Raw genomic sequence first — 144179 nt, 5'->3', positions numbered from 1 at the left:
TAGGTTGGGAGTAGGGACTAATTGTAATTGCAGTCCTTTTGAGGACTATTTTACAGCATTTCCTAGGACTTTTTGCCAGGCAGGTCTGTGCCAGTGCTGTGCAAATGTTTTTCACAGCATTTGGCTAAATCTAGCTAAGCAAATCCATTTTAGCCTCTTGCAGTGTGTGTTAGTCAGTGGAGTCGCGTATCTGTGTTGCAAGCTATACCACCTGTGTATAGAATACAATTTTTTTTACTGCACCTAGCCAAGTAAAACCTTTTGGGCATAGCATCATTCTATTAGGCCATCTATACTAAGCTCCACCAGCTTGCAAATTAGTAATAATTTTTATCTGCGTCTAGCTCGGAAAATAATTTTGGGCTTGTAGCAGTGTTTGGGACTTATTCTTAGTCCATCTATACTAAGCTCCTCCAGCTTGCTAATTACAAATAATGTTTATTTGCATCTAGCTTGGAAAATAATTTTAGGCATAGTAGTAGTGTGTGGTACTCATTGTATTAGGCTATCTATACCAAGCTCCACCAGCTTTGAAATTAATAATAATTTTTAGCTGCATCTTGCCTTTAAAATAATTTTGGGCATATTAGCAGTGTGTGGTACTCATTCCATTAGGCCATCTATACTAAGCTCTACCAGCTTTCAAATTACTAATAATTTTTAGCTGCATCTTGCCTGGAAAATAATTTTGGGCATAGTTGCAGTGTGTGGTACTCATTGAATGAGGCCGTCTATACCAAACTCCACCAGTTTTGAAATTAATAATAATTTTTATCTGCATCTTGCCTGGAAAATAATTTTGGGCATAGTACCAGTGTGTGGTACTCATTGTATTAGGCCATCTATACCAAGCTCCTCCAGCTTTGAAATTAATAATCATTTTTAGCTGCATCTTGCCTTTAGAATAATTTTGGGCATATTAGCAGTGTGTTGTACTCATTCTATTAGGCTATCTATACTAAGCACCACCAGCTTTCAAATTAATAATAATTTTTAGCTGCAACTTGCCTGTAAAATAATTTTGGGCATATTAGCAGTGTGTGGTACTCATTGTATTAGGCCATCTATACTAAGCTCCACCAGCTTTCAAATTACTAATAATTTTTAGCTGGATCTTGTCTGAAAACAATTTTGGGCATAGTAGCAGTGTGTGGTACTCATTGTATTAGGCCATCTAAACCAAGCTCCACCACTTTTGAAATTAATAATAATTTTTAGCTGCATCTTGCCTGGAAAATAATTTTGGGCATAGTAGCAGTGTGTGGTACTCATTGTATTAGGCCATCTATACCACGCTCCACCAGTTTTGAAATTAATAATAGTTTTTAGCTGCATCTTGCCTGGAAAATAATTTTTGGCATAGTAGCAGTGTGTGGTACTCATTGTATTAGGCCATCTATACCAAGCTCCACCAGCTTTGAAATTAATAATAATTTTTAGCTGCATCTAGCCCGGAAAATAATTTTTCTTCCCAATACTGGTAGCAATAGAAATATGGGGCGTGTGCCTGGCTAACAAAAATATACGCTTCATAACAAAAAACACCAGCCTAGCGTACAGCATTAATAAGATGGCATTATCGTCTCTCCCAGTGCTAGGCCTACTACGCCGGCTAGCATTCCTGTGCCTAAAACATAATGTATGGGTCCGCGCTAGCCACGACGCTGAGGGGTCTAAAGCTGCTGCTATCACTTTATCACAATTCAATTGGCAGATTTTCACAGAGCTCCTCCCCAACACCCAACCATCGGGAAACAGTTGCCCACCCTCCCTATGGGACCTAGTGGCGAATAGTTGATGCCATTAATCAGAGCGTCAGTTTCCCCTTCGACGTGGCAAGCATACGGTAAGGCATAGGAAGAGTGGACACGACTAGTAGCAGGCAGACGGGTTGACCAATGTGAACAAGCCAGATTACAAGTCACCATAGAATTTCTCCACCAGCTAATGATGAGGGGCATATCAGAGGCATCAGCGCAGCGGTGTCTGACCAGAGTAGCATTTCACTTCCAACTACTGAATTGGGGAGATGTGACAAAGAGATTCATCATCAGAAAATCCATAAAAGGGTGGAAAAGGGCTCAGCCAAGTCAGGAGTGTAGACGTCCCGTCCCGTGTCACTAAAACTGATTTATCACATCATATCCCTAACACCATTAACATGACACTCACAATTTGAAGCAACACTACTGTCTACTGCATTTGCGATCGCCTTCTTCGAGGCGCTATGCATAAGCGAATTAGTCCCTCAATCCAGAATTGCCACCAGTGGAGGCTTATTACACCTGGACGTAGTCATAGCCAATAATGCAATACGTCTACGCATACGCCAATCGAAAACGGTTCCAGCGGGCAGGGGCACTTTGGTACTTCTACTACCCACAAACGGTACACTGAGTCGAGTAACAATAGTAAAAACATATATAACCATCAAATCACAAAGTAATTTCTTCCTATCACACATTGATGGAATGCCATTATCAAGATACCAGTTCCAAGCTATATTTAATAAATGCATAACATCGGCAGGGAACCACCCCAAAGATTACGGGACACACTCATTCCGCATAGGCGCGGCCACGGAAGCATCAAGAGCAGGACTGTCAGAAACGGAAGTTCAGAGGATAGGGAGATGGCGATGCACGTGTTTGGCGAGATACATAAGACCTGACTTGCTATCCTAACGTGGTTTGTTTCTTTTACAGGTGACACTAAGACAACAGCGTGGGTGATAGGCCACTCGTATATATATTGGGCCACCCAGGCGGGAGGAAATTAGAGTTTCATAACACATATTTCAACTGGAGAGGTATTAGAGGCCTGCTATGGCCACAGGTACTAATGGAGGTAATCAAGGCAGGGAGAGAGGCAAGAGGTCCGGTCATCTTAGTTATACAGGCCGGGGTAAACGACCTAGGTCATCACAAGAGCGCATAACTAATGGCAATAATGAAACTAGACACTGAGCGCTTCAGAGAATTTTTCACAAAACTAACTATAGTATGGTCAGAGATTGTGCCGATAGCGGTATGGCAAGGTGCGCGAGACATCACGGCCATCGAACGGACAAGGCGGGTAATAAATATTCGGATGGCAAAATTTAGAAAAGACAGAGGCGGTGTAGTGATACAACACCGACAACTGTAAGGGGATAAAGCAGGCTTCATACTGCCCGACGGTGTTCACTTAATGGATATTGGACTGGACATATTCCTGTCAGGACTCCAGGAGGGAGTGGAACAAGCGTTAAGAGTGATGGATGGGGGTCAGAGTCCTGCATACGAGTACGCAGGATCCTCTGTGGCCTGGAAATAGATAGGACATGTTGGAGAGTTACACTTGTTGGCCAACTTGCCGGTGTGGAGACCCAGGGCATGCTGCAACAAGCTGAATTATTTTAGAAATAAAATGCCTTTCTAATGGAATGAGTATAAAGAGTTAGTAAAGCTGTGACCGTTCCTCACCCATCCAGTTGTAAGAGTTACATTATTGTATTGTCAAGGAAAGGGGGGCGGTAGGGGGCTGAGCATCTGGGTTTGGTTGGGGGTACCCACAGTCTGCCTAGGCTAGATGCATTTAAAAATTCTTAGATACACAGGCGGTGCAGCTTGCTTCGCAGCTGGGCTACTACGCCCAAAGTATTGCCTAGGCTAAATGCAGTTAAAAATTCTACGTTGACTAGCAGACACTGAAGCTTTGGAGCAGACCTCTGAGTAAACAGCTCTTCAGACTCAACCATCTGTGTTACCCCAAGCCATAGTGTATGCAGTTTCTTACAGTTAAAAGGTGGGGAGGCGACCCAACCCACCTGGAATTGACGATGCCAACGTCACGTAAAACAAAGCAAGGGGACTCCAAAAAGAGTCTCCATTTTTTCCCAAAATTGTGGTACAGACACCACTTAAGTGGCATCAATTGCCCCAGAGTTGCTTAAAACAGTTGGTGAGGTGATTTTAACAAATCCTCAAGCTTTTAGTCTCCCCAGGATGACACAGGGGTAGAAAAGTCCTTGCGGATCCAAGATTTGTTCATCTTTATGAACGTGAGTCTGTCTACATTCTCAGTGGACAGCCGCGTGCTCTTTTCTGTCAGCACACCACCAACAGCGCTGAACACACTTTCAGAGAGAACGCTGGCTTCGGGGCATGACAAGATCTCCAAGGCGTGAGTGGCGAGCTCCGGACAATTTTCAAGATTGGAATCCCAAAATGAGCAAGGGTCCAGTGACACAGTCATGGCTTCGATGTTCACTTGGAGATACTCCTGTACCATCCTCTCTAGGCGTTGACTATGTGTCAGACTTCTTGTCTCCTGTGGCCTTGCAAAGGATGGTCTAAAAAAGTGGTGAAACGATTCCACAAAATTGCTGTTACCGGCAGATACTGTGTTACTGTTACGGTTTGAGTGATGAAGACTCGACTGTCCCACGTTTTGCAAGTTAGAACTGTGAGATTCACTACGTGCACCACTGGTGTTTTGTGGAAAAGCACATGTAAGATTCTGCAACAGCCTCTGCTGATACTCCTACATGCGTGAATCCCTTTCTATGGCAGGATTTATTTTGGCAAATTTACTTTTGTACCGGGAATCTAAGAGTGTGGCAACCCAGTAGTCGGGATTACTTCGAATTCTGACAATCCAAGGGTCATGTTGCAGGTAGTGCAGCAAGAAGGCACTCATGTGTCTTGCGTATCCAGGAGGACCAAGTCCTTGTTGTGTTGGTAGCGAGGTAAGAATTATGCTTCCTTCCTCTGCCCTCTCCCCCCAACCTCACACAACAGAAATGTGATAAAGGTCTCCCTCATCTGATGAGTCTTACATGCCCATCGCCAGTTCGTCTTCCACTTCTTCCTCGGCTCCTGCACCTTCCTCAACAGTTTGGCTGCTACCATGCGCCCTGGTTATTCCTTCTCCCCCACCCTCCCATGCCTGCCGCCTTGGTGCTGCCGACCGTCTGGACCTTGGAGATGTTAACCCTTCCGCATACAACTCCTCCTCTACTTCCTCCACCTCCTCTTGTACCACCACCTGACTCTGAATTTTGTTTAACGTGTGCTCCAGCATGTAAATCACTGGAAAAGTCATGCTGATAATGTCATCGTCAGCAGTAAACATCTTCGTCGCCATTTCAAAACTGTGCAGAAGGGTGTGTGGTGCCCCTGAGGGTTCAGTCGCCACAGAGGTACTGCATCTCACCCAGAGGTGTGGCTCAGGACCCTAACACCTGCATCCAACCCATACCCACAGTGGGGGTAGGGTGAGATTGCTCCTAAGGGAGAGCACAGTCCCAGGTCCCTAGCTGGCGCGAGGGTCCTATGTTGGGTGTGGTTGCAGAAAGCAGCTTAGGGGAGCACATGACAGGGGAGTATAAATAGGAAGCCATCTTAGAAAGAGCAAGACAGTCAGAGGAGGAGAAGTGACAGGAGACTGAGCCCCTCACTGAGTACGCACAGCACGACGGGGGAGATTGCTCTGGTACCTGTAATCTGAACTGCAATAACTGAGAGTAAAGATCTTGGCACTGCATCTCACGGACTCTGTGTTCATTACTGACTCCCTGCACTACAACCACCACTCTTCCTGTGGGGAGTAATAATACCATTGCTGCAAAACCACCAGCTTCAGAGGACTGTTCCGCAGCGGCTGCCCCTTTGGTCGCACTCCATCGGTGGCGTAGTTGGACATTATAAAACTTATATATACAAATTACCCTTGGATTTACCACCCAGGGTCACGAACCGGGTCACCGCCACAGTGACTACATCCCCCAGCATCTACCGGCCTGGCTCCAGGTACCCCACGGCCCAGGGGGCGCGTCAACTTCATAGGTCCCTGATCTGAGACCACTCTTGCAGCTTGATTTGCCCCACCTCTGGATCTCGTTCGCCCAGGCTATACGTCAGAACGTATTGCACCAGGGCTTGTCGGTGCTGCCACAGTCGCTGCAACATGTGCAAAGTTGAATTCCACCGTGTCGGCACATCGCATTTCAGCCGGTGAACTGGCAGGCCCAACGACTTCTGTAGAAATGTAAGTCATTGAGCTGCGGGATGCGAACGGCGGAAGTGAGCACACAGCGACCGTGCCCTCTGCAGAAGGCCATCTAGTCCGGGATAGTGGGCTAAAAATTCAACACATGAGCCATACAAGGCACGTGTGTGACATTGCCCCGGTGAAGGGCCGCACCCAGGTTTGCAGCATTGTCGCACACGGCCTTCCCTGGTTGCAGGTCCATTGGAGACAACCATTCATGAAACTGGGTCTCCAGAGCTGACCACAACTCCTCAGCTGTGTGACTCACATTTCCCAGACATTTCAAAGTAAACACCGTCTGATGCCGTTGAGCCCTGCTGCCAGCATAGTAAGGAGGTGTGCAAGATTCCTTCTGCGCAGTTAGAAAGTGGGTGGCATTACCAGACAGGCTTTGGGTGCAGGTGGAGGACCGAGAGGAGGTTGAGGAGGCAGAAGCAGTGGAGGAACTTCGAGATAAAGAGGATTGACGTACAACTCGTGGGGATGGCAAGACTTGGACAGCAGCCCCTTGTCCTGCGGTCACCATAGTTACCCAGTGCCCAGTCAGCGACATGTAACGCCACTGTCCATGCCTACTCGTCCAAGTGTCTGTGGTGAAATGCACCCTGTCACACACACAGTTTCTCAAAGAAGCGGTGATGTTGTGTGTGACATGCTGGTGGAGCGCAGGCACACCTTTCTTTGAGTAGTAGTGACGACTGGGCATCTGGTACTGGGGCACTGCGACGGGCATAAGTTCTCAAAAATCCTCTGTGTCCACCAGGCGGAAAGGCAGCATTTCTGTAGCCAAGAGCTTGCAGATGGTGAAATTCAACCTCAGCTTTGTCATTGCTAGGAGGAAATGGTCTTTTACTTGTCCACATCTGAGGGACCGAGGGCTGGCTGTTGTGCTAAGACGGGGTTGAGTAGGGTGTCCCCGGCAAACTGCTTCTCTGTGAGGAAGATGCAGGCGGAAAAGTTAAGTTGCCTTGATCCAAAGGTGGTGCTCTCTATGTCTGAGAGCGCTCAACACCAGCTGGTGTTTCCACTTCCAAATGAAATGATGACCTGCCAATCACACTGGCTGTTGCGGGTGAAGAGGTGGCAGGTCTGCATCCAAAAACATGTGTGACTGCTGTCCCCCCAGTCACAGAGGATGAAGAGGCCGCGGATGCGTAAGATGGGGCAGATGGTGGTTGGCCCAGCCGGCTAGGCCGCATTGTAGCTCAGTGAGCTTCCCACTGCAACTTATGCTTCATATCCATGTGACGGTTAATGCATGAAGTACTCAAACTATGGATTTTTTGGCCTCTACTTAGCTTTTGGTAACAAATATTACAGATAACACGAGTTGGGTCATCCTTATCGATCTGATAAAATGCCCAGGCTATGCAAGGCATACAGCCCATGCGACCTGAAGAGCCACTACGACTTGTGGTCAGAGGCAGAGTTGTGGTTGAGGATGCAGTTGTTGACGTGCTTCCAGTACTCCGTCTCTGTCCAGAAAGGCGCAACCTAACCTCGTCGTCAATAGCATCTGTGACGCCCAGCTGCGCTTGGTATCACAGATCCCAGAAGAGTGCATTGATGGAATCCTCCACAAGAGGCCCCCATAAACATTCACACATCTCCACCTTCCACCTCAGACCAGCAGAGGGAGCCCGTTAGGGATATAAATAGGGAAGGTGGAGCTAGGCAGTTCAGTTCCTCTGAAGAGTTCCTGCAGTAGAGAAGCCTAAGAGATGTCAGTCTGCAGTGGAGCTCAGTCTAGTCTAGAGAACTCAGTTAATAGTTCATCAGTGGAGCACGAGGCTCCTGCTAGCTAGATTCAGGGAGCCCAGTTAGAGCTTAAGGTGTGCCGGCGCCATAAGATCGGTGAAGCGCGACAAGCTGCCGTTAGTGTGTATAGCCTAGTGAGGGCCTGAGTAGGCCGAAGGCAAGTGGAGAGTTAGTACATAGGGGCAGAGGAGCTTAACCATCTCACCCGGAAGAATTTACCGGACACCGGATCCGAGCTTACCGGGATCTCTATGACCCAGTAAGGCATAACCAGAATCCCTTGAGAACTACAAGTCCCAGGATCGCTAAGGTGCTGATACGTAACAGAGCCAGGAGACGCTTAGGCCCTGCATACTGGGTGCATGAACTCCAAGACAAGGCCCTACCACAAGGTCAGCCAGTGCAGGACAGAGACAAAGTTAGGCCTAGCTCCAGGCAGGTCAGAAACTTATTGCGCAGAGGCAAGAAACAGGAGGCCTTACACCCGCTTATTGGGGAGGATCCTGATATGCACCCTTCACCCTACAGTGCTCCAGGATGTGCCTGAATTTCCACTAGTAAAAGGTACTGAAGTGACTACCGGGTGCTTTCCCGTTCTTGCTCCGACCCAGCTGGGTCTCGCCTGTCCTGCATTCCCCCTGCATACGCTTTTCTGAGGCCTAGCTCCACCTGTGGGGAGCTATACTATAGAGCTGCCTTATCTCCGGCCTCAGTGGACTGCTGCAGCGCTGGTGCTTCTCACCAGATACCACAGATGGCGTCAATACTCTTATAAAATGAACAATTATCCACCCTTTTAAAGAGTGACCCCAGGGTACGGGCCCGGGAGCCGACCACCGCGACGTCCCCAAGGCCAGGCAAAGGCTCGGGTACCGAGTCATCCTCATCCCCTGGGATAGTCACATCTTCCTCCACCTCCTCTGTTGACCTCATCGACTGGCTGACTGTGGGTTGACAGTAAGTGGGATCTCCAACCTCCTCATCACCACCCTGTGGGTTCTCACACCCGTTGCCCTCAGAGCCAACCTCTTCCTGCCCTGACCGAAAAGTCAAGTTGTCGCTCCAATCAGGTATTGGAGTCTCATCATCGTCTTCATCATTGTCTCCACCAACAGGAGTTGCAGTTTGGGAACGAGGGTCTACATTATGCTCAGAACCTTCTTCATCTTGTCCTAGATCCGACTCATAAAGATTCTGGGCATCAGTGCAGATCATTTCCTAGTCTTGATTAACAGAAGCTCTGGAGCAGACCTCCGTTTCACAGGCTATAGTATGAGTAAACAGCTGTGCAGACTCAACCATCTGTGTTACCCCATACTCAGACAGGCAGCTGGAGACTTGGGAGCTGTGAGGAAGCAAGTGCGATTGGGGTGACACGTCTGAGGACTGGAGTATTTATGATGTTGAAGTTGAGGTGGAGGAGAGCCCACTTGAAGAAGCACTTGATATCCATTGAAGCACCTGCTGTTTTTGTGCCTCATCTGGAATTTGTAGCGATGGGTGTGTCCATAAGAAAGGGAGCGTATCACATTGTCCACGAAAAGAGGTAGACATCTTAGTTTGGCTGGAAGATGGTCTTTCTTCTGCAGATGTAACCCCCCCCCCCACCGCGGGGGGTCTCGACCCACCAGCGGACAGGCACCAGTATTGGGAGAGGGGGGCTGGCCATCAGGGTCCACCGCGGCTCTGGCACAAACCCGGCGACACGGAGGTCGCATGGGCAGGAACGGACTGGCCGTGTCGGCTTGGCACTTCAGCGTAGTCCCTCTGCCCGCTCGCGCCCGTAACCTCAAAGGGATGCACAAGCGGCTTTTCTTCCCAGGGATGTTCCCCGCCCAGCAGGAATGTGGGGGAGCTCAGGTCGGCCTTCCACTCTACTCCCTTACCTCCCTCGCCCTCTTTCCTTCTTCGATTCTCCATCTAACCCCTCGGCTCTGTGGTGTCCGCTCTCCCTCAAGCTCTCTCCTTCTCACAGGTGGACTACCGCGTGTATTCACACTTAGGCAAATCTTTTGGGCCCAGGCATAAGAAGTTGTCGAGGTAATGGATAATATGTGCCCCCTTAGAAACGTCCATTACAACCCATTTGAGGAAGCAACTAAACGCCTCAAATAGTGAGCAGGATCTGGACCACCCCATGGGCAAACAGCGATCTATATAGTATGCTCCTTCCCAGAAGCAGCCCAATAGGTGGACACTATTCGAAGGCACAGGTAGTAAGTAACCGGAACGCCACATCAATGTCTGATTTGGCCATTAGGGTGACCCTTCCCAACTTCTTGATCCGCCTGATTGCCTTGTCAAAGGATGTACAGTATATACTACTGTACTTGGTTACGAGTCGATGTTGTCGTTTACTGACCTTCCCCTTGGATATGACAAATGGTGGATTAGTCCGAATGTATTGGGTTCCGTTTTTGGCACAACTCACAACGGGGATACCACTCATCTTGTAAGGAAAGTGTTCTGAATGGAACTGCCATTCTACCTAAAGATATTTCTTTTTTTAATTTTCTTGTCACGACGTCTTGGTGTTGGTAGGCTGATTTTAGATTTTTACTCCAGCCTTTCTTGATTTTAGAAGGGCATGACATGCCTATATTTGTGTCTCCACCTCCTTTTACTCCTCCACCTCTTTTCTTTTCGCATGACTATATGTACTTGTCACTTTTCCATGTGTTAGTTGTGTCTTCTGAGCAGTTTTTCAGCTTTTGGACACCTTTGAAGTGTTTTCTATTTGTTTCTATGTGTTTTTGTTTGCCTGCCATTGGTTTTAACGGTGTTCGAAGGTGTTTGACGAACAGTTCGCGAACAGCTCATCGAATATACGGGTGTTCAAAGAACCGAACCGAACTCGAACACTACGGGGGTGGCTCAACTCTAGTGGTGGGACAAGAGGAGGTGGAGGAAGTAGAGGAGGAGGAGTTGTATGCCGAAGGGCTAACATCTGCAAGGAACAGATGGTCGGCAGCACCAAGGCGGCAGGCATGAGAGGGTGGGGGAGAGGGATTAACCAGGGCGCATGGTAGCAGCCAAACTAGTGAGCAAGGTGCAGGAGCCCAGGAAGGAGTGGAGGACGAACTGGCGATGGGCATGGAAGACTCATCAGATGAGAGAGACCTTGATCACATTTCTGTTTTGTGAGGTTGGGGGGAGAGGGCAGAGGAAGGAAGCATGATTCTTATCTCGCCACCAACACAATAGGGACTTGGTGCTCCTGGATGCGCAAGACACATGAGTGCCTTCTTGCTGCACTACCTGCCACGTGACCCTCGAATTGTCAGAATTCGAAATAATCATGACTACTGGGTAGCCACACTCTTAGATCCCCGGTACAAAAGTAAATTTGCCAAAATAATTCCTGCCATAGAAAGGGATTCACGCATGCAGGAGTATCAGCAGAGACTGTTGCAGAATCTTACATGTGCTTTTCCACAAAACACCAGTGGTGCACGTAGTGAATCTCACAGTTCTAACTTTCCAACCGTGGGACTGTCGAGTCTTCAGCACTCAAAAAGTAACAGAAACACAGTATCTGCTGGTAACAGCAATTTTGCGGAATCCTTTCACCACTTTTTTAGCCCATCCTTTGCAAGGCCACAGGAGACAAGAAGTCTGACACATAGTCAACAACCTAGAGGCGATGGTACAGGAGTATCTCCAAGTGAACATCGAAGCCATGACTGTGTCACTGGACCCATGCTCTTTTTGGGCTTCCAATCTGGTTAAATGGCCAGAGCTCGCCACTCACGCCTTGGAGATCTTGTCATGCCCCGCAGCCAGCGTTCTCTCTGAACGTGTGTTCAGCGCTACTGGTGGTGAACTGACAGATAAGCGCACGCGGCTGTCCATCTATACTAAGCTCCTCCAGCTTTCAAATTAGTAATAATTTTTAGCTGCATCTTGCCTGGAAAATAATTTTGGGCCTGTAACAGTGTGTGGCACTCATTCTATTAGGCCATATATACTAAGCTCCACCAGCTTTCAAATTACTAATAATTTTTAACTGCATCTTGTCTGGAAAATAATTTTGGTCATAGTAGCAGTGTGTGGTACTCATTCTATTAGGACATCTATACTAAGCTCAACCAGCTTTCAAATTAATAATAATTTTTGTTCTCTCTGAACGTGTGTTCAGCGCTGCTGGTGGTGTGCTGACAGATAAGCGCACGCGGCTGTCCACTGACATTGTAGATAGACTCACGTTCATAAAGATGAACAAATCATGGATCCGCATGGACTTTTCTACCCCTGTGTCATCCTGGGAGAGTAAAAGCTTGAAGATTTGTTAAAATCACCTCACCAACCGTTTTAAGCAACTCTGGGGCAATTGATGCCACTTAAGTGGTGTCTGAGCCCCAAATTTTTGGAAAAAATGGAGACTCTTTTTGGAGTCCCCTTGCTCTGTTTTACGTGACGTTGGCATCGTCAATTACAGGTGGGTTGGGTCTCCCCCCCCCCTTTTAACCGTAAGAAACTACATACACTATGGCTTGGGGTAACACAGATGGTTGAGTCTGAAGAGCTGTTTACTCATACTATAGCCTGGGAATCAGAGGTCTGCTCCAAAGCTTCAGTGTCTGCTAGTCAGCGGAGTAGCCACCGCCTGTAGATCTAATTACAATTTTTTTTTTCAAATTCAAGTTTTTTTTTATTTTTGTGTTGAAAAAGTGCAAGAAAATACAATATACAAAGTAAAAGGGGTAGTATAACTATAAATCTATGCGTAACGACAGTACATTGGGGGGTACAGGGAGGGTTTTCCATAAATATCCAGATCAAGCATGTTTTTTTCCATATGAAAGATAGAGAGAGAGGGAGCTAACCACGGCAGACCACCAATCAATAGAGTGCGATTATGATCATTGTTGTGCCGACATCATGGATAACTTTAGTTAGGGGCTAGATGGTAGGCGTCAGAGTTTTGCAAATCAATCCAATCCCTCCAAATCACACAGTATCTATCAACATCAGCCGGTGAGATGGCAATCCTATTAAGGAGGGAGATCTCCGCAAACCATTCCTCCACAGTGGGTGGGTCTCTGCTTTTCCAGTGTCGTGGAATGACATTCTTAGCTGCCTGCATTAGGTAGCCTATTGATGACCTTTTATAACTACATTTACTTATTGGTAACATTGATAAAAGGAGAGCTTCTGGCGTATTAGGGATAGTCAAACCAGTTATTTTCTCAATCATGGGAACCACCTTTGCCCAAAATGCATTTATTATAGGGCTTGCCAACCATATGTGTGACATTGTCCCTTCCCCCTCCTTACATCTCCAACGTCTATCTGAGACCACTGGATACCATCTATGAAGGACTGCTGGTACCCGGTACCATCTAGAGATAATTTTGAAGGAGGTCTTCTGAGCTTTGGACTCTATTGAGGTTTTATGCGTTAGGAAGAAACATTTATCCCATTGTGAGTCAGAGAAGGACTTCCTCAGTTCCCTTTCCCATGCACTGCAGAATCCTTGCCTATTGTCAGTTACCTGGGCAATGAGGAGATTATACAGTAGGGAGATGGAGTGTCTAGGGGGTGACAATGATAGGCTCAATTTTTCAAAGTTTGTGAGATCTCTATGAAGATGTGTGCACTTCTTCACAGTTGAATAGAAGTGTTGTAACTGGCTATATTCAAAATTAGCCTTCGGGGAAGTGGCTCTTCCCTGTAACAAGTCATTGAGGGGCAGCAGTGAAGTATTGGAGATGACATGAGAAAATAATATCGGATGGGATTTATTGGAACCGAGAAATCTATTTGCAGATAGTCCTGGTGGGAAATCTGGATTATCTGAAATCAGGAGCAAGGGGCCCTGGGGGTCGATTGAGGATAAGATTTTTTTTGGGGATCTCAAAGCCAAAGCAGTGGCATAAGTACTATATGACATGAGGCCAAGAGAGGGGACAATTAAACGGGCGCACCATGGGAGAGTGATAAGAGCTTTAGGACAAATGGATTGAGCTATTTTGACCCACAATTTCCCCTCCGAATGATGGAAGATGTCCAGGATTCTAGCGTGTACTGCTGCCATGTAATACCTTCTACAATCCGGAAGGCTAAGGCCTCCCTTTTGTTTGTGTCTGATCAGAACGTCCCCCCGAATGCGTGGACGCCCACTTGCCCAGATAAATCTGCAAAAGCTACTGCGTAGTCTTTTCCAAAAATTTGAGGGAATTACCACGTGAATGGTTTGGAAGAGGTATAATAGTTTAGGTAGGACGTTCATTTTTAGTATATTTATTCTGCCGAACCAGGAAAAATCCTTCACCGGCCAAGAAGTAAGATCTCTATGGAGTTGTTCAATAAAGGGCCCAAAATTAAGATAAAATAGACGGGAGAGGTCTCTCTGAATATGAATTCCTAAGTATTTGATACCCTGTGAGGGCCAGGCAAAGGGAAAGTTGTACTGGATGGAATCCTGTATGGATTTGGGGAGGGAGACATCGAGGGCCTCAGACTTCGCTGCATTGATTTTAAAATTTGATCATGTACCAAAGTGATCTATTTCAGCCATAACAGCAGTGATGGATATATGTGCTTGAGTGATATATACTAGGACATCATCAGCAAATGCAGAGCACTTGTACTCTGTGCCTCCCACCTCAATCCCCCTAATATTGGGGTTATCGTGAATTGATGAGAGCAGGTGCTCCATCACTAGGATGTATAAGAGAGGGGACAGAGGACATCCCAGCCTTGTCCCATTGGTGATTATGAAAGGTGATGATAATGTTCCATTTATCTTCAGCCTAGCTGACGGATTGCGATACAGGGCCATGATTTTGGCTATAAAAGGGTCCCCTACCCCAAGCTTTTTAAGAGAATAATATATGGCGTGCCAGGAGACTCTATGGAATGCTTTCCCAGCATCCAGCGAGAGAATTACAAAATTTTAAGTGCATCTAGCCCAAGCAATACTTTGGGCCTAGTAGCAGTGTGTGCTAGTCAGCGGATTAACCCAGCTGTTAAGCAAGCTACACCACCTGTAGTTTGGACACTTAATTTTTTCAAAGGAAATGGTTCGGGCCCCCGGGACACTCAGTGAAGAGCATCGGGGAGGCACCCCATGGCACAGGGGCTGGGACTGGCGGTAGGATGCCTTGCGGTGGACCACCAAGCTCGATCCTTATAAAAGCTTTTTAACTGCAGCAGCTTTAGTGGACGCTACTGGAGCTGGAATTACCGTGGCTGCTGGCATGAGACTTGCCCTCCAATACATCCTTGTAAAAGGATTTAAAGTGTACTCATTCAAATTAGAGAGACAATTTAAATTAAAAAGATTAGACCTGCCTCCACCGCAGGGGGGCTCGCTCGACCCACCAGCGGACAGGCACCAGTATTGGGAGAGGGGGACTGGCCATCAGGGTCCACCGCAGCTCTGACACAAACCCGGCGACACGGAGGTCACATGGGCAGGCACGGACTGGCCGTGTCGGCTTCGCACTTTTTTGGTTTTAGAAGGGCATGACATGCCTATATCTTTGTCTCCCCCTCATTTTACTCCTTCACCTCTTTTCTTTTCGCATGACTATATGTACTTGTCACTTTTCCATGTGTTAGTTGTGTCTTCTGAGCAGTTTGTCAGCTTTTGGACACCTTTGAAGTGTTTTCTATGTGTTTTCTATGTGTTTCTATGTGTTTATGTTTGCCTGCCATTGGTTTTAACGGTGTTCGAAGGTGTTCGACAAACAGTTCGACGAACAGTTCGGCGAACATACGGGTGTTCGATGAACCGAACTGAACTCGAACACTACGGGGGTGGCTCAACACTGCTCCTCATACCTAACAAACAGAACATTCAGTGTCTCCCACTCACACACCACCTCCTCATCTCGCCCCCTATCTGTTGGTGTCCCCCAAGGTTCAGTTCTAGGACCCTGCTCTTCTTCATCTGCACCTTTGGCCAGGGACAGCTCAAAGAGCCTCACGGCTTTTAGTATTACCTCAATGCTGATGACACAGAGATCTAACTCTATGGACCTGATATCCCCTTTTCACTAACCAGAATCCCACAATGTTTGTCTGCTATTTCATCTTCTTCTCTGCTAGATTTCTAAAACTTAACATGGATAAAACTGAATTCATCATCTTTCCACCATCTCATTTGACTTCCCCCAACTACCTAGCATTCAAAGTCAATGACTGCAACACTCCTCTCAGTCCTGCAAGCTTGACTCTGATCTCTCCTTCAAACCTGAGATCCAAGCCCTTTCCACTTCCTGCCGATTCCAACTCAAAAATATCTCCGGGATCCGCACTTTCCTCAACCATAAATCTGCAAAATCACTAGTGCATGCCCTCATCATTTCCCGCCTCGGCTACTGCAATATCCCGCTCTGTGGCCTCCCTTATAACACTCTCACACCCCTCCAGTCTATCCTAAACTATGCTGCCTGACTAATCCACATGTAACCCCACAATTCCCTGGGTTCTTCCTTTTGTCAATCCCTGCACTGGCTTACCATTGCCCAGAGACATCAATTCAAAACCCTAACTTTGGCATACAAAGTCATTGAAAACCTGTCTCCTTCAGACATATGTGACCTAGTCTCCTGGTACTTACCTGCATGCAACCTCCTATCCTAATAATATCTCCTTCTTTACTTCCCTCTTATCTCCTCTTCCCACAACCCTATACAAGATTTCTCACGTGCATCTCCCCTATTCTTGAACTCTCTACCCCAACATATCAGACTCTCACCTACCATGGAAACCTTCAAAAGAAACCTGAAGACCTACCTCTTTCGACAAGCATACAACCTACAGTAAACCTAGCTCCATCATACCGCTGCACGACCAGCTCTACTCTCACCTACTGTATCCTCACCCATCCCTTGTAGATTGTGAGCCCTTGCGGGCAGGGTCCTCTCTCCTCCTGTACCAGTTGGTGATTCGTTTTTGTTCATTATTGTGCTTGTTGTTTGCTATGTATACCTCTTTTCACAAGTAAGGCGCAATGGAATAAATAGCGCTATAATAATAAATAATAATTATGCTATTTGTACTCTGGGTCAATTGATGAAACTTTTCCTGGTGTCTGTCCCCAATTTGAGCTGTTTTGGCAGCATTTGGGTCCTCTTGAAGGTGTTGTCTATGCATTTGATTTTGCCTCCAAATGAATTCAATGGGGTTTGGATATGTTCGACAAACTGTTCGACGAACATCGAGATGTTCATCGATCTGAACTGAACGAAACCTTGAAAGGTTGGCTCATCTCTAATCTTGAAGCATCTATTGTTTCAAAAGCAATGTTAACATCCAAAAGACTCTGTGTCTACCCCAAGGCAGCTAACCATTGTTTTAACCCTATTTACCTGCAGATAAATAGAGATTTATTAGAGCAGATTATTGTGCAAATAAATAGGATTTGTAAACATGACAGGTTCTTTATTAAAGGGAGCCAGTCAGCTGATACATGGATTGGGCACCAATGACATTCTGCTACCCACATGACAACCAGGTTGGAGAGACTTATAGACATTGTAACATTGTACTAAAGTTATTTGATAAGTAATTTAATGTCCTAACCAAGTTCAAGAGAATTCAAAGGCGAACAAATCTGTATATATATTTACACACTTGGTCAAAATTGTTGGTACCCCTCGTTTAATGAAAGAAAAACCCACAATGTTCACAGAAATAACTTGAATCTGACAAAAGTAATAATAAATTAAAAATCTATGAAAATGAACAAATGAAAGCCAGACATTGCTTTTCAACCCTGCTTCAACAGAATTTAAAAAAAAAATTAAACTCATGAAATAGGCCTGGAAAGAAATGATGGTACCCCTGAAAATAATGTGACAAAAGGGACATGTTTAATCAAGTTGTGTCCACTAATTAGCATCACAGGTGTCTACAATCTTGTAATCAGTCAGTGAGCTACAGATACTCACTGCGCTGTTTGGTGACATGGTATGTACCACACTCAACATGGACCAGAGGAAGCAAAGGAAAGAGTTGTCTCAGTACATTAGAAAGAAAATTATAGACAAGCATGTTAAAGGTAAGGGTTATAAGACCATCTCCAAGCAGATTGATGTTCCTGGCACTACCGTTGCACATATTATTCAAAAATTTAAGATCCATGGGACTGTAGCCAAGCTCCCTGGACGTGGCCGCGTGAGAAAAATTGATAACAAAGCAAAGAGACCGATAATACAAATGGTAACAAAAAAGAAAAGGATAACTTCTAAAAAGATTAAAGAAGAACTTCAAGCTCAAGGAACATCAGTGTCAGATAGCAGCATCCGTCGTTGTTTGATCCAAAGTGGACTTCATGGGGACGACCAAGGAGAACACCATTGTTGAAAAAAAATCATTAGAAAGCCAGACTGGAATTTGCCAAACTACATGTTGACAAGCCACAAAGCTTCTGGGAGAATGTCCTATGGACAGATGAGACAAAAATGGAAGTTTTTGGCAGGGCAAATCAACTCTATGTTCACAGATGGAAAAATTAAGCATATCAAGAAAAGAACACTGTCCCTACTGTGAAACATGGAGGAGGCTCTGTTTTGTTCTGGGGCTGCTTTGCTGCATCTGGCACAGGGTGTCTTGAATCTGTGCAGGATACAATGAAATCTCAAGACTATCAAGGGATTTTAGAGAGAAATGTGCTGCCCAGTGTCAGAAAGCTTGGTCTCAGTCGTCAGGTCATGGGTCTTACAACAGGATAATGAGAAAACAGCAAAAAGGCAATGGTACTCACCAGCCAAGGTGTCAAGAAAAATGAAAAATGCACACCAGGACACAGCCGGCCCCCTTTTGTAAGAAGGAGGTAACACAGGTGCAGAATGCTGATTAACAATCACTCTCACCCCCTCTCACTGGAAGAGCGACTGCCTAGCACTAAACCTGCACACAGATGAAACTTGCAATAGGGTGCAATTCACACACTCACGGCACCGTGTCGCAGAGGTGCAAACCCCCAAATTCACAAGGTCACCATTAATGGTCCTGGCTGCTCCCTGGCAAACAAAAAAGTGCAAAAATATAATAGGAGGTATTATCAAAATTTTGGCCAAATTACGTTAGCTCGCAACCCAAACATCAAGGGTCCTCACAATTTTGCGAGTCCCTACTCTATCATTAAAAACAAACAGCATAACAAAGAAACAGGATAATGACCCAAAATACACAGCTAAAAACACCCAAGAATGGCTAAGAGGAAAACATTGAACTATTCAGAAGTGGCCTTCTACAAGCCCTGACCTAAATCCTATTAAGCATCTTTGGAAAGAGCTGAAACATGCCATCTGGAAAAGGCAACCTTCAAACACGAGACAACTGGACCAGTTTTCTCATGAGGAGTGGGCCAAAATACCTGTCGAGAGGTGCAGAAGTCTCATTGACAGTTACAGGAATCGTTTGATTAAGTTAAGAGTATCATCATTTCTGTCCAGGCCTACTTCATGCGGTTAATTATTTAAAAAATTCTGTGGAAGCAGGGTTGAAAAGCAATGTCTGACTTTCATTTGTTCATTTTCATAGATTTTTAATTTATTATTACTTTTGTCAGATTCAAGTTATTTCTGTGACCATTGTGGGTTTTTCTTTCATTAAACGAGGGGTATCAACAATTTTGACCACGCGTGTATTTATATGTGTATGTATCCATTATGTACACTATCCCCATGTACACTACTCAAAAAAATAAAGGGAACACTTAAATAACACATCCTAGATCTGAATGAATGAAATATTCTCATTGAATACTTTGTTGTCAGCACATTCAACTTTGTACAGAACAAAATCACACAAAAATCATCAATGGAAATCAAATTTATTAACCAATGGAGGCTTGGATTTGGAGTCACCCCCAAAATTAAAGTGGAAAAACACACTACAGGCTGATCCAACTTTGATGTAATGTCCTTAAAACAAGTTAAAATGAGGCTCAGTATTGTGTGTGACCTCCACGTGCCTGTATGATCTCCCTACAATGCCTGGGCATGTTCCTGATGAGGTTGTGGATGGTCTCCTGTGGGATTTCCTCCTAGACATGGACTAAAGCATCCACCAACTCCTGGACAGTCTGTGGTGCAATGTGACATTGGTGTCATGCTGTCTCAACGTACAGGAGGTCAGGGGCCTGAGCTGACCCTAAACAGGGGCCCTGACTAATCCCTCAACCTGGAGGTACTGTTAATTTTTACAGAGGTCCAGCGTAACCCTAAACTCCTGAATATCCCTGAACCTCTGTAATCCAGTCCTGAAAAGGACCCCGATCACAACAATGGGGAACAGGATAGAAAATGCCCAAACACAGTACTAAACAAACGAGACAGTACAAGGGGAAACCAAAAACCACCTTGCATACAAAAAACTCACACCACAATTACAGAGGGAACAACAACAGGTTAGGAGATAAATGATAAAGGGAGGAAGGGAAGAAACCACACTGTATACTCTTCGCTCCGAACTCCACCAAACAACGATCCGCTCTGTAGGTCTGCAAGAAATGCTTTCACCGACAACTTCCCTATCAGACCAGCAGGTATTTGAAGGAATCCCAATCCAGCAGCATTAACTGCAGCTGGGCAAGGCAGAGCCTCGTCAAGCACAGAGGGAGAGAATGAACTCCCTCACTACCAAAACACAAAACACCAAAAACTCAGCTGCGAGAAGTCAGGCTGTGTAGTCGCGACGATCTTCATGGTGACACACCCGTGACAGTACCCCCCCCTTCTACGAGGGGCCTCCGGACCCTCAGGGCCAGGTTTATCCAGGTGAGTCATGTGGAAGGCCCGAATTAACCGGTCTGCGTTAATATCTGACGCAGGAACCCACATTCTCTCCTCAGGACCATACCCTTTCCAATGAACCAGGTACTGAAGGGACCGGCGACTAAAACGTGAATCGATGACTTTCGATACCTGAAACTCCAAATTTCCATTGACCACCACTGGAGGAGGAGGTAAAGGTGACGGTATCATTGGCGCCACATACCTCTTAAGCAAAGATCTGTGGAACACGTTATGAATTTTAAACGTAGGGGGGAGGTCAAGACGGAATGCCACCGGATTAATTATAGAACTGATCGTGTACGGCCCGATGAACCTGGGACCCAGTTTCCAGGAGGGAACCTTGAGTTTTATATTCTTAGTAGACAACCATACCCGATCGTTCACACTTAGGTCCGGACCAGACACTCTCCTCCTATCAGCCATACATTTGTATCGGTTCCCCATAGTACTCAGATTATTCAGTACCCCTCTCCACACTGAAGCGAGTGATGACGAAAATCGTTCCTCCTCAGGAACCCCCAAAGAGCCCCCTCTACTGAAAGTACAAAACTGGGGATGAAAACCATATGCCCCAAAAAACGGGGACTTACCAGTGGATTCGCTCCGCCTATTATTAAGAGCAAACTCCGCCAGAGGTAAGAAAGAAGCCCAGTCCTCCTGGTTCTCTGACACAAAACACCGAAGATATGTCTCCAAACTCTGGTTCAGACGTTCCGTCTGACCATTGGTCTGAGGATGAAAAGCCGATGAGAACGATAAATGCATCCCCCGCTGAGTACAAAAAGCCTTCCAGAATTTGGACACAAACTGAGACCCCCGATTCGACACCACATCGGAGGGTACCCCGTGAAGCCTCACAATCTCTCCAAGGAACACCTGCGCAAGAGTTTTAGCATTAGGAAGAGCAGGAAGAGTGATAAAATGTGCCATCCTGCTGAACCTGTCTACTACAACGAGTATGACCGTTTTACCCGAGGACGGCGGGAGGTCCGTAATAAAGTCCATAGACAGATGAGTCCAAGGACGCTCCGGGATCTTCAAAGGTAAGAGGGCCCCAGACGGACGGGTATGTGGGGTCTTAGAGCGTGCACAAACCCCACAGAACGCAACAAAAGTTACCACCTCCTTATGTAAGTTAGGCCACCAAAACCGACGCGAGAGGAGATCCACAGTTGCTTTACTCCCTGGGTGTCCTGCCAAAGCTAAGTTATGGTGTGCCTCGATCTCTTTTTGTCGTAGCTGATCTGGAACAAACAGTCTCCCTGGAGGTCCAACAGGGGCGTCCCCCTGAGCCTCCAATACCTCCTCCTCAAGCTCAGAGCATACTGCCGACACCACCACCCCCTCTTGAAGGATAGGAACCGGATCATCCGTATTCCCGGCCCCAGGGAAACTACGAGATAAGGCATCCGCCTTCACATTTTTTGACCCAGGACGATATGTAACGACAAAATTAAACCTGGTAAAAAGCAATGACCACCTGGCTTGTCTGGGATTCAGACATTTTGCAGACTCCAGATATAGCAGGTTCTTGTGATCGGTGATAACGGTGACCGGATGGACTGCCCCCTTCAAAAAATGGCGCCACTCTTCAAAAGCTAACTTAATGGCCAAGAGTTCCCTATTGCCGACATTGTAATTCCTCTCAGCGGACGACAATTTTTTGGGGAAAAAAGCGCACGGACGCCACTTACCAGGAGACGAACCTTGTGATAAAACTGCTCCCACCCCTACCTCAGAAGCGTCTACCTCTACAATGAACGGCTGTGACGCATCAGGTTGAATGAGTATGGGTGCCGAGGCAAAACATTTTTTCAAGGAGGAGAATGCTTGACAAGCCTTGTCAGACCATCTAGAAAAATCCGTCCCCTTTTTTGTCATGTCTGTGAGAGGTTTAACCATGGATGAGAAATTACGAATGAATTTCCGGTAATAATTAGCAAACCCCAGGAAACGTAGTGCCTTAAGATTCTCTGGCAGATCCCACTCCAGAACTGCCCGCACTTTCCCTGGGTCCATACGAAAACCGGACGCTGACACCAGGAAACCTAAAAACTGGAGTTCCTGTACGGCGAACACATACTTCTCCCATTTGGCGTACAGTTTATTATCCCGCAAGATCTGTAACACCTGCCTAACATGCTCCTGATGAGACACAAGATCAGGCGAGTAAATTAAGATGTCAACCAGATATATGACCACAAATTGACCCACCAGGCGGCGAAAAATGTCATTAACAAAGTGTTGGAACACCGCCGGGGCATTAGTCAGACCGAATGGCATGACAAGGTTCTCATAATGCCCCTCCGGAGTGTTAAACGCCGTCTTCCACTCATCCCCCTCCTTCATCCTAATCAGATTGTACGCCCCCCTGAGATCCAACTTAGAGAACCACTTGGCGCCCACGATCTGATTAAAAAGATCGGGGATAAGTGGGAGTGGATACGGATCTCTGACCGTAATCCGATTAAGTTCACGGAAATCCAGGCAAGGGCGTAGGCCTCCATCTTTCTTCTTCACAAAGAAGAACCTATCGGCCACCGGGGAAGATGAAGGTCTAATATGCCCTTTAGCCAGACTCTCTGAAATATAATCCTTCATGGCCTGCCTTTCCGGACCAGATAGGTTATACAACCTAGATTTAGGTAAATTGACCCCAGGAAGCAATTTTACAGAACAGTCATACACGCGATGAGGAGGTAGTTCCTAAAACCCTTTCTCCGAGAATACATCCTCAAAGTCCGCCAGAAATGGAGGTAAGACCCTAGGAGTGACAGCACCGATGACCGTATTCATGTAGTTTTTATTACAGAATTCACTCCATTGGCTTATCTCCCTGGATTGCCAATTAATAACCGGATTATGCTTAGTTAACCAAGGAAGGCCCAACACAATAGGAGTGGGAAGACCCTCCAACACGTAACAAGAAAACAGTTCTTTATGTATCGCCCCCACTTGAAGATTTACGTTATGCACCACTTGCAAAAAACTTCCCTGACCGAGAGGCCTGGCGTCGATTGAAAATATGGGGACGGGTTTAGCCAACATATTCAATAGCATACCTTGAACCCGGGCAAACCGAGCGTCCACCAGATTAGCCCCGGCCCCACTATCTAGAAGAACAGATATCCTCTCAGTTCTCGTACCCACCACCACCTCCGCCGGCACGAGAAACTGAGATGAACCTAGGGACGAAATACCTACTCCCAGATTGCCGTCCACCACACAACCTGGGATCAACAGTTTTCCGACGACTCTTTACTCTGCAAAGGACGGGATGGACACCCCCCAATAAAATGTCCCTTTCTCCCGCAGAAGAAGCAACTTCCAGTCTTGTGGCTCACCGCCGGTCCCCTCCCCCGGAATGATGTCCCTCCTAACTGCATAGGCTCCTCTGGACTGACCAGGGGAACCTCCATATGAGGGGACCTTGTAGGAGGTGGAGTCATCACAGGGAACGGAGTTATCCCGCACCTCTCCCGAAGCCGTCTGTCAATGCGAATAGCAAGGGCCATAGCGGCTTCCAGTGAGGCGGGAGGATCATACTGTGCCAACACATCCTTTAATTTGTCAGATAACCCTTGACAAAACTGGCTTCTAAGAGCCGGGTCATTCCACTGGGTGTCCGTGGCCCACCTACGGAACTCCGAACAGAATTCCTCCGCCGAACGATCTCCCTGGTGGATCCTACGTAACTTAGATTCAGCAAGGGAGATCCGATCCGGGTCATCATATACAAGACCCATAGCAGAGAAAAACCCACCCACAGACCGGAGAGCCGGAGAGCCCGGGGGAAGAGAGAACGCCCAAGATTGTGGGTCCCATTGTAGGAGCGAGATGACAATTCCCACCCTTTGCTCCTCACTCCCCGATGACCGAGGCCACAGCCGAAAGTACAACATGCATGCCTCCCGGAAAACACAAAACTTGTCCCGCCCCCCAGTGAACCTGTCAGGGAGAGCTACTTTAGGTTCTGGTCCGGCTTGCTCCCGGGGATACAAAACCTTGGACTTAACGTCCGCCAGCTCCATGGACAAACTCTGCAACTGCCGAGCTAGACTGGCTACTGGATCCATGGTGGCTGGAGAGAATTTTTTTTTTTGTTTTTTTGTGTCGGTCGGTGAAAATGTCACGCTGTCTCAACGTAAAGGAGGTCAGGGGCCTGAGCTGACCCTAAACAGGGGCCCTGACTAATCCCTCAACCTGGAGATACTGTTAATGGTACAGAGGTCCAGGCCGCCAGCGTAACCCTAAACTCCTGAATATCCCTGAACCTCTGTAATCTAGTCCTGAGAAGGACCCCGATCACAACAATGGGGAACAGGATAGAAAATGCCCAAACACAGTACTAAACAAACAAGACAGTACAAGGGGAAAACCAAAAACCACCTTGCATACAAAAAACTCACACCACAATTACAGAGGGAATAACAACAGGTTAGGAGATAAATGATAAAGGGAGGAAGGGAAGAAACCACACCGTATGCTCTTCGCTCCGAACTCCACCAAACAACGATCCGCTCTGTAGGTCTGCAAGAAATGCTTTCACCGACAACTTCCCTATCAGACCAGCAGGTATTTGAAGGAATCCCAATCCAGCAGCATTAACTGCAGCTGGGCAAGGCAGAGCCTCGTCAAGCACAGAGGGAGAGGTAGCGGTCCTGCTGCTGGGTTGTTGCCCTCCTATGGCCTCCTCCACGTATTCTGGTGTACTGGCCTGTCTCCTGTTAGCGCCTCCAGCTCTGGACACTACGCTGACAGACACAACTTACCTTCTTGCCACAGCTCGCATTGATGTGCCATCCTGGATGAGCAGCACTACCTGAGCAACTTCTGTGGGTTGTAGAGTCCGTCTGATTCTACCACGAGTGTGAAAGCACAACCAACATTCAAAAGTGACCAAAATATCAGCCAGAAAGTATTGATACTGAGATGTGGTCCGTGGTCCCCACCTGCAGAACCACTCCTTTATTGAGTGTATCTTGATAATTGCCAATAACGTCCATCCATTGTCTATACCATTTGCACAACAGCATGTGAAATTGATTGTCAATCAGTGTTGCTCCCTAAGTGGACAGTTTGATTTCACAGAGGTTTGATTCACTTGGAGTAATATTCTGTTGTTTAAGTGTTCCCTTTATTTTTTTGAGCAGTGTATATATATATATATATATATATATATATATATATATATACATATATTAACCTTTGGTGAGAGCTGTTGCATGTTCTTGTGAAATATTAAAAATATAACTACTAGCGATATTTCCCTAAGAATAAAATCACACTATTAAAGAAATTACACCTTTATAAAACTACAGATGAGTCTTTGTAACCCTTAGTACTGATTAATTAAATACTGGTTGCATGTGTTAAATATTTCACAGATATTAACATTTACTGAACAGATGTTGCTTGCTAAAATATTACAAATATCATCACTAAATTCCCATAAGAATAAAATCACACTATTAGCACCCAAAATACATACACAAATACTATATGTATATATGGATGTATCTATATATATATATATATATATATATATATATATATATATATATATATATATACACTGTATATAGACTGTGTAAAAGTTTTAGGAAGATGTGGAGAAGTATGTTTAAAGTAAGCATACATCCAAAAATATAAAGTGTTAATAGTTTATTTTTCACAATTAAAATGCAAAATGAATGAACAAAATGGAAATCCGAATTAAATCAATAATTTTTGAGACCACCCTTTGCCTTAAAAAACATAATATCATCTAGTTACAGTAGCACAGGGTTTTTGTAGTCAGGTGTACAAGTGATCAATTACGCCAACAGGTTACAATGATCATCATTTTTATATATATATATGTCCAGTTCAGCAGTGACTTCAGCTCAGAACTAGCAGCAACCAGTGGGACACAGCTACACCCATATTCTGTTTGAAGAAAATTGGCCAGAATTGGTCTTCATAAAAGAATGTCAGCCTGAAACTTATGCTTTCAACATAAAAACATGGCCAAGCGACTCAACTATGCACAACAACATAGGAACTGGGCTGCAGAAAACAGATGAGTCAAAATTTGTAATAATTGTTGCCTTTAACAGAAGGCAGTTTGTTCACTGAAGGTCTGGAGATCAATAGAATAATGTGGGTCTGCAGACAATGAAGAAAAATGGTGGAGGATCCTTGAAAGTTTTGGGTTCCATTTCAGCAAATGGATTTGGAGAATTATTCAGCATGAATGGTGTCCTCAGTGCTGAGAAATACAGGCTGATACTTATCCATCATGAAATACCATGAGCCAGTCAGATGCCATCCTGATGTTATTGCATGATTAAGAAGTATCTCTCTGTATTTCTCAGCATTGAGGACACCATTATTTTTGACCAAATCAACAATTACATTTGCTAAAGATTTAAAATTTTGACTCGTTATTTTAGAGCACCTGCTGCCATTCTTCTGCACACCAGTTCCTATATTTTGGAGCAAAATGTTGACATTTGACATTGTTGTCACATCGAAGAAATGTTTTTTATTCTCAATTTGTCCATTAGAGAGGGTTCTGATGGCTCCAAATTCATTGACAGAACAACGAACCTAAATGCACAGCCAATATCCTTAAAATCTTTCTTCATCTCAAGCCTGTCTGTAATTACATGAAGAGACAGACAGTTATTTCTCCAAGATGTTTTGAACAACCTCACCTGCTGAGTTCCTTAAAAAAAAAATTTAAGTGCACCTATAATAAATATACCAAAACTGTAATCTATCATGTGCCTTTCCCTTGCGGCAAAATAAATATGAGCATGACATCCCATGAGCTTAAGGTGCGCATGAAGGAGCATATTCATGATGTTAAGGGATTATTTAAGTCTGATCAGATGAGAGCATTGACAAAATGAGTTTACAGTTGCTCCAAGGAGAATCTTTGGCCAGACATTTGCATGATTTTTATAAATGAAGATGGAGATTATTTAGAGGATTGACAGGATTTATATGGTGTGACAGAGTCTCTGCTGTGATATATGAGGGGAGGTATGTGTCACTCAGGCTGCTCTCCTGTGTGAACTGAAACCTACTAATTTTCTGCCAGCATGTTATATGCTGGGGGTTAACTCTCTTAAAGGGTATGGTTTTATGGGAATGGCAAAGCGGGTGGGAGGCCATTCCCCTACCTCCCCTCAGGGTGTGGCTGAGCAAGGTTAAAATGCTCAGTCGCCATTTCTTTCTTCTGTTGTGGTCTGGAGAGGTAAGGTCTCCAGACTGGGAAAGCTTCAGCTCAGGATGGAGCTGAAGGCTGAGACTACAACCTGTGTGGGCGAATCCCACACTCATATGGACTGTGCTATAGTTTATCTTTTGTTTTGTTGTTTTTCCACTAAGGCCATGTTTATTTTGCTGGAGTTGCAAAGCTTTATGTTGTATAATATAGACTGCAGAGAAAACCCAGGTTCCTGAGTCTACTTCCGGAAGCGGGCGAGCGAGTCGTCTTGCCACAATTGGTGGAGAATGAGGGCAAGATTCCAGGTACACGTGTGCCTGCTATAAAGAACGGTGGATGTTCTGGGTAAAGGCCACCAGCCAGCCAGAGATGTCCAGCAGTTTGGAGGATCTCCTTAAATACCAACAACAGCAGCACCAGCAGCAGTTATAAACCCAGCAGAGCCTGCAACAGCAGCACCGGGAGCAGCAACAGATGCAACAAGAGACTAATAAACTCCTGATGCAGCAGATTCAGAAGCAAAAAAGGCAAACAGAATTTCTAGCGGGGGAAGTTTGCAGCAGAGAGGCCATACCTCCCCCAACTCCAGGTGATGTCTCCTACGTCCGTAAGGTGGTAAGGAGAGCTATGCAAAAGATGACCCAATTCGATGATGTTGAGGCATTCCTGACTGTCTTTGAGAGGGTGGCAGAACGGGAGAGATTGCTGTGGGAGCAGTGGGCGGAGGTTCTGGTGCCATATTTGACTGGGGAGTCGCAGAAGGCCTATTACGATCTGAATTTACAGGACACACAGGTATATGCAAAATTAAAAACTGAGATATTTGCACGCTCAGGTGTGACTATGTCTGTCCCGGCGCAAAGAGTCCACCACTGGGCGTATTCTGGTGACCAACCTCAACGCTCACAGATGTTCAACTTGTTGCATTTGGTCCAGAAATGGCTGCAGCCAGAGTCTTCCACTCCTGCCCAGATGGTTGAATGTGTGGTGATTGACAGGTTCATCTATTCCCTACCTAGGCTGGTGCAGACCTGGGTTGCCACGGATCTCGTAGGTCTGGTAGAGAGGTACCACGTGGTCAAAAAATCCCTAAGGAAACCTGACATAGTCACCTCCTCATACTGGAATGCCAAAAAGGGGGTGGGTTCACCACGGAGGGGGTTCAAAGCCACAACTGGGGAGCTTCCCTCTTCCACTGAAGGTGCCGCAAGGACTCATGTTAAGGAGGTGATCTGTGGGTAGTGTCACAATTCCAGGGAACATATCCTCCCTGTGTCTGCTGAGCCAAAGGACTGCAGCCTAGGCAGACGATGTTTATATTAGGCTTACCCAGCCTGCAGTGTGGACTGTCAATCCAGCGAGGTACCACAGGCATGTGCAGTATCCGTTAATGGAGTGAGGGTCCTGGCGCTGTTGTACTCTGTGAGTCTCGTAACCTTAATTAGTGACACTCTTCCCCACCAGCTGATCCCTACCAAATATGTGGGCGTCTGCTGCATTCATGGGGATACCAAGAACTACCCAGTGGCCAGAGGGACAGTTGGAACAGACTGTGGCACCCAATCCCACTAGGTCAGGATGGTCAAGTACCTGATACATCCCGTCATATTGGGGCTCGATTTTCCCTTGTTCTGGGACTTGTGGGGGATGGGATCCATACTGAGTCACGTGAACAAAAGCCAGGAGCCAAGAAAAATATCCTGGTCCACATCAGAAGTGGATGACTTCTCACTGTGTGTCCTTGCCGGCGACAAGGATGAGAGTGTGACCAAGTTGGCTGACCTCCCTGAATTAGAGGTGCCCGGATAGAACTTTGGATCAGCTCAAGTTTGGAACTTGACCTTGAAAGGGGCGTGGGACAATGTTACTGTTTGTAATGGTGTTGCCCAAGAGCCGGAGGCAGACACCAGGTACCCACACTTTTCAGTTCAGTGGGAGCTGTTAAACTGGCTGACTAGACTGAAAGGTGAAGAGGTAGTGGAACAGCTGTTAGTGTCAGGGCCATATCGTTGGAGGGTAATATACATAGCCCACTCACGTATTCTGTGGGGACACCAAGGGGTTGAGAAAACCCAGGAGAGAATAATGAGGAGGTTCTATTGGCCAGGATGTTACCGGGAAATCTTAAACTATTGTAGGTCCTGCCCCACCTGCCAGATAACCGCACCCAGCTCCCATTTCCGTAGTCCCTTAGTGACACTTCCTGTGATAGAGGTTCCCATTGAGAGGATTGCCATGGACCTCGTGGGTCACTTAGTTAAATCAGCTCGGGGCCACCAATATATCCTAGTGGTCATGAACTATGCGACCCGAAGCGGTACCCCTAAGGAACTTGTCCAGTCAAAGTATAGCCCGAGAACTGGTCCATATTTTTGCTCGGACAGGTCTGCCAAAAGAGATTTTGACAGACCAAGAAACCCCCTTCATGAGCAAGGTGATGAAGGAGCTTTGCAGAGTTCTTCAAATAGCCAAGATTTGGACCTCTGTTTACCATCCACAGATGGATGGTCTAGTGGAACGCTTCAACAAGACCTTAAAAGCGATGCTCAGGAAGGTCGTAAAAAAGGATGGGTGGGACGGGACTACCTGCTCCCATTTCTACTTTTCTCCGTCAGAGAAGTTCCTCAAGCCTCCACTGGCTTCTCTCCGTTTGAGCTCCTATATGGACGGCATCCAAGAGAACAGTGTCCATTTTACGACATGATCAGATATCAAAGTCAAATATCAGAATGATGTCAGTTTGAGGCTAAATACCCTGTCTGAGAATTAAGTTTGATAAGTGACTTTGATATATGACTTTTAAGAATGACTTTGATAGGTGACTTTGACATATGTCTTTAATAAGTGACTTTTACAATTGTAATAATAATAAAAAAAGTCACTGTTCGCTGATGGTACTTAAACTCCAAACTCCATGTCTAGAAGCCAGTGCACTAACCATTGAGCTATAAACTCAGTTGTAAAACCTAGGCATTATATTTGGTTATGTGATTTTCAGTGAAAACCTGTCTGAAACTCATTGAGACTTTCAGAAATATCCAAGCCAAATGTCCAAGCCAAATTCAAGTGATGTGTGATTTTGATGTGTGAGTCTGATGTGTGACTTTCTTCAAACATCAGAATCAGAATTACAATGACTTTTAGTCACCCTGAGTATTTTCATGGTTAATATACATATAATAACTTTTGCTGAGCAACTGTTGCGTGTTCTAGTGAAATATCTAATACATAATTGCCAATCGGCTCTGTCACAGCTTCCAGCAATTGTGTCGCTATCCCACAATCCACCGAGGCAGACGAACTGTGACAAAAGCGGCACCGCTATACAGTTGGGAGATGAGCTAGCCGTTGATCTCTCGACGGTAGCCATGGCTTATTTCCCGCCATAGTGAGGTCAGCGGCGACGCAGCCGGGAGATGAGCAGCGCCAGCCACTTATCTCCCGGCTGCTCGCATCGGAACTACGCGACCACCATATTGGAACACCCAAGTTATGGGTATTCCGATAGGGCGGCCGAGATCCATATCCCCCCCAAGCCGCGCGGCACCGCTAATTGGCTGAGCCGCCCGTCGGTTTAAGAAGGGGATTTCAATCCCGCGCCGCTCATTGGCTCAGCCGCCCGCAGCTCAGCCAATGAGGGGTGCCGGGGGCGCTCAGCCAATGAGCGGTGCCGCATGGCTTTGGCGGGGGATTTGAATTCCATTCCGCTCATTCACTGAGCTGCCACCGGCTGAGCCAATGAGTAGCGCAGGATTCAAATCCCCCGCCCCGCCGGCTGATCCAATGAGGTCTGCCGCGCGACTTTGGTGGGGGATTTGAATCCCGTGCCACTCATTGGCTCAGCTGCCGGCAGCTCAGCCAATGGCTCATCTCCTGCCGTAGGGAGGTCAGCGGCGATGCAGCCTGGAGATAGGTATTCCGATATGGCGGCCGGGATTCATATCCCCCACCAAGCCGGGGGCTCTCAGCCAATGAGCGGTGTCATGCGGCTATGGCAGGGGATTTGAATGAGCAGCGTGGAATTCAAATCCCCCTCCAAACCGCACTGCACTGCTCATTGGCTAAGCGCCCCTGGCGGCGCGGGATTCAAATCGCCCGCCTCGCCGGCTGAGACAATGAGCGGTGCCACGCTGCTTTGGCAGGGGATTTCAATCCTGCGCGGCACCGCTCATTGGCTGAGCTGCCCACCGGCTGAGCCAATGAGCGTGCCGCACAGGATTTAAATCTCCCACCAAGGCTGGCGACCAATTAGCTGCTAGCGGTATTGGCGCCAGACTTGAATACTGCTAGCAGCTGATGTGAGTGGTCGCCTGCCGCCAGGTTGCCGATCTATCAGCTGTTAGCGGTATTGCCGATCTCCCGGCGGTGTCGGCGTGGGAGATTTAAACACGGTTGTGCTTACATCTTCTGTGGCCACACCGTCGGGAGATCAGCGGTGCCCGCCGGACATGGCTGCCATGGTGACAAGAGGTGACGTCACCACAACAGAAATAGCAGCGATGTCACAGCAATATGTATGGATTGTCTTTCTGTTACTATTATGTGAAAGTATGAACCTTTGCCATTATTTTTGACATGTTAATAAATTGTATCCTTTCACTTCCATTCTGTTTTTTTTTTCCACCTTGGAAACGGACAATCACACACACATCAAACTACACAAAACAATGTACCACATTCAATTATAGTCACAACAGTTTCCAAGAGAACATATAGTGTAAACCCACATACAGCACACTGGGGAGACACCACATAGTGAACATCACTCAAGAAAAACAACACCAGATACCAAAATACAGCACACAACAAAGAAGAGACAGTGCACAGGTGTGAAGAAGTCAAATGATGCAACATATACAATGCACAAATGCGGAAGGATGACATAGAACAGGTATGTTTGAAAGCGCAAATGGTGTGACACATGTCCATTGCTCCTGTTAGCACCACTAAGGATACACAGATGTTCATTTCACCGCACTCCAGATGCAATAGCATCGGGCCTATTTCTAGTTAAAAATATAACTTCTAGCGATATTTCCCTAAGAATAAAATCACACCATTAAAGTAATTACACCTTTATAAAAATACAGATGAGTACTTGTAACCTTTAGTACTGATTAATTAAATAATGGTTGCATGTGTTAAAAATTTCACAGATAAAAACATTTAGTGAACAGATGTTGCTTGCTAAAATATTACAAATATCACTAAATTCCCATAAGAATAAAATAATAAATTCACACTATTAGCACCAAAACTACACACACAAATACTGTATGTATAAATGGATGTATATGTATATATATATATATATATATATATATATATATATATATACAGTGCAGACCAAAAGTTTGGACACGCCTTTGCATTTAAAGATTTTTCTGCATTTTCATGACTATGAAAATTGTACATTCACACTGAAGGCATCAAAACTATGAATTAACACATGTAGAATTATATACTTAACAAAAAAAGTGTGAAACAACTGAAAATATGTCTTATATTCTAGGTTCTTCAAAGTAGCCACCTTTTGCTTTGATGACTGCTTTGCACACTATTGGCATTCTCTTGATGAGCTTCAAGAGGTAGTCACCGGAAATGGTCTTCCAACAATCTTGAAGGAGTTCTCAGAAATGCTTAGCACTTGTTGACCCTTTTGCCTTCACTTTGTGGTCCAGCTCACCCCAAACCATCTCGATTGGGTTCAGGTCTGGTGACTGTGGAGGCCAGGTCATCTGGCGAAGCACCCCATCACTCTCCTTCTTGGTCAAATAGCCCTTATACATTCTGGAGGTGTGTTTGGGGTCATTGTCCTGTTGAAAAATAAATGATGGTCCTGCTAAACAAAACCGGATAGAATAGCATGTCGCTGCAAGATGCTGTGGTAGCCATGCTGGTTCAGTATGCCTTCAATTTTGAATAAATCCCCAAAATTGTCACCAGCAAGGCACCCCCACACCATCACACCTCCTCCTCCATGCTTCACGGTGGGAACCAGGCATGTAGAGTCCATCCGTTCATCTTTTCTGCGTCGCACAAAGACACGGTGGTTGGAGCCAAGGATCTCAAATTTGGACTCATCAGACCAAAGCACAGATTTCCATTGGTCTAATGTTCATTCCTTGTGTTCTTTAGCCCAAACAAGTCTTTTCTGCTTGTTGCCTGTCCTTAGCAGTGGTTTCCTAGCAGCTATTTTCCCATGAAGGCCTGCTGCACAAAGTCTCCTCTTAACAGTTGTTGTAGAGATGTGTCTGCTGCTAGAACTCTGTGTGGCATTAACCTGGTCTCTAATCTGAGCTGCTGTTAACCTGCCATTTCTGAGGCTGGTGACTCGGATAAACTTATCCTCAGAAGCAGAGGTTACTCTTGGTCTTCCTTTCCTGGGGCGGTCCTCATGTGAGCCAGTTTCTTTGTAGCGCTTGATGGTTTTTGCAATTGCACTTGGGGACACTTTCAAAGTTTTCCCAATTTTTCGCACTCACTGACCTTCATTTCTTAAAGTAATGATGGCCACTCATTTTTCTTTACTTAGCTGCTTTTTTCTTGCCATAATACAAATTCTAACAGTCTATTCAGTAGGACTATCAGCTGTGTATCCACCTGACTTCCGCACAACACAACTGATGGTCCCAACCCCATTTTTAAGGCAAGAAATCCCACTTATTAAACCTGACAGGGCACACCTGGGAAGTGAAAACCATTTCCGGTGACTACCTCTTGAAGCTCATCAAGAGAATGCCAAGAGTGTGCAAAGCAGTCATCAAAGCAAAAGGTGGCTACTTTGAAAAATCTAGAATATAAGACATATTTTCAGTTGTTTCACACTTTTTTGTTAAGTATATAATTCCACATGTGTTAATTCATAGTTTTGATGCCTTCAGTGTGAATGTACAATTTTCAAAGTCATGAAAATACAGAAAAATCTTTAAATGAGAAGGTGTGTCCAAACTTTGTGTCTGTACTGTATATATACATATGACTCTGTAAAAGTTTTAGGAAGATGTGGAGAAGTATGTTTAAATTAAGCATACATCCAAAAATGTGAAGTGTTGATAGTTTATTTTTCACAATTAAAATGCAAAATGAATGAACAAAATAGAAAACTGCATTAAATCAATATCTTTTGAGACCACCCTTTGCCTTAAAAAAACATAATATCATCTAGGTACAGTAGCCCAGGGTTTATGTAGTCGGGTGTACAAGTGATCAATTATGCCAACAGGTTACAATGATCATCATTTATATATATATATATATATATATACATTACAGACCAAAACTTTGGACACACCTTCTCATTTAAAGATTTTTCTGTATTTTCATGACTATGAAAATTGTACATTGACACTGAAGGCATCAAAACTATGAATTAACACATGTGGAATTATATACTTAACAAAAAAGTGTGTAACAACTGAAAATATGTCTTATATTCTAGGTTCTTTAAAGTAGCCACCTTTTGCTTTGATGACTGCTTTGCACACTCTTGGCATTCTCTTGATGAGCTTCAAGAGGTAGTCACCGGAAATGGTCTTCCAACAATCTTGAAGGAGTTCCCAGAGATGCTTAGCACTTGTTGGCCCTTTTGCCTTGACTCTGCGTTCCAGCTCACCCCAAACCATCTTGATTGGGTTCAGGTCTGGTGACTGTGGTGGCAAGGTCATCTGGCGTAGCACCCCATCACTCTCCTTCTTGGTCAAATAGCCCTTACACAGCCTGGAGGTGTGTTTGGGGTCATTGTCCTGTTGAAAAATAAATGATGGTCCTACTAAACGCAAACCGGATGGAATAGCATGCCGCTGCAAGATGCTGTGGTAGCCATGCTGGTTCAGTATGCCTTTAATTTCGAATAAATCCCCAACAGTGTCACGAGCAAAGCACCCCCACACCATCACACCTCCTCCTCCATGCTTCACGGTGGGAACCAGGCATGTAGAGTCGATCGGTTCACCTTTTCTGCGTCACACAAAGACACGCTGGTTGGAACCAAAGATCTCAAATTTGGGCTCATCAGACCAAAGAACAGATTTCCACTGGTCTAATGTCCATTCCTTGTGTTCTTTAGCCCAAACAAGTCTCTTCTGCTTGTTGCCTGTCCTTAGCAGTGGTTTCCTAGCAGCTAATTTACCATGAAGGCCTGCTGCACAAAGTCTCCTCTTAACAGTTGTTGAAGAGATGTGTCTGCTGCTAGAACTCTGTGTGGCATTGGCCTGGTCTCTAATCTGAGCTGCTGTTAATCTGCAATTTCTGAGGCTGGTGACTCGGATAAACTTATCCTCAGAAGCAGAGGTGACTCTTGGTCTTCCTTTCCTGGGGCGGTCCACATGTGAGCCAGTTTCTTTGTAGCGCTTGATGGTTTTTGCAACTGCACTTGGGGACACTTTCAAAGTTTTCCCAATTTTTCGCACTGACTGACCTTCATTTCTTAAAGTAATGATGGCCACTCATTTTTCCTTACTTAGCTGCTTTTTTCTTGCCATAATACAAATTCTAACAGTCTATTCAGTAGGACTATCAGCTGTGTATCCACCTGACTTCCGCACAACACAACTGATGGTCCCAACCCCATTTATAAGGCAAGAAATCCCACTTATTAAACCTGACAGGGCACACCTGGGAAGTGAAAACCATTTCCGGTGACAACCCCTTGAAGCTCATCAAGAGAATGCCAAGAGTGTGCAAAGCAGTCATCAAAGCAAAAGGTGACTACTTTGAAGAACCTAGAATATAAGACATATTTTCAGTTGTTTCACATTTTTTTATTAAGTATATAATTCCACATGTGTTAATTCATAGTTTTGATGCCTTCAGTGTGAATGTATAGTTTTCAAAGTCATGAAAATACAGAAAAATCTTTAAATGAGAAGGTGTGTCCAAACTTTTGGTCTGTACTGTATATATATATATATATATATATATATATATATCCATTCCAGCAGTGATGTCAGCTCAGCACTAGCAGCAACCAGTGGGACACAGCTACATCCATGTTCGGCTTGAAGAAAATTGGCCAGAATTGGTCTTCATAAAAGAATTTCAGCCTGAAACCCATGCTTTCCAAAATTAAAACATGTCCAAGCGACTCAACTATGCACAAGAACATAGGAACTGGGCTGCAGAAAACGGATGAGTCAAAATTTGGAATAATTGTTGCCTTTAACAGAAGGCAGTTTGTTCACTGAAGGTCTGGAGATCAGTACAATAATATGCGTCTGTAGACAATAGAGAAAAATGGTGGAGGATCCTTGAATGTTTTGGGTTCCATTTCAGCAAGTGGATTTGGAGAATTATTCAGGATTAATGGTGTCCTCGATCCTGAGAAATACAGGCTGATACTCATCCATCATGAAATACCATGAGCCAGTCAGATGCCTTCCTGCTGTTTTTGCATTATTAAGAAGTATCTCTCTGTATTTCTCAGCATTAAGGACACCATTATTCTTGACCAAATCAACAATCACATTTGTTAAAGATTTAAAATTTTGACTCATTATTTCAGAGCACCTGATGCCATTCTTCTGCACACCAGTTCCTATATTTTGGAGCAAAATGTAGACATTTGATATTGTTGTCATGTCAAAGAAATGATTTTTACTCTCAATTTATCCATCAGGGAGGGTTCTGATTGGCTCCAAATTCATTGTACAACAGAATAACAAACCTAAATGCACAGCCAATATCGTTAAAATCTTTCTTCAGCGTAAAAAAGAACAAGGAGTCCTAGGATCAATTTTATCGCCCCCTAGCAAGCACTAATGTAAACATCATCGAGCCTGTCTGTAATTACATGAAGAGACAGACGGTTAGTTCTACAAGATGTTTGGAAAAACCTCACCTGCTGAATTCCTTAAAAAAAAAATTTAAGTGTACCTATAATAAATATATACGTATATCCATTGCTCAGCATAAATGAGTACACCCCCTTTGAAATGTAAACTTTAATCAAGATCTCACTGAATAGAAGAAAAATGTCCAAAATTTTGACAAGACTGAGTTTCATAGAACAATTTTTTTATCCATAACATGGAAGTAAGGTTAATAATTGTAGTGCCGGCGTCCCTGCCCTCTGCTAGGCAGGGACGCTGCTCCCCTCACCGCTCTGCTCCGTGCCCGGCATCCTCCCCCCGCTCTGCTGTCAGCGCGCGCTCCGTCCCGGCGTCCTCCTCCTGCTCTGCTCTCAGCGCGCGCTCCTTCCCGGCCCCTGTGCTTAGGGCGCGCGCGCGCTCTCCTCCTCTTAAAGGGGCCGCGCGCGCCGCCCTAAAGAGTCCCCGGCCAATGGCCGGAGGACTTCATCATATATAAGGCACCTCCTCCAAAATGGAGGTGCCCGAGCAATGTTGTTTGCACCTGTGTCTCACCTGTGCTTCAGCCCTCAGGTCCCGTTGCCAGTTACCTGCCAGTTTCCTGCCAGTTTCCTGCTAGTTACCTGCCAGTTACCTGCCTGATTCCTGCCTGAATACTTGTTACCTGTCTGCCAGTCTGAGGTCCGACGGTCTGCCTTACTACTCCTGTCAGTCTGTCTAAAGGACCAGCCTGCCCGCTCACCTGGGAGCGCATATCAGCTACCTGCCTGCTTGCCTGAGGTCCGACGGTCTGCCTTACTACTCCGGTCAGTCTGTCTAAGGACCAGCTTGCCCGCTCACCTGGGAGCGCTTCTCCGTTATCTGCCTGCTTGCCAGCCCGGAGGCTCCGTTGTCACGTGCTGTGACCACCAGCTATTCCAGAGACTCTTGCCCGCTCACCTGGGAGCGCTTCTCCGTTACCTACCTGCCTGCCAGCCCGGAGGTTCCGCCGTCACGTGCCGTGACCACCTGCTATTCCAGAGACTCTCGCTTGCTCACCTGGGAGCACACTTCTACCATCTGCCTGCTAGCCTACCCGGAGGCTCTGCCATCACAGGTCGTACCTACCCCTTACCCAGAGACTGCCCTGATCACTTGCCGTAACTCCCTGTCCGTTCACCCAGAGACTGCCACCCGATCCCTTACAAGGGCCGCCCCCTTGTATAGTAGCTCAGAGGTTCCGCCTCCCGGACCCGTTACAGTTTGCTCGGGCCACGGAACCCGGTGGCACCCAAGCTCCCTCGCTCTCGGACCTCTGTCTTGAACTGTCCCGTCAGAGGTCCCAACAGGAGGCCATCCTGGGTCACCTGCGGAATGTTAATACTCGCCTGAACACTCTGTCTGATCCACCAACAACCTCCGCCAGTGCCATATCTTGCAATCCGGCAGCTCCGCTGCCCACTAATACCATGGTATCCTACCCCGGACCCCGGCTTTCTGCACCTCCTCGCTTCGGAGGCGACTCCGTCCAGGCTCGGGGCTTCTTAAATCAGTGCACTCTGCATTTTGAACTTTTGTCCTACCAGTTTAACTCCGACCGGGCCAAAATTGCCTTCATCATGTCCCATCTCACCGGGGAGGCCCTGGCCTGGCTAAATCCTCTATGGGAGAGAGGAGACCCCCTGGTGTCCAACTTGCCTGCTTTTCTCACGGCTTTCCGGAAAGTCTTCGACGAACCCGGACGGAAGACCTCATCTGCATCATCGTTGCTACGCCTCCGTCAGGGGAGTCTCACCGTGGGCCAATATGCCATACGGTTCCGTACCCTTGCCTCGGAGCTGACCTGGGATAACGACGCTCTGGTTTCCGTCTTCTGGGAGGGTCTGTCCGGCCGTATTAAAGATGAACTTGCCGGTCGGGACACTCCTACCACTCTCGATGACTTAATAACTCTTGCCACCCGGATTGACCTACGGTTCCAGGAGCGTGCCAGAGAGGTCACCCGTGAGAGGAGGTTACCACGTCTAGCTCCTACTTTTCAGAAACCCGTCACTCCTTCTGTCTCTAACCAGGTACACCCTCCTGAGCCTATGCAGGTCGACCAGACCAAGATGGTCAAGACCCGTCAGGACTTACGCCGTGCCGAGGGGACCTGCTTCTACTGTGGCAGTAAGGAGCACCAGATCCGTGCCTGCCCGGAAAGGTCGGGAAACGCCTGTGTCTAGGTTCGCTCAGAGAGGTCCACCTAGACAAGAATAAATCCTCTCCATCCCTGCTGTTGTCAGTTTCAATCGTCTACGGGGAGAACCGTTATTTCGAACTAGCCCAACTGGACTCTGGAGCAGCCGGGAATCTTATTTCACAGTCCCTGGTTGAGAAATACCGCATCCCCACCAAACCTCTGGCTGTACCCTTGTCTGTCGCTGCCGTGGATGGGGGCCTCTTACCTCGCCCCATTCAACTCATCACCGAATCCATTACCCTGCAGGTGGGAATGCTGCATTCTGAAAGTATCTCCTTTCATGTTCTGCCTGGACTCTCTCACGCCCTCTTGCTAGGTCTGCCCTGGCTCCAGAGACATGCACCCGTGCTAGACTGGCAAACCGGAGAGGTCCTTCGCTGGGGACAAGACTGTCATAAAACCTGCCTGGTTCCCGTCCATCCCGTCCGTCCCTCTCCTACCCCAGCTAATCTACCTGGACTTCCGATTCCTTATTGGTCTTATGCAGATGTCTATAATAAAAAGGAGGCAGAGACATTACCACCACATAGACCATACGACTGTCCCATCGATCTGCTACCCGGTACTACTCCTCCCCGTGGGCGTATCTATCCTTTATCCGCTGCTGAGACCCGGTCAATGTCCGAATATATTGAGGAGAATCTGGCCAGAGGATTCATCCGGAAATCTACCTCCCCGGCGGGAGCAGGCTTCTTTTTCGTCAAAAAGAAGGACGGCTCTCTCCGTCCCTGTATAGACTATAGAGGCCTAAACCTGATCACGGTGAAGAATAAGTACCCCCTTCCGCTCATTCCAGAATTATTTGATCGTCTGAGGGGGGCTAGGATCTTCACCAAACTGGACCTTCGTGGGGCGTACAACCTGGTTCGTATTCGTCAGGGGGATGAATGGAAGACGGCATTCAACACCCGGGACGGCCACTATGAATACCTGGTAATGCCCTTTGGTCTCTGTAACGCTCCTGCCGTCTTTCAAGAGTTGGTCAATGACATCTTCCGGGACCTTCTCTACTCCTGCGTAGTGGTGTACCTGGACGACATCTTGGTCTTCTCTCCGGATCTCCAGACTCACCGGAGGGACGTTCGTCAGGTCCTGCTCAGGCTAAGGCAGAACCATCTCTACGCTAAATTTGAGAAGTGCCTCTTTGAGCAGACCTCGCTTCCGTTTCTGGGCTACATTATCTCTCAGACCGGCCTACAAATGGATCCTGAGAAACTGTCTGCCATCGAGAAATGGCCCCGACCGGAGGGGTTGAAGGCCATTCAGCGATTCCTGGGCTTCGCCAACTACTACCGCCTCTTCATACCACACTTCTCTTCCCGGACGGCCCCAATTTCTGCGCTCACCCGTAAAGGTACTAATCCCAAAGAGTGGCCACCCGAAGCAGAGGAGGCCTTTCTTTCCCTTAAACAGGCCTTCTCTTCCGCCCCGGTGCTGCATCGCCCAGATGGCAACAAGCAGTTCTTCCTGGAAGTTGACGCCTCCTCCTCTGGAGCCGGAGCGGTACTTACTCAAAAATCATCTTCCGGGAGGATGGTAACTTGTGGCTTCTTCTCTAAACTCTTCTCCTCCTCTGAGCGCAACTATTCCATAGGAGACCGAGAGTTATTGGCCATCAAACTGGCATTGGAGGAGTGGCGTTACCTGCTCGAGGGGGCTCTTCACCCGGTAATAATTTACACTGACCACAAGAACTTGGCTTACCTCCAGCATGCCCAGAGACTTAACCCGCGCCAAGCCCGGTGGTCCTTGTTTTTTGCTCGTTTTGATTTTGTCCTTCATTTTCGCCCGGCTGACAAAAACGTCAAGGCGGACGCCTTGTCTCGATCCTTTCTGGTGTCTGATCTCGAGGAGGATCCGAAACATATCATCGATCCCGCCAGAGTAATGCAGGTGGCTCCCGTGAGTCTAAATCGTCTTCCTCCTGGTAAGACGTTCGTACCAGTACCTGATCGGGAGAAGATCCTACACTGGGGTCATTCGTCTAAACTAGCTGGCCACGCCGGTCAGAAAAAGACCCTCCAGCTTATTACCCGGCACTACTGGTGGCCTAACCTGCACAAGGATGTAATAGACTTTGTTTCTGCCTGTGTGTCCTGCGCCCGCAACAAAGTTCCGAGACACCTGCCGGCCGGCCGCCTCCTACCTCTGCCAGTACCTGCTGCCCCCTGGCAGCATATAGCGATGGACTTCATTACTGATCTGCCCGTCTCTGCCGGTTGTACGGTCATTTGGGTGGTCGCTGACCGCTTCTCCAAGATGGCTCACTTCATTCCACTGCCAGGTCTTCCGTCTGCACCCGAGCTGGCTAAAGACTTTATCCGCCACATCTTCCGTCTTCATGGCCTGCCCCGTCACATCATGTCGGATCGTGGGGTACAGTTCACTTCCCGTTTCTGGAGAGCCACTTGTAAATTGCTGGACGTCACCCTGGACTTCTCCTCCGCTTACCACCCACAGTCTAATGGTCAAGTGGAGCGGATCAATCAGAACCTGACCAGTTACCTTCGGCACTTCGTTAATGCCCACCATTCTGACTGGGTGGATCTCCTGCCATGGGCCGAATTCTCGTACAACAATCACGAGAGCGAGTCTTCCTCCAAATCCCCGTTTTTTGTAGTCTACGGTCAGCATCCTCGGATCCCGTTTCCCGTCTCCACCTCGGCGGACAATCCGGCTGCGGAATCTCTTGTTAACAAATTTTCCTCCATATGGGAGAGTACCCGGTCCGCACTCCTTCTGTCACCCGAGCGTATGAAAAGACACGCTGACAAAAAACGTCTGGACCCTCCTCAATTCCGCCCTGGGGATAAAGTCTGGCTCTCGTCCAAATATGTCCGGCTCAAGATCCCTTCCTATAAGTTAGGGCCTCGGTTCATCGGCCCACTGGAGGTCATCAGTCAGATCAACCCGGTGGCCTATAAATTGAAACTCCCGGCCAACTTACGGATCCCTAACTCCTTTCATGTGTCTCTCCTCAAACCTGTGGTGCTTAACTCTTTTTCCAAGTCTACAGGTACGCCTCCTGCTCCGGTTTCTGCTGAGGACGAGTTTGAGGTAGAGAACATTCTTGCCACCAAAAGGGTAAGAGGAAAGACCTTTTTCCTGGTAGATTGGAAGGGGTTTGGTCCTGAGGAGAGAACGTGGGAGCCCCGGGAGAACATCCATGCCCCTCTCATCCTAGCTAAATTTCTGTCTGGCCTAAAAAAGGGGGGGCCTAAAGGGGGGGGTACTGTAGTGCCGGCGTCCCTGCCCTCTGCTAGGCAGGGACGCTGCTCCCCTCACCGCTCTGCTCCGTGCCCGGCATCCTCCCCCCGCTCTGCTGTCAGCGCGCGCTCCGTCCCGGCGTCCTCCTCCTGCTCTGCTCTCAGCGCGCGCTCCTTCCCGGCCCCTGTGCTTAGGGCGCGCGCGCGCTCTCCTCCTCTTAAAGGGGCCGCGCGCGCCGCCCTAAAGAGTCCCCGGCCAATGGCCGGAGGACTTCATCATATATAAGGCACCTCCTCCAAAATGGAGGTGCCCGAGCAATGTTGTTTGCACCTGTGTCTCACCTGTGCTTCAGCCCTCAGGTCCCGTTGCCAGTTACCTGCCAGTTACCTGCCAGTTTCCTGCCAGTTTCCTGCTAGTTACCTGCCAGTTACCTGCCTGATTCCTGCCTGAATACTTGTTACCTGTCTGCCAGTCTGAGGTCCGACGGTCTGCCTTACTACTCCTGTCAGTCTGTCTAAAGGACCAGCCTGCCCGCTCACCTGGGAGCGCATATCAGCTACCTGCCTGCTTGCCTGAGGTCCGACGGTCTGCCTTACTACTCCGGTCAGTCTGTCTAAGGACCAGCTTGCCCGCTCACCTGGGAGCGCTTCTCCGTTATCTGCCTGCTTGCCAGCCCGGAGGCTCCGTTGTCACGTGCTGTGACCACCAGCTATTCCAGAGACTCTTGCCCGCTCACCTGGGAGCGCTTCTCCGTTACCTACCTGCCTGCCAGCCCGGAGGTTCCGCCGTCACGTGCCGTGACCACCTGCTATTCCAGAGACTCTCGCTTGCTCACCTGGGAGCACACTTCTACCATCTGCCTGCTAGCCTACCCGGAGGCTCTGCCATCACAGGTCGTACCTACCCCTTACCCAGAGACTGCCCTGATCACTTGCCGTAACTCCCTGTCCGTTCACCCAGAGACTGCCACCCGCTCCCTTACAAGGGCCGCCCCCTTGTATAGTAGCTCAGAGGTTCCGCCTCCCGGACCCGTTACAATAATATAAAACTTTCGTTACAAAATCTTCAGTTTTACTCAAATTAGTTGATGCAAAAATGAATTCACGCAACATAAAAACTACTACATCTAATATTTTGTATGATCTCCATGATTAAGGACAACACAAAGTCATCTAAGCATGAAATGAACAAGTTGGTGACATATTGCAACATCTTTTTACATTAATCAAGAACAACCTCTTTTAGAGCCTGGATGCTGGAAGGAGAGAGATGATCAACTTGTTTCTTTGGAATTCCCCATTAATGTTTTGGATGAGTTCAGATCAAGAGACATAATTGGCCACTGAATCACTTTCACCCTGTTCTTTTTCAGAAACGCAACAGTGGCCTTAGATGTATGTTTTGGATCATTGTCATGTTGGAAATGTGTATGTCTACAAAGGGCACTTAGTGATGGCAGTATTAATGATCTGATTGACTAACCAGCAAAGCACCTAGATTGGCTATGTACACTGTATATAGACAGGGTACACAGACTGAGGTGAGATACTGAGGAATATGCATATGTCTCCAAGCATCCTTACTGGCCCCACCATTTACTCCAAAGCAGTGGCATTGTCTGCTGTAAAGTGCAGGCTGAGGATTGCATCAAAGCACAGCACAATTATACACAAATCTGAAATAAACAACAACAGAGCTGATTGCAAACTCAATATTCTCTAAAATAATTTGCTAAAATATCAGTATTGCATCAGTACTGATATTTCAACACAACTCTGATTTATGAATCTATTAAGTGCAAAATTTAAGTTATGACCAGGCTTAATACCTGACCATTTTTCTAGATATCTCCTCAGCCTTATCTGTATGCCTATTCATATATCTAAACTGCTGTAACTATGTTTCTTCATGCCATTCAGGGACTTGTTTTAATATTAATGTATATAGACCCTTGTTTTCCTTCTGACATACAGTAGCTACTGGTAAATTCCTTTTATTTATACTGTGCTTAACTTCAATGTTGCAACTAATTCCATCCTTGATTATTTATTATTAATCAGCTGTAAACTTGTAGTCAGCAGCTAATACAGTTAGTGTTGAGCGAGCATGCTCGACACTGCTCGGTACTCGCCTGAGCAACACGCTACTCAGGATGCTCGGCGAGCACCGACCATTTCCGGTTTACTCGGGCGGGAGCTCGGGTCTCCACCCTGCATGTTTGGCGCTCTTTACAGAGCCAATGAATATGCAGGGATTGCCAGCCAGTCACTGTAATGCTGCAGCCATGTTGTTTGTGGGCATTACAGTGATTGGCTGGCCGCACAGCGTCACCTCGAGTATTTGAAACCGGGCGCCGCCATCTTGGACACAGACGGCTGGGATCAGATAGTGTAGGGACAGCGCTGCTAATTTAGGGAGAGATATATCCTGCAAAATAGTTAGTGTAGGGTCTGTAAAGGCAGCTAGATCAAACAAACAGTCCTTCTCAGAACTAATATCCATCCCAGATATCAGGCAGGCAGGCAGGCTGTATAGGAGACGCAGTGGTTATACCAGCAAACGCTGCATTACAGTTCTGTGTGGTCCTGTTGCTGAAATTGCTGGACTTAGCTCCAGGCCTCATGGGCCAGGAAAAATCCATTTTTTTTCATCTAAATCCTCTTTTTTTTTTCCTCCCTCACACTGTACAAATATCCGTCTTATTAACCTTTTGGTGTCCCCCCCTCCCCCAAAAAAAAAATTGTGTGTCTCTGATTTTTCAGACACAAATATATCTGTTGAAAATAGCGTGGTGTAGGTCAGAGAAATAAAAGTGTGGTTTTGCAGTTCCATGGGCCATTTGTATCTAAAAAAATCAGTTTGAGTGTGTCTCTCACTGTTCAGCCACAAATATCTATATTTAAAAAAGTCTGGTATACACCAGTAAATTATAACTGTGGTTTTACTGTTCCACGGTAAAAAATCTCTATTATCCTGCTTTTGGCATTTTTTGCCGTAGAAAATAAATAATAGTGTCTCCTGAATGTTCAGACACAAATATATCTGTTGAAAATAGTCTGGTGTAGGCCTGAGAAATACAAGTGTGGTTTTGCAGTTCCACGGGTCAAATCTCTGTATTATCCTGCTTTTGGCATTTTTTGCCATAAAAAATAAATAATAGTGTCTCCTGATTGTTCACACTCAAATATATCTGTTGAAAATAGTCTGGTGTAGGCCCAAAGAAATACAAGTGTGGTTTTGCAGTACCACGGTTCAAACCTCAGTATTATCCACTTTTGGGCCATTTGTATCTAAAAAAAACAGTTTGCGTGTCGCTCACTGTTCAGCCGCAAATATATATATTTAAAAAAGTCTGGTATACACCAGTAAATTATAGCTGTGGTTTTGCTGTTCCACGGTAAAAAATCTCTATTATCCTGCTTTTGGCATTTTTTGCCGTAAAAAATAAATAATAGTGTCTCCTGATTGTTCAGACACAAATATATCTTGAAAATAGTCTGGTGTAGGCCTGAGAATTACAAGTGTGGTTTTGCAGCTCCACGGGTAAAATCTCTGTATTATCCTGCTTTTGGCATTTTTTGCCATAAAAAATAAATAATAGTGTCTCCTGATTGTTCAGACACAAATATATCTGTTGAAGATAGTCTGGTGTAAGCCCGAGAAATACAAGTGTGGTTTTGAAGTACCACGGGTCAAATCTCTGTATTATCCTGCTTTTGGCATTTCTTGCCTTAAAAAATAATAAATAGTGTGTTAGGCGTCAGTCTGGTGTTGGGTTCAAAATGGGTCAAGGGCCTTCTGTGGTCTCCCATTTTGGTCCAGCCAAGGCTGATGCTGCTCAGCATCACCATCAGGCTCAACACCCAGCTGGTCCGCAAGCACTGTTTATCTCCTGGGTAGTTGTGCCTAGCAATGTTAAGCCTGGGTTGCAGAGGGAGACAGGGCTTGTGGAATCTAAGTCCAGGATTTGCCGTACTGAGCATGTCCGTTACCTGGCGGGTCATGATTGGTGGGTTGGCACCCACCTGACCCGGTGACCTGGCACCGCCTGATTGGTCAACGGGTAACGTCACCAATGGCGCGTCGGTGGGCAGGGCTTAGTCTTTTAAAGGCCCGCCCACAAACATGGCGACGCGCTCTGATCATTTGAGCAAGTGATGCTGTTGTGTGGACAACTCTATTCCACGTGCTCCCTAGCTGTTCACTCCGTGATCTGCCGATGCCAGAGTTCGCTCAGCTAATTAGCACAGGTCGCTTAGGCAGGTTAGCTCCATAGAGGCAGGTTAGCTCCATAGAGGCAGGTAGCTTCGTCTAGCAGCCTGAATCAGCCAAAGGTGTCGCCTATCACCGTGAGCAGCCTGCAGGCATCCTGTTCACGGCTAAAGCCTGTCAGCCACGTGGAATTGAACCCTTCAGTCCGGTAGCATGCTGGCTGGAGGCACGTGTACCCATAGTCGTAGTCATACACGCATCCTAGCGCCGCCACTGTAGTCCCTGCGCTGTAACAGGACTACAGATAGTTTTTCTCTGCCTATCTCTCGTGCAGCTAACGGAGATAGTGTGAATTGCTATACCCATTCCTGTGTGCAGAAACACGAAAGGGTTTTACATTTAAGTGGGTTCTTTACTTTCCACCCGGAAAGTGTTCAGCAGCAGTACTCCAGGCGGCATCACGGACCCCGGGGTCGGTTGCATTCCATTTTTATAAATTTGTCTGCAACCGCCCTCCAAACAGTATCAGAGCGCCAGGGTCTTGCCGAACATGGCCAACAATCAGCAGCTGCAGCGCTATATACAGAAACTGGAGACCAGACTTAGGTCTCTGGAACAAGCTGCTCCGGTTGCTGATATCACTGCAGTAGCTTCCCAGGCGGCTACTCTGGCAGCCAATATTATTAACTCAGCTGTGGTGAATACTGCAACAACTGCAAGTGCCCCATTACCCCGGTTTGCTCTCCCGGATAAATTTTCTGGGGATAGTAAACTCTGCAGGGGTTTTATTAATGTATGCTCCATTCATTTGGAGATGATGGAGGCACGGTTCCCCTCCGAAAGAGCCAAAGTGGATATATCATCTCATTGCTTTCTCACAGGGCTCTGGAGTGGGCTACTCCTCTATGGTAGCGGAACGACCCGGTTGTAGTAAATGCGGGTCTTTTCCTTAAGACCCTAAAAAGTGTTTTCATGGGTCCTCAGGTCACGCATGATACGGCTCTTAAGCTTCTTGCGTTGGTCCAGGGTTCGACCACCGCCAGCCACTATGCCGTCCACTTCAGAACCTTAGCGGCTGGACTGGATTGGTCTGAGCGGTCGCTTATCCTGGTGTTCTGCAAGGGTCTGGCTGGGCATATTAAAGATGCTTTATCTACCAGAGAGATTCCAACCTCTCTGGAGGAGTTAATATCTCTCGCTGACCGTATAGACTTGCGTCATGCAGAAAACAAGTTAGAGCTAGAGGTTGGCAGACCTCCGTATCTGTTGGCACCAGGCGTCTTTAGGTCCAAACCCAAGACTCTGGACCCGGAGCCTGAGGCTATGGATATATCCTGGACTGAGTCTGGTCCCTCTCGTTCCCGACCTGCACATCTCTTGGAGCACCCCGTAAATAAGGGTTCCAAGCAGTCAGTAAAACGAGTGGGTCTTACCACCATTGGAGGAGGTGTATTAAATTCAGGGACTTCGTCCTCCAAGTTATCATATAAAGTGACGTTGTCCTTTGGTAGATCTGCAGTTGCTGAGGGCAATTTTTTGTCATCTACGTTTGCCCAGAGTCATGACATCCCTATTGAGCTACTCTATAGTCCAATGAACATTAGTGTTGCCAAAAGTTCACTCCTGGATGTGCAAATCACCCATCAGTCGATCCCTCTCACCATGTAATTTCCTCAGGGCCACCGGGAGGTTATCTCATTTCTTATTATTCCCGGTGGATTAGACGAGGTGTTACTGGGTCTCCCCTGGTTACGTTGTCATACTCCACACATTGACTGGAAGACGGGGAGAATTTCTTCCTGGAGTGAGAATTGTGCATCTCAGTGTTTGGTCAAAGTCACCCGGAGGGTAGTCTCTGATCCTCCTATCATTGCGACATCCGGTACAGATTCCTTGTATGTTTCCAGGACCCGGGTCTTATCAGATTATGTCACAAAGAACTCTCAGGAGGAGAGGGTGGCTGCAGTGTCCTCCAACCCGGTTCCTTCGGGGAGGATGTTTGTTTCCCCTAATCTACGGAGTATGGTGCTCTCCTGGGTCCATGCCCCTAAGACTGGAGCTCAACTGGGGGTCAAACGTACCACTAAGTCCCTTCAACGGTCCTATTTGTGACCCCAATGGCGCCAGGACGTCAAGGACTTTGTTCTCGCGTGTCCCGTCTGTGCGAGAGATAAATCTTTTCGCCAGAGACCGGTGGGTCCTTTCTCCCGGTCACCCGTGAACGATCCCACACCTAGAGAACCAGTTGTCACTTCTTGCCATCCTGCTTCCCATCCAAAAAGAGAGTACCCTGTACACCGGAGGGTTCACTGTTGCGTGAAACCTCTCTGTGACCCGTTGGATCACATCCTTGTCCCCCGGCTCAAGGAGGAATCTGAGCATCAAGTGGAGGGGAATGTTAGATGGGGGATAATGTTAGGCAGCAGTCTGGTGCTGGATTTGAAAGGGGTCCAGAACCTTCTGTGGTCTACCATTTTGGTCCAGCCAGGGCTGATGCTGCTCAGCATCACCGTCAGCCTCAACGCCTAGCTGGTCAGCGAGCACTGTTTATCTCCCAGGTAGTTGTGCCTAGCAATGTTAAGCCTGGGTTGCAGAGGGAGACAGGGCTTGTGGAATCTAAGTCCAGGATTTGCAATACTGAGCATGTCCGTGACCTGGCGGGTCATAATTGGTGGGTTGGCACCCACCTGACCCAGTGACCTGGCACCGCCTGATTGGTCAACGGGTAACGTCACCAATGGCGCGTCGGTGGGCAGGGCTTAGTCTTTAAAAGGCCCGCGCACAAACATGGCGAACTGCTCTGATCATTTGAGCAAGTGATGCTGTTATGTGGACAACTCTGTTCCATGTGCTCCTTAGCTGTTCACTCCGTGACCTGCCGATGCCAGAGTTTGCTCGGCTAATTATCATAGGTCGCTTAGGCAGGTTAGCTCCATAGAGGCAGGTTACCTTCATAGAGGGTGGTAGCTTCGTCTAGCAGCCTGGCTCAGCCAAAGGGGTCACCTATCACCCCGAGCAGCCTCCAGGCATCCTGTTCACGGCTAACGCCTGTCAGCCACGTGGAGTTGAAACCATCAGTCCGGTAGCACGCCGGCTGGAGACACGTGTACCCATGGCGTAGTCATACACGCTTCCTAGCGCCGCCACTGTAGTCCCTCTGCCTATCTCTCGTGCAGCTAACGGAGATAGTGCGAACTGCTATACCCGTTCCTCTGTGCAGAAACGCGGAAGGGTTTTACATTTAAGTTGATTCATTTCTTTCCACCCGGAAAGTGTTCGGCAGCAGTCCTCCAGGCTGCATCGCGGACCCCGAGGTCGGTTGAGTTCCATTTTAATAAAGTTGTCTGCAACCGCCCTCCTAGCATAGTGTCTCCTGATTGTTCAGACACAAATATATCTGTTGAAAATTTGTATCTAAAAAAAAAAAAAGTTTGAGAGTGTCGCTCACTGTTCAGCCGCAAATATATATATTTAAAAAAGTCTGGTATACACCAGTAAATTATAACTGTGGTTTTGCTGTTCCACGGTAAAAAATCTCTATTATCCAGCTTTTGGCATTTTTTGCCGTAAAAAATAAATTATAGTGTCTCCTGATTGTTCAGACACAAATATGTCTGTTGAAAATTGTCTGGTGTAGGCCCGAGAAATACAAGTGTGGTTTGGCAGTTCCACGGTTTAAACCTCTGTATTATCCACTTTTGGGCCATTTGTATCTAAAAAAAAAAGTTTGAGTGTGTCGCTCACTGTTCAGCCGCAAATATATATATTTAAAAAAGTCTGGAAAACACCAGTAAATTATAACTGTGGTTTTGCTGTTCCACGGTAAAAAATCTCTATTATACTGCTTTTGGCATTTTTTGCCATAAAAAATAAATAATAGTGTCTCCTGATTGTTCAGACAGAAATATATCTGTTGAAAATTGTCTGGTGCAGGCCCGAGAAATAAAAGTGTGGTTTTGCAGTTCCACAGGTCAAATCTCTGTATTATACTGCTTTTGACATTTTTTGCCGTAAAAAATAAATAATAGGGTCTCCTGATTGTTCAGACAGAAATATATCTGTTGAAAATAGTCGGGTGTAGGCCCAAGAAAAACAAGTGTGGTTTTGCAGTTCCACAGTTCAACCCTTATATTATCCACTTTTGGGCCATTTGTATCTAAAAAAAACAGTTTGAGTGTGTCGCTCACTGTTCAGCCGAAAATATATATATTTTAAAAAGTCTGGTATACACCAGTAAATTATAACTGTGGTTTTGCTGTTCCACGGTAAAAAATCTCTATTATACTACTTTTGGCATATTTTGCCGTAAAAAAAAAGTAATAGTGTCTCCTGATTGTTCAGACACAAATATATCTGTTGAAAATAGTCTGGTGTAGGCCCGAGAAATACAAGTGTGGTTTTGCAGTACCATGGGTCAAATCCCTGTATTATCCTGCTTCTGTCATTTTTTGGCGTAAAAAATAAATAATAGTGTCTCCTGATTTTTCAGACTCAAATATATCTGTTGAAAATAGTCTGGTGTAGGCCCGATAAATACAAGTGTGGTTTTGCAGTTCCACGGTTCAAATCTCTGCATTATCCTGCTTTTGGCATTATTTGCCGTTAAAAATAAATAATAGTGTCTCCTGATTGTTAAGACACAAATATATCTGTTGAAAATAGTCTGGTGTAGGCCCAAGAAATACAAGTGTGGTTGTGCAGTTGCATTGTTCAAACCTCTGTAATGTCCACTTTTGGGCCATTTGTATCTAAAAAAAACAGATTGAGTGTGTCGCTCACTGTTCAGCCACAAATAAATATATTTAAAATAGTCCGGTATAGAGCAGTTTATTATAACTGTGGTTTTGCTGTTCCACGGTAAAAAATCTCTATTATCCTACTTTTGCCATTTTTTGCGGTAAAAAATAAATAATAGTGTCTCCTGATTGATCACACACAAATATATCTGTTGAAAATAGTCTGGTGTAGGCCCTAGAAATACAAGTGTGGTTTTGCAGTTCCACGAGTCAAATCTTGTATTATCCTACTTTTGGCATTATTTGCCGTAAAAAATAAATAATAGTGTAACCTGATAGTTCAGAAACAAATATTTATGTTGAAAATAGTCTAGTGTAGGCCTGAGAAATACAAGTGTGGTTTTGCAGTTCCATGAGTCAAATCTCTGCACTATCATGCTTTTGGCATTTTTTGCCGTAAAAAATAAATAATAGTGTCTCCTGATTGTTCAGACACAAATATATCTGTTGAAAATAGTCTGGTGTAGGCCGGAGAAATAAAAGTGTGGTTTTGCAGTACCAAGGTTCAAACCTCTGTATTATCCACTTTTGGGCCATTTGTATCTAAAAAGAGCAGTTTGAGTGTGTCGCTCACTGTTCAGCCACAAATATATATATTTAAAAAAGTCTGGTATACACCAGTAAATTATAACTGTGGTTTTGCTGTTCCACAGTAAAAATCTCTAGTATCCTGCTTTTTGTATTTTTTGCCATAAAAAATAAATAATAGTGTCTCCTGATTGTTCAGACACAAATATATCTGTTGAAAATTGTCTGGCATAGGCCCAAGAAATACAAGTGTGGTTTTGCAGTTCCTCGATTCAAACCTCTGTATTATACACTTTGGGTCCATTTGTATCTAAAAAAAACAGTTTGAGTGTTTCGCTCACTGTTCAGCTGCAAATATATATATTTAAAAAAGTCTGGTATACAGCAGTAAATTATAACTGTGGTTTTGCTGTTCCACAGTAAAAGTTCTCTTTTATCCTGCTTTGGCATTTTTTTGCCGGAAAAAATAAATATTAGTGTCTCCTGATTGTTCAGACACAATTATATCTGTTGAAAATAGTCTGATTTAGGCCAAGAAATACAAGTATGGTTTTGCAGTTCCACGGGTCAAATTAGTGTAGTATCCTGCTTTTGGCATTTTTTGCCGTAAAAAATAAATAATAGTGTCTCCTGATTGTTCAAACACAAATATATCTGTTGAAAATAGTCTGGTGTAGGCCCGAGAAATACAAGTGTGGTTTTGCAGTTCCACGGTTCAAATCTCTGTATTATCCACTTTTGGGCCATTTGAATCTAAAAAAAACAGTTTGATGGTGTCGCTCACTGTTCACCCGCAAATATATATATTTAAAAAAGTCTGGTATACAGTACAGACCAAAAGTTTGGACACACCTTCTCATTTAAAGATTTTTCTATATTTTCATGACTATGAAAATAGTACATTCACACTGAAGGCATCAAAACTATGAATTAACACGTGGAATTATATACTTAACAAAAAAGTGTGAAACAGCTGAAAATATGTCTTATATTCTAGGTTCTTCAAAGTAGCCACCTTTCGCTTTGATGACTGCTTTGCACACTCTTGGCATTCTCTTGATGAGCTTCAAGAGGTAGTCACCGGAAATGGTCTTCCAACAATCTTGAAGGAGTTCCCAGAGATGCTTAGCACTTGTTGGCCCTTTTGCCTTCACTCTGCGGTCCAGCTCACCCCAAACCATCCCGATTGGGTTCTGGTCTGGTGACTGTGGAGGCCAGGTCATCTGGCGTAGCACCCCATCACTCTCCTTCTTGGTCAAATAGCCCTTACACAGCCTGGAGGTGTGTTTGGGGTCATTGTCCTGCTGAAAAATAAATGATGGTCCAACTAAACGCAAACCTGATGGAATAGCATGCCAATGCAAGATGCTGTGGTAGCCATGCTGGTTCAGTATGCCTTCAATTTTGAATAAATCCCCAACAGTATCACCAGCAAAGCACCCCCACACCATCACACCTCCTGCTCCATGCTTCATGGTGGGAACCAGGCATGTAGAGTCCATTCGTTCACCTATTCTGCGTCGCACAAATACACGGTGGTTGGAACCAAAGATCTTAAATTTGGACTCATCAGACCAAAGCACAGATTTCCACTGGTCTAATGTCCATTACTTGTGTTCTTTAGCCCAAACAAGTCTCTTCTGCTTGTTGCCTGTCCTTAGCAGTGGTTTCCTAGCAGCTATTTTACCATGAAGGCCTGCTGCACAACGTCTCCTCTTAACAGTTGTTGTAGAGATGTGTCTGCTGCTAGAACTCTGTGTGGCATTGACCTGGTCTCTCATCTGAGCTGCTGTTAACCTGAGATTTCTAAGGCTGGTGACTCAGATAAACTTATCCTCAGAAGCAGAGGTGACTCTTGGACTTCCTTTCCTGTGGCGGTCCTCATGTGAGCCAGTTTCTTTGTTTCGCTTGACGGTTTTTGCAACTGCACTTGGGGACACTTTCAAAGTTAGCCCAATTTTTCGGACTGACTGACCTTCATTTCTTAAAGTAATGATGGCCATTCATTTTTCTTTACTTAGCTGCTTTTTTCTTGCCATAATACAAATTCTAACTGTCTATTCAGTAGGACTATCAGCTGTGTAGCCACCTGACTTCTACACAACACAACTGATGGTCCCAACCCTATTAATAAGGCAAGAAATCCCACTTATTAAACCTGATAGGGCACACCTGTGAAGTGAAAACCATTTCTGGTGACTACCTCTTGAAGCTCATCAAGAGAATGCCAAGAGTGTGCAAAGCAGTCATCAAAGCGAAAGGTGGCTACTTTGAAGAACCTAGAATATAAGACATATTTTCAGTTGTTTCACACTTTTTTGTTAAGTATATAATTCCACATGTGTTAATTCATAGTTTTGATTCCTTCAGTGTGAATGTACAATTTTCAAAGTCATGAAAATACAGAAAAATCTTTAAATGAGAAGGTGTGTCCAAACTTTTGGTCTGTACTGTACACCAGTTAATTATAACTGTGGTTTTGCTGAATATATATGTTGAACATAGTCTGATGTAGGCCCAAGAAATACAAGTGTGGTTTTTCAGTTCCACGGGTCAAATCTCTGCATTATCCTGCTTTTGGCATTTTTTGCCGTAAAAAATAAATAATAGTGTCTCCTGATTATTCAGACACAAATATATTTGTTGAAAATAGTCTGGTGTAAGCCCGAGAAATACAAGTGTGGTTTTGCAGTTCCACGGTTCAAATCTCTGTATTATCCACTTTTGGGTCATTTGTATCTAAAAAAACAGATGAGTGTGTCGCTCACTGTCCAGCCGCAAATACATATATTTAAAAAAGTCTGGTATACAGCAGTAAATTATAACTGTGATTTTGCTGTTCCACGGTAAAAAATCTCTATTATCCTGCTTTTGGCATTTTTTGCCAAAAAAAATAAATATTAGTGTCTCCTGATTGTTCAGACACAAATATATCTGTTGAAAATAGTCTGGTGTAAGCCCTAGAAATACAGGTGTGGTTTTCTAGTTCCACGGGTGAAATCTCTGTATTATCCTGCTTTTGGCATTATTTGCCATAAAAAATAAATAATAGTGTCTCCTGATTGTTCATACACAAATATATATGATGATTATAGTCTGGTGTAGGCCCGAGATATACAAGTGTGGATTTGCAGTTCCACGCGTCAAGTCTCTGCATTATCCTGCTTTTGGCATTTTTTGTCGTAAAAAATAAATAATAGTGTCTCCTGATTGTTCAGACACAAATATATCTGTTGAAAATAGTCTGGTGTAGGCCCTAGAAATACAAGTCTGGTTTTGCAGTTCCATGGGTCAAATCTCTGTATTATCCTGATTTTGGCATTATTTGCCGTTAAAAATAAATAATAGGGTCTCCTGATTGTTCATTCACATATTTATCTGTTGAAAATTGTCTGGTGTAGGCCCGAGAAATAAAAGTGTGGTTTTGCAGTTCCATGAGTCAAATCTCTGTATTATCCTGCTTTTGGCATTTTTTGACGTAAAAAATAAATAATAGTTTCTCCTGATTGTTCATACACAAATATATATGTTGAAAATAGTCTGGTGTATGCCCTAGAAATACAAGTGTGGTTTTGCAGTTCCACTGTTCAAATCTTTGTATTATCCACTTTTGGGTCATTTGTATCTAAAAAAACAGATGAGTGTGTCGCTCACTGTCCAGCTGCAAATACATATATTTAAAAAGGTCTGGTATGCAGCAGTAAATTATAACTGTGATTTTGCTGTTCCACTGTAAAAAATCTCTATTATCCTGCTTTTGGCATTTTTTGCCGTAAAAAATAAATAATAGTGTCTCCGGATTGTTCAGACACAAATATATCTGTTGAAAATAGTCTGGTGTAGGCTCTAGAAATACAAGTGTGGTTTTGCTGTTCCACGGGTCAAATCTCTGTATTTTCCTGCTTTTGGTATTATTTGCCGTAAAAATAAATAATAGTGTCTCCTGATTGTTCAGACTCAAATATATCTGTTGAAAATAGTCTGGTGTAGGCCCGATAAATACAAGTGTGGATTTGCAGTTCCACTGGTCAAATCTCTGTATTATCCTGCTTTTGGCATTTTTTGCCATAAAAAATAAATAATAGTGTCTCCTGATTGTTCATACACAAATATATCTGTTGAAAATAGTCTGGCGTAGGCACTAGAATTACAAGTGTGGTTTTGCAGTTCCACGGTTCAAATCTCTGTATTATCCACATTTGGGCCATTTGTATCTAAAAAAACAGTTTGAGTGTGTCGCTCACTGTTCAGCTTCAAATATATATATATTTAAAAAAGTCTGGTATACACCAGTAATTTATAACTGTGGTTTTGCTGTTCCACGGTATAAAATCTCTATTATCCTGCTTTTGGCATTTTTTTCCGTAAAAAATAAATTTTAGTGTCTCCTGATTGTCCAGACACAAATATATCTGGTGAAAATAGTCTGGTGTAGGCCCTAGAAATAGACGTGTAGTTTTGCAGTTCCACGGGTCAAATCTCGGTATTATCCTGCTTTTGGCATTTTTTGCCGTAAAAAATAAATAATAGTGTCTCCTGATTGTTCAGACACAAATATATCTGTTGAAAATAGTCTGTTGTAGGCCATAGAAATACAAGTGTGGTTTTGCAGTTCCACGGGTCAAATCTCTGTATTATCCTGCTTTTGGCATTATTTGCCGTTAAAAATAAATAATAGGGTCTCCTGATTGTTCATTCACATATTTATCTGTTGAAAATTGTCTGGTGTAGGCCCGAGAAATAAAAGTGTGGTTTTGCAGTTCCACGAGTCAAATCTCTGTATTATCCTGCTTTTGCCATTTTTTGACGTAAAAAATAAATAATAGTGTCTCCTGATTGTTCATACAAAAATATATCTGTTGAAAATAGTGTGGTGTATGTCCTAGAAATACAAGTGTGGTTTTGCAGCTCCCCGGTTCAAATCTCTGTATTATCCACTTTTGGGTCAATTGTATCTAAAAAAACAGATGAGTGTGTCGCTCACTGTCCAGCTGCAAATACATATATTTAAAAAAGTCTGGTATACAGCAGTAAATTATAACTGTGATTTTGCTGTTCCACGGTAAAAAATCTCTATTATCCTGCTTTTGGCATTTTTTGCCGTAAAAAATAAATAATAGTGTCTCCTGATTATTCAGACACAAATATATCTGTTGAAAATAGTCTGGTGTAGGCCCGAGAAATACAAGTGTGGATTTGCTGTTCCACGATTCAAACCTCTGTATTATCCACTTTTGGGCCATTTGTATCTAAAAAAAGAGTTTGAGGGTGTCGCTCACTGTTCAGCTGCAAATATATATATTTAAAAAAGTTTGGTAAACACCAGTAAATTATAACTGTGGTTTTGCTGATCCATGGTATAAAATCTTTATTATCCTGCTTTTGGCATTTTTTTCCGTAAAAAATAAATTTTAGTGTCTCCTGATTGTCCAGACACAAATATATCTGGTGAAAATAGTCTGGTGTAGGCCCGAGAAATACAAGTGTGGTTTTGCGGTTCCACGGGTCAAATCTCTGTATTATCCTGCTTTTGGCATTATTTGCCGTTAAAAATAAATAATAGGGTCTCCTGATTGTTCATTCACATAAATATCTGTTGAAAATTGTCTGGTGTAGGCCCGATTAATACAAGTGTGGTTTTGCAGTTCCATGGGTCAAATCTCTGTATTATCCTACATTTGGCATTTTTTGACGTAAAAAATAAATAATAGTGTCTCCTGATTGTTCATACACAAATATATCTGTTGAAAATAGTCTGGTGTATGCCCTAGAAATACAAGTGTGGTTTTGCAGTTCCACGGTTCAAATCTCTGTATTATCCACTTTTGGGTCATTTGTATAAAAAAAAACAGATGAGTGTGTCGCTCACTGTCCAGCCGCAAATACATATATTTAAAAAAGTCTGGTATACAGCAGTAAATTATAACTGTGATTTTGCTGTTCCACGGTAAAAATCTCTATTATTCTGCTTTTGGCATTTTTTGCCGTAAGAAATAAATATTAGTGTCTCCTGATTGTTCAGACACAAATATATCTGTTGAAAATAGTCTGGTGTAGGCCCGAGAAATGCAAGTGTGGTTTTGCAGTTCCACGGGTCAAATCTCTGCATTATCCTGCTTTTGGCATTTTTTGCCGTAAAAAATAAATAATAGTGTCTCCTGATTGTTCAGACACAAATATATCTGTTGAAAATAGTCTGGTGTAAGCCCTAGAAATACAGGTGTGGTTTTCTAGTTCCACGAGTCAAATCTCTGTATTATCCTGCTTTTGGCATTATTTGCCATAAAAAATAAATAATAGTGTCTCCTGATTGTTCATACACAAATATATATGTTGAAAATAGTCTGGTGTAGGTCCGAGAAATGCAAGTGTGGTTTTGCAGTTCCACGGGTCAAATCTCTGCATTATCCTGCTTTTGGCATTTTTTGCCGTAAAAAATAAATAATAGTGTCTCCTGATTTTTCATACACAAATATATCTGTTGAAAATAGTCTGGCGTAGGCACTAGAATTACAAGTGTGGTTTTGCAGTTCCACGGTTCAAATCTCTGTATTATCCACATTTGGGCCATTTGTATCTAAAAAAACAGTTTGAGTGTGTCGCTCACTGTTCAGCTGCAAATATATATATTTAAAAAAGTCTGGTATACACCAGTAATTTATAACTGTGGTTTTGCTGTTCCACGGTATAAAATCTCTATTATCCTGCTTTTGGCATTTTTTTCCGTAAAAAATAAATTTTAGTGTCTCCTGATTGTCCAGACACAAATATATCTGGTGAAAATAGTCTGGTGTAGGCCCTAGAAATAGACGTGTAGTTTTGCAGGTCCACGGGTCAAATCTCGGTATTATCCTGCTTTTGGCATTTTTTGCCGTAAAAAATAAATAATAGTGTCTCCTGATTGTTCAGACACAAATATATCTGTTGAAAATAGTCTGTTGTAGGCCATAGAAATACAAGTGTGGTTTTGCAGTTCCACGGGTCAAATCTCTGTATTATCCTGCTTTTGGCATTATTTGCCGTTAAAAATAAATAATAGGGTCTCCTGATTGTTCATTCACATATTTATCTGTTGAAAATTGTCTGGTGTAGGCCCGAGAAATAAAAGTGTGGTTTTGCAGTTCCACGAGTCAAATCTCTGTATTATCCTGCTTTTGCCATTTTTTGACGTAAAAAATAAATAATAGTGTCTCCTGATTGTTTATACAAAAATATATCTGTTGAAAATAGTGTGGTGTATGTCCTAGAAATACAAGTGTGGTTTTGCAGCTCCCCGGTTCAAATCTCTGTATTATCCACTTTTGGGTCAATTGTATCTAAAAAGCAGATGAGTGTGTCGCTCACTGTCCAGCTGCAAATACATATATTTAAAAAAGTCTGGTATACAGCAGTAAATTATAACTGTGATTTTGCTGTTCCACGGTAAAAAATCTCTATTATCCTGCTTTTGGCATTTTTTGCCGTAAAAAATAAATAATAGTGTCTCCTGATTATTCAGACACAAATATATCTGTTGAAAATAGTCTGGTGTAGGCCCGAGAAATACAAGTGTGGATTTGCTGTTCCACGATTCAAACCTCTGTATTATCCACTTTTGGGCCATTTGTATCTAAAAAAAGAGTTTGAGGGTGTCGCTGTCACGCTGTCTCTGTAAACTGGAGGTAGGGGGCCTAAGCTGACCCTAAGCTGGGGCCCTGACTAATCCCTCAACCTGGAGGTACTGTTAAAGGTACAGAGGTCCAGGCCGCCAGCATAACCCCTACCTCCTGAGGATCCCTGCACCTAAGTAATCTAGTCCTGAGAAGGACCCCGATCACAACAAAAGAGGACAAGTAATAATATGCCCACACACAGTACTTAGACGAACGAGACAGTACAAGGGAAAAACCAAAACCACCTTGCATACAAAAACTACACAACTACAACAGAGGGAACACCAACGGGAAAGGAGATAAATGATAAAGCGAGGAAGGGAAAAACCACTCCAAATACACTTATCTCAGAAACTCCAAATACCACGATCCGCTCTGTAAGTCTGTATGAAATGCTTTCACCGACACTTCCCAAACAGACCAGCAGGCATTTGAAGGAGACTCACTACAGCAGCATTGATTGCAGCTGGGCGAGGCTGGACCTCGTCTAGCACAGAGAGAGAATTAACTCCCTCACTGCCGAAAACACAAAGCACCAAAAAGTCAGCTGCGAGAAGTCAGGCTGTGTATTCGTGACGATCTTCGTGGCGACACACCCGTGACAGTACCCCCCCTTCTACGAGGGGCCTCCGGACCCTCAGGGCCAGGTTTATCCGGGTGAGTCGTGTGGAAGGCCCGAACTAATCGGTCTGCGTTAATATCCGACGCAGGAACCCACATCCTCTCCTCAGGACCATACCCTTTCCAATGAACCAGGTACTGAAGGGACCGGCGATTAAAACGTGAATCGATGACCCTTGATACCTGGAACTCCAAGTTACCATTGACCACCACTGGAGGGGGAGGTAATGGTGACGGTACCACCGGCGCCACATACCTCTTAAGCAACGATCTGTGGAACACGTTGTGAATTTTAAACGTAGGGGGGAGGTCAAGACGGAATGCCACCGGATTAATAATAGAACTGATTCTGTACGGCCCGATGAACCTGGGACCCAGTTTCCAGGAGGGAACCTTAAGTTTTATATTCCTGGTAGACAACCATACCCGATCGTTCACACTTAGGTCCGGACCAGACACTCTCCTCCTATCAGCCATACGTTTGTATCGGTTCCCCATAGTATTCAGATTCTTCAGCACCCCTCTCCATACTGAAGCGAGTGATGAGGAAAATCGTTCCTCCTCAGGAACCCCCGAAGAGCCCCTCCTACTGAAAGTACAAAACTGGGGGTGAAAACCATATGCCCCAAAAAACGGGGACTTACCAGTGGACTCGCTCCGCCTATTATTAAGAGCAAACTCTGCCAGAGGTAAGAAAGAAGCCCAGTCCTCCTGGTTATCTGACACAAAACACCGGAGATATGTCTCCAAGCTCTGGTTCATACGTTCCGTCTGACCATTGGTCTGAGGGTGAAAAGCTGATGAGAATGACAAATGCATCCCCCGCCGTGCACAAAACGCCTTCCAGAACTTGGACACAAACTGAGACCCCCGATCAGACACCACATCGGAGGGTACCCCGTGAAGCCTCACAATCTCCCCAATGAACACCTGCGCAAGAGTTTTAGCATTAGGGAGAGCCGGAAGAGCGATAAAATGTGCCATCTTGCTGAACCTGTCCACTACAACGAGTATGACCGTTTTACCCGAAGACGGAGGGAGGTCCGTAATAAAGTCCATAGACAGATGAGTCCAAGGATGCTCCGGGATCTTCAAAGGTAAGAGGGCCCCAGACGGACGGGTATGTGAGGTCTTAGAGCGCGCACAAACCCCACAGGACGCGACAAAAGTTACCACCTCCTTATGTAAGTTAGGCCACCAAAACCGACGCGAGAGGAGATCCACAGTTGCTTTACTCCCCGGGTGTCCTGCCAAAACTGAGTTATGGTGTGCCTCGATCACCTTTTGTCGCAACTGATCTGGAACAAACAGTCTCCCCGGAGGTCCAACAGGGGCGTCCCCCTAAGCCTCCAATACCTCCTCCTCCAGCTCAGAGCATACTGCCGAAACCACCACCCCCTCCTGAAGGATAGGAATCGGGTCGTCCGTATTCCCGGCCCCAGGGAAACTGCGAGATAAGGCATCCGCCTTTACATTTTTTGACCCAGGACGATATGTAACGACAAAATTAAACCTGGTAAAAAACAATGACCACCTAGCTTGTCTGGGATTCAGACGTTTCGCGGACTCCAGATATAGCAGGTTCTTGTGATCGGTGATGACGGTGACCGGATGGACTGCCCCCTCCAAAAAATGGCACCACTCCTCAAAAGCTAACTTAATGGCCAAGAGTTCCCTATTGCCGACATCGTAATTCCTCTCAGCGGACGACAATTTTTTAGAGAAAAAGGCGCACGGATGCCACTTACCAGGGGACGAACCTTGTGACAATACTGCTCCCACCCCTACCTCAGAAGCGTCTACCTCTACAATGAATGGCTGTGACGCATCAGGTTGAATGAGTATGGGTGCCGAGGCAAAACATTTTTTCAAGCAGGAGAATGCTTGACAAGCCTTGTCAGACCACCTAGAAAAATCCGTCCCCTTTTTAGTCATGTCTGTGAGAGGCTTAACCATGGACGAGAAATTACGAATGAACTTCCGGTAATAATTAGCAAACCCCAGGAAACGTTGTAGTGCCTTAAGATTCTCTGGCCGATCCCACTCAAGAACTGCCCGCACTTTCCCAGGGTCCATACGAAAACCGGACGCTGAAACCAGGAAGCCTAAAAACTGGAGTTCCTGTACGGCGAACACACACTTTTCCCATTTGGCATACAGTTTATTATCCCGCAAGATCTGTAACACCTGCCTAACGTGCTCCTGATGAGACACCAGATCCGGCGAGTAAATTAAGATATCATCCAGATATATGACAACAAACTGTCCCACCAGGCGGCGAAAAATGTCATTAACAAAGTGTTGGAACACCGCCGGGGCATTAGTCAGACCGAATGGCATGACAAGGTTCTCATAATGCCCCTCCGGAGTGTTAAACGCCGTCTTCCACTCATCCCCCTCCTTCATCCTAATCAGATTGTACGCCCCCCTGAGATCCAACTTAGAGAACCATTTGGCGCCCACGATCTGATTAAAGAGATCGGGAATAAGTGGGAGTGGATATGGATCTCGGACCGTAATCCGATTAAGTTCACGGAAATCCAGGCAAGGGCGTAGGCCTCCATCTTTCTTCTTAACAAAGAAGAACCCCGCAGCCACCGGTGAAGATGAAGGTCTAATATGCCCCTTAGCCAGACTTTCTGAAATATAATGGCCTGCCTCTCAGGACCAGAAAGGTTATACAACCTAGCTTTAGGTAACTTGGCCTCAGGGAGCAGTTTTACAGAACAGTCATACTCGCGATGAGGAGGTAGTTCCTGACACCCTTTCTCCGAGAATACATCCTCAAAGTCCGCCAGAAATGGAGGTAAGACCCAAGGAGTAACCGCACCGATGACCGTGTTCATGCAGTTTTTATTACAGAATTTACTCCATTGGCTTATCTCTCTGGTTTGCCAATTAATAACCGGGTTATGCTTAGTTAACCAAGGAAGGCCCAACACTATAGGAGTGGGAAGACCCTCCAACACGTAGCAAGACAACAGTTCTTTATGTATCGCCCCCACTTGAAGTTTTACGTCATGCACAGCTTGCAAAAAACTTCCCTGACCGAGAGGCCTGGCATCGATCGAGAATATGGGGATGGGTTTAGCCAACTCACTCAATCGCATACCTTGAACCCGGGCAAACCGAGCATCAACCAGATTAGCCCCTGCCCCACTATCCAGAAGAACAGATATCCTCTCAGTTCTCGTACCCACCACCACCTCCGCCGGTACGAGAAACTGAGACGAACCTAGGGACGAAATACCTACTCCCAGATTGCCGTCCACCACACAACCTGGGATCAACAGTTTTCCGACGACTCTTCACTCTGCAAGGGACGGGATGGACACCCCCCAATAAAATGTCCCTTTCTCCCGCACAAGAAACACCTTCCTGTCTTATGGCGCACCACCGGTCCCCTCCCCCGAAATGATGTCCCTCCTAATTGCATAGGCTCCTCTGGACTGACCAGGGGAACCACCATATGAGGGGACCTTGTAGGAGGTGGAGTCATCACAGGGGGTCGAGTTATCCCACACCTCTCCCGAAGCCGTCTGTCAACGCGAATAGCCAGGGCCATAGCGGCTTCCAGTGACGCGGGAGAGTCATACTGTGCCAACACATCCTGTAATTTGTCGGATAAACCTTGACAAAACTGGCTCCTAAGAGCCGGGTCATTCCACTGGGTGTCCGTGGCCCACCTACGGAACTCCGAACAGAATTCCTCCGCCGGACGATCTCCCTGCTGGATCCTACGTAACTTAGACTCAGCAAGGGAGATCCGATCTGGGTCATCATATACGAGTCCCAGAGCAGCGAAAAACCTATCCACTGACTGGAGAGCCGGGGAGCCCGGGGGAAGAGAGAACGCCCAAGATTGTGGGTCCGCTTGTAGGAGCGAGATGACAATTCCCACCCTTTGTTCCTCACTCCCCGATGACCAAGGCCGCAGCCGAAAGTACAATTTGCATGCCTCCCGGAAAACAAAAAACTTGTCCCGCCCCCCAGTGAACCTGTCAGGGAGAGCTACTTTAGGTTCTGGTCCAGCTTGCTCCTGAGGATGCAAAACCTTGGACCTAACGTCCGCCAGCTCCATGGACAAACTCTGCAACTGCCGAGCTAGACCGGCTACTGGATCCATGGTAGCTGGAGAAAAACTAAGTGGGTCGGTGAAAATGTCACGCTGTCTCTGTATACTGGAGGTAGGGGGCCTAAGCTGACCCTAAGCTGGGGCCCTGACTAATCCCTCAACCTGGAGGTACTGTTAAAGGTACAGAGGTCCAGGCCGCCAGCGTAACCCCTACCTCCTGAGGATCCCTGCACCTAAGTAATCTAGTCCTGAGAAGGACCCCGATCACAACAAAAGAGGACAAGTAAAAATATGCCCACACACAGTACTTAGACTAACGAGACAGTACAAGGGAAAAACCAAAACCACCTTGCATACAAAAACTACACAACTACAACAGAGGGAACACCAACGGGAAAGGAGATAAATGATAAAGCGAGGAAGGGAAAAACCACTCCAAATACACTTATCTCAGAAACTCCAAATACCACGATCCGCTCTGTAAGTCTGTATGAAATGCTTTCACCGACACTTCCCAAACAGACCAGCAGGCATTTGAAGGAGACTCACTACAGCAGCATTGATTGCAGCTGGGCGAGGCTGGACCTCGTCTAGCACAGAGAGAGAATTAACTCCCTCACTGCCGAAAACACAAAGCACCAAAAAGTCAGCTGCGAGAAGTCAGGCTGTGTAATCGTGACGATCTTCGTGGCGACACACCCGTGACAGTCGCTCACTGTTCAGCTGCAAATATATATATTTAAAAAAGTTTGGTATACACCAGTAAATTATAACTGTGGTTTTGCTGATCCATGGTATAAAATCTCTATTATCCTGCTTTTGGCATTTTTTTCCGTAAAAAATAAATTTTAGTGTCTCCTGATTGTCCAGACACAAATATATCTGGTGAAAATAGTCTGGTGTAGACCCGAGAAATACAAGTGTGGTTTTGCGGTTCCACGGGTCAAATCTCTGCATTATCCTGCTTTTGGCATTATTTGCCGTTAAAAATAAATAATAGGGTCTCCTGATTGTTCATTCACATAAATATCTGTTGAAAATTGTCTGGTGTAGGCCCGATTAATACAAGTGTGGTTTTGCAGTTCCATGGGTCAAATCTCTGTATTATCCTACATTTGGCATTTTTTGACGTAAAAAATAAATAATAGTGTCTCCTGATTGTTCATACACAAATATATCTGTTGAAAATAGTCTGGTGTATGCCCTAGAAATACAAGTGTGGTTTTGCAGTTCCACGGTTCAAATCTCTGTATTATCCACTTTTGGGTCATTTGTATAAAAAAAAACAGATGAGTGTGTCGCTCACTGTCCAGCCGCAAATACATATATTTAAAAAAGTCTGGTATACAGCAGTAAATTATAACTGTGATTTTGCTGTTCCACGGTAAAAATCTCTATTATTCTGCTTTTGGCATTTTTTGCCGTAAGAAATAAATATTAGTGTCTCCTGATTGTTCAGACACAAATATATATGTTGAAAATAGTCTGGTGTAGGCCCGAGAAATGCAAGTGTGGTTTTGCAGTTCCACGGGTCAAATCTCTGCATTATCCTGCTTTTGGCATTTTTTGCCGTAAAAAATAAATAATAGTGTCTCCTGATTGTTCATACACAAATATATATGTTGAAAATAGTCTGGTGTAGGCCCGAGAAATGCAAGTGTGGTTTTGCAGTTCCACGGGTCAAATCTCTGCATTATCCTGCTTTTGGCATTTTTTGCCGTAAAAAATAAATAATAGTGTCTCCTGATTGTTCAGACACAAATATATCTGTTGAAAATAGTCTGGTGTAGGCCCAAGAAATACAAGTGTGGATTTGCAGTTCCACGATTCAAACCTCTGTATTATCCACTTTTGGGCCATTTGTATCTAAAAAAACAGTTTGAGTGTGTCGCTCACTGTTCAGCTGCAAATATATATATTTAAAGAAGTCTGGTATACACCAGTAAATTATAATTGTGGTTTTGCTGTTCCACGGTATAAAATCTCTATTATCCTGCTTTTGGCATTTTTTTCCGTAAAAAATAAATTTTAGTTTCTCCTGATTGTCCAGACACAAATATATCTGGTGAAAATAGTCTGGTGTAGGCCCTAGAAATACAAGTGTGGTTTTGCAGTTCCACGGGTCAAATCTCTGTATTATCCTGCTTTTGGCATTATTTGCCATTAAAAATAAATAATAGGGTCTCCTGATTGTTCATTCACATATTTATCTGTTGAAAATTGTCTGGTGTAGGCCCGAGAAATAAAAGTGTGGTTTTGCAGTTCCACGAGTCAAATCTCTGTATTATCCTGCTTTTGGCATTTTTTGACGTAAAAAAGAAATAATAGTGTCTCCTGATTGTTCAGACACAAATATATCTGTTGAAAATAGTCTGGTGTAGGCTCTAGAAATACAAGTGTGGCTTTGCTGTTCCACGGGTCAAATCTCTGTATTATCTTGCTTTTGGTATTATTTGCCGTAAAAATAAATATTAGTGTCTCCTGATTGTTTAGACACAAATATATCTGTTGAAAATAGTCTGGTGTAGGCCCGAGATATACAAGTGTGGTTTTGCAGTTCCACGGGTCAAATCTCTGTATTACCCTGCTTTTGGCATGTTTTGACGTAAAAAATAAATAACAGTGTCTCCTGATTGTTCAGACTCAAATATATCTGTTGAAAATAGTCTGGTGAAGGCCCGATAAATACAAGTGTTGTTTTTCAGTTCCACTGGTCAAATCTCTGTATTATCCTGCTTTTGGCGTTTTTTGCCATAAAAAATAAATAATAGTGTCTCCTGATTGTTCATACACAAATATATCTGTTGAAAATAGTCTAGCGTAGGCACTAGAAATACAAGTGTGGTTTTGCAGTTCCACGGTTCAAATCTCTGTATTATCCACTTTTGGGCCATTTGTATCTAAAAAAACAGTTTGAGGGTGTCTCTCACTGTTCAGCTGCAAATATATATATTTAAAAAAGTCTGGTATACACCAGTAAATTATAACTGTGGTTTTGCTGTTCCACGGTATAAAATCTCTATTATCCTGCTTTTGGCATTTTTTTCCATAAAAAATAAATGTTAGTGTCTCCTGATTGTCCAGACACAAATATATCTGGTGAAAATAGTCTGGTGTAGGCCCTAGAAATAGAAGTGTGGTTTTGCAGTTCCACGGGTCAAATCTCGGTATTATCCTGCTTTTGGCATTTTTTGCCGTAAAAAATAAATAATAGTGTCTCCTGATTGTTCAGACACAAATATATCTGTTGTAAATAGTCTGGTGTAGGCCCTAGAAATAGAAGTGTGGTTTTGCAGTTCCACGGGTCAAATCTTTGGATTATCCTGCTTTTGGCATTATTTGCCGTAAAAAATAAATAATAGGGTCTCCTGATTGTTCATTCACATATTTATCTGTTGAAAATTGTCTGGTGTAGGCCCGAGAAATACAGGTGTGGTTTTCTAGTTCCACGAGTCAAATCTCTGTATTATCCTGCTTTTGGCATTATTTGCCATAAAAAATAAATAATAGGGTCTCCTGATTGTTCATACACAAATATATATGTTGAAAATAGTCTGGTGTAGGCCCGAGAAATGCAAGTGTGGTTTTGCAGTTCCACGGGTCAAATCTCTGCATTATCCTGCTTTTGGCATTTTTTGCCGTAAAAAATAAATAATAGTGTCTCCTGATTGTTCAGACACAAATATATCTGTTGAAAATAGTCTGGTGTAGGCCCAAGAAATACAAGTGTGGATTTGCAGTTCCACGATTCAAACCTCTGTATTATCCACTTTTGGGCCATTTGTATCTAAAAAAACAGTTTGAGTGTGTCGCTCACTGTTCAGCTGCAAATATATATATTTAAAGAAGTCTGGTATACACCAGTAAATTATAACTGTGGTTTTGATGTTCCACGGTATAAAATCTCTATTATCCTGCTTTTGGCATTTTTTTCCGTAAAAAATAAATTTTAGTGTCTCCTGATTGTCCAGACACAAATATATCTGGTGAAAATAGTCTGGTGTAGGCCTTAGAAATACAAGTGTGGTTTTGCAGTTCCACGGGTCAAATCTCTGTATTATCCTGCTTTTGGCATTATTTGCCATTAAAAATAAATAATAGGGTCTCCTGATTGTTCATTCACATATTTATCTGTTGAAAATTGTCTGGTGTAGGCCCGAGAAATAAAAGTGTGGTTTTGCAGTTCCACGAGTCAAATCTCTGTATTATCCTGCTTTTGGCATTTTTTGACGTAAAAAAGAAATAATAGTGTCTCCTGATTGTTCAGACACAAATATATCTGTTGAAAATAGTCTGGTGTAGGCTCTAGAAATACAAGTGTGGCTTTGCTGTTCCATGGGTCAAATCTCTGTATTATCTTGCTTTTGGTATTATTTGCCGTAAAAATAAATATTAGTGTCTCCTGATTGTTTAGACACAAATATAACTGTTGAAAATAGTCTGGTGTAGGCCCGAGAAATACAAGTGTGGTTTTGCAGTTCCACGGGTCAAATCTCTGTATTACCCTGCTTTTGGCATGTTTTGACGTAAAAAATAAATAACAGTGTCTCCTGATTGTTCAGACTCAAATATATCTGTTGAAAATAGTCTGGTGTAGGCCCGATAAATACAAGTGTTGTTTTGCAGTTCCACTGGTCAATTCTCTGTATTATCCTGCTTTTGGCGTTTTTTGCCATAAAAAATAAATAATAGTGTCTCCTGATTGTTCATACACAAATATATCTGTTGAAAATAGTCTAGCGTAGGCACTAGAAATACAAGTGTGGTTTTGCAGTTCCACGGTTCAAATCTCTGTATTATCCACTTTTGGGCCATTTGTATCTAAAAAAACAGTTTGAGGGTGTCGCTCACTGTTCAGCTGCAAATATATATATTTAAAAAAGTCTGGAATACACCAGTAAATTATAACTGTGGTTTTGCTGTTCCACGGTATAAAATCTCTATTATCCTGCTTTTGGCATTTTTTCCCATAAAAAATAAATTTTAGTGTCTCCTGATTGTCCAGACACAAATATATCTGGTGAAAATAGTCTGGTGTAGGCCCTAGAAATAGAAGTGTGGTTTTGCAGTTCCACGGGTCAAATCTCGGTATTATCCTGCTTTTGGCATTTTTTGCCGTAAAAAATAAATAATAGTGTCTCCTGATTGTTCAGACACAAATATATCTGTTGTAAATTGTCTGGTGTAGGCCCTAGAAATACAAGTGTGGTTTTGCAGTTCCACGGGTCAAATCTCTGGATTATCCTGCTTTTGGCATTATTTGCCATTAAAAATAAATAATAGGGTCTCCTGATTGTTCATTCACATATTTATCTGTTGAAAATTGTCTGGTGTAGGCCCGAGAAATAAAAGTGTGGTTTTGCAGTTCCACGAGTCAAATCTCTGTATTATCCTGCTTTTGGCATTTTTTGACGTAAAAAATAACTAATAGAGTCTCCTGATTGTTCATACACAAATATATCTGTTGAAAATAGCCTGGTGTATGCCCTAGAAATACAAGTGTGGTTTTGCAGTTCTACGGTTCAAATCTCTGTATTATCCACTTTTGGGTCATTTGTATCTAAAAAAACTGATGAGTGTGTCGCTCACTGTCCAGGCGCAAATACATATATTTAAAAAAGTCTGGTATACAGCAGTAAATTATAACTGTGATTTTGCTGTTCCACGGCAAAAGATCTCTATTATCCTGCTTTTGGCATTTTTTGCCGTAAAAAATAAATATTAGTGTCTCCTGATTGTTCAGACACAAATATATCTGTTGAAAATAGTCTGGTGTAGGCCCTAGAAAAACACGTGTGGTTTTGCTGTTACACGGGTCAAATCTCTGTATTATCCTGCTTTTGGTATTATTTGCCGTAAAAATAAATATTAGTGTCTCCTGATTGTTCAGACACAAATATATCTGATGAAAATAGTATGGTGTAGGCCCGAGAAATACAAGTGTGGTTTTGCAGTTCCACGGGTCAAATCGCTGCATTATCCTGCTTTTGGCATTTTTTGCCGTAAAAAATAAATAATAGTGTCTCCTGATTGTTCAGACACAAATATATTTGTTGAAAATAGTCTGGTGTAGGCCCGAGAAATACAAGTGTGGTTTTGCAGTTCCACGAGTCAAATCTCTGTATTATCCTGCTTTTGGTATTTTTTGCCATAAAAAATAAATAATAGTGTCTCCTGATTCTTCAGACTCAAATATATCTGTTGAAAATAGTCTGGTGTAGGCCCGACTAATACAAGTGTGGTTTTGCAATTCCATGGGCCAAATCTCTGTATTATCCTGCTTTTTGGCATTTTTTGCCACAAAAAATAAATAATAGTGTCTCCTGATTGTTCAGACTCAAATATAGCTGTTGAAAATAGTCTGGCATAGGCCCCAGAAATACAAGTTTGGTTTTGCAGTTCCACGATTCAAACCTCTGTATTATCCAATTTTGGGCCATTTCTATCTAAAAAAAGCAGTTTGAGTGTGTCGCTCACTGTTCAGCCGCAAATATATATATTTTAAAAAGTCTGATATACACCAGTAAATTATAACTGTGGTTTTGCTTTTCCATGGAAAAAATCTTTATTATTCTGCTTTTGGCATTTTTTGCCATAAAAAATAAATATTAGTGTCTCCTGATTGTTCAGACACAAATATATCTGTTGAAAATAGTCTGGTGTAGGCCCGATAAATACAAGAGAGGTTTTGCAGTTCCACGGTTCAAATCTCTGTATTATCCTGCTTTTGGCATTTTTTGCCATAAAAAATAAATAATAGAGTCTCCTGATTGTTCAGACTCAATTATATCTGTTGAAAATAGTCTTGTGTAGTCCCTAGAAATACAAGTGTGGTTTTGCAGTTACACAGGTCAAATCTCTGTATTATCCTGTTTTTGGTATTATTTGCTGTAAAAATAATTATTAGTGTCTCCTGATTGTTCAGACACAAATATATCTGTTGAAAATAGTCTGGTGTAGGCCCGATAAATACAAGCGAGGTTTTGCAGTTCCACGGGTCAAATCTCTGTATTATCCTGCTTTTGGCATTTTTTGACGTAAAAAATAAATAATAGTGTCTCCTGATTGTTCATACACAAATATATCTGTTGAAAATAGTCTGGTGTAGGCCCCTGGAAATACAAGTGTGATTTTGCAGTTCCACGGTTCAAATCTCTGTATTATCCACTTTTGGGTCATTTATATCTAAAAAAACAGATGAGTGTGTCGCTCAGTGTCCAGCCGCAAATACATATATTTAAATAAGTCTGGTATACAGCAGTAAATTATAACTCTGATTTTGCTGTTCCACAGTAAAAAATCTCTATTATCCAGCTTTTGGAATTTTTTGCCGTAAAAAATAAATATTAGTGTCTCCTGATTGTTCATACTCAAATATATATGTTGAAAATAGTCTGGTGTAGGCCCGAGAAATACAAGTGTGGTTTTGCAGTTGCACGAGTCAAATCTCTGTATTATCCACTTTTTGGCCATTTGTTTCTACAAAATACAGTTTGAGTGTGTTTCTCACTGTTCAGCTGCAAATGTATATATTTAAAAAAGTCTGATATACACCAGTAAATTATAACTATTGTTTTACTGTTCCACGGTAAAGAATCTCCATTATCCTGCTTTGGCATTTTTTGCCGGAAAAAATAAATAATAGTGTCTCCTGATTGTTCAGACACAAATATATCTGTTGAAAATAGTCTGGTGTAGGCCCTAGAAATACAATTGTGGTTTTGCAGTTCCACGAGTCAAATCTCTGTATTATTCTGCTTTTGGCATTTTTTGCCGTAAAAAATAAATAATAGTATCTCCTGATTCTTCAGACTCAAATATATCTGTTGAAAATAGTCTGGTGTAGGCCCGATTAATACAAGTGTGGTTTTGCAATTCCATGGGTCAAATCTCTGTATTATCCTGCTTTTGGCATTTTTTGCCATAAAAAATAAATAATAGTGTCTCCTGATTGTTCAGACCCAAATATAGCTGTTGAAAATAGTCTGGCATAGGCCCGAGAAATACAAGTGTGGTTTTGCAGTTCCACGATTCAAATCTCTGTATTATCCACTTTTGGGTCATTTGTATCTAAAAAAACAGATGACTGTGTCGCTCACTGTCCAGCCTCAAATACATATATTTAAAAAAGTCTGGTATACAGCAGTAAATTATAACTGTGATTTTGCTGCTCCACAGTAAATAATCTCTATTATCCTGCTTTTGGCATTTTTGCCGTAAAAAAACATATAATATTGTCTCCTGATTGTTCAAACTCAAATATATCTGTTGAAAATAGTCTGGTGTAGGCCTGATATATACAAGCGTGGTTTTGCAGTTCTATGGATCAAATCTATGTATTATCCTGCTTTTCGCATTTTTTGCCGTAAAAAATAAATAATAGTGTCTCATGATTTTTTAGACACAAATATATCTGTTGAAAATAGTGTGGTGTAGGCCCGAGAAATACAAGTGTAGTTTTGCAGTTGCATGGTTCAAACCTCTGTATTATCCACTTTTGGGCCATTTGTATCTAAAAAAAACAGTTGAGTGTGTCGCTCACTCTTCAGCCGCAAATATATATATTTTAAAAAGTCTTGTATACAGCAATGAATTATAATTGTAGTTTTGCTTTTCCACGGTAAAAATCTATATTATCCAGCTTTTGACATTTTTTGCCGTAAAAAATAATTAATAGTGTCTCCTGATTGTTCAGACACAAATATATCTGTTGAAAATAGTCTGGTGTAGGCCCTAGAAATATAAGTGTGGTTTTGCAGTTCCACGGGTCAAATCTCTGTATTATCCTGCTTTTGGCATTTTTTGCAGTAAAAAATAAATAATAGTGTCTCCTGATTGTTCAGACTCAATTATATCTGTTGAAAATAGTCTGGTGTAGGCCCGAGAAATACAAGTGTGGTTCTGAAGTTCCACGATTCAAACCTGTATTATCCACTTTTGGGCCATATGTATCTAAAAAAAACAGTTTGATTGTGTCACTCACTGTTCAGCCTCAAATATATAAATTAAAAAAATCTGGTATACTCCAGTAAATTATAACTGTGGTTTTGCTGTTCCACTGTAAAAAAATCTCTATTATCCTGCTTTTTGCATTTTTTGCAGTAAAAAATAAATAATAGTGTCTCCTGATTGTTCAGACACAAATATATCTGTTGAAAATAGTCTGGTGTAGGCCCGAAAAATACAATTGTGGTTTTGCAGTTCCACGGGTCAAATCTCTGTATTATCCTGCTTTTGGCATTTTTTGCCTTAAAAAAAAATAATAGTATCTCCTGATTGTTCAGACACATATATATCTGTTGAAAATAGTCTGGTGTAGGCCCTAGAAATACAAGTGTTGTTTTGCAGTTCCAGGGTTCAAATCTCTGTATTTTCCACTTTTGGGCCATTGGTATCTAAAAAAACAGATGAGTGTGTCGCTCACTGTCCAGCCGCAAATATATATATTTAAAATATTTTGGTATACAGCCGTAAATTATAACTGTGCTTTTCCTGCTCCACTGTAAAAATCTCTATTATCCTGCTTTTGGCATATTTTGCGTTAAAAAATAAATAATAGTGTCTCCTGATTGCTCAGACACAAATATATCTGTTGAAAATAGTCTGGTGTAGGCCCGAGAAATACATGTGTGGTTTTGCAGTTCCACGGGTCAAATCTCTGTGATATCCTGTTTTGGCATTTTTTGCACTAAAAAATAAATAAGAGTGTCTCCTGATTGTTCGGACTCAAATATATCTGGTGAAAATAGTCTGGTGTAGGCCCGAGAAATACAAGTGTGGTTTTGAAGTTCTACGATTCAAACCTGTATTATCCACTTTTGGGCCATATGTATCTAAGAAAAACAGTTTGATTGTGTTGCTCACTGTTCAGCCGTAAATATATATATTTTAATAAGTCTGTTATACACCAGTAAATTATAACTGTAGTTTTGCTGTTCCACGGTAAAAAATCTCTATTATCTTGCTATTGGCATTTTTTGCCGTAAAAAATAAATAATAGTGTCTCCTGATTGTTCAGACACAAATATATCTTGAAAATAATCTGGTGTAGGCCTTAGAAATATAAGTGTGGTTTTCAAGTTCCACGGGTCAAATCTCTGTATTACCCTGCTTTTGGCACAATTTGCAGTAAAAAATAAATAATAGTGTCTCCTAATTGTTCAGACACAAATATATATGTTGAAAATAGTCTGGTGTAGGTCCGACAAATACAAGTGTGGTTTTGCAGTTCCACGGGTCAAATCTCTGCATTATCCTGCTTTTGCCATTTTTTGCCATAAAAAATAAATAATAGTGTCTCCTGATTGTTCAGACACATATATATCTGTTGAAAATAGTCTGGTGTAGGCCCGAGAAATACAAGTGTGGTTTTGCAGTTCCACGTTTCAAATCTATGAATTATCCACTTTTGGGCCATTTGTATCTAAAATAAACAGTTTGAGTGTGTCGCTCACTGTTCAGCCGCAAATATATATATTTTAAAAAGTCTGGTATACACCAGTAAATTATAACTGTGGCTTTGCTGTTCCATGGTAAAAAATCTCTATTATCCTGCTATTGGCTTTTTTTGCCGTAAAAAATAAATAATAGTGTCTCCTGATGGTTCAGACACAAATATATCTGTTGAAAATAGTCTGGTGTAGGCCCTAGAAATATAAGTGTGGTTTTGCAGTTCCACGGGTCAAATCTCTGTATTATCCTGCTTTTGGCATTTTTTGCAGTAAAAAATAAATAATAGTGTCTCCTGTATTATCCACTTTTGGGCCATATGTATCTAAAAAAAACAGTTTGATTGTGTCACTCACTGTTCAGCCTCAAATATATAAATTTAAAAAATCTGGTATACTCCAATAAATTATAACTGTGGTTTTGCTATTCCACTGTAAAAAATCTCTATTATCCTGCTTTTTGCATTTTTTGCAATAAAAAATAAATAATTGTGTCTCCTGATGGTTCAGACACAAATATATCTGTTGAAAATAGTCTGGTGTAGGCCCGAAAAATACATGTGTGGTTTTGCAGTTCCACGGGTCAAATCTCTGTGTTATCCTGTTTTGGCATTTTTTGCACTAAAAAATAAATAATAGTGTCTCCTGATTGTTCGGACTCAAATATATCTGGTGAAAATAGTCTGGTGTAGGCCCGAGAAACACAAGTGTGGTTTTGAAGTTCTACGATTCAAACCTGTATTATCCACTTTTGGGCCATATGTATCTTAAAAAAACAGTTTTCTTGTGTTTCTCACTGTTCAGCCGTAAATATATATATTTTAATAAGTCTGTTATACACCAGTAAATTATAACTGTAGTTTTGCTGTTCCACGGTAAAAAATCTCTATTATCTTGCTATTGGCATTTTTTGCCATAAAAAATAAATAATAGTGTCTCCTGATTGTTCAGACACAAATATATCTTGAAAATAATCTGGTGTAGGCCTTAGAAATATAAGTGTGGTTTTCAAGTTCCACGGGTCAAATCTCTGTATTATCCTGCTTTTGGCACAATTTGCAGTAAAAAATAAATAATAGTGTCTCCTAATTGTTCAGACACAAATATATATGTTGAAAATAGTCTGGTGTAGGTCCGACAAATACAAGTGTGGTTTTGCAGTTCCACGGGTCAAACCTCTGCATTATCCTGCTTTTGCCATTTTTTGCCGTAAAAAATAAATAATAGTGTCTCCTGATTTTTCAGACACATATATATCTGTTGAAAATAGTCTGGTGTAGGCCCGAGAAATACAAGTGTGGTTTTGCAGTTCCACGTTTCAAACCTATGAATTATCCACTTTTGGGCCATTTGTATCTAAAATAAACAGTTTGAGTGTGTCGCTCACTGTTCAGCCGCAAATATATATATTTTAAAAAGTCTGGTATACACCAGTAAATTATAACTGTGGCTTTGCTGTTCCACGGTAAAAAATCTCTATTATCCTGCTATAGGCTTTTTTTGCCGTAAAAAATAAATAATAGTGTCTCCTGATGGTTCAGACACAAATATATCTGTTGAAAATAGTCTGGTGTAGGCCCTAGAAATATAAGTGTGGTTTTGCAGTTCCATGGGTCAAATCTCTGTATTATCCTGCCTTTGGCATTTTTTGCAGTAAAAAATAAATAATAGTGTCTCCTGATTGTTCAGACTCAAATATATCTGTTGAAAATAGTCTGGTGTAGGCCCGAGAAATACAAGTGTGGTTTTGAAGTTCCACGATTCAAACCTGTATTATCCACTTTTGGGCCATATGTATCTAAAAAAAACAGTTTGATTGTGTCACTCACTGTTCAGCCTCAAATATATAAATTTAAAAAATCTGGTATACTCCAATAAATTATAACTGTGGTTTTGCTATTCCACTGTAAAAAATCTCTATTATCCTGCTTTTTGCATTTTTTGCAATCAAAAATAAATAATTGTGTCTCCTGATGGTTCAGACACAAATATATCTGTTGAAAATAGTCTGGTGTAGGCCCAAAAAATACAATTGTGGTTTTGCAGTTCCACGGGTCAAATCTCTGTATTATCCTGCTTTTGGCATTTTTTGCCGTAAAAAAAAATAATAGTGTCTCCTGATTGTTCAGACACATATATATCTGTTGAAAATAGTCTGGTGTAGGCCCTAGAAATACAAGTGTTGTTTTGCAGTTCCAGGGTTCAAATCTCTGTATTATCCACTTTTGGGCCATTGGTATCTAAAAAAACAGATGAGTGTGTCGCTCACTGTCCAGCCGCAAATACATATATTTAAAAAAGTCTGGTATACAGCAGTAAATTATAACTGCGATTTTGCTGTTCCACGGTAAAAAATCTCTATTATCCTGCTTTTGGCTTTTTTTTGCCGTAAAAAATAAATAATAGTGTCTCCTGATTGTTCAGCCACAAATATATCTGTTGAAAATAGTCTGGTGTAGGCCCGAGAAATACAAGTGTGGTTCTGAAGTTCCACGATTCAAACCTGTATTATCCACTTTTGGGTCATATGTATCTAAAAAAAACAGTTTGATTGTGTCACTCACTGTTCAGCCTCAAATATATAAATTAAAAAATCTGGTATACTCCAGTAAATTATAACTGTGGTTTTGCTGTTCCACTGTAAAAAAATCTCTATTATCCTGCTTTTTGCATTTTTTTGCAGTAAAAAATAAATAATAGTGTCTCCTGATTGTTCAGACACAAATATATCTGTTGAAAATAGTCTGGTGTAGGCCCGAAAAATACAATTGTGGTTTTGCAGTTCCACGGGTCAAATCTCTGTATTATCCTGCTTTTGGCATTTTTTGCCTTAAAAAAAAATAATAGTATCTCCTGATTGTTCAGACACATATATATCTGTTGAAAATAGTCTGGTGTAGGCCCTAGAAATACAAGTGTTGTTTTGCAGTTCCAGGGTTCAAATCTCTGTATTATCCACTTTTGGGCCATTGGTATCTAAAAAAACAGATGAGTGTGTCGCTCACTGTCCAGCCGCAAATATATATATTTAAAATATTTTGGTATACAGCTGTAAATTATAACTGTGCTTTTTCTGCTCCACTGTAAAAATCTCTATTATCCTGTTTTTGGCATATTTTGCGTTAAAAAATAAATAATAGTGTCTCCTGATTGTTCAGACACAAATATATCTGTTGAAAATAGTCTGGTGTCGGCCCTAGAAATACAAGTGTGGTTTTGCAGTTCAACGGGTCAAATCTCTTTATTATCCTGCTTTTGGCATTATTTGCCGTTAAAAATAAATAATAGTGTCTCCTGATTGGTCAGACACATATATCTGTTGAAAATAGTCTGGTGTAGGCACGATAAATACAAGTGTTGTTTTGCAATTCCATGGGTCAAATCTCTGTATTATCCTGCTTTTGGCATTTTTGCCATAAAAAATAAATAATAGTGTCTCCTGATTGTTCAGACACAAATATATCTGTTGAAAATAGTCTGGTGTAGGCCGGAGAAATATAAGTGTGGTTTTGCAGTTGCACGGTTCAAACCTCTGTATTATCCACTTTTAGGCCATTTGTATGTAAAAAAAACAGTTGAGTGTGTCGCTCACTGTTCAGCCGCAAATATATATATTTAAAATATTCTGGTATACAGCTGTAAATTATAACTGTGCTTTTCCTGTTCCACTGTAAAAATCTCTATTATCCTGCTTTTGGCATATTTTGCGTTAAAAAATAAATAATAGTGTCTCCTGATTGTTCAGACACAAATATATCTGTTGAAAATAGTCTGGTGTCGGCCCGAGAAATACAAGTGTGGTTTTGCAGTTCCACGGGTCAAATCTCTGTGTTATCCTGTTTTGGCATTTTTTGCAGTAAAAAAGAAATAATAGTGTCTCCTGATTGTTCAGACTCAAATATATCTGTTGAAAATAGTCTGGTGTAGGCCCGAGAAATACAAGTGTGGTTTTGAAGTTCCACGATTCAAACCTGTGTTATCCACTTTTGGGCCATATGTATCTAAAAAAAACAGTTTGATTGTGTTGCTCACTGTTCAGCCGCAAATATATATATTTTAATAAGTCTGGTATACACCAGTAAATTATAACTGTAGTTTTGCTGTTCCACCGTAAAAAATCTCTATTATCCTGCTATTGGCATTTTTTGCCGTAAAAAATAAATAATAGTGTCTCCTGATTGTTCAGACACAAATATATCTTGAAAATAGTCTGGTGTAGGCCCTAGAAATATAAGTGTGGTTTTCACGTTCCACGGGTCAAATCTCTGTATTATCCTGCTTTTGGCATAATTTGCCGTAAAAAATAAATAATATTGTCTCCTGATTGTTCAGACACATATATATATATGTTGAAAATAGTCTGGTTAAGGTCCGACAAATACAAGTGTGGTTTTGCAGTTCCACGGGTCAAATCTCTGCATTATCCTGCTTTTGCCATTTTTTGCAATAAAAAATAAATAATAGTGTCTCCTGTTTGTTCAGACACATATTTATCTGTTGAAAATAGTCTGGTGTAGCCCCGAGAAATACAAGTGTTGTTTGGCAGTTCCTCGGTACAAACCTATGAATTATCCACTTTTGGGCCATTTGTATCTAAAATAAACAGTTTGAGTGTGTCGCTCACTGGTCAGCCGCAAATATATATATTTTAAAAAGTCTGGTATACACCAGTAAATTATAACTGTGGCTTTGCTGTTCCACGGTAAAAAATCTCTATTATCCTGCTATTGGCATTTTTTGCCGTAAAAAATATATAATAGTGTCTCCTGATTGTTCAGACACATATATATCTGTTGAAAATAGTCTGGTGCAGGCACGATAAATACCAGTGTGGTTTTGCAGTTCTATGGGTCAAATCTATGTATTATCTTGCTTTTGGCATTTCTTGCCATAAAAAATAAATAATAGTGTCTCCTGATTGTTTAGACACAAATATATCTGTTGAAAATAGTCTGGTGTAGGACCTAGAAATATAAGTGTGGTTTTGCAGTTCCACGGGTGAAATCTCTGTATTATCCTGCTTTTGGCATTTTTTGCAGTAAAAAATAAATAATAGTGTCTCCTGATTGTTCGGACTCAAATATATCTGTTGAAAATAGTCTGGTGTAGGCCCGAGAAATACAAGTGTGGATTTGAAGTTCCACGATTCAAACCTGTATTATCCACTTTTGGGCCATACGTATCTAAAAAAAACAGTTTGATTGTGTCACTCACTGTTCAGCCTCAAATATATAAATTTAAAAAATCTGGTATACACCAGTAAATTATAAATGTGGTTTTGCTGTTCCACTATAAAAAATCTCTATTATTCTGCTTTTTGCATTTTTTGCAGTAAAAAATAAATAATAGTGTCTCCTGATTGTTCAGACACAAATATATATGTTGAAAATAGTCTGGTGTAGGCCCGAGAAATACAAGTGTGGTTTTGCAGTTCCACGGGTAAAATCTCGGTGTTATCCTGTTTTTGGCATTTTTTGCAGTAAAAATTAAATAATAGTGTCTCCTGATTGTTCAGACTCAAATATATCTGTTGAAAATAGTCTCATGTAGGCCCGAGAAATACAAGTGTGGTTTTGAAGTTGCACGGTTCAAACCTCTTTATTATCCACTTTTGGGCCATTTGTATCTAAAAAAAACAGTTGAGTGTGTCGCTCACTGTTCAACCGCAAATATATATATTTAAAAAAGTCTAGTATACATCAGTAAATTATAACTTTGGTTTTGCTGTTGCACGGTAAGAATTCTCTATTATCCTGCTTTTGGCATTTTTTGCCGTAAAAAATAAATAATAGTGTCTCCTGATTGTTCAGACACAAATATATCTGTTGAAAATAAGCTGGTGTAGGCCCAAGAAATACAAGTGTGGTTTTGCATTTCCATGGGTCACATCTCTGAATTATCCTGCTTTTGGCATTTTTTGGCGTAAAAAATAAATAATACTGTCTCCTGATTGCTCAGATACAAATATATCTGTTGAAAATAGTCTGGTGTATGCCCAAGAAATACAAGTGTGGTTTTGCAGTTCCACTGGCCAAATTTCTGTATTATCCTGCGTTTTGCATTTTTTGCCGTAAAAAATAAATAATAGTGTCTCCTGATTGTTCAGACACAAATATATCTGTTGAATATAGTCTGGTGTATGCCCGAGAAATACAAGTGTGGTTTTGCAGTTCCACAGTTCAATCCCCAGTATTATCCACTTTTGGGCCATTTGTATCTAAAAAAACAGTTTGAGTGTGTCGCTCACTGTTCAGCCGCAAATATATGTATTTAAAAAAGTCTGGTATACACCAGTAAATTAGAACTTTGGTTTTGCTGTTCCACGGTAAAAAATCACTATTATCCTGCTTTTGGCATTTTTTGCCATAAAAAATAAATAATAGTGTCTCCTGATTGTTCAGACACAAATATATCTGTTGAAAATAGTCTGGTGTAGGCCCGAGAAATACAAGTGTGGTTTTGCAGTTCAACGGGTCAAATTTCTGTATTATCCTGCTTTTGGAATTTTTTGATGTAAAAAATAAATAATAGTGTCTCCTGATGTTCAGACACAAATATATCTGTTGAAAACAGTCTCGTGTAGGCCCGAGAAATACAAGTGTGGTTTTGCATGTCCACAGTTCAAACCTCTGCATTATCCAGTTTTGGGCCATTTGTATCTAAAAAAAACAGTTTGAGTGTGTCGCTCACTGTTCAGCCGCAAATATATATATTTAAAAAAGTCTGGTATACTGCAGTAAATTATAACTGTGGTTTTGCTGTTCCACTGTAAAAAATCTCTATTATCCTGCTTTTGGCATTTTTTTCCGTAAAAAATAAATAATAGTGTCTCCTGATTGTTCAGACTCAAATATATCTGTTGAAAATAGTCTTATGTAGGCCCGAGAAATACGAGTGTGGTTTTGCAGATCCACGGGTGAAATCTCTGTATTATCCTGCTTTTGGCATTTTTTGCCGTAAAAAATAAATAATAGTGTCTCCTGATTGTTCAGACACAAATATATCTGTTGAAAATAGTCTGGTGTAGGCCCGAGAAATACAAGTGTGTTTTTGCAGTTCCACGGGTAAAATCTCTGTATTATCCTGCTTTTGGCATTTTTTGCGATAAAAAATAATTAATAGTGTCTCCTGATTGTTCAGACACAAATATATCTGTCGAAAATAGTCTGGTGTAGGCTCGAGAAATACAAGTGTGGTTTTGCAGTTCCACGGTTCAAACCTCTGTATTATCCACTTTTGGGCCATTTGTTTCTAAAAAAAAACAGTTTGAGTGTGTTGCTCACTGTTCAGCCGCAAATATATATATTTAAAAAAGTCTGGTATACACCAGTAAATTATAACTGTGGTATTGCTGTTCCACGGCAAAAAATCTCTATTATCCTGCTTTTGGCAATTTTTGCCGTAAAAAATAAGTAATAGTTTCTGCCTGATTGTTCAGATTGTTTAAAAGAGTCGGGTGTAGGCCAGAGAAACAGAACTGTGGTTTTCCTCTTCCACGGTTCTAATCTACTTTTTATTACACTTTTTCCATTGATAGTGCGAGTGTAAGCTATTTTACTTCCTTTACAATCTGCAAGGCGAGTGGCAAGGGACGTGGAAGTGGATGTTCTGGTGATGAGGATGGGGCCGTGGCCAAGGTGAAAATGTGCCACAACCAACAGCCACATCTTCTCGCTCCCACTTATTGACCGAATTACTAGGGAAGCACAGAACAACACCAGTATTGCGAACTGATCAGTGTGAACAGCTTATTAATTGGATAGCAGATAATACTTCCAGTTACCTGGGCACCCCCACCTCCGGCCTGTCTTCCACACGGTCGACTCTTAGTAGCCGTGAGTCTCGACCGCATACTCCTCCTCACCCTGATGCTCCTTCCTCCCACCATGCCAAGTGTTGTCAGACAGCAACTGATCCCACACTTGGACACTCTGAAGAGCTGTTCACTGGTCCTTTTCCAGATCTGTGCCCCTCGCCTGCTCCGCTTGAAGTGGTGGAAGAGGAGATCTCATGTAGCGATGCCCAAATATTTGAACAGCCACGGCCACAGGAAGTCGACGCTGTCAATTTGTCACAAGAGGTATACGATAACAAGACACAATTGCCAGGAAGTGAGGAGGAGGATCGTGGTGCGCAAGTGGAGGAGGAAGAGGTGGTGGATGATCTAGTAACTGACCCAACGGGACAGGAGGACATGTAGAGTGAGGCCATCAGCACACAGGGGGAGGGAGGCAAAGTACCCCATCAGGCAGGAAGAAGCAGTGTGGTGGCCGCAGACAGAAGGCGGGCAACAGTTCCCCGTAACAACAACACGAGGGACGTTGCCAGTACAACCGGTAGGTCTTACAGAGTCTGGAATTTTTTTAAAGACTATGCTGATAACCCCAAAAAGGCCATTTGTACCACCTGCCATGCCAGCATCAGCAGGGGTGACAAAACTACCAGCCTGACCACCACCAGCATGATCAGGCAAATGGCAACAAAGCACCTGACTTTGTGGGGCGATCCCCAGGGTCCACGACCAGTGTCAGCGGGTGTAACCACTGCTTCTTCTGCTGTTGTGCGTGCAATAGAACCCCCTGTTGTGTGTGCAAGGCAATCCCCTGTCCATACTGCATGCAAAGATGCCCCCTCCTCTCAGTCTTCACTAGTTATGGCAGTTTCTCAAGAAACAGCATCAACGTCCACGTCCACGTCCCACCGCAGCGTTCAATTGTCCATATCCCAGACCTTTGCACAAAAGCAGAAATTCGCAGCTAACACTCCACAGGTCACAGTCCTAATTTCGCACATTTCACGACTGCTTGCGTTGGAAATGCTGCCTTTTAGGCTGGTGGAGACGGAATCTTTCCGCAACCTTATGGCGGTTGCCGTCCCTCGGTATTCGGTCCCCAGCCGACACTATTTTGTCCGATGTGCCATCCTCGCACTACACAAGCACGTGTCCCAAAACATCTGCCGTGCCCTCAACAATGCAGTTACTGGGAGAGTCCACCTGACAACGGACACGTGGACAAGTGCTTGTGGCCAGGGATGGTACATCTCCCTGACGGCACACTGGGTAAACATAGTGGAAGCCGGGACCCAATCGGACCTTGGGAAGGAAAACATCCTCCCCACACTGAGGATTGCGGGCCATATGTCAGTCAGAGTTGCCCCCACAGTGTACAGCTTCTGCGCATCATCCTACTCCTCCTCCTCATGTTCAGCCTCCATCTCAGATATCACCACATCAGTTTCAAGCTGGAAGCACTAAAGTGCTGCCTCCACCATGCGGCAACAGGCTGTGCTGAAACTCATAAGCTTAGGTGAGAAACCTCACACTGCTTATGAGTTGTGGACAGCTGTGAAAGAGCAGGCAGATCTGTGGCTGAGACCGCTGAACCTACATCCAGGCTTGGTCATTTGTGACAATGGCCGTAACATGGTGGTGGCTCTGAGGCGAGATCACACACGTACCATGCCTGGCTCATGTGCTTAACCTCGTGGTTCAGCGGTTTCTTAAATCGTACCCCAAGTTGCCATATCTGCTCGTCAAAGTACGCCTCCTGTCAGCTCATTTTTGCAAGTCGGCTATAGCTTCCGCCGCCCTTGCTGTGTTGCAACAGCGTTTGCAGCTTCCGTCACATCGACTGGTGTGTGATGTCCCCACACGTTGGAACTCTACCCTCCACATGTTCCAAAGGATTTGTGAGCAGAATAGAGCAGTTGTGGAGTACCAGCTGCAACAAGGCCGTCGATATTCAGGTCAGACTCCACACATAAGACCTCAGGAGTGGACCTGGATGTCTGACATCTGTACCATCTTGACAAACTTTGAGGAGTCCACCCAGATGATCAGTGGTGATGACGCCATCATTATCATCAGCATTCCACTTGTCTGTCTATTGCAACGCTCTCTGCAGAGAATTAAAGAGGAGGCATTGCAGCCAGAGTATGATGAGATGGATCAAAAAGCCGTAGCGGTCGATTACACACAGCCCAGCCTCATCTCATCCCAAGGTGCATTGGGGGACAATGAAGGAGAGGAGGAGGAGGAGGAGGAGGAGGAAGAACAGGAGCTTGTATCATGCGCTGTAGATGGTAGTACCTGTACAACTGTCATACCGTCGGTTCAGCATAGGTGGCCTGAGGACAGGGCGGAGGAGGAGGAGGAGAGCATGGTCAGTCGTCATCTTGGTGAGGACACGGAAGTCTTGCCCGTTACCAGTCTGGCACGCATGGCTGACTTTATTTTACGCTGCCTTAATCGTGACCCTCGCGTTGTCAAAATGTTGGGTGACAGTCATTACTGGTTGGTGACACTTTTAGACCCCCGCTACAAGGAGAACTTTCACTATCTTATTCCTGAGGTGGAGAGGTCTACAAAAATGGGGCAGTACCAGAACGTCCTTGCTGCAGAACTGTTAAAAAAGTTCCCATCTGAACATGCTAGCGGCAGAGGTCACAGTTCGTACAAGCAAGAGAGAGGCAACTCCAATCCAGCAGAGGCAGGGGAGCACTGTCAACGTTCTGGGACAGTTTTCTGAGACCCGCCCAGCTTACAGGCCGGGGTACTCTAACAAGTAGTGGAAAGTTTCAAAAGATGGTGAGGGAGTACCTTGCCGACTGTACCAGCATCCTCCGTGATTCCTCTGTGCCTTTTAATTATTCAGTATCCAAGCTGGACACTTGGAATGAACTCGCTCTGTATGCCTTGGAGGTCCTGGCCTGCCCTGCCACTAGCGTGTTATCGGAGCGTGTTTTTAGTGCCGCTTGGTGAATTATAACTGATACGAGCACTCGCCTGTCAACTGACAATGCTGACAAGCTGACCCTTATCAAAATGAACAAGGGCTGGATTGGACCAGACTTCTCATCACCACCAAATGACAGCAGAGTAACATAAAGTCAAATCCACTGTGTTTATTCGGGAGGTGTAATCACATGCACCGCTTCACACCCACAAATGGGTATTCGCTTCCTCATTTCGGCTGTTTTATGTTCTTCTCCTTATCCTCAGCCTCCACCACCACTATACCACCAGAGTGAGTGTGGTCCGTGTTGCCATTATTGATAGTTCCTCCATCCTTATTTTTGTCAGCTTGGAAGGCATAAGCAAATACTGTGGGAGACCCACTCCCCAATAATGGGAATAATGTTTTTAAGATGCTGTACTGTATGGCTCTTGTAAGGGGCATTAAAAGCGTCTTGTTAAGCTACTGCAACCTCCACCACTTTTCCGAGGGGCATTAAAAGCATCTTGTTAAGCTACTGGGACCTCCATGTCTCTTCTGAGGGGAATTAAAAGCATCTTGTTAAGCTACTGGGACCTCCACGTCTCTTCTGAGGGGCATTAAAACCATCTTGTTAAGCTACTGCGACCCCCACGTCTCTTCTGAGGGGCATTTAAAGCGTCTTGTTAAGCTACTGGGACCTCCACGTCTCTTCTGAGGGGCATTAAAAGCGTCTTGTTTAGCTACTACGACCTCCACCACTTTTCCGAGGGGCATTAAAAGCGTCTTGTTAAGCTGCTGGGACCTCCACGTCTCTTCTGAGGGGCATTAAGGCCGTCTTGTTATGCTAGTGCGACCTCCTCGTCTCTTCTGAGGGGCATTAAAAGCGTCTTGTTAAGCTACTGGAACCTCCACGTCCCTTCTGAGGGCCATTAAAAGTGTCTTGTTAAGCTACTGCGACCTCCACGTCTCTTCTGAGGGACATTAAAAGCGTCTTGTTAAGCTAATGGGACCTCCACGTCTCTTCTGAGGGGCATTAAAAACGTCTTGTTAAGCTACTGCGACCTCCACCACTTTTCCGAGGGGCATTAAAACCGTCTTGTTAAGCTACTGGGACCTCCACCACTCTTCCAAGGGGCATTAAAACCATCTTGTTAAGCTACAGGGACCTCCTCGTCTCTTCTGAGGGGCATTAAAAGCATCTTGTTACACCACTCTGAACTCCACAGCTCTTCCAAGTGGCAGTGAAAGGTTGTTTTTAATTAACTCTAACCTCCACGACTCTTCGAACGGGCATTGCATTTCCTCCTAATTTTTAGCAGCTTTTGCTTGGAAGGCATAAGCAAAGACTATGGGAGACACACTCCCCAATAATGGGAATAATGTTTGTAATATGCTGTACTGCATGGCTCTTGTAAGGGGCATTGCAAGTTCCTCCGTCTTAATTTTTGGCAGATTTTGCTTGGAAGGCATAAGCAAATGCTGTGAGAGACCCACTCCCCAATCATGGGAATAATGTTTGTAATATGCTGTACTGCATGGCTCTTGTAAGGGGCATTGCAAGTTTCTCCGTCCTAATTTTTGGCAGCTTTTGCTTGGAAGGCATAAGCAAAGACTATGGGAGACCCACTCCCCAATCAAGGGAATAATGTTTGTAATATGCTTTACTGCATGGCTCTTGTAAGGGGCATTGCAAGTTCCTCCATCCTAATTTTTGACAACTTTTGCTTGGAAGGCATAAGCAAAGGCTATGGGAGACCCACTTCCCAATCATGGGAATACTGTTTGTAATATGCTTTACTGCATGGCTCTTGTAAGGGGCATTGCAAGTTCCTCCGTCCTAATTTTTGACAGCTTTTGCTTGGAAGGCATAAGCAAAGACTATGGGAGACCCACTCCCCAATCATGGGAATAATGTTTGTAATATGCTGTACTGCATGGCTCTTGTAAGGGGCATTTCAAGTAGATATGAGCAGTGTTCGACTCAAACTGTTTGCCAATCTCAAATTCAAGCTGTTTTGGGCGGTGTTCGAGCCGTTCGGCGAACACGAACGATTTTAAAATAATCCGGCTGTTCGAGGTTATGTTCGATAACTGTTCGTGCACCAAAATCATAGCTGGATTTTTTCTCAGTAATGCTGAAAATTAATGTTAATACGCAGTTTGAGTGTATAGCGGGGCGGGGGGAGGGGCAGGGGATGGATCTCTGCAGAAACAATGACCCAGCCATTTTCCACGTAGCCACCATTTTCTCACTGCTGCAGCTGCGTGGTAGACGCCACCGCTGTTAATGTGTGCGCTATACTTTGAGTGTTTATTTCAAGCCAATTTTCTCTGAAATATACAGACAGCTTGGGAGTAGGGAATAGTTGTGATTGCAGTCCTTTTGAGGACTAGGTTACATCATTTCCTACAACTTTTATCAGGCAGGTCTGTGCTCTTTAATAGATAGGTTGGGAGTAGGGACTAATTGTAATTACAGTCCTTTTGAGTGCAAGGTTACATCAGTTCCTATCACTTTTTGCCAGGCAGGTCTGTGCCAGTGCTGTGCACGTTTTTTTCACAGCATTTGGCTAAATCTAGTTAAGCAAATCCTTTTTGGCCTCTTGCAGTGTGTGTTAGTCGGTGGAGTAGAATATCTGTGTTCCAAGCTAAACCACCTGTGTATAGAATACAATTTTTTTTACTACACCTAGCCAAGTAAAACCTTTTTGGCATAGCATCATTCTATTAGTCCATCTATACTAACCTCCACCAGGTTGCAAGTTAAAAATAATTTTTATCTGCATCTAGCTCTGAAAAAAAAATTGGTCTTGTAGCAGTGTGGGGGACTTGTTCTATTAGTCCATCAATACTAACCTCCACCAGGTTGCAAATTAAAAATAATTTTTATCTGCATCTAGCTCTGAAAAAAAATGTGGGCTTGTAGCAGTGTGTGGGACTTGTTCTATTAGTCCATCTATACTAACCTCCACCAGGTTGCAAATTAAAAATATTTTTTATCTACATCTAGCTCTGATAAAATATTTGGGCTTGTAGCAGTGTGTGGGAATTGTTCTATTAGTCCATATATACTAACCTCCACCAGGATGCAAATTAAAAATAATTTTTATCTGCATCTAGCTCTGAAAAAATATTTGGGCTTGTAGGAGTGTGTGGGACTTGTTCTATTAGTCCATCTATACTAACATCCACCAGGTAGCAAATTAAAAATAATTTTTATCTGCCTCTAGCTCTGAAAAAATATTTTGGCTTGTAGCAGTGTGTGGGACTTGTTCTATTAGTCCATCTATACTAACCTCCACCAGGTTGCAAATTTAAATTAATTTTTATATGCATCTAGCTCTGAAAAAATATTTGGGCTTGTAGCAGTGTGTGGGACTTGTTCTATTAGTCCATCTATACTAACCTCCACCAGGTTGCAAATTAAAAATAATTTTATATGCCTCTAGCTCTGAAATAATATTTGGGCTTGTAGCAGTGTGTGGGACTTGTTCATTTAGTTCATCCATACTAACCTCCACCAGGTTGCATATTATAAAGATTTTTTTTCTGCATCTAGCTCTGAAAAAATATTTGGGCTTGTAGCAGTGTGTGGGAATTGTTCTATTAGTCCATCTATACTAACCTCCACCAGGTTGCAAATTAAAAATAATTTTTATCTGCATCTTGCTCTGAAAAAATATTTGGGCTTCTAGCAGTGTGTGGGACTAATTAAATTAGTCCATCTATACTATCCTCCACCAGGTTGCAAATTAAAAATAATTTTTATCTGCATCTAGCACTGAAAAAATATTTGGGCTAGTAGCAGTGTGTGGGACTTGTTCTAATAGTCCATCTATTCTAACCTCCACCAGGTTGCAAATTAAAAATAATTTTTTCTGCATCTAGCTCTGAAAAAATATTTGGGCTTGTAGCAGTATGTGGGACTTGTTCTATTAGTCCATCTATACTAACCTCCACCAGGTTGCAAATTAAAAATAATTTTTATCTACATCTAGCTCTGAAAAAAAATTTGGGCTTGTAGCAGTGTGTGGGACTTGTTCTATTAGTCCATCTATACTTACCTCCACCAGGTTGCAAATTAAAAAGATTTTTTATCTGCATCTAGCTCTGATAAAATATTTGGGCTTGTAGCAGTGTGTGGGACTTGTTCTATTAGTCCATCTATACTAACCTCCACCAGGTAGCAAATTAAAAATAATTTTTATCTGCATCTAGCTCTGAAAAAATATTTTGGCTTGTAGCAGTGTGTGGGACTTGTTCTATTAGTCCATCTATACTAACCTCCACCAGGTTGCAAATTTAAATTAATTTTTATATGCATCGAGCTCTGAAAAAATATTTGGGCTTGTAGCAGTGTGTGGGACTTGTTCTATTAGTCCATCTATACTAACCTCCATCAGGTTGCAAATTAAAAATAATTTTATATGCCTCTAGCTCTGAAAAAATATTTGGGCTTGTAGCAGTATGTGGGACTTGTTCTATTAGTCCATCTATACTAACCTCCACCAGGTTGAAAATTAAAATTAATTTTTATCTACATCTAGCTCTGAAAAAAAATTTGGGCTTGTAGCAGTGTGTGGGACTTGTTCTGTTAGTCCATCTATACTAACCTCCACCACCTGTGTATGTAATAAAATTGTTTTACTGCATCTAACTCAGCCATTTCTTTTGGGCTAATACCACAGTTTGGCCACTCAGCTCTGCTCGGTTCCCATCCAGTGTTTTTTGTGCAAACAACTCCAGAGTTGTCAATTATTTAACCACCAAAATGAGTGGAAAAAGGCCTGCTGATGGTGGAAAGGGGAATAGGCGTGTTGGGAAGGGAAAAAAAGGTTGTGTCCGTGGGGTAGGTGTTAATGCAACAGTAACATCTGCAGAAGAAAGACCATCTTCCAGCCAAACTAAAATGTCTACTTCTTTTAGCGGACAATGTGATAAGATCACTTTCTTACGGCCACGCAAATCGCTACAAATTCCAGATGAGGCACAAAAACAGCAGGTGCTTCAATGGATATCAAGTGCTCCTTTAAGTGGGCTCTCCTCCACCTCAACTTCAACATCACAAATACTCCAGTCCTCAGAGGTGTCACCCCAATCGCACTTGCTTCCTCACAGCTCCCAAGTCTCCAGCTGCCTATCTGAGTATGGGGTAGAACAGATGGTTGAGTCTGCAGAGCTGTTTACTCAAACTATAGCCTGGGAATCAGACGTTGGCTCCAGAGTTTCTGTGAATCCAGACGAGGATATTATCTGCACTGATGCCCAGAATCTTTATGAGTCGGATCCAGGAACAGACGCAGAAGATTCTGACCATAATGTAGACTCTCGTTCCCAAACTGTAACTCCTGTTGGTGGCGACAATGAGGAAGACGATGTTGAGACTCAAATACCTGATTGGAGAGACAACTTTAGTTTTTTGTCAGGGCAGGAAGAGTTTGGCTCTGAGGACGACGGGTGTGATAACACACAGGGTGATGATGACAAGGTTGGAGATCCCACTTACTGTCAACCCACAGTCAGCCAGTCAATGAGGTCAGCAGAGGAGGTGGAGGAGGATGCTAGTGACGACGAGGTCAGGTTGCGCCTTCCTGGATAGAGACGTAGTACTGGAAGTACGTCAACAACTGCATCCTCAAACACAACTCTGCCTCTGACCACAAGTCGTGGTGGCTCTTCAGGTCGCATGGGTGCTAAGCCTTGCATAGCCTGGGCATTTTTTCAGATCGATAAAGATGACCCAACTCGTGTTATCTGTAACATTTGTCAGCAAAAGCTAAGTAGAGGCCAAAAAATACATAGTTTGAGTACTTCATTCATGAACCGGCACATGGATATGAAGCATAAGTTGCAGTGGGAAGCTCACTGTGCTACAATGCGGCCTAGTCCTCCGGGCCAACCACCGTCTGCCACATCTTGTGCATCCACGGCCTCTTCATCCTCTGTGACTGGGGGGACAGCAGTCACACCTGTTTTGGGACACAAACCTGCCACCTCTTTACTAGTGTTGAGCCACCCCCGTAGTGTTCGAGTTCGGTTCGCTTCGTCGAATACCCGTTTGTTCGCAGAGCTGTTCGTCCAACTGTTCATCGAACACCGTTAAAACCAATGGCAGGCAAACAAAAATGCAAAGAAACACATAGAAAACACCTTCAAAGTTGTCCAAAAGCTGACAAACTGCTCAGAAGACACAACTAACACATGGAAAAGTGACAAGTACATATAGTCATGCAAAAAGAAAAGAGGTGGAGGAGTAAAAGGAGGGGGAGACACAGATATTGGCATGTCATGCCCTTCTAAAACCAAAAAAGTGCGAAGCCGACACGGCCTGTCCGTTCCTGCCCATGCGACCTCCGTGTCTCCGGATTTGTGCCAGAGCTGCAGTGGACCCTGACGGCCAGCCCTAATCTCCCAATACTGGTGCCTGTCCGCTGGTGGGTCGAGCGAGCCCCCCTGCGATGGAGGCAGGTCTAAGCTTTTTAATTTAAATTGTCTCTCTAATTTGAATGAATACACTTTAAATCCTTTTACAAGGATCTATTGGAGGGCAAGTCTCATGCCAGCAGCCGTGTAGTTCCAGCTCCAGTAGCGTCCACTAAAGCTGCTGCAGTTAAAAAGCTTTTATAAGGATCGAGCTCGGCGGTCCACCACAAGGCGTCCTACCGCCAGTCCCAGCCCCTATGCCTTGGGGTGCCTCCCCAATGCTCTTCACTGAGTGTCCCGGGGGCCTGAACCATTTCCTTTGAAAAAATTAAGCGTCCAAACTACAGGTGGTGTAGCTTGCTTAACAGCTGGGATAATCCGCTGACTAGCAGACACTGCTACTAGGCACAAAGTATATCCTGGGCTAGATTCAGTTAAAAATTTGTAATTAGATACTCTCATTGGATGCTGAGAAAGCACTCCATAGAATCTCCTGGCAAGCCATATATTATTCCCTTAAAAAGCTTGGGGTAGGGGTCTAGGGGACCCTTTTATAGGCAAAATCACGGCCCTGTATCACCTAGGCTGAAGATAAATGGAACATTTTCATCACTTTTCATAATCACCAATGGGACAAGGCAGGGATGTCCTCTGTCCCCTCTCTTATACATCCTAGTGACGGAGCACCTGCTCTCATCAATTCGCCATAACCCCAATATTAGGTGGATTGAGGTGGGAGGCACCGAGTACAAGTGCTCTGCATTTGCTGATGATGTCCTAGTATAAATCACTCAATCACATATATCCATCCCTGCTGTTATGGCTGAAATAGATCACTTTGTTACATGGTCAAATTTTAAAATCAATGCAGCGAAGTCTGAGGCCCTCGATGTCTCCCTCCCCAAATCCATACATGAAGTCCAATTTTCCCTTTGCCTGGCCCTCACAGGGTATCAAATACATAGGAATTCCTTTTCATAGAGACCTCTCCCGTCTATTTTATCTAAATTTTGGGCCCTTTATTGAACAACTCCATACAGACCTCAGTTGGCAAGTTAGAACTGTAAGATTCACTACGTGAACCATTGGTGTTTTGTGGAAAAGCACATGTACACTGTGTTCCAAATTATTATGCAAAAAGTGTTTAGGAGTGTTTAGGGAAGAATTATTTTGTTTGTCAGTTAAACTCATTGATGGTGATGTGTGTCAGGGCTCTTTATATCACTGTAAGCAATTGCAGACACCTGTGCTAATTAGTTTGGCAGGTATGTCCAATGAAAGGCAAGACTACTTAAGAAGGCTGTCCCACATTATTAAGCAGCCTTCATTTTCTGCCAAAATGGGAAAGAAAAAGGATGTGTCGGCTGCTGAGAAGCAACAAATTGTGGAGCGTTGTGGTCAAGGCATGACTACAATCAACATTGCCAAGACACTTCATCCTGATCATCGCACAATCAAGAAGTATGTAGCTGATTCACAGTACACACGTGTGCGTGCTGATAAGGGAAAATTGAGAACTCTTTCCTACAGGCAATTACCTCAGGTTAAAAGAGCAGCGGCAAAAAAGCCTTGTCATAGCAGCAGACAAGTTTTTGAAGCTGCTGGTGCCTCCATCGTCCCCTGAACAACAAGATGCAGAGTCCTTCAGAGGTTTGCAGCTGTGCGTAAGCCATCCTGTCGACATCCTCTATCCACTGTACACAAGCAGAAACGGCTCCAGTGGGCCAAACAATACATGAAGACTGACTTCAAAACTGTTTTGTTCACCGATGAGTGCCGTGCAACGCTCGATGGTCCAGATGGATGGAGTGGAGGATGGCTGGTTGATGGACACCCAACGCAAACACGGCTACGGCGCCAACAAGGAGGAGGTGGAGTAATGTTTTGGGCTGGAATCATGTGGAGAGAGATTTTTGGCCCCTTTAGGATCCCTGAAGGGGTAAAGATGAACTCCATAATGTATGTGGAGTTTCTCAAACAGCACTTCCTGCCATGGTTCAAGAAGAAGAACTATGTATTCTGCAGCAAGATCATTTTCATGCATGATAATGCACCGTCTCATGCTGCACATAACACATCTGCATTTCTGGCTGCTATGGGCATAAAAGGGGACAAACTTATGGTGTGACCCCCATGCTCCCCTGACCTCAACCTCATTGAGAACCTCTGGAGCATCATCAAAAGGAGTTCTATGATGGCGGGAGGCAGTTCACATCTAAGCAACAGCTCTGGGAGGGTATTCTGTCCTCATGCAAAATAATTGAAGCAGAAACCATCCAAAACCTGACAAATTCACTGGATGAGAGAGTTCAGAAGCTCCTTTCGAACAAGGGGTCCTATGTGCAAATGTAACATCACCTAGAATAAAGTTTTGAGTTGAAAACTGTTTGATTTCAGTTTCTAATAACCTGCTAATGCTTATAAATTCAAAAATGACCATTTTTTTGTTCTTTATTAAAATGAAAAGGTTGATCGAAGAGTGTGGGGGATCTAAGAGTGTGGCAACCCAGTAGTCAGGATTACTTCGAATTCTGACAATCTGAGGGTCATGTTGCTGGTAGTGCAGCAAGAAGGCACTCATGTGTAGTGTTGAGCCACCCCCGTAGTGTTCGAGTTCGGTTCGGTTCGTCGAACACCCGTGTGTTCGCCGAACTGTTCGTCGAACTGTTCGTCGAACACCTTCGAACACCGTTAAAACCAATGGCAGGCAAACAAAAACACATAGAAACACATAGAAAACACCTTCAAAGGTGTCCAAAAGCTGACAAACTGCTCAGAAGACACAACTAACACATGGAAAAGTGACAAGTACATATAGTCATGCGAAAAGAAAAGAGGTGGAGGAGTAAAAGGAGGGGGAGACACAGATATAGGCATGTCATGCCCTTCTAAAATCCAAAAAGTGAGAAGCCGAGACGGCCAGTCCGCTCCTGCCCGTGCCACCTCCGTGTCGCCGGGTTTGTGCCAGAGCCACGGTGAACCCTGACGGCCAGCCCCCCTCTCCCAATACTGGTGCCTGTCCGCTGGTGGGTCGAGAGAGCCCCCCTGTGGTGGAGGCAGCTCTAAGCTTTTTAATTTAAATTGTCCCTCTAATTTGAATGAATACACTTTAAATCCATTTACAAGGATCTATTGGAGGGCAAGTCTCATGCCAGCAGCCGTGTAGTTCCAGCTCCAGTAGCGTCCACTAAAGCTGCTGCAGTTAAAAAGCTTTTATAAGGATCGAGCTCGGCGGTCCACCACAAGGCGTCCTACCGCCAGTCCCAGCCCCTATGCCTTGGGGTGCCTCCCCAATGCTCTTCACTGAGTGTCCCGGGGGCCTGAACCATTTCCTTTGAAAAAATTAAGCGTCCAAACTACAGGTGGTGTAGCTTGCTTAACAGCTGGGATAATCCGCTGACTAGCAGACACTGCTACTAGGCACAAAGTATATCCTGGGCTAGATTCAGTTAAAAATTTGTAATTAGATACTCTCATTGGATGCTGAGAAAGCACTCCATAGAATCTCCTGGCAAGCCATATATTATTCCCTTAAAAAGCTTGGGGTAGGGGTCTAGGGGACCCTTTTATAGGCAAAATCACGGCCCTGTATCACCTAGGCTGAAGATAAATGGAACATTTTCATCACTTTTCATAATCACCAATGGGACAAGGCAGGGATGTCCTCTGTCCCCTCTCTTATACATCCTAGTGACGGAGCACCTGCTCTCATCAATTCGCCATAACCCCAATATTAGGTGGATTGAGGTGGGAGGCACCGAGTACAAGTGCTCTGCATTTGCTGATGATGTCCTAGTATAAATCACTCAATCACATATATCCATCCCTGCTGTTATGGCTGAAATAGATCACTTTGTTACATGGTCAAATTTTAAAATCAATGCAGCGAAGTCTGAGGCCCTCGATGTCTCCCTCCCCAAATCCATACATGAAGTCCAATTTTCCCTTTGCCTGGCCCTCACAGGGTATCAAATACATAGGAATTCCTTTTCATAGAGACCTCTCCCGTCTATTTTATCTAAATTTTGGGCCCTTTATTGAACAACTCCATACAGACCTCAGTTGGCAAGTTAGAACTGTAAGATTCACTACGTGAACCATTGGTGTTTTGTGGAAAAGCACATGTACACTGTGTTCCAAATTATTATGCAAAAAGTGTTTAGGAGTGTTTAGGGAAGAATTATTTTGTTTGTCAGTTAAACTCATTGATGGTGATGTGTGTCAGGGCTCTTTATATCACTGTAAGCAATTGCAGACACCTGTGCTAATTAGTTTGGCAGGTATGTCCAATGAAAGGCAAGACTACTTAAGAAGGCTGTCCCACATTATTAAGCAGCCTTCATTTTCTGCCAAAATGGGAAAGAAAAAGGATGTGTCGGCTGCTGAGAAGCAACAAATTGTGGAGCGTTGTGGTCAAGGCATGACTACAATCAACATTGCCAAGACACTTCATCCTGATCATCGCACAATCAAGAAGTATGTAGCTGATTCACAGTACACACGTGTGCGTGCTGATAAGGGAAAATTGAGAACTCTTTCCTACAGGCAATTACCTCAGGTTAAAAGAGCAGCGGCAAAAAAGCCTTGTCATAGCAGCAGACAAGTTTTTGAAGCTGCTGGTGCCTCCATCGTCCCCTGAACAACAAGATGCAGAGTCCTTCAGAGGTTTGCAGCTGTGCGTAAGCCATCCTGTCGACATCCTCTATCCACTGTACACAAGCAGAAACGGCTCCAGTGGGCCAAACAATACATGAAGACTGACTTCAAAACTGTTTTGTTCACCGATGAGTGCCGTGCAACGCTCGATGGTCCAGATGGATGGAGTGGAGGATGGCTGGTTGATGGACACCCAACGCAAACACGGCTACGGCGCCAACAAGGAGGAGGTGGAGTAATGTTTTGGGCTGGAATCATGTGGAGAGAGATTTTTGGCCCCTTTAGGATCCCTGAAGGGGTAAAGATGAACTCCATAATGTATGTGGAGTTTCTCAAACAGCACTTCCTGCCATGGTTCAAGAAGAAGAACTATGTATTCTGCAGCAAGATCATTTTCATGCATGATAATGCACCGTCTCATGCTGCACATAACACATCTGCATTTCTGGCTGCTATGGGCATAAAAGGGGACAAACTTATGGTGTGACCCCCATGCTCCCCTGACCTCAACCTCATTGAGAACCTCTGGAGCATCATCAAAAGGAGTTCTATGATGGCGGGAGGCAGTTCACATCTAAGCAACAGCTCTGGGAGGGTATTCTGTCCTCATGCAAAATAATTGAAGCAGAAACCATCCAAAACCTGACAAATTCACTGGATGAGAGAGTTCAGAAGCTCCTTTCGAACAAGGGGTCCTATGTGCAAATGTAACATCACCTAGAATAAAGTTTTGAGTTGAAAACTGTTTGATTTCAGTTTCTAATAACCTGCTAATGCTTATAAATTCAAAAATGACCATTTTTTTGTTCTTTATTAAAATGAAAAGGTTGATCGAAGAGTGTGGGGGATCTAAGAGTGTGGCAACCCAGTAGTCAGGATTACTTCGAATTCTGACAATCTGAGGGTCATGTTGCTGGTAGTGCAGCAAGAAGGCACTCATGTGTAGTGTTGAGCCACCCCCGTAGTGTTCGAGTTCGGTTCGTCGAACACCCGTGTGTTCGCCGAACTGTTCGTCGAACTGTTCGTCGAACACCTTCGAACACCGTTAAAACCAATGGCAGGCAAACAAAAACACATAGAAACACATAGAAAACACCTTCAAAGGTGTCCAAAAGCTGACAAACTGCTCAGAAGACACAACTAACACATGGAAAAGTGACAAGTACATATAGTCATGCGAAAAGAAAAGAGGTGGAGGAGTAAAAGGAGGGGGAGACACAGATATAGGCATGTCATGCCCTTCTAAAATCCAAAAAGTGAGAAGCCGAGACGGCCAGTCCGCTCCTGCCCGTGCCACCTCCGTGTCGCCGGGTTTGTGCCAGAGCCACGGTGAACCCTGACGGCCAGCCCCCCTCTCCCAATACTGGTGCCTGTCCGCTGGTGGGTCGAGAGAGCCCCCCTGTGGTGGAGGCAGCTCTAAGCTTTTTAATTTAAATTGTCCCTCTAATTTGAATGAATACACTTTAAATCCATTTACAAGGATCTATTGGAGGGCAAGTCTCATGCCAGCAGCCGCGTAATTCCAGCTCCAGTAGCGTCCACTAAAGCTGCTGCAGTTAAAAAGCTTTTATAAGGATCGAGCTCGGCTGTCCACCGCAAGGCATCCTAGTGCCAGTCCCAGCCCCTATGCCTTGGGGTGCCTCCTGATGCTCTTCACTAAGTATCCCGTGGTCCCGAAGCATTTCCTTTGAAAAAATTAAGTGTCCAAACTACAGGTGGTGTAGCTTGCTTAACAGCCGGGATAATCCGCTGACTAGCAGACACTGCTACTAGGCACAAAGTATTTCCTGGGCTAGATGCAGTTAAAAATTTGTAAGTAGATACTCTCGTTGGATGCTGAGAAAGCATTCCATAGAGTCTCCTGGCATGCCATATATGATTCTCTTAAAAAGCTTGGGGTAGGGGTCTAGGGGACCCTTTTATAGCCAAAATCACGGCCCTGTATCACAATACGTCACCTAGGCTGAAGATAAATGGAACTGTAGCACCGAGGGCTCGGTTGCTACAGACGTATTGCACCTCACCCAGAGGTGTGATATCTCACTCTCAGATAAGGATGGAGTGTGGATCAGGACCCGACACCTGCATGCATTACACCACATTGCCGTGGGGCAGGGCGACCAATATGCCCCTGAGATGGGCACGACAGTCCCTGTCCCTGGCTGGAGTGGGGGGAGGGAACACTGAGGAAGGGGAACCCTGCAGTGCAGGAGCAGGGAGGAAGCAGTTCCTGGGTGCATTGAGAAGGGAGTATAAAAGGTGGGCACCATCTTAGTTCAGTGCAGAGAAGTCTGAGCAGAAGTGGCAGGGAGCACGGGCTCTGCATGAGCTCTGCTCCGGAGGCGGGCCTAGTAACAGAGGCCCAGGCCTGCAAGAGGGAGAAGGAAGGAAGAGGAGCGGAGAAGGCTCCAGGAACGAGGAATGAAGGGATCCCTGGGGTGCGGACGGGCGAGTCGCCACCGCACGCCCGAATCCACCTGCGTGGAGGGGTCAGGCCAAAGGGGGAGACCGGTCCCCGAACTAGTGGAGGCAGGAAACGACCCTCAGCTAGAAACCGGAGGCTCTGACATTTTATGTGGCGCAGCCCCTTGCTCCACCCGCTAGGAAGGCACCACATAGGGTCAGGGAAACTGGCGCCAAGTTTACCAAGAGGAGGCCCGAGGCAGCCGGACAGAAGTGTTGGTAAGAAAGGCCAGACAAAGGACACACAAAGGGGGTCCTGTGAAGCGCTCCAAAGTTATCTGGGAGTTGTCTGAGCCCCTCACCTGGTGAGCACAGTACGACGTGGGCAGCCGTTACCTGCAGACGTGGTCTGGATAATAAGAACTGTGAGTAAAGGCCCTGAACTGCATCACTGACTCCGTGTCGTTACTGCTGCTGCCCTGCACCATCACCCCCATCCTCCGCATACACTGCCCTGAGGCTATACTCCTCCCGTGGGGAGTTATGGTACACTCTGCTGCACCCACAACACCAGCCTTAGCGGTCTGCCCTATAGCGGCGGTTCACTCTGACCGCAATCCACGGGTGGCGTTGTCGGACATTTAAACATCAAAACCACATAAATAGTTCCGCCACTGGTTTGACCGCCCTGAGCCACGGAACCGGATCGCCGCCACGAAGACTACAACCACCAGCATCCACCAAAAAGGGTCCGGCTCCGGGTGTCCCAAGGCCCAGGGGGTGCGTCAGAACATTTTCATCACCTTTCACAATCACCAATGGGACAAGGCAGGGATGTCCTCTGTCCCCTCTCTTATACATCCTAGTGACGGAGCACCTGCTCTCATCAATTCGCCATAACCCCAATATTAGGTGGATTGAGGTGGGAGGCACCGAGTACAAGTGCTCTCTATTTGCTGATGATGTCCTAGTATATATCACTCAATCACATATATCCATCCCTGCTGTTATGGCTGAAATAGATCACTTTGTTACATGGTAAAATTTTAAAATCAATGCAGCGAAGTCTGAGGCCCTCGATGTCTCCCTCCCTAAATCCATATAGGATTCCATCCAGTCCAACTTTCCCTTTGCCTGGCCCTCACAGGGTATCAAATACTTAGGAATTCCTATTCATAGAGACCTCTCCCATCTATGTTATCTTAATTTTGGGCCCTTTATTGAACAATTCCATACAGACCACGGTTGGCAAGTTAGAACTGTAAGATTCACTACGTGAACCACTGGTGTTTTGTGGAAAAGCACATGTACACCGCGTTCCAAATTATTATGCAAAAAGTGTTTAGGAGTGATAAGGGAAGAATTTGTTTGTTTGTCAGTTAAACTCATTGATGGTGATGTGTGTCAGGGCTCTTTATATCACTGTAAGCAATTGCAGACACCTGTGCTAATTAGTTTGGCAGGTGTGTCCAATGAAAGGCAAGACTACTTAAGAAGGCTCTCTCACATTATTAAGCAGCCTACATTTTCTGCCAAAATGGGAAAGAAAAAGGATGTGTCGGCTGCTGAGAAGCAACAAATTGTGGAGTGTTTAGGTCAAGGCATGACTACAATCAACATTGTGCGATGATCAGGATGAAGTGTCTTGGCAATCAAGAAGTATGTAGCTGATTCACAGTACACACGTGTGCGTGCTGATAAGGGCAAATTGAGGACTCTTTCCTACAGGCAATTACGTCAGGTTGAAAGAGCAGCGGCAAAAAAGCCTTGTCATAGCAGCAGACAAGTTTTTGAAGCTGCTTGTGCCTCCAACGTCCCCCGAACAACAAGATGCAGGGTCCTTCAGAGGTTTGCAGCTGTGCATACGCCATCCTGTCGACCTCCTCTATCCACTTCACACAAGCAGAAACGGCTCCAGTGGGCCAAACATTACATGAAGACTGATTTCAAAACTGTTTTGTTCACGGATGAGTGCCGTGCAGCGCTCGATGGTCCAGATGAATGGAGTGGAGGATGGCTGGTTGATGGACACCCCACGCAAACACGGCTACAGCGCCAACAAGGAGGAGGTGGAGTAATGTTTTGGGCTGGAATCATGGGGAGAGAGATTGTCGGCCCCTTTAGGATCCCTGAAGGCGCTAAGATGAACTCCATAATGTATGTGGATTTTCTCAAACAGCACTTCCTGCCATGGTTCAAGAAGAAGAACCGTGTATTTCACAGCAAGATCATTTTTCTGCATGATAATGCACCATCTCATGCTGCACATAAAACATCTGCATCTCTGGCTGATATGGGCATAAAAGGGGACAAACTTATGGTGTGACCCCCATGCTCCCCTGACCTCTACCCCATTCAGAACCTTTGGAGCATCATTAAAAGGAGTGTCTATGATGGCGGGAGGCAGTTCACATCTAAGCAACAGCTCTGGGAGGGTATTCTGTCCTCATGCAAAACAATTGAAGCAGAAACCATCCAAAACCTGACAAATTCAATGGACGAGAGAGTTCAGAAGCTCCTTTCGAACAAGGGGTCCTATGTGAAAATGTAACATCACCTAGAATAAAGTTTTGAGTTGAAAACTGTTTGATTTCAGTTTCTAACAACCTGCTAACGCTTATAATTTCAAAAATGACCATTTTTTTGGTCTTTATTAAAATGAAAAGGTTGATCGAAAAGTTTGGGGGATCTAAGAGTGTGGCAACCCAGTAGTCATGATTACTTCGAATTCTGACAATATGAGGGTCATGCTGCAGGTAGTGCAGCAAGAAGGCACTTATGTGTCTTGCGCATCTCGGAGCCCCAAAATTATTTTCCGGGCTAGATGCAGCTAAAAATTATTTTTAATTTTAAATCTGGTGAAGCTTATTATAGATGGCCTAATAGGATCAGTGCTGCACACTGTTACAAAGCCCAAATTATTTTCCAGTCAAGATACAGATAAACATGATTAGTAATTTGAAAGCTTAAAACGGTTGGTAGGGTGATTTTAACCAATCATCAAGCTTTTACTCTCCCCAGGATAACACAGGGGTAGAAAAGTCGTTTCGGATCCATGATTTGTTCATCTTTATGAACGTGAGTCTGTCTACATTATCAGTGGAGAGCCGGGTGCGCTTATCTGTCAGCACACCACCAGCAGCGCTGAACACACGTTCAGACAGAACGCTGGCTGCGGGGCATGACAAGATCTCCAAGGCGTAAGTGGCTAGCTCCGGCCATTTATCCAGATTGGAAGCCCAAAAAGAGCAAGGGTCCAGTGACACAGTCGTGGCTTCAATGTTTACTTGGAGATACTCCTGTACCATCGTCTCTAGGCGTTGACTATGTTTCAGACTTCTTGTCTCCTGTGGCCTTGCAAAGGATGGGCTAAAAAAGTGGTGAAATGATTCCGCAAAATTGATGTTACCAGCAGATACTGTGGTTCTGTTACGGTTTGAGTGCTGAACACTTGACGGTCCCACGGTTGGCAACTTGGAACTGTGAGATTCACTACGTGCACCACTGGTATTTTGTGGAAAAGCACATGTAAGATTCTGCAACAGTCTCTGCTGATACTCCTGCATGCGTGCATCCCTTTCTATGGCAGGAATAATTTCGGCAAATTTACTTTTGTACCGGGGATCTAACAGTGTGGCAACCCAGTAGTCAGGATTATTTCTAATTCTCACAATTTGAGGGTCATGTTGCAGGTAGTGCAGCAAGAAGGCACTCATGTGTGTTGCGCATCCAGGAGCACCAAGTCCCTGTTGTGTTGGTGGCGAGGTAACAATCATGCTTCCTTCCTCTGTCCTCTCCCCCCAACCTCGCACAACAGAAATGTGATCAAGGTCTCCCTCATCTGATGAGTCTTCCATCAGTTCGTCCTCCACTTCTTCCTGGGCTCCTGCACCTTCCTCACAAGTTTGGCTGCTACCATGCGCCCTGGTAAAATCATCTCCCCCACCCTCACATGCCTGCCGCCCTGGTGCTGCCGACCGTCTGGACCTTGCAGATGTTAGCCCTTCCGCATACAACTCCTCCTCCTCTACTTCCTCCACCTCCTCTTGTGCCACCACCTGACTCCGAATTCTGTTTAACATGTGCTCCAGCATGTAAATCACCGGAATAGTCATGCTGATAATGGCATCGTCAGCACTAAACATCTTCGTCGCCATTTCAAAACTGTGCAGAAGGGTGCATAGGTCCCTGATCTGAGACCACTCCTCCAGCGTGATTTGCCCCACCTCTGAATCTCGTTGGCCCAGGCTATACGTCAGAACGTATTGCACCAGGGCTTGTCGGTGCTGCCACAGTCGCTGCAACATGTGCAGAGTTGAATTCCACCGGGTAGGCACATCGCATTTTAGCCGGTGAAGTGGCAGGCCCAACGACTTCTGTAGAGATGTAAGTCGCTGAGCTGCGGGATGCGAACGGCGGAAGTGAGCACACAGCGACCGTGCCCTCTGCAGAAGGCCATCTAGTCTGGGATAGTGGGCTAAAAATTGCTGGACAACCAGGTTCAACACGTGAGCCATACAAGGCACGTGTGTGACATTGCCCCGGCGAAGGGCCGCACCCAGGTTTGCAGCATTGTCGCACACGGCCTTCCCTGGTTTCAGGTCCAGTGGAGACAACCATTCATGAAATTGGTTCTCCAGAGCTGACCACAACTCCTCAGCTGTGTGACTCACATTTCCCAGACATTTCAATGTAAAAACCGCCTGATGACGTTGAGCCCTACTGCCAGCATAGTAAGGAGGTGTGCAGGATCCCTTCTGCGCAGTTAGAAAGCTTGTGGCATGACCAGACAGGCTTTGGGTGCAGGTGGAAGACCGAGAGGAGGTTGAGGAGGCAGAAGCAGTGGAGGAAAAATGACATAAAGAGGATTGACGCACAACTCGTGGGGACGGCAAGACTTGGACAGCAGCCCCTTGTCCTGCTGTCACCATAGTTACCCAGTGCCCAGTCAGCGACATGTAACGCCCCTGTCCATGCCTACTCGTCCAAGTGTCTGTGGTGAAATGCACCCTGTCACACACAGAGTTTCTCAAAGAAGAGGTGATGTTGTGTGCGACATGCTGGTGGAGCGCAGGCACACCTTTCTTTGAGAAGTAATGCCGACTGGGCATCTGGTACTGGGGCACTGCGACGGACATAAGGTCTCGAAAATCCTCTGTGTCCACCAGGCGGAAAGGCAGCATTTCTGTAGCCAAGAGCTTGCAGATGGTGAAATTCAACCTCTTAGCTTTCTCATGGCTAGGAGGAAGTGGTCTTTTACTTGTCCACATCTGAGGGACCGAGGGCTGGCTATTGTGCTTAGACGGGGTTGATAAGGGTGTCCCCGGCAAACTGCCGGTCTGTGAGGAAGATGCAGGCGGACATGTTAGGTTGCCTTGATCCAAAGGTGGTGCTATCGATGTCGGACAGCGCTCAAGACCAGCTGGTGTTACCATCTCCAAAGAAAATGATGACCTGCCAATCACGCTGGCTGTTGCGGGTAAAGAGGTGGCAGGTCTGCGCCCCAAAACAGGTGTGACTGCTGTCCCCCCAGTCACAGAGGATGAAGAGGCCGCGGATGCACAAGATATGGCAGACGGTGGTTGGCCCGGCCGGCTAGACCGCATTGTAGCACACTGAGCTTCCCACTGCAACTTATGCTTCATGTCCATGTGCCGGTTCATGCATGAAGTACTCAAACTATGTATTTTTTGGCCTCTACTTAGCTTTTGCTGACAAATGTTACAGATAACACGAGTTGGGTCATCTTTATCGATCTGAAAAAATGCCCAGGCTATGCAAGGCTTAGCACCCATGCGACCTGAAGAGCCACCACGACTTGTGGTGAGAGGCAGAGTTGTGTTTGAGGATGCAGTTGTTGACGTGCTTCCAGTACTACGTCTCTGTCCAGGAAGGCGCAACCTGACCTCGTCGTCACTAGCATCTTCCTCCACCTCCTCTGCTGACCTCATCTCTTGGCTGACTGTGGGTTGACAGTAAGTGGGATCTCCGACCTCATCATCATCACCCTGTGCGTTATCACACCCGTCGTCCTCAGAGCCAACCTGTTCCTGCCCTGACAAAAAACTAAAGTTGTCGCTCCAATCAGGTATTTGAGTCTTATCATCGTCTTCCTCATTGTCTCCACCAACAGGAGTTACAGTTTGGGAATGAGGGTCTACATTATGGTCAGAACCTTCTGCGTCTGGTCCTGGATCCGACTCATAAAGATTCTGGGCATCAGTGCAGATCATTTCCTCGTCTGGATTCACAGAAGCGCTGGAGTCGACCTCTGATTCCCAGGCTATAGTATGAGTAAACAGCTCTGCAGACTCAACCATCTGTTCTACCTCATACTCAGACGGGCAGCTGGAGATTTGGGAGCTGTGAGGAAGCAAGTGCGATTTGGGTGACACCTTTGAGGACTGGAGTATTTGTGATGTTGAAGTTGATGTGGAGGAGAGCCCACTTAAAGGAGCACTTGATATCCGTTGAAGCACCTGCTGTTTTTGTGCCTCATCTGGAATTTGTAGCGATTGGCGTGGCCGTAAGAAAGGGATCTTATCACATTGTCCGCTAAAAGAAGTAGACATTTTAGTTTGGCTGGAAGATGGTCTTTCTTCTGCACCTACCCCACGGACACAACCTTTTTTCCCCTTCCCAACACGCCTATTCCCCTTTCCACCAGCAGCAGGCCTTTTTCCACTCATTTTGGTGGTTAACTAATTCACAACTCTGGAGTTGTTTGCACAAAAAAACAATGGATGGTAACCGAGCAGAGCTGAGTGGCCAAACTGTGGTATTAGGCCAAAACTATTGGCTGGGTTAGATGCAGAAAAAAATTATTTTTAATTTGCAACCTGATGGAGGTCAGTATAGATGGACTAATAGACCAAGTCCCACACACCGCTAGAAGCCCAAATATTTTTTCAGAGCTAGATGCAGAAATTTTTTTTATTCAATTTGCAACCTGATGGAGGTCAGTATAGATGGACTAATAGACCAAGTCCCACACACTGCTAGAAGCCCAAATATTTTTTCAGAGCTAGATGCAGAAAAAAATTATTTTTAATTTGCAACCTGATGGAGGTCAGTATAGATGGACTAATAGACCAAGTCCCACACACCGCTAGAAGCCCAAATATTTTTTCAGAGCTAGATGCAGAAAAAAATTATTTTTAATTTGCAACCTGATGGAGGTCAGTATAGATGGACTAATAGACCAAGTCCCACACACCGCTAGAAGCCCAAATATTTTTTCAGAGCTAGATGCAGAAAAAAATTATATTCAATTTGCAATCTGCTGGAGGTCAGTATAGAAGGACTAATAGAACAAGTCCCACACACTGCTAGAAGCCCAAATATTTTTTCAGAGCTAAATGAAGAAAAAAATTATTTTTAATTTGCAACCTGATGGAGGTCAGTATAGATGGACTAATAGACCAAGTCCCACACACTGCTAGAAGCCCAAATATTTTTTCAGAGCTAGATGCAGAAAAAAATTATATTCAGTTTGCAACCTGATGGAGGTCAGTATAGATGGACTAATAGAATGATGCTATGCCCAAAAGATTTTACTTCACTAGGTGCAGTAAAAAAATTGGTATTCTATACACAGGTGGTATATCTTGCAACACAGATAGGCTACTCCACTGACTAACACACTCTGCAATAGGCCAAAAAGGATTAGCTTTGCTAGATTCAGCCAAATGCTGTGAAAAAAACTTGCACAGCACTGGCACAGACCTGCCTGGCAAAAACTGATAGGAACTGATGTAACCTAGTCCTGAAAAGGACTCCAATTACAATTAGTCTTTACTCCCACAATCTATCTATTTAAGAGCACAGACCTGCCTGATAAAAGTCGTAGGAAATGCTGTAACCTAGTCCTTAAAAGGACTGCAATCACAACTATTCCCTACTCCCAAGCTATCTGTATATTTGTGCGAAAATTGGCTTGAAATTAACAAGGTATAGCGCACACAGCAACAGCGGTGCCGTCTAACACGCAGCTGCAGCAGTGAGAAAATGGTGGCGACGGGGAAAATGGCTTGGTCTTATATGGCAAGGACATGTGACATACACTGCCAATCACACATGCCCTTGCTTGTGTGAAAAAAAGCACTTCGCTCCGTGTGTGCGCTGCTGATAGGCTGACAGATTGCACCTCCCCACTGCAAATGCGGGAAAGAGAAAAAAAAATGGAGATCTTCATTGTTCCTGCAGAGATCCATCCCCTGCCCCTCCCCCCGCCCCGCTGTACACTCAAACTGCGTATTAACATTAATTTTCATCATTACTGAGAAAAAATCCAGTTATGATTTTGGTGCACGAACAGTTATCGAACATAACCTCGAACAGCCGAATTTTTCTCAAATTGTTCGTGTTCGCCGACCGGCTCGAACACCGCCCAAAACAGCTCGAATTTGAGATTGGCGAACAGTTCGAGTAGAACAACGCTCATCTCTACTCATGTGTCTTGCGCATCTAGGAGCCCCAAAATTATTTTCCGGGCTAGATGCAGCTAAAAATTATTATTAATTTGATAGCTGGTGGAGCTTAGTATAGATGGCCTAATAGAATCAGTACTGCAAACTGCTACAAAGCCCAAATTATTTTCCAGCCAAGGTACAGATAAACATGATTAGTAATTTTAAATCTGGTGGAGTTTAGTATAGATGGCCTATTAGAATAAGTACTGCACACTGGTACAAGGCCCAAATTATTTTCCAGCCAAGATACAGATAAACATGATTAGTAATTTTAATTCTGGTGGAGCTTAGTATAGATGGCCTAATAGAATCAGTACTGCACACTGCTACAAGGCCCAAATTATTTTCCAGCCAAGATACAGATAAACATGATTAGTAATTTTAAAGCTAAAAATGGTTGGTGAGGTGATTTTACTCTCCCCAGAATGACACAGGGGTAGAAAATTCGCTTTGGATCCATGATTTGTTCATCTTTATGAACGTGAGTCTGTCTACATTATCAGTGGAGAGCCGCGTGCGCTTATCTGTCAGCACACCACCAGCAGCGCTGAACACATGTTCAGACAGAACGCTGGCTGCGGGTCATGACAAGATCTCCAAGGCGTAAGTGGTGAGCTCCGGCCATTTATCCAGATTGGAAGCCCGAAACGAGCAAGGGTCCAGTGACACAGTCATGGCTTCCACGTTTACTTGGAGATACTCCTGTACCATCGTCTCTAGGCGTTGACTATGTGTCAGACTTCTTGTCTCCTGTGGCCTTGCAAAGGATGGGCTAAAAAAGTGGTGAAATGATTCCGCAAAATTGATGTTACCAGCAGATACTGTGTTTCTGTTACGTTTTGAGAGCTGAACACTCGACGGTCCCACGGTTGGCAAGTTGGAACTGTGAGACTCACTACGTGCACCACTAGTGTTTTGGGGAAAAGCACATGTAAGATTCTGCAACCGTCTCTGCTGATACTCCTGCATGCGTGCCTCTCTTTCTATGGCAGGAATAATTTCTGCAAATTTACTTTTGTACCGGGGATCTAACAGTGTGGCAACAGAGTAGTCAGGATTATTTCTAATTCTCACAATTCGAGGGTCATGTTGCAGGTAGTGCAGCAATACGGCACTCATGTGTCTTGCGCATCCAGGAGCACCAAGTCCCTGTTGTGTTGGTGGCGAGGTAACAATCATGCTTCCTTCCTCTGCCCTCACCCCCAAACCTCGCACAACAGAAATGTGATCAAGGTCTCCCTCATCTGATGAGTCTTCCATCAGTTCGTCCTCCACTTCTTCCTGGGCTCCTGCACCTTCCTCACTAGTTTGGCTGCTACCATGCGCCCTGGTAAAACCATCTCCCCCACCCTCACATGGACTGTGATATAGTTTATCTTTTGTTTTGTCGTTTTTCCTGTACGGCCATGTTTATTTTGCTGGAGTTGCAGAGCTTTATGCCGTATAATAAAGTCTGCAGAGAAAACCCGGGTTCCTGAGTCTACTTCCGGAAGCGGCCGAGTGAGTTGTCTTGCCACAGTGGGTATCCACGGGGGGTGACGTATAAACTCAATTATAGAGGAGGAAACTAAATGGATTATATAACACTTGATACAATGTCACATAAAGGTTTAAATGAAGCTCTTAGCTTTGCATTTTATTTGCAATACCTGGGGTGCTTTTTAGCCATTGCATTTATTTTTTTCACTCTTACATCTTCCGCTTAATATGACTTCTCAGATTTGTGTCAACCAAGCTATGAACCTATGCCTAAGATCTCCATTTTTTTACATTGTCAGTATCAAGACTTCAATTTACAGTATGTACAATGCCCTCAAAAAGTTTTCATACTCCATGAACTTTTCCACCTTTTTTCACGCTACACTCACAGTTAAATATTTTTTATGTGGCTTTTATGTGATATACCAACACAATGTACCAAATATTTGTCAAGTGTAAAGGAAATGATACATGATTTTTAAAATATTTTAAAAGTATAAACTTGAAAATTGTGATGTGCATTTGTATTTAGTACCTCTGAGTCAATACTTTTGTAGGACCACCCTTTGCTGCAGTTACTGCTACACGTTTTTTTGGGGGCATGTCACCACCTGCTTTGCACTTTAGGGAGGATGAATTTTTTGCCCATTCTTCTTAGCAGGCTAGCATTAGCTCAGTGAGATTGGATTAACACTAGGACTACTGGACTCGTGACCCCGCCTAGAACTACTGAAAGGAGTCATTTTGACTCCTTGCTTGTTTTCGTTTATTTTTAGAGTTTCATTTGTGGTTATTTATTAATAATTATATTTTTTGTAATGTATTATTATTGTGAGATCCAACAGTAATGCTTTTGATTGTTTTTTTTCTGCTTTTCTTATTTTTCTACAGAAAATAACAATAATTATAATAGACGTTTTTCAAACATTTTTTTTATTCAAGTGCACACATATAAACAACAACTGAAGAACAAAAAGCAGAGAAAATGTAGGTGGAGGAGCATAAAAATGAAAATATGGCGCAGAATTCACCTTCTAAACATTTGGTGTTTCGCATTTTAGGCATTGCCTTTGATTTATGGCAGTACATTGCCCACACAAAGACTTACCACAAGTCTTACAATTTCCGACAGATCTATTTTTCTTGCACTTTTCTATGATCTGGCAAAATTTTGTTTGAACCATCACTTCTGAGCATGTAGAAACTTGGGACGTGGAACCCTTTTCCCTATCTGTGACATAAGGACCACTCAACTCTCTCACAAGCGTTTGCAAAAATGCCTTGCGTGACATTTTTTGGTGGGTAATCTCCTTGAATATTATCCATGCATTTATACCCGCAAAGTCTAAGGCATTTTCAAATGCATGAACAGGCCATCTCCTTGTGCATGTTCGTGTGGTATATTTTCATGCCATCTGATCCACTACATCTACTCCATATTTTGTTTCATTGTAAAACTTTACCGTTTCTGGAGTTTTTTTAGCGGAATCAGATGCAACGACAACATCTGGATGGACGGAACTCAAAATGACAACATTTTTGTTGGGCTTTCCTTGATATACTGTAAGTGTAAAATTGTCTTCATTTCTAAACACTTTAGTGTTGTACAATTCCTCTTTCATGGATTTTATTTCTTTAGGCACTTCTCGCCTTATCTTGTTCAGTGTTCCCACGATGGTTGCTCCTTTGCTTTTTAGCTGTTTAGCTAATTTTACTGAAGTAAAATAATTATCGGCTGTAACATTGCGACCTTTTTTCAAAAACGGGTCCAATAACTTCATTACCACATGGTCAGCTAAACGGTCCTCAGCACGGCGTGTGTCATCTTTGCCTAGATAAGGGAAGCCATTTGCCAGATATTTGCTCCTCTTATCAACAGCTAGCCAATATTTGTGGCCATATTTATCTGGTTTGGAAGGCATGTACTGCGTAAATGTACACCTAGTTTTGCTTGGGAAAAGTTGCTCATCCACCGTTTATATGGGCCAGGTTTGTAACACGCAATACAATTTTCAATAAACCTGTCCCACACAATAGAAAATAGAGCAAACTTGTCCGTTTGCAGTCTCTCCGATCGAGTAGATTTCTCATCAAATCTGAGAAACCTCATAATTTCAACAAAGCGATCCCTAGACATTGTCGCTTTGCAAAACGGTATTCCCCAGTCATTACACCAAATACTGCTAATCGAGTGACGGTTCGTGCCAGATATTCCACGAGCATAGAATATTGCAATGAATGCATCTAGCTCCTCATCAGATAGAGTAAACTGTAAATTGTTGTTCCTGCATGCTTCTGCAAGCGTACAGTTCTTTATATGTGTCAATATATATGAATCAAAAAATAAACGCCATGCGCTCAAAGGACTATCGATAATGATATTTCTTCTGGCGTATCCTGTAGGGCCAGGTGCTTCTCGAAGAATATTTTGGCTGTCACGCCTACCAGGCAAGTGTTCTCCAATTTCAACAGGTTTCCATTGAATACCATCCGCTGAAACTAGTATTCCTTCAGATTCGCCTTCTCTGGTGTTTGTTGTTGCATTACCTTCGCCGCCATCGTTATCTGTTGTTCTTTCATTTCTGGGACGTTTTGCTGATTTTTTCTGTCCACGACCAGGAGGATGGTCACGAGGCAACATAACTGCATGAGCCCGATCCCCAGTTGATGTGCTTGGAATATCTGTAAAAAAGTTGATGAATATTTAGAATTTTTGTTTTGTAAGGGTCCGTGCACACTGGCTGGATTAGCGGCGGAATATCCGACCGGATATTCTCCCCACAATCCGGCCCGTACCTGCCCGCTCAGGTACAGAGCGGAGTTTCATACCTGAAGCTCCGCTCCGAACCCCGGGCTGGAGCCGCTGTCTGGGACGGAGCCGTGCTCGCGCGTAAGTAAGCGCTGCTCTGTCCCTGACAGCGGCTCCAGCCCGGGGTTCGGAGCGGAGCTTCAGGCATGAGCGGGCAGGTACGGCCTGTATTGCAGCAAGAATATCCAGATGGCTATTCAGCCAGAATTCTGCTAGTGTGCACAGGCCCTAACTCAGTGTGTGGAAGAACAAATAAATACACATAACTACTTACCTTCTGGATTTGTTCCTTCTGAGTCTTCAGATTCACTTGATATGTTCTGAGGAATGAAATCTTTATCACTGTCAGAATCAAATACATGTTCCTGCAATTCGGATTCCGATTCATCCTCCGGTATGGATTGCAAAGTAGCCAGAATATCCTGAGGCTTTATCAAACGTCTTCTCTCCATATTCCTCACAAATTCCATAATTCTATATAGTTCCCTGCTGAAAAATAGAAATGAAATGAAAACTAAAAGAAATAATAACTGTTCTGCCACCTTCAAAAGTAGGTGGGCTGAATCAGTTGACAGACAGCTAAACTATTTCATAACAATTCATACCTGTATGAGTCTTCAGAGCTCGTATGTCTGCGTCTGTTCTCTTTGTCTCTTCAGCTGAACTGAAAGTAAAGTTACTATCCAGAATACTGTCTACTGCTAGGACCTTAGAAAAACACCACCCTTCATTAGCATAAGATAAGAGCCTAGAGTAAACAAGCTATTTTGTTCAGCATTACACAGTAATACAAGCAGGTAAAACACAAGGAAAATGTGAAAAGTTGACATGTAAATTGAACTACATCTATATGAACATCAGGGTAAATAAGACAGAGTGAAAAAATTATGCACAAAACTTTATAGCAACATTTAGTGACAAAAGGACCTCAAAATATAGTAGTAGTTCTTGGTAAACTTTATAGCAACATTTAGTGACAAAAGGACCTCAAAATATAGTAGTAGTTCTTGGTAAACTTTGAAAAAAACGCACAAATTTTTCACCAAAATTATTTATTCTCACAAAATCTTTTTTCACATCATATTTGAGGAAAAGTCACCGAGTTTCAAGCCGGAATTCTGAAAAATGTAGTCACAGAAGAGAAATAAAAAGTGAAAGGAGTCAAAATGACTCCATCAGTAGTTCTAGTGTTAAGAGCATCTGTGAACAGCAATTTTCAAGTTTTGCCACAGATTCAAATGGATTTATGTCTGGACTTTGACTGGGCCATTTAAACACATGAATATGCTTTAATCTAAACCATTCCATTGTAGCAATGGCAGTGTGTTTAGAGTCGTTATCTTGCTGGAGCTTAACTTATGCCCCAGTCTGAAGTCTTTCGCTGTCTCTAACAGGTTTTCCTCCAGGATTGCCCTGTATTTAGCTCAATACATCTTCCTATCAACTCTGACCAGCTTGCCTCTCCTTGCTGAAGAAAAACTTCCCCACTGAATGATACTGCCACCACCCAGTTTGATTGTATGGATGGTATTTTCAGTGTGATCTGTATTTGTTTTCCACTACACATAGCGTTTTGCAATTAGCCCAAAAATTTCTACTTTGTTGTCAACTGAGAAAAGCACCTTATTCCACATGCTAGATGTGTCCTTACATGGCTTTTGGCAAACAGCAAAAGGGACTTCTTATGGCTTACTTTCAAAAATGGCTTTATTCTTGCCACTCCTCCATGAACATCAGATTTTACCTCCTGAGCTGTGGATCTCATATGCTTCTCCAGAGTGACCAAATGCTTTCTGGCTGATCTCCTTGCTTTGTATGTCAGTTAGGATGGACAGCCATGTCTTGGTTGGTTTGCAGTTGTGTCATATGCCTTCCATTTTTGGAAGAGGGAGTAAACAGTGTCCTGTGAGATTTTCAGAGTTTGTGCTATTTTTTTATAACCTAACCCTGCTTTATTCTTCTGCACAACTTTATCCTGGACCTTCATTATGATGTATGATCCATAATGTTCTCAAACAAAATTCTGAGACCTTCACAGAACAGCTGTATTTATACTGAGAGTAAATTACACACAGTTGGACTCCTGCAAATGGTATCTCGGGATTTTATTTATGGGTATCCAACTACAGAGGGTTGAATCGAAATGCACATGACAATTTTCAGATTTCGATTTTTAAAAGATTTAGAAAACCATGTATCCCTTCCTTTACACTTCACAAAAATGTGCTACTTTGTGTTGGCATGTTTCATAAAATCCCAATAAAATACATTTATGTTTGTTGATGTCTCTCTGTCTCTAGCTGCAATACAATCCACTCTGGTCAGCTTCCCCCAACTGACTTACTAGGGTGAGCACAAAGCCTGTAAATGTGCAGAAATAGCTATGTGCACCTAATCAGAACTCTAACCTACCTGCCTTTGCTATATAATATATTTGGATTTTATGTACATTTATTATACATTCACAACTAAAAATGTTTTCTATTAAAAAATAAGTACAGTTATATGAAAAAGTTTGGGCACCCCTATTAATCTTAAGCTTAATGTTTTATAAAAATTGGTGTTTTTGCAACAGCTATTTCAGTTTGATATATGTAATAACTGTTGGACACAGTAATGTTTCTGCCTTGAAATGAGGTTTATTGTACTAACTGAAAATGTGCAATCTGCATTCAAACAAAATTTGACAGGTGCATAAGTATGGGCACCCTTATCATTTTCTTGTTTTAAATACTCCTACCTACTTTTTACTGACTTACTAAAGCACTTTTTTTGGTTTTGTAACCTCATTGAGCTTTGAACTTCATAGCCAGGTGTATGCAGTCATGAGAAAAGCTACTTAAAGTGGCCACTTGCAAGTTGTTCTCCTGTTTGAATCTCCTCTGAAGAGTGGCATCATGGGCTCCTCAAAACAACTGTCAAATGATCTGAAAACAAAGATTATTCAACATAGTTGTTCAGGGGAGGATACAAAAGGCTGTCTCAGCGATTTAACCTGTCAGTTTCCACTGTGAGGAACATAGTAAAGAAATGGAAGAACACAGGGACAGTTCTTGTTAAGGCCAGAAGTGGCAGGCCAAGAAAAACATCAGAAAGGTAGAGAAGAAGAATGGTGAGATCAGTCAAGGACAATCCTCAGACCACCTCCAGAGAGCTGCAGCATCAACTTGCTGCAGATGGTGTCACTGTACATTGGTCAACTATACAGCGCACTTTGCACAAGGAGAAGCTGTATGGGAGAGTGATGCGAAAGAAGCCGTTTCTGCAAGCACGCCACAAACAGAGTCGGCTGAGGTATGCAAAAGCACATTTGGAGAAGCCAATTTCTTTTTGGAAGAAGGTCCTCTGGACTGATGAAACCAAGATTGAGTTGTTTGGTCATACAAAAAGGCGTTATGCATGGCGGCAAAAAAACACAGCATTCCAAGAAAAACACTTGCTACCCACAGTAAAATTTGGTGGAGGTTCCATCATGCTTTGGGGCTGTGTGGCCAATGCCGGCACCGGGAATCTTGTTAAAGTTGAGGGACGCATGGATTCCACTCAGTATCAGCAGATTCTTGACAATAATGTACAAGAATCAGTGACAAAGTTGAAGTTACGCAGGGGATGGATCTTTCAGCAAGACAATGATCCAAAACACCGCTCCAAATCTACTCAGGCATTCATGCAGAGGAACAATTACAATGTTCTGGAATGGCCATCCCAGTCCTCAGACCTGAATATCATTGAACATCTGAGGGATCATTTGAAGAGGGCTGTCCATGCTCGACGACCATTAAACTTAACTGAACTGGAATTGTTTTGTAAAGAGGAATGGTCAAAAATACCTTCATCCAGGATCCAGGAAATCATTAAAAGCTACAGGAAGCGACTAGAGGCTGTTATTTTTGCAAAAGGAGGATATACTAAATATTAATGTCACTTTTCTGGTGAGGTGCCCATACTTATGCACCTGTCAAATTTTGTTTGAATGCAGATTGCACATTTTCTGTTAGTACAATAAACCTCATTTCAAGGCAGAAACATTACTGTGTCCAACAGTTATTACATATATCAAACTGAAATAGCTGTTGCAAAAACACCAATTTTTATAAAACATTAAGCTTAAGATTAATAGGGGTGCCCAAACTTTTTCATATAACTGTATATTAAAAATATACTTTATTGACATATAGTTATACATTAGTAATTTTCTATTAATTATGCAAATTGACAAAGAATACCACTGTGCTAAATTATTCAGTTCATACACCACATCAAATATGACCAAATTAGGGGCAAACCTACGGGGTCCCCAAATAATAAGATATTTAACTAAAAGTGATAGACTAACATAAGTTGAGGAGAAACCCTGCAGTCTGACTCATGTTGGTCAAAACATATATCTTACAAACATATTAATTGCATGAATACAAATAGTGGGGGAATAAAACCATTAGGCAATACCTCACTGGTTATGCTTCATTAACTAGTACGTGCACACAAAAATAAGAATATGACCAGTGAGGTTTACATAAAGAAAACTAAAATAGCTCCAAAGAGTCCAATTGTAGTGACCACTGGCTGGTATATGAAAGGGGAAAAACGGGACCTGGATTAAAACGCCTGCATTTGCTCACTGTTTAGGTGCTCCTAGTGTCCGCAGTCCATGGGTGCTTCGGATGCTAGCTCTGGTTGCGTGTGTGCAGGAGTGGCGGCACTCACACTCAGGGAGCCCTGACTGGTGGCTTACCAGCGGCTGAGTTGTCCGTGTGTGGAGGGAGCAAACAATGGTGTATGACGTCACAGGCACAGAGACGGAGGCCTGAGGCTTCCAATCCAATACCTTACGCGTTTCAGAGACGCTCTAGTCTCCTTCTTAAGAAGGTGCTGTACTGCCGTTGGGTTCCTCCTTTATATGATCCCTTTTATTTAAGATTTTGTTTCTCTTTTTATACATCCTAAAATCTTGTTTGCTTTTGCGGCTGCTACTTGACATTGCTCAACTTACTTGTAACCAGCATACCGAAGTCCTTCTCCTGTTCTGTAGTCCCGAGAATACTCCCATTTAATGTGTATGCAGCGATAGGATTACTCAGTCCTAGGTGCATTACTCTACATTTATCTATATTAAGCCTCATCTGCCAAGTGTTTTCCCATTCAGTCATCTTATCCAGATCGTTCTGCAATATCGTAATGTCAAGATCAGCTTTTAATATTCTACATAGTTTGGTGTCATCAGCAAAAACTGACACTTTACTTTCCATCTCATCCCCAAGGTCATTAATAAAGAGGTTGAAAATAATCGGTCCTAGCACAGATCCCTGCGGCACCCCACTGCTGACTATGTCCCATTTAGAGAATGTTCCATTTACGATGACTCTGTTTCCTATCATTTAGCCAATTCCTTACCATCTACATATAGTTCCTCCAAGTCCTTGCTTCTGTAGCTTCAGTATAGGGCTGTTATGTGGTGCAGTGTCAAATGCATTTGCAAAGTCCAGATAAATCACATCAGCTGCATTACCAACAACCAGATTTGCACTTACCTCCTCTTAGAACCCCAACATGTTGGTTAGACACAACCTATTTTTCATGAATCTGTGCCGATTATCATTTATTATATTATTTTCTGTGACATAACTCTGCAGGTCATTTCTTATGATGTACTCAAAAACCTTGCATACTACGGATATCAGACTTACTGGACGGTAGTTACCTGGATCCATCTTCGTACTTTTCTTAAATATTGGTACCACATCAGCTATTCTCCAATCCCGTAGCACTATCCCTGTTACCAGAGAGTCTAAGAAAATGAGATTTGTCAATTACTGAGCTTAGTTCCCTCTATCTGTGGATGAATACCATCTGGGCCAGGGGATTTGTCAATGTTTAATTTGCTCAGATGCAAGCATACTTCTTTTTGTGTTAAACTAGTTATATTAGGTGGTGAACTTTGATTTTTGCCCTGTTGAAAGATCCCTGGAACAGACAGTTTGTTGGTGAACATGGATGAAAAGTGTCTGTTTAATATCTCAGCCTTTTCTTTGTCCTCTATAATTATCTTGCTGTTATCGTCCTTTAAGGGGCCGATACCATCTGATTTTTTTCTTTTTGGCATTGATGTATGTATAACATTTTTTGGGATTTGTTAGTAATAGTACGTAGCTGCACCCTGGGCCTATAGGGGCAGCTACATACTATTATGCATGCTGCGATCGCGCCCACACACAAGGTGTGCGGGGTGATCGCCGCCGGTGTGAGCAGTTGACACCCGGTGCTATGTGCAGGGAGCAATCCCGCACCTCTCCCTGCACATTATCCCCCACAATGCTGTGATCGAAGTCGATCGCAGCATTGCGGTAGCAAGGGGAGAGGTGATTGCTATGCTCACCTCTCCTGCCGGCGTCCCGCAATGTCTGCGGCGGCTTCCGGATGTTGTCATGATGACCCGATGTCGTCATGACAACATCTAGGTCACTAGGAGGCAGGACGTTACTTTGGTCATGCACTGCGCATGGGATTAATGTCTCCCATGTGTGCAGCGCTGACAGGCTGCATGGCATCGGGAGCTGCTGCTCTCTATGCCATACAGCCGATCAGGCTGCAACACGTGAAAGTCCCATAGTGGGACAATGTGTAAGAGTAAAAAAAAAAAAGTAAAAAAAATAAAAAATAAAAATCTAAAAAAAAAAATTAAAAAAATAATCCCAAAAAATAAAAATATATTGAACCCATAATATTTATTTATTATGAAAAAAAAATAAACCAATAAAAGCACACATATTTGGTATTGCCGTGTCCGGAACGACCTGACCTATAAAACTGTCCCACTAGTTAACCCCTTTAGTGAACACAGTAAAAAAATAAAAAAATAAAAAACAAAGCAAAAAACAATCATACCGACAAACAAAAAATGGAATAACACGAGATCAAAAAGACAATGTAAATAAAAATGGTACCGCTGAAAACATCATCTTGTCCTGCAAAAAACAAGCTGCTATACAGCTGCATCATCCAAACAATAAAAAAGTTATAGCTCTCAGAATAAAGTGATACAAAAATAAGATTTTTGCTAGAAAATAGTTTTTATAGTGTAAAAGCGCCAAAACTTAAAAAAAGATATAAATGTGGTCCCGCTGTAAACGTACTGACCCAAAGAATAAAGATGCCTTATCAATTTTTCCACACGTGGAATGGCATAATAAAACCCCCATAAAAACAATTCCGGAATTGCTGGTTTTTGTTTATTCTGCCTCCCATGAATCGGAATAGAAAGCGATCAAAAAATGTCACATGCCCTAAATGGTACCAATAAAAACGTCAACTTGTCCCGCAAAAAACAAGCCATCATATGACTCTGTCAGCCAAAATATGGAAAAATTATAGCTCTCAAAATATGGCGATGCAAAAACTAGTCTTTACAAAAAAAGCGTCTTTTAGTGTGTGACAGCTGTCAATCATAAAAACCCGATATGAATCTGGTATCACTGTAATCGCACTGACCCGAAGAATAAAGTCGTCTAATCACTTATAACACAAGGGTTAAGGTTGGGCTAGGGTTAGGGTTGGGCTAGGGATGGGCTAGGGTTGGGGTTGGGGTTAGGGTTGGAGTTAGGGTTAGGGTTGGGGCTAGGGTTGGGCTAGGGTTGGGGTTAGGGTTGGGGTTAGGGTTGCGATTTATTCAAAAATAAAGAAAAAAAATGATGACGATATGGCGACCAGTGTTGAGATTAAGTGCTCGCTACTTGAGATTGCATCGGGTGCTCATGTATGCACTGAATATCACGGGTGCTCGAGTGACATGCTCGAGTCTCTGCCCCATATGCTTCATGGGCAAAAAAAAACGTTGCTGGGATCTCCTGCCATGCACGAGCAATCCCCGCATGCTTTTCTTTGGGTGTCTAACAACCGTGAAACATGCGGGGCAGAGACTCGAGCATGTCAATAGAGCACCCATGATACATGATGCATACCCGAGTACCCGATGCAAACTCAAGTAGCAAGCACTTGCGCTCAAGACTAATGACAACTTATTCAATATGATGACCTAATGATATCAAATTCTGTCGTATCTCTGGGTTCAAAATGTACACTATACCCCTTGATAAAATCCTTAAGGGGTCTAGTTTCCAAAATGGAGTCAATAGTGTGGGGTTTCCACTATTTAGGCACATCAGGGGCTCCTGAAATGCGACATGGCATCCGCTCTTGATTCCAGCACAATTTTCTGTTCAAAAAGTCACACAGTTCTCCTTCCCTTCTGAGCCCTGATGTGCGCCCAAACAGTGTATTTTCCCCACATATGGAGTATTGGTGTACTCAGGAGAAATTGCACAACAGTTTTTACTTTCCATTTTGTCCTCTTACCCTTGTGAAACTAAAAAATGTGGGGCTAAAATATCATTTTTGTGGAAAAAGTTATATTTTTTTATTTTCACGGCTTCATGTTCTAAACTTCTGTGAAGCACTTGGGGTTAAGAGTGCTCACCACACATCTAGGTAGGTTCCCTGAGGGGTCTAGTTTCCAAAATGGTGTCACTTGTGGGGGTTTTCCACTGCTTAGGCACATCAGGGGCACATCCGTTAATTATTCAAGCAAATTTTACATTCAAAAAGTCAAATAGCGCTCCTTCCTTTCTGAACCCTGCCGTATGCCCAAGCAGTGGTTTTCCCCCACATATGGGGTATCAGCTTACTCAGGAGAGATTGCATAACAAGTTGAATGGTGTAATTTCTCCTATCACTCTTATAAAAATGCAAAACTGGAGGCTGAAAAACATTTTTGTGAGAAAAATGTGAAAATTTTATTTTCACGGCTCCATGTTATAAACTTCTGTGAAGCACCTGGGGGTTCAAGGTGCTCACCATACATCTAGATAAGTTCCCTGAGGGGTCTAGTTTCCTAAATAATGTCACTTGTGGGGTATTTCCACTGTTTGGGCACATCAGGGAGTCTCCAAATGCAACATGGCGTCCGCTAATTATTCAAGCAAATTTTACATTCAAAAAATCAAATGGCGCTCCTTCCCTTCCGAACCCTGCCGTGTGCCCAAGCAGTGGTTTTCCCCCACATATAGAGTGTCAGATTAATCAGAAGAGATTGCAAAACAAGTTGCATTGTGCAATTTCTCCTTTTACCCTTATGAAAATGCAAAACTTGGGGCTGAAAAACATTTTTGTGCGGAAAATGTAAAAATTTTATTTTCAATGCTCCATGTTGTAAACTTCTGTGAAGTACCTGTGGGTTCAAGGTGCTCACTACACATCTAGATAAGTTCACTAAGGGGTCTAGTTTCCAAAATGGTATCCCTTATGGGGGATTTCCACTGTTTAGGCACATCAGGGGCTCTCTAAACCCAACATGGCATCCGCTAATTTTTCAAGCAAATTTTACATTCAAAAAGTCAAATGGCTCTCCTTTCCTTTTGAGCCGTGCCGTGCGCACAAACAGTGTTTTTTTTCACCACGTATGGGGTATCTGCATGCTCAGGGGAAATTGTACAACAAATTTTGAGGTCCATTTTTTCCTGTTGCCACAGCAAAAATGAAGAGATTAGGGTCTAAAGTAACATTTTTGTGAAAAAAGTTAAATGTTCATTTTTTTCTTCCCCATTCCAAAAATTCCTGTGAAGCACGTGAAGGGTTAATAAACCTCTTCAATGTGGTTTTGAGCACCTTCAGGGGTGCAGTTTTTAGAATGGTGTCACTTTTGGATATTTTATGTCATAAAGGCTCCTCAAAGTCACTTCAAATGTGATGTGGTCCCTAAAAAAATGGTTTTGTAAATTTCGTTGGAAAAATGAGAAATCGCTGATCAACCCATATAGCACACTAATACAAAAAATTTGGGGTACAATATTGTGCACATGTAAAGTAGACATGTGGGAAATGCTATTTATTAACTCTTTTGTGTAACATACAGTACAGACCAAAAGTTTGGACACAGCTTCTCATTTAAAGATTTTTCTGTATTTTCATGACTATGAAAACTGTACATTCACACTGATGGCATCAAAACTATGAATTAACACATGTGGAATTATATACTTAACAAAAAAGTGTGAAACAACTGAAAATTTGTCTTATATTCTAGGTTCTTCAAAGTAGCCACCTTTTTCTTTGATGACTGCTTTGCACACTCTTGGCATTCTCTTGATGAGCTTCAAGAGGTAGTCACCGGAAAAGGTTTTCACTTCAACAGTGTGCCCTGTCAGGTTTAATGAGTGGGATTTCTTGCCTTATAAATGGGGTTGGGACCACCAGTTGTGTTGTGCAGAAGTCTGGTGGATACACAGCTGATAGTCCTACTGAATTGACTGTTAGAATTTGTGTTATGGCAAGAAAAAAGCAGCTAAGTAAAGAAAAACGAGTGGCCATCATTACGTTAAGAAATGAAGGTCAGTCAATCCGAAAAATTGGGCAAACTTTGAGAGTGTCCCCAAGTGCAGCTGCAAAAACCATCAAGCGCTACAAAGAAACTGGCTCACATGAGGACCGCCCCAGGAAAGGAAGACCAAGAGTCACCTCTACTTCTGAGGATAAGTTTATCCGAGTCACCAGCCTCAGAAATCACAGGTTAACAGCAGCTCAGATTACAGACCAGGTCAATGCCACACAGAGTTCTAGCAGCAGACACATCTCTACAACAACTGTTAAGAGGAGACTTTGTGCAGCAGGCCTTCATGGTAAAATAGCTGCTAGGAAACCACTGCTAAGGACAGGCAACAAGCAGAAGAGACTTGTTTGGGTTAAATAACACAAGGAATGGACATTAGACCAGTGGAAATCTGTGCTTTGGTCTGATGAGTCCATATTTGAGATCTTTGGTTCCAACTACCGTGTCTTTGTGTGATGCAGAAAAGGTGAATGGATGGACTCTACATGCCTGGTTCCCACCGTGAAAGATGGAAGAGGAGGTGTGATTGTGTGGGGGTGCTTTGCTGGTGACACTGTTGGCTATTTATTCAAAATTGAAGGCATACTGAACCAGGGTGGCTACAACAGCATCTTGCAGCGGCATGTTTTTCCATCCGGTTTGCATTTAGTTGGACCATCATTTATTTTTCAACAGGACAATGACCCCAAACACACCTCCAGGTTGTGCAAGGGCTATTTGACGAAGAAGGAGAGTGATGGGGTGCTACTCCAGAAGACCTGGCCTCCACAGTCACCAGACCTGAACCCAATCAAGATGGTTTGGGGTGAGCTGGACCGCAGAGTGAAGGCAAAAGGGCCAACAAGTACTAAGCATCTCTGAGAACTCCTTCAAGATTGTTGGAAGACCATTTCTGGGACTACCTCTTGAAGCTCATCAAGAAAATGCCAAGAGTGTGCAAAGCAGTCATCAAAGAAAAAGATGGCTGCTTTGAAGAACCTAGAATATAAGACATATTTGCAGTTGTTTCACACTTTGCTGTTAAGTATATAATTCCACATGTGTTAATTCATAGTTTTGATGCCTTCAGTGTGAATGTACAATTGTAAAAGTCATGGAAGTACAGAAAAATCTTTAAATGAGAAGGCGTGTCTAAACTTTTGGTCTGTACTGTTTCTCTCTGATTTAAGGGCATAAAAATGAAAATCTTGAAAATTGTGAAATTTTAAAAATTTTCTCCAAGTTTTCAATTTTTTCACAAATAAACAGAAGTGACATCGAAGAAATTTTACCACTATTATGAAGGACAATATGTCATGAAAAAACTTTCTCAGAATCAGTGGGATCTGTTGAAGCATTTCAGAGTGATTACCTCATAAAGTGACAGTGGTCAGAATTGTAAAAATTGGCGTGGTCATTAAAGTGCAAACCACCCTGGGGGGTAAAGGGGTTAATGTCGCTGGCGATTTGTTGCTCTGTAGATAATTTTATTAGCTTGATTTCTTTTTTACATTTTTTCTTTTGGTTTTATACTCCTGAAATGCTATCTCTGTATTCTTGGCCTTGAAGATTTTGAATGCCCTATGTTTTTGTCTTATTAAACTTTGTACTGTCTTATTTATCCATAATGGTTTCTTTTTATTCCTGGACATCTTATTGCTAGAGGGTATACATTTTTTAAAAGATACTAGTAGTATTTCCTTAAACATGCCCCATTTACGTTCGGTATCCCCAGTTACTATGACATGGTCCCAGTCTACACGATTATGCTCTTCCCTTAATTTGTTGAAATTAGCTTTCCTAAAGTTCTGGCTTTTGCATCTCCTTTTTTAAATGTTTTATTGAATATTACATTGAAACTTACCAAATTATGGTCACTGTTTTCCAAATGCTCCCGGACCTGTGGATCTGAAATTGTATCTGGTCCATTTGATAGCTCCAGATCCAGCAGATTACCTTCCCTGGTTGGCTCCTCAACCAGTTGAGAGAGGTAATTGTCCTGAATTGTGAATAAGAACTTACAGCTTTTTGCACAACTGGAAGATTCTATGTCCCATTGAATATCTGGATAATTAAAATCCCCCATAATAAGGACCCTATTATTTGCTGCCTTTTTAATTTGTTCCAGCATTTCATCCTCTACCTGCTCAGCTATATTAGGAGGCATGTAACAAACTCCAATTAAAAGCTTTCCATTATGGCCATCCCCATGTACACTGCTCAAAAAAATAAAGGGAACACTCAAATAACACATCCTAGATCTGAATGAATGAAATATTCTCATTGAATACTTTGTTCTGTACAAAGTTGAATGTGCTGACAACAAAATCACAGAAAAATCATCAATGGAAATCACATTTATGAACCAATGGAGGCCTGGGTTTGGAGTCACCCCCAAAATTAAAGTGGAAAAACACACTACAGGCTGATCCAACTTTGATGTAATGTCCTTAAAACAAGTCAAAGTGAGGCTCAGTATTGTGTGTGGCTTCCATGTGTCTTTATGACCTCCCTACAATGCCTTGACATGCTCCTGATGAGGTTGCGGATGGTCTCCTGTGGAATCTCCTTCCAGACCTGGACTAAAGCATCCGCCAACTCCTGGACAGTCTGTGGTGCAACTGTTGGTGGATGGAGCGAGACATGATGTCCCAGATGTGCTCAATCAGATTCAGGTCTGGGGAACGGGCGGGCCAGTCCATAGCTTCAATGCCTTCATCTTGCAGGAACTGCTGACACACTCCAGCCACATGAGGTCTGGCATTGTCCTGAATTAGGAGGAACCCAGGGCCAACCGCACCAGCCTATGGTCTCACAAGAGGTCTGAGGATCTCATCTCAGTACCTAGTGGCAGTCAGGCTACCTCTTGCAAGCACATGCAGGACTTTGCGGCCCTCCAAAGAAATGCCACCCCACACAATTACTGACCCACTGCCAAACCGGTCATGCTGAAGGATGTTGCAGGCAGCAGATCACTCTCCACAGCGTCTCCAGACTCTGTCACATGTGCTCAGTGTGAACCTGCTTTCATCTGTGAAGAGCACAGGGCACCAGTGGCGACTTTGCCAATCCTGGTGTTCTGTGGCAAATGCCAAGCGTCCTGCACAGTGTTGGGCTGTGAGCACAACCCCCATCAGTGGAGGTAGGGCCCTCATACCACATTCATGGAATCGGTATCTAACCGTTTGTGCAGACACATGCACATTTGTGGCCTGCTGGAGGTCATTTTGCAGGGCTCTGGCAGTGCTCCTCCTGTTCCTCCTTGCACAAGATAGCGGTCCTGCTGCTGGGTTGTTGCCCTCCTACGGCCCCCTCCAGGTCTCCTGGTGTACTGGCCTGTCTCCTGGTAGCACCTCCAGCCTCTGGACACTACGCTGACAGACACAGCAAACCTTCTTGCCTCAGCTCGCATTGATGTGCCATCCTGGATGAGCTGCACTACCTGAGCAACTTATCTGGCTTGTAGAGTCCGTCTCATGCTATCACGAGTGTGAAACCAAAACCAACATTCAAAAGTGACCAAAACATCAACCAGAAAACATTGGTACTGAGATGTGATCTGTGGTCCCCACCTGTAGAACCACTCCTTTATTGAGGGTGTCTGGATAATTGCCAATAATATCCATCTATTGTCTATTTTCTTAATTGCAAAGTGCTGCTGAATATGTTGGACAGTTTGATTTCATATAAGTTTGATTTACTTGGAGTTATATTCTACTGTTTAAGTGATCCCTTTATTTTTTTGAGCAGTGTACATTAGCACACACTGACACTACATTGTTGCAGCTCCCCCCAATGTTGTCATGGAGAACAGGTTTTAAGTTGGATATTATGAAAATACACACCCCTCCACCTTTTTTGTCTTCCAAGTCCTTTCTAAATGTAGTATATCCTTTCACATTTGTCATCTAGTCATGGCTTTCATCCAGCTAGTTTTCCGTAATACCCACCACATTATATTCCATGACCAACATAAGAGTCTTCAGTTCATTCATTTTGTTTGCGAGACTTCTTGCATTTGCCAGCAGACATTTAATACCATTAGGGTATGTGCCCACGTAGCGTTTTACAAGCATGTATGCTGCTGAATTTCCGCAGCGTAAACGCTTGTGAAATGCTTGTTAATCCGTCCCCCATGGTCCCCAATGAGAATCCGCAATTTCAATGCCCATGCTGCGGATTTTTCCGCAGCGTTTATGCTGCGCTCAAAAATCTGCAGCATGTCCATTAATTTTGCGGACACGCATGCGGAATTGCCTTGTCAATGCAATAAAAATGCAAGGCAATTCCACATGTCCCAAACGCATCATAAACGCGTGAAAAACGCTTGCAAAACTCCGCAAGCGTTTTTCCGGGAGAGGACATGCGGAAATGAAGCAGAAATTTTCTGCTTCATTTCTGCAACGTGGGCACATAGCCTTAGGACATTTGTTACTCCTACTCAGCTCCCTACTTGCGTATCCCAGCCCCCCCAGATCCTCTATAACCCCTGCTGTCCCACTCTCTCTGTCTACTCTACCTATCCCCTTATTAGCATGAATAACCTCCCTTCCCTCAGATCCTAGTTTAAAGGCTCCTCCATCCGTCTGATCATTTTTTTCCCCCAGCATTGCTGCACCCACCCCATTGAGATGCAGCCCGTCCCTACTGTAGAGCCTGTAGCCGACAGAGAGGTCAACCAAGTTCTCCATGAACCAAAACCCTTACTTCCTGCACCAATTTCTGAGCCACTTATTTATCTCCCTAAGCTCCCGCTGTCTATCTAGTGACGCACGTGGCACCGGCAGTATTTCTGAAAACACCACCTTGGAGGTTCTGGCCTTCAGCTTCTCTCCTAATTTACAGTAATCATTTTTAAGGACCTTCCACCTCCCTCTAACTTTGTCATTGGTACCGATGTGTACCATGACCACTGGGTTTTCCCCAAACCCACCCAGCAATCTGTCTATCCTATCCGCAATATGACCATCCTAAGCACCCGGCAGACAACACATTGTTCGGCATTCACGGTCGCAGCCTAATTATAGAGTCCCCTACCGCCAACATCTGTCTGGCCTTTGCTGCATTCCTATTTTCCTCCTTCCTACAGCAGTCATATTCCTGGTTGCTAGGAGCAATGTCTTGCTGCTGTGATCCAGCCCTGGGCTAGCATTTCTAATATCAGCCAAACAGGCATATTTACTAGGTTGTGCCAGATCAGGAATGGGCTCCCTGGCACTTCCCCCCCTACCCCTTCTTCTAACTGTTACTGAGGTACCTAGTTCTGGGTCCTGATCTTCCCCACCTCTACCCTCCTCCATATCACTGGCCCCAGCCAGTGCAAGCTCAGTGATCTCTAAACTCCTCTCCAGGTTTGCAATGCTCCTCAGCTTAATGCATTAGGGTCAGGGATGGATAAATTATTCCGTTCGTGCACATGTAATCTACTTGTATGATCTTGTTTTGGAGCACCTGCACAACATACTCCTTCACTATTGACCGCCTAGGCCGAGGAAAGACAGTGAGTTGTACTGACGCGCCGCCTGGGCCATGGGGTACCCAGAACCGGGCCTGTAGATGCTGGGGATTGTAGCCACCGTGGCTATGACCCGGTCAGTGACCCAGGTGGTCAATCCAAGGGTAGTAGATGTATATAGGCTAATTAATGTCCGACGACGCCACCTGTGGAGTGCGGTTAATAGAGACCGCCACTGCGGAACAGTCCTCTGAAGCCGGTGGTATAGCAGCAAAGGTGGTATAACTCCCCACAGGAAGAGTTAGCTTCAGGGCAGTGTGTGGATGATGGTGGGTGTGCAGGGTGTCGCGGAGCAGAAATAACCACACATTCCGTGCAGTGCAGTCCCAGGGTCTTTACTGGTAGCAATTAGACAGGCCTGGACTGGAGTACTGGCTAGAGATAAGAGTCTGGTCAGTCTGGGAGCAAGCATAGAGTCCTCCTGGGCAGGTGGAGTTGTAGGCCTGCTGTGCTCACTATTCTCTTTGGCTATTCTGCTTGTAGCTGTGATGTAGCCCATGTCCCTGAGTGTAACGTGCTGTGCTCACCCGTATGGCTGGTAGCGCGAGCCTTGTTGATATTTTGCTCCTCGTGGCGGTGCTGGTCCCTCTGTGCTACTGAGCCTCCGGGCGTCTGATGTGGGCCAGGAGACCTGCAATCTCCTGCCCTACGGTATCTGCTGCTGGGTCTGGAATCCCTCACAGCCTCGGACTCCGGTGTCAGGTTCTCTGTGTAGCTCCAACTAGGACGAGCTATCTCCAACTCCAGTCCCTAGCTCCTCTCTCTTCGATGTCCTAAACTCAACTCCCTGCATTGAACTAAACTAACCCCGCCTCCAGATCCAGTTGCCAAAGGGAGGGTCCTCCCCTTGCTGGTCTAGAGCCAGGAAATGTTGCATGTGTTATGCTCCTGACCAGGAACCCCTGCTGCCTCCAGACATGGCATTACTTCTTTTGAGGGAAGCAATGCCACTGTGGAAACCAGACTCTCTTGGGTGCCACATTCCCCCCTAGTTAATTTCAGTACTCCGGGACTGAACATATTTTTCAAAAGTAACAATAGCATTAACAATAACAGGCACATTAGAATATTTACAAACATTACAGTCCTTGATAGGTTACAGTACAATCTGCAACCAGGTGTCCATTCCACTGTGCAAGGTGTAATTTGAGGAACCCGTGCAAAACCCTCCACGGAGGCCCTGGGGTGGCTGCAGGGCATAGATGATCCAGGTGTTGGACCACGTCTTCGGCCACCTCCAACGGGTTTTTGTTCAGTGGTCTTTCAATAAGGGGCACTTTAACAAGTGCAACTATTTACAAGGGAAAGTTCTTTGGTTATTCACTGTCCATAACCTAAAAGTCTCTTGATCCCTTTCGGGTAACTGGAAAAACACACATATATCAAACTTTTCAAATTTTTAAGTCTCTTGTATACCTTTGCGGGTAACTATATACAGCATACATTTTAATATTCTTATACTTTAAACTTTACATTTTTAAATTCTCCAACGGGCATGGGGCTGACATCTTGTACTTCTGGTGGATCTACGGAGTACACTATCTGTCACTGCTCTACCCTGGTCCATTGTGTCTACCCCTGGTGTGATGGGTTCAGTGTGAACTGCATTACTAGTATTTTGAGGTGACACTGGTAGGTTGGGCAACTTCCTATGGATTCTTTGGCTTACCGTGGGTACGACAGGTTCGCTACTAGCAGAGGGTAGACTCTCCTGGTCTGCTGATGGGGAAACTTCTGCCTCCAGGGCCAACTGTTCTTCCAACTCTTCTGGGACTTCTGCAGCTTCCTGAGGGGCTGGTTGGAGAAAGGTAAGGACTGGCACAACAATTGCATTGTTCACTTGTGTCCACGACCGGGGAAACTCTCCGAGTACTGTTTTGACCATTTCTTCCACTTCCTCTGTGGGTTGAGGGCTATCCTGGTCTTCTTTAGTGTGTTGTAATTGCTCGAGACATTTCTTCAAGTGATCTCTTGAAACTGTTGCTGATGTTTCTCCTCTATCCTTACTAATGAGGCACACCTTGGTGTTATCATGACTTGAGGGTAGGATGGTGTACGGCTCTACCTCCCACTGGTCATCCAATTTGTGGAGTCGCCTCTTTCTCTTAAGGACCTGTTCTCCAGGTGACAATGGAACAGCAGGTGCGTGTTGATTGTAAGTCTTCTCTTGCCTTTGTCTTGCTTGGGACAGACTTCTTTCAACACTCTCTTGCACTTTGCAGTATTGTTGTTGCCGCTCAGTGTCCCAATCTGCATCTGGTGAGGCAGTCTCTGGTGTTAGGACTCCCATGTCCAGGTCGATGGGCTGCTTACCAGGTCTTGCTCTCATCAGGTAAGCAGGTGTGCAGTTGGTAGAGTTTACTGGGATATGGTTATAGAGATCTGGTAGCTTTTCTCGCCACAGGCTGCATTCCTCAAGGGGCATGCCTGCGCTTCTCAGTGTCTGTGGCATGGCAAGCTGGATGGCAGCTTTCAGCTGCCATCCAGCCTGTCATGTCAATGTAGCAGAGCTGAAGCTGTCGTGGGAACCATGGAAAGGTAAGGATGAGGTTGCTTTATTATTTTACTTTTATTGCAGGAGATGTTTGGCTTCAGCTGGAATGGGCGTGATGGTAAGCATGGTTTAATTTAGAACATTAAAAAATTGTGTGTTTATTTCAATTAAAGGATTTTATTCTGGGTGTTGTGTTTTTTTAAATACTTTACTAGAAATTCATGGCAGTCATGTCTAATATTGGCGTGACCCCATGAATTTTGGGCTTAGGGCCAGCTGATAATGCCTAGCTGGCCCTAACCCCTTTATTACCCAGTGAGCCACTGCACCTGGGCCCTGGATGAGTTGGCTACAGCGCCAGAAGATGGAGCTTCAATGAACGCGCCATTTTCTGGGGTGGCTGCGGACTGCAAATTGCAGCGGGGGGGGCCCAGAAAGCTTGGGCCTCCCTGCTCTGCGGATTCCAGCCCCCAGCTGCCTAGTTTTACCTGGCTGGACACAAAAATAGTGCGAAGCCCCACGTATTTTTTTTAAATTATTTCATGAAATTCATGAAATAATTAAAAAAACGTCTTCGCTATATTGTTGTGTCCGGCCAGGTACAAATAGACAGCTGGTGGTTGGCGGCAGCCCGTTCCTGCCTGCTGTACCTGGCTGGACACAAAAATATGGCGAAGGCCACGTCAAATTTTTGGTGAAAAATTCAATAAAATAAAAAATAAAAAAACACATTTAGGGACTGCATCTTTATTAACCCCTCCACGTGAGGGGTTAATAAACATGCAGTCCCTAAATTTTTTTTTTTTATTATTATTTTTTAATTAATTTTTCCCAAAAATTTTGACGTGGGCTTCGCCATATTTTTCTATGCCAGTCAGGTACAGCATCCAGGAACGGGCTGCCCCCAACCACCAGATGCCTATATGTACCTGGCCGGACACAACAATATAGGTAACCCTTTTATTTTTTATTATTTCATGAATTTCATGAAATAATTAAAAAAAAAATACGTGGGGATTCGCCCTATTTTTGTGTCCAGCCAGGTACAGCAGGCAGGAACGGGCTGCCCCCAACCACCAGCTGCCTATTTGTATCTGGCCGGACACAACAATATAGGGAAGCCCTTTTTTTTCTAAACTATTTCATGAATTTCATGAAATAATTAAAAAAAAAACATACGTGGGGCTTCGCCCTATTTTTGTGTCCAGCCAGGTACAACTAGGCAGCTGGGGTCTGGAATCCGCAGCGCAGGGAGGCCCAAGCTTTCTGGGCCCCTCGCTGCAAATTGCAGTCCGCAGCCACCCCAGAAAATGGCGCGTTCATAGAAGCGCCATCTTCTGGCGCTGTACCCAACTCATCCAGGGCCCTGGTGTGGTGGCTCACTGGGTAATAAAGGGGTTAGGGCCAGCTAGGCATTATCAGCAGGCCCTAAGCCCGAAATTCATGGGGTCACGCCAATATTAGACATGACCGCCATGAATTTCTTGTAAAGTATTTAAAAAAACACAACACCCAGAATAAAGTAATTTAATTGAAATAAACACATAATTTTTTAATGTTCTAAATTAAACCATACTTACCATCACGCCCATTCCAGCTGAAGCCAACGATCTCCTGCAATAAAAGTAAAATAATAAAGCAACCTCATCCTTACCTTTCCATGGTTCCCACGACAGCTTCAGCTCTGCTACATTGACATGACAGGCTGGATGGCAGCCGAAAGCTGCCATCCAGCTTGCCACGCCGCAGACACTGAGAAGCGCAGGCATGCTTGCGCTCCTCAGTGTCTCGCTGTGACGGCATCCAGATGAGCCGAGCTCTTGTCCAATGAACTCGGATCACCTCATGCATGTCACTGACAGCGTGGGAAAAATCTCCTGTGCTCAGCTCTTGAGCAGGAGAATTCTTCCGCGCTGGGATGGCATTGAGATGACAGGCTGGATGGCAGCTGAGCGCTGCCATCCAGCATGCCATCCTTCATAGACACTGCAGAGCACAGGCAATTCTCCCACGCTGTCAGTGACGTGCATGAGGTGAGCTGAGTTCATTGGACATGAGCTCACCTCATGCACGTCACTGACAGCATGGGAAAATTCTCCTGCGCTCAGCGCTTCAGCAGTAGAATTCTCTCTTGCTGACTGCGAGCGCCGGAGAATTTTCCCACGCTGTCAGTGACGTGCATGAGGTGAGCCGAGTTCATTGGACATGACCTCGACTCATCTTTATGCCGTCACAGCGAGACACTGAGGATCACAAGCATGCCTGAACTTCTCAGTGTGTGCGGCATGGCAAGCTGGATGGCAGCTTTCTGCTGCGATCCAGCCTGTCATGTGAATGTAGCAGAGCTGAAGCTGTCGTGGGAACCATGGAAAGGTAAGGATGATGTTGCTTTTTTATTTCACTTTTATTGCAGAAGACATTGGCTTCAGCTGGAATGGGCGTGATGGTAAGTATTGTTTAATTTAGAACAATAAATAATTGTGTGTTTATTTCAATTAAAGGACTTTATTCTGGGTGTTTGTGTTTTTTTTTAACTTTGACTATGGGGTTAGTAATGGGGGTGTCTTATAGACGCCTCTCCATTACTAACCTGGGCTTGATGTCAGCTGGCATTATAAGCTGACATCAACCCCAGCCCTATTACCCCACTGCCACCGCTACAGGGCAGTGGGAAGAGCGAGGCTAAGTGCCAGAATTTGGGCATCATATGCATGCGCCGTTTCTGGGGCGGCTGACGGCTGGTGTTTCTAGCCTGGGAGGGGGCCAATATTCATGGTACCCTTCCTGGGCTATTAATATCAGCCCCCATCTGTCTGCCTAGCCTTTGCTAGCTATTAAAATAGGGGGACCCCATGTCATTTTTTTTGGTTCCCCCATTTTAATAGCTAGTAAAGGCTAGGTATTCAGCTGGGGGCTGATATTAGTAGCCTGGGAAGCTCCTTGGGTATTACCCCCTTCCCAGGCTTCAAACATTTGCCCCAGCCGTCTGCTTAACCTCCGCTAGAGACTAAAATTACGGGGAACCCCACGCCATTTTTTTTTTTTAATAAATCCTTTATTTTAACACTAAATGACAAGTACAGTAATCAACACTATCACTGTACTTCTTATATATGTGACTGACATGTTTCTATCTATGTAATCTATGTGTGATGCTCTATTCTTTTTGTTATAAATTGTCGGGTGCCGATGCTGAATTGCCGGCCGGCTTTTTTAAAGAGACAGTGCATAAAAACATTAATATTTTTTTTAATAAATCCTTTAACACTAAATGACAAGTACAGTAACCATCACTGTCACTGTACTTCTTATATATGTGACTGTCATGTTTCTATCTTTCAAATCTATGTGTGATACTCTGTTCTTTCTGTTCTAAATTGTCGGGTACCGGTGTATGCCGCTGCTGAATTGCCGGCTTTTCATGTTTCACTGTGAGCACTGTTCCCATCGATTTGGGCAACCATTGTAATGCCACAACCACCATGGCTGTGGCATTACAGTGAGTAGCAGACAATCCCTGCATGATTGGTGCTCTAAATAGCGCCAGACATGCAGGACACGCTTTTGGTGCACGAACAGTTATCGAACATAACCTCGAACAGCCGAATTTTGGTAAATCGTTTGCGTTCGTCGAACGACTCGAACACCGCCCAAAACAGCTCGAATTTGAGATTGGCGAACAGTTCTAGTCGAACACCGCTCATCTCTATTCACCACCTGATTCATCTTGTCACACAACCCGTTGGTTTGGGGGTGATACGGCATTGTCCTGATTTTCTTGCAGCCATACAGGTTGCAGAATTCCTGGAACACCTCCGCTTCGAAGGCTGGACCTTGGTCAGTAAGTACATGTTCTGGGTAACCGTGCGGGCGACAGAAGTGCTGTTGGAAAGCTTTGGCTGCCGTCTGAGCCATCTGGTCTTTCACTGGCACTACTACCAGGAACCGGGAGTAGTGGTTTATGATGGTGGGTGCGTAGACATAGCCTGACCTGCTTGGGGCTAGCTTCACATGGTCCAAGGCTACCAGTTCAAGTGGCTGCTTGGTGATGATGGGCTGCAGGGGAGCCCTCTGGCTGTCACTGTCTTTTCACCTCAGGTTGAATGATCCACATTCTCGACACCACCTCTCGATTGCTTTCCTCATGCCAGCCCAGTAGAACCGTTCATGTAGCAGGACTTCCAACTTCTTCCAGCCAAAGTGTCCTGCTCCATCGTGGTACGCTTTCAAGACCATTGACGCATCCCGCCTCGGGACTACTACCTGCCAGACCAATTCATGTGTCCGGGAGTTGATGGCTCTTCGACACAGCTTCCCTTCATAGATGAATAGCTTGCCCTTCTCCTTCCACAGCTGTTTGGTCTCCTCTGGGGCATCTGGATCAGGGTACTAGTCAGCTCGTGTCATCAACTCCTTGACTAGGCGGACAGCCGGGTCACTATCTTGTGTCTCTGCCCATCCATGGTGGGGCAATGGATTGAACGTGGCCTCTCAGTTGGGGTAGCACCTGTTCTTCACACAATCGGAGCACTGAGTTACTCCATGACGGTGGAAAGTGGGGATCTCTATCTCCTCCAGCTCTTCCGGGTCTTGTCCCCCATCTGGCAAGTTAGGCATCCTGGACAGAGCATCGGCGCTTTCATTCTTGCGCCCAGCCCGGTACTTGATGGTGAACTCATAATTAGACAGTCGGGCCATCCATCTTTGTTCCAGGGCACCAAGTTTCGCAGTGTCCAGGTGCATCAGCGGGTTATTATCCGTGAAGACGGTGAATTTGGAGCAGGCGAGATAATGCTTGAAGCGCTCTGTCACAGCCCAGACTGTGGCGAGGAACTCCAACTTGAAGGAACTGTAATTTTCGGGGTTCCTTTCTGTGGGCCGGAGCTTCCTGCTGGCATAGGCAATCACTCTTTCTTTCTTGCTGTATCTGGGACAGCACCGCTCCTAGTCCCACGTTACTTGCGTCTGTATGGAGTTTGAAGGGTTGGCCATAGTCAGGGTAGGCCAGGATCTCGTCTCCTGTGAGAGCCATCTTCAGCCTACTGAAGGATTCGTCTTCCGGCTTATCCCATTTGAATGGAGGCTTCGGGTTTTTTGACCTTCCTGGACTGGCCTACTAGGAGGTCCTGCATGGGCGCCGCCATCTTGGTGAAGCCTTGGATAAATCTTCGGTAGTAGCCCACCAACTCGAGGAACTGCCGCACTTCCTTGATAGTGGAGGGTCTTGGCCAGTCCTCGATTACTGTGACCTTGTCAGGGTCTGGTGCTACACTTCGGTGCTTAACACATGACCTAGGTACTGTACCTTGGGCTTCAACAGGTGGCATTTTGACAGCTTCACCTTTAGGCCAAAATCAGCTAGGGCTTCAAACACCTCTGTCAGGTGCTTCAGGTGATCTTCATAGGACTTGGAGTATACTATGACATCATCCAGGAACAGCAGGACTGTTTCGATGTTCTTATGTCTTAGACAGCACTCCAGCAACCGCTGGAAGGTTCCTGGGGCGTTACAGAGCCTGAATGGCATGCAGTTAAACTCACTGAGGCCCATCGGGGTTGTGAATGCGGTCTTTTCTTTATCCGCCTCTGCTACAGGAACCTGCCAATACCCACTAGTGAGATCCAAAGTAGAGAAATAATTAGCAGAACTTAATGCAGCTAGTGACTCCTCAATCCTGGGTAATGGGTATGCATCTTTATGTGTAATGCGTTTAATTTGCCTGTAGTCTACACACATTCTCATCGTGCCATCTTTTTTCATTACGAGAACTAATGGAGCTGCCCAGGGACTACAACTATCTCTTATCACCTCAGCCTCCTTCATCTCTCGTAACATCCCTTTGGCATTTTGTTAGTGTGCAGGGGGTACAGGCCGGTACCGCTATTTAATGGGTGGATGGTCTACCGTGGGGATATGGTGTTGAACCCCTTTTACCTGCCTGAAGTCTAGTGGGTGTTTGCTGAAGACCCTTTCATACTCCTGGACCACCCGGTATACTCCATGTTTTTGGTGCTGAGGGGTGGAGTCAGTGCCCACATGTAGCTTTTGACACCAGTCCTCCATCTGTCCCTTGGAGACATTATCCTTCGCCGGTTTAGATGGAGGTAAGGGTTCCACTGTTTTTATAGAATTGTTGCTGATGGTGAATAATTTGGCAAGGGTAGCATACCGGGGCAAATGGATTTCTTTCTCCCCAATATTTAGGATGCGGACTGGCACTCTCCCATGGCGGACATCAACCACCCCCCTGGCTGTCAAGATGGTGGGCCTACTGTCAGAGTATACGGGCTCTACCAGGGCCTGGTAATCTCTACTCCTGAGACCGATTGCTGCCCGGCACCATATCAACATTTCACTTCTTGGGGGCATGGCAATGGGGAACGGGTCACTCATCCTGACACTGCCAATCTCACCACCAGACAGTTCTACCTGTTGTCTTCTCATCAGGGCTCTGATTTCTCTCTGCAGAACCCACTGCTGACTGGAACTGGCAGTCTCCGCAACCTGCTGTAACAAGACAATAATTTCTGAAAGACAATTTTCAATGACATTAGTGCCTAAGGTTATCATGGGATGACTTTCTCGGTGGTCAATGTCAACAATTATCATTCCTTGGGATGGCAAATCTACTCTGCCAATCTTTATGGTCACTTCTTTATACCCCACCTGAGGCAAGGGCTGACCATTGCTGGCATAGATGTTAAGATGTTCATCTGGATGGCTGGTAATGTCCGAATCAGTCCAGTATCGTTTATAAAGAATGTTTGGCATAGTGTTCACCTGGGATCCAGTGTCCAGCAGCGCGCTCATTGGGATTCCATCAAGCACGACAGGTAGGACCAGCCGTCCTCCCACATACTTGTCTCACCAGCTTTGTGGGCCTGGTGGTCTTACTCCTGGGGGTTGGCCCTCTGCCCCAGGTTTTGCTCATTTAAATTACAGTACCTTGCATAGTTACTGCCTTGTGGCAGCGGCGGCAGATGGGTTGTCCGTCTTGGTCGCTGTTCCTCCCTCTGATTGGTGGAATCCTCTGTCATCACCATGGGACGTCCTCCGGACTGGAAGCCAGCTGGATCTTCTCCTTGGGGGACACTTGCATAGACTGCACCATTTTGGCTAGTGCAGCTACACTTTTCGTCAGCTCTTGGACCTGAAGGTGCAGGTCTGTAGACGGATCATTGTCCAGAGTCTGTGCATCAGCTCCTACAGGCTCTGGGGAAAAGGGTGCCACCTCGTGGTGCGCCGGTGAGACATAGCGCCGCCTGGTGTTGGTTCACGCAGTACCCGGATGGCTCTATCTTTAAATTGTGCAAAGTCCAGATCAGGGTTTTGTAGAGCCATTATGCGCAGTTGTGTCCGGTGAGCAATAAACTGCTCAGTTAACAGTCTGTTCTCATCTCGCACACTGTCAGGGTCTACCTGTTTGCTGGCCCTCAGCGACTCCTGCAGGTTTAAAGCATAGTCCCGTACACTGTCCTGCGCCCGTTGTTTGCACCCATAAAACTTCATTTTTATCTCAGCTGTAGTACTGGTGTCAAAAGTGTCCTATAGGCGGGCCAGTATCTCTTTCACAGTCCCTTTGTCTCTGGCTGACCAGGACTTCACTTTTCTCTGGGCTGCTCAAATTAACTGGCCTATGAGGATGCTCACTTTCTGCTCCTCGGACAGGGGGTACACTTTAAACAAGCTGCTCAGTCTTTCTTTAAAGTCACTCAGGGTGTGTGACTCTCCTGAGTACTGGGGCAACCACGCCGCCCCCGGTATATATGGCATGGAGAATGGCATTACCGCGGCAGCGGCTGCGCCTGCGGCTGAAGCTCCCTCCTTATTGAGTGTCTTCCTCCCCCCTAGTGAACCGTGGCCTACCTTCTTTCACTTTGGTTCCGTAAGCCGCAGTTCCGCAGGCGATGGTCTCCTTTGAGGACCTGGCGTCACTTGCTTGTGACATCAGCGCTTGCTGGGGCTCCATCCAGGACCTGGCGCTGCATCCGTGCCTGAGGCGGGCCTTGGGCTTTGCGCGCTTCCAGCGGTTACGCCCCTCTTCTTCCCGCACGGTGACCCGGAAATGGCGGACAATGGCGGGAAACAGCGGTAATTGGCTGGAAAACTTCACGACGGTATGTGACACAGTTCGTGAAGGCGCACAGTACCCGGTGGTAACGAGCACGAAATCCTGCTGACTACGCCAAAGTTGACGCGCCCCCTGGGCCGTGGGGTACCCGGAGCTGGGCCCGTAGACGCTGGGGGTTGTAGTCACCGTGGCGGTGACCCGGTTCGTTACCCAGGGCGGTCAATCCAAGGGTAGTATAGGTGTGTAGGTTATATATAGTGTCTGATTATGCCACCTGTGGAGTGCGGTTAATAGAGACCGCCGCTGCGGAACAGTCCTCTGAAGCCAGTGGTATAGCAGCAAAGGTGGTATAACTCCCCACAGGAAGAGTTAGCTTCAGGGCAGTGTGTGTGGATGATGGTGGTTGTGCAGGGTGTCATGGTGCCGAAATAACCACAGAGTCCGTGCAGTGCAGTGACCAGTCTTTACTGGTAGCAATTAGACAGGCCTGGACTGGAGTACTGGCTAGAGATAAGAGTCTGGTCAGTCTGGGAGAAATTATAGAGTCCTCCTGGGCAGGTGGAGGTGTAGGCCTGCCTTGCTCACTATTCTCTTGGCTATTCTGCTTGTAGCTGTGATGTAGCCCACGTCCCTGAGTGTAACGTGCTGTGCTAACCGTATGGCTGGTAGCGCGGGCCTTGTGGATGCTTCACTCCTCGTGGCAGTGCTGGTCCCTCTGTACTACTGAGCCTCCGAGTGTCTGATGGGGGCCAGGAGACCTGCAATCTCCTGCCCTACGGTATCTGCTGCTGGGTCTGGAATCCCCACAGCCTCGGACTCCGGTGTCCTGTTCTCTGTGTAGCTCCAGCTAGGACGAGCTATCTCCAGCTCCAGTCCCTAGCTCCTCTCTCTTCGATGTCCTAAACTAAACTCCCTGCACTGAACTAAACTAACCCCGCCTCCAGATCCAGTTGCCAAGGGGAGGGTCCTCCCCTTGCTGGTCTAGAGCCAGGAAGTGTTGCATGTGTTATGTTCCCGACCAGGAACCCCTGGTTTCCTCCAGACATGGTATTACTTCTTTTGAGGGAAGCAATACCACTGTGGAAACCAGACCCTCTGGGGTGCCACAGTACCACTCCAGCCCGAATGCACCATTGGACAACTAATTTCACTGGGGCTTTATATGGGGCATAACATTCTACAACTTATTTTCCTAATGAAGAAGGTGTTGTATTACCAAGAAAAACTGCCCAGTGTTGTGGTCAAAGGTACAATATGTATTTAGTGTTTATTACAGGGTTTTTAATACAGATGTATTTACTGTCTGTAATGATATACAGTTTATATTATTATTAAATACATTTCTAACTTCACAACTGTGAGAGGGATTAAGGAGTTATTAATCCACCATGTGAATGTTATTATAGATATGTTAAGAATATGGCTTTGTTCTTGCAGCAGACATATTTGTATTTCTTCTTAAAGACATCAGGGGTAAAAAAGAGTATGCATCACAGAAACGTGTTGGTTTGGGAATTATACAGTCTTGTTTATAAGTGCTTGCACCCTTCCTGATTGCTTTTCTTTAGCATGTTTGCCACACTTAAATGTTTGAGATCACAAAGCAAATTAAAATATTAGACAAAGATAACACAAGTAAACACAAGTTTTTAAATAAAGGTCTTTCTTATTAAGGGAAAAAACCTACAGGGCTATGTGTGAAAAATTGATTGCCCCCTAAACCTAACAACTGGTTGGGCTACCCTTAGCAGCAACAACTACAATCAAGCGTTTGCGATAACTGGCAATAAGTCTTTTACAACGCTCAGGAGGAATTTTGGCCCTCTCATCTTTGCAAAATTGCAGTAATACAGCCACATTTGAGGGTTTCCGAGCATGAGCAGCCTTTTTAAGGTCATGCCACAGCATCTTTGATTGGATTAAGGTCAGGACTTTGACTAGGCCACTACAAAGTCTTAATTTTGTTTTTCTTAAGCCATTCAGAGGTGGATTTGTGGCGTATTTTGGTTCATTGTCCTGCTGCATAACCAAAGTGTGCTTTAAATTGAGGTCACGAACAGAGGGCTGGACATTCTCCATCAGGATTTTTTGATAGACAGCAGAATTCATGGTTCCATTTACCACAGCATGTTTTCCAGGTCCTAAATAGAGATGAGCGTTGTTCTACTCGAACTGTTCGCCAATCTCAAATTCGAGCTGTTTTGGGCGGTGTTCGAGCCGTTCGGCGAACACGAACAATTTGAGAAAAATTCGGCTGTTCGAGGTTATGTTCGATAACTGTTCGTGCACCAAAATCATAACTGGATTTTTTCTCAGTAATGATGAAAATTAATGTTAATACGCAGTTTGACTGTACAGCGGGGTGGGGGGAGGAGCAGGGGATGGATCTCTGCAGGAACAATGAAGATCTCCATTTTTTTTTCTCTTTCCCGCATTTGCAGTGGGGAGGTGCAATCTGTCAGCCTATCAGCAGCGCACACACGGAGCGAAGTGCTTTTTTTCACACAAGCAAGGGCATGTGTCATTGGCAGTGTATGTCACATGTCCTTGCCCTATAAGACCAAGCCATTTTCCCCGTCGCCACCATTTTCTCACTGCTGCAGCTGCGTGTTAGACGGCACCGCTGTTGCTGTGTGCGCTATACCTTGTTAATTTCAAGCCAATTTTCGCACAAATCTACAGATAGCTTGGGAGTAGGGAATAGTTGTGATTGCAGTCCTTTTAAGGACTAGGTTACAGCATTTCCTATGACTTTTATCAGGCAGGTCTGTGCTCTTAAATAGACAGATTGTGGGAGTAAAGACTAATTGTAATTGGAGTCCTTTTCAGGACTAGGTTACATCAGTTCCTATCAGTTTTTGTCAGGCAGGTCTGTGCCAGTGCTGTGCAAGTTTTTTTCACAGCATTTGGCTGAATCTAGCAAAGCTAATCCTTTTTGGCCTATTGCAGAGTGTGTTAGTCAGTGGAGTAGCCTATCTGTGTTGCAAGATATACCACCTGTGTATAGAATACCAATTTTTTTACTGCACCTAGTGAAGTAAAATCTTTTGGGCATAGCATCATTCTATTAGTCCATCTATACTGACCTCCATCAGGTTGCAAATTGAATATAATTTTTTTCTGCATCTAGCTCTGAAAAAATATTGGGCTTCTAGCTGTGTGTGGGACTTGTTCTATTAATCCATCTATACAGACCTCCATCAGGTTGCAAACTGAATATATATTTTTCTGCATCTACCTCTGAAAAAATATTGGGCTTCTAGCTGTGTGTGGGACTTGTTCTATTAATCCATCTATACAGACCTCCATCAGGTTGCAAACTGAATATATTTTTTTCTGCATCTACCTCTGAAAAAATATTGGGCTTCTAGCTGTGTGTGGGACTTGTTCTATTAATCCATCTATACAGACCTCCATCAGGTTGCAAACTGAATATATTTTTTTCTGCATCTACCTCTGAAAAAATATTGGGCTTCTAGCTGTGTGTGGGACTTGTTCTATTAATCCATCTATACAGACCTCCATCAGGTTGCAAACTGAATATATTTTTTTCTGCATCTACCTCTGAAAAAATATTGGGCTTCTAGCTGTGTGTGGGACTTGTTCTATTAATCCATCTATACAGACCTCCATCAGGTTGCAAACTGAATATATTTTTTTCTGCATCTACCTCTGAAAAAATATTGGGCTTCTAGCTGTGTGTGGGACTTGTTCTATTAATCCATCTATACAGACCTCCATCAGGTTGCAAACAGAATATATTTTTTTCTGCATCTACCTCTGAAAAAATATTGGGCTTCTAGCTGTGTGTGGGACTTGTTCTATTAATCCATCTATACAGACCTCCATCAGGTTGCAAACTGAATATATTTTTTTCTGCATCTACCTCTGAAAAAATATTGGGCTTCTAGCTGTGTGTGGGACTTGTTCTATTAATCCATCTATACAGACCTCCATCAGGTTGCAAATTGAATATAATTCTTTTCTGCATCTAACCCAGCCAATAGTTTTGGCCTAATACCACAGTTTGGCCACTCAGCTCTGCTCGGTTCCCATCCATTGTTTTTTTGTGCAAACAACTCCAGAGTTGTGAATTAGTTAACCACCAAAATGAGTGGAAAAAGGCCTGCTGCTGGTGGAAAGGGGAATAGGCGTGTTGGGAAGGGGAAAAAAGGTTGTGTCCGTGGGGTAGGTGTTAAAGCAACAGTAACATCTGCAGAAGAAAGACCATCTTCCAGCCAAACTAAAATGTCTACTTCTTTTAGCGGACAATGTGATAAGATCCCTTTCTTACGGCCACGCCAATCGCTACAAATTGCAGATGAGGCACAAAAACAGCAGGTGCTTCAACGGATATCAAGTGCTCCTTTAAGTGGGCTCTCCTCCACATCAACTTCAACATCACAAATACTCCAGTCCTCAAAGGTGTCACCCCAATCGCACTTGCTTCCTCACAGCTCCCAAATCTCCAGCTGCCCATCTGAGTATGAGGTAGAACAGATGGTTGAGTCTGCAGAGCTGTTTACTCATACTATAGCCTGGGAATCAGAGGTCGACTCCAGCGCTTCTGTGAATCCAGACGAGGAAATGATCTGCACTGATGCCCAGAATCTTTATGAGTCGGATCCACGACCAGACGCAGAAGGTTCTGACCATAATGTAGACCCTCATTCCCAAACTGTAACTCCTGTTGGTGGAGACAATGAGGAAGACGATGATAAGACTCAAATACCTGATTGGAGCGACAACTTTAGTTTTTTGTCAGGGCAGGAACAGGTTGGCTCTGAGGACGACGGGTGTGATAACGCACAGGGTGATGATGATGAGGTTGGAGATCCCACTTACTGTCAACCCACAGTCAGCCAAGAGATGAGGTCAGCAGAGGAGGTGGAGGAAGATGCTAGTGACGATGAGGTCAGGTTGCGCCTTCCTGGACAGAGACGTAGTACTGGAAGCACGTCAACAACTGCATCCTCAAACACAACTCTGCCTCTCACCACAAGTCGTGGTGGCTCTTCAGGTCGCATGGGTGCTAAGCCTTGCATAGCCTGGGCATTTTTTCAGATCGATAAAGATGACCCAACTCGTGTTATCTGTAACATTTGTCAGCAAAAGCTAAGTAGAGGCCAAAAAATACATAGTTTGAGTACTTCATGCATGAACCGGCACATGGACATGAAGCATAAGTTGCAGTGGGAAGCTCAGTGTGCTACAGTGCGGCCTAGCCGGCCGGGCCAACCACCGTCTGCCATATCTTGTGCATCCGCGGCCTCTTCATCCTCTGTGACTGGGGGGACAGCAGTCACACCTGTTTTGGGGCGCAGACCTGCCACCTCTTTACCCGCAACAGCCAGCGTGATTGGCAGGTCATTTTCTTTGGAGGTGGTAACACCAGCTGGTGTTGAGCGCTGTCCGACATCGATAGCACCACCTTTGGATCAAGGCAACCTA

The 144179-nt window shown here is 44.1% G+C and overlaps 1 protein-coding gene across 1 annotated transcript; it reads right to left on the bottom strand.

Moving 5' to 3' along the window:
- Window positions 1-32787: 32787 nt before the first annotated feature.
- LOC141264665 (uncharacterized) lies at window positions 32788-113083 on the bottom strand. The gene is made up of 4 exons (XM_073676935.1): window positions 112893-113083; window positions 112562-112776; window positions 111660-112160; window positions 32788-32801 (listed from the first exon to the last, which is right to left on the bottom strand). The coding sequence occupies exons 2-4, from the start codon at window positions 112755-112757 to the stop codon at window positions 32788-32790; spliced, it is 711 nt and encodes a 236-aa protein (XP_073533036.1). The 5' UTR covers window positions 112758-112776; window positions 112893-113083.
- Window positions 113084-144179: the final 31096 nt, after the last annotated feature.

The sequence above is a fragment of the Phyllobates terribilis genome, unplaced genomic scaffold, assembly GCF_046119375.1.
Source record: "Phyllobates terribilis strain yellow unplaced genomic scaffold, ASM4611937v1 Scaffold_4__5_contigs__length_816908805, whole genome shotgun sequence".
In the NCBI taxonomy this organism is placed as follows: Eukaryota; Metazoa; Chordata; class Amphibia; order Anura; family Dendrobatidae; genus Phyllobates; species Phyllobates terribilis.
Note: the sequence above shows the minus strand (reverse complement) of the source record. Positions and strands in the feature narration are given on the sequence as shown.

Excerpts from the sequence above, each read along its gene's own strand:
- LOC141264665 (XM_073676935.1), bottom strand. The coding sequence starts at position 112,757 with ATGGAATTTGTGAGGAATATGGAGAGAAGACGTTTGATAAAGCCTCAG. Across the intron at positions 112,161-112,561 it reads AGAAGGAACAAATCCAGAAG|ATATTCCAAGCACATCAACT; the intron begins GTAAGTAGTTAT and ends ACTTTTTTACAG.